The sequence below is a fragment of the Xenopus laevis genome, chromosome 9_10L (assembly GCF_017654675.1).
Source record: "Xenopus laevis strain J_2021 chromosome 9_10L, Xenopus_laevis_v10.1, whole genome shotgun sequence".
Classification (NCBI taxonomy): Eukaryota; Metazoa; Chordata; class Amphibia; order Anura; family Pipidae; genus Xenopus; species Xenopus laevis.
This window is the reverse complement of record NC_054387.1, coordinates 119,876,138-120,020,316: the sequence shown is the minus strand read 5'-3', so window position 1 is coordinate 120,020,316 and position 144,179 is coordinate 119,876,138. Positions and strand designations below refer to the sequence as shown.

Sequence of the window (144,179 nt, the reverse complement as noted above, 5' to 3'; positions counted from 1 at the left end):
AAAAGCCATTTGTACACAAAGAAAATTTGCCAGCGCACAGTTTGCCTTTAAAAATAATTATTACAAAAAAGTCCTACACTATATGAGCATTATACGTTTATAGTGCATTTAAAATCCGCCGGCCCTCCAAGGGCTTTTAACCGCTTGCTTATTGCAAAACATAAAATATACAGAGCTCCTTGCCAAGGACCTGATGGCCAAATACTACTGATTTTACTACTGACTACTACTTGTAGGGGTGTCGGAGAAAACCCAAGCACCCAGAGGCAACCTTCACATATACAGGGTAAACACTTATGGCCATAGACGCACAGATAATATCGTACAAAACAAATTTTCGTCTGATATTCGTTGCGTGTATGGTGGAAAAAGAGCCGACCGATATCGGCAAAAGACTTGGATATCGGTCGGCTCGTCGATCGGGCCGGACGGAAAATTTTGATCGGGTGCCTTTGAAGGGACCCAAACATCGGCCATTGTTAGTGCTGAATCGTCAGATACAGGTCGAATTCTATTGTTTCTTCCCGTATATCTGACAATTCAGCTCTACACGTGTGTATTGAAACGAACGATCTTTTCCAAGAACGATCGTAATTGTTACGTCTATGCCCATTAGAGGCAGATTTATCAAGGGTCGAATTTCGAAGTAGAAAAAGCTTCAAAATTCGACCATCAAATTTGGCCATTTGCGGTCGAAGTAAAATCGTTCGCCCGAACGATGAAATCCATCGAATCGAGCGATTCAAAGGATTTCATCCACCGATCGAACGATTTTTCTTCGACTTCAAAAAATGTAGAAAAATGCTCTCGAAGGTCCCTATAGGCTAACATAGCACTCCGGCAGGTTTAATTTTAAGTTTTTTAAAGTGACAGCACTTTGATTATCGAATGGTCGAATAGTCAAAGTATTTTTACTTCGAATCGAATTCGAGCTCGTAGTAGCCTATTCGATGGTCGAAGTATCCAAAAAATTACTTGGAATTTCGAATTTTTTTACTTTCGAAAAATTCCCTCGAATTCGCTTCGTCCCTTGATAAATCTGCCCCATAAAGTACCCAGGCTGGAATTAGAATTCATTCCCAACATGAGCATTATGGCATTACATACAAATCCGATTCCAAAGTCCTGTAACAATTAATGATAGCTTTACATGTTCTGTTTATTTGTAGTGATGGGCGAATTTGCGCCGAAAAATTCGCGAAACGGCGCCCGCGTCTCGTTTTTGATGCTGGCGCCCGTTTTTCCGACGCTGGCGCCCGTTTTTGACGCCGGCGCCCATTTTTTCAGAAAATTTTTTTTTGACGCCGGCGAATTTTTGCCGCGAATTTTCGCGGGCGTTTCGCAAATTTATTCGCTGGCGGCGAATCGCGCAAATTCGCCGCGAATTCGTGCCTGTCGAATAAATTCGCCCATCACTATTTATTTGTTTTTAGTATTAACAATGGGATTAACTAAAGGTGATAGGCAAGAAGGGGACTGCTGTAAATAATGGTCAGCCTGAATAAAGGCCTATGTAAATTGCCAGCTCTATATAAATAAAAGATGACTTATTATAATTTATTTACCGTTTTGCTTTTGTATTGAAATGTGTGTACCAGGGTGTATATATATATCTTCAGTGCCTTTAATCTTGCATGGCCTCTGCCAGTGCTGAAACCTTTCATACAATATTCACCGCCCGCCAGCGTCTCTGAATCATTCCTGCTGCCGAAGAGGGGGCTGTTGAAAGATTTTTTGCTGCAAATTGTTTGCAATTTCAGGAGCTAATTGGTAAAAACAAAAGTAAATGAGATTGTAAATTAAATTTCCCCTTAATTGACTGTTGCTTAGTTGTTATGCAGAACCACGAGTTCAAAATGCCATTTTTCCATCTTTAACTTGGTTATTAAATTAGTTACACTAGTTCAGATATGTGTAACAACATAGAGCTGAAATAAGGAAATGTCGCCTCATTGGGTTTAACACAGGCTTGTTCCCTTTGTATTTGTGTTCTGGTATTAAATTAGAATTACATCACAACTGCAGGGCTTTCCTTAGCTTCATAAAAAGCAACAACTTGGTTTTCTATTCTTAAAGGACAAGGAAAGTTAAACTAAAGAAGTTTACATTGTACATTACATTTTGTGCTTCTGTACCAGCCCAAGGCAACCACAGCCCTTTAGCAGTAAAGATCTGTGTCTCCAAAGATGCCCCAGTAGCTCCCTATCTTCTTTTCTGCTGATTCACTGCACATGCTCTGTGCTGCTGTCACTTACTGAGCTTAGGGACCCACTCACAATACACAGTACACATAGAATAGAAATGTCACAATATAAGGCTGATTAGTAATTAATACAGATAATTACTACATGGCAGCACAGAAACCAGTGCAATTAGCATCAGAATTTAATAATCAGCCCTGTAGCATCAGCATATATTACAGAGGAACCTCATTTTCTGCTGGATAATTAGTGACGAGCCCTAAGCTTAGCTTCTCAACAGCCAATCAGAGCCCACTGAGCATGTGAGTGTCACAGACACTTTCCAAGATGGTGACCCCCTGTGACAAGTTTGAAGTCCTGGATCATTGCTGCTATTGAGAAGCTGAAAATTTAGGCTGGTGCAATAAGTTCAGTATATAAAACATGGCATTTTTAGCCATATTCATTTTTAGAGTTTAGTCTTTAATAGTCAAATCCACTGCCACTGAATTTGGATGCTTGTTGGGAACCAATCCCAACCCACCCAGTAGTTATCCACCTTACGTAAAACAAGTGGTGCAGTTGGTACAGGGAGGAGATCCATAAGATTTTGGCATAGAGAACAATGGTTCTCTAGTGCAAGAACAAGAATACTTTACAAACACAAGGTTGGTCAATGACTAGCATGCCTTGGTTGATTTGGAAGGCATAGCTGATACTAAATATTGCAATTTGGTTGTTCAACTTGAAGAAGAAAGGAAAGTATCTGTGCAATCAGAGCTGTGTTTAGGGGGTTTCAAATGGAGAAGATGGTTTGACTGATCTCATCATAGGTGGAGCTGTGGCTCTGTTTGTTTCAGGTCTAGGCAGTGGCCCAGCATGGAGGCCTGTTAAGGTGACATTTGGGGAAAACACCATTTCACGGGGAATTTGCTGAAACAAGAGGAGCCACAGCTCTATATATAATCAGATCATTCAGACCAGAGGAAAAGATCTGTGCAATCAGAGCTGTGTTTAGAGGGGTCCAATTGGAGAAGATGGTCTGAACAATCTGATCATAGATGGAGCTGTGGTTCCTCTTGTTTCACTATAGAACATTTGTGCTGGATTTATGCTGTAACAAGAGGGACCACAGCTGCACCTATTATCAGGTCGGTCAGACCAGAGGAAAGGATCAATGCAATCAGAACTGTATTTAGGGGTGTCCAAATGGAGAAGATGGTCAATCTGATCATAGATGGTGCTCTTGCTTCACTGGAGAAACTGGCTTTATGCTGAAAAAGAGGGACCACAACTCCATCTGTGATCAGATTTTGAGACCATCTTCTCCATTTGGACCCCACTAAACACGGCTCTGATTGCACAGACCTTTTCCTATGGTCTGGAACGATCTGATCATAGATGGAGCTGTGATCCCTTTTGCTTCAACATCTACATAAGACCAATCCATGCACCATTAAATGCTCTTCTGCTCAAATGTCACCTTAACAGGCCTTCATGCTGGGGCCACTGCCATAAACCCTATGGGGGAGCAGCCTCACTGTTTATTGGCCACTGCTTTAAGTGACATTAATCCCATTTAGAAGTAAGATGTTGGCAGCTGCCTTGCATAGATCTACCATGGCAGACGTAAGATGCCATTAGTAGAGGTAGCTATAATAATATTGCCATATTCCCACCAATAAATTGTGCCCCTTAGCTGTATCCAAACAAATCATTCCAACCATAGTACTGGTTCTGTGAAACAGGGTCAGGATCCTGTTGAACTACATTAACCATCTTCTCAATCAATTTTTCATTGGGGTTCAAAAGAAAATTCTATAAGCGGAGGACTTTAATGGCCCATGATTGCAGTCTGGGGGCAATCCATGAATTCCATTTCAAGGCTTGAACATTTGGAACAACCCAGTTTGGCTCACCACTGGGTAGGCCAAATCAGAAAAATATATTCTAATTTGTACAATATGAGCTTCCGGTGTATGGCCAGTTTCAATTAAACAACTTTGATTAATTCACGTAATTTTACCAAGCTTATAAACAAGGCTGTGTGTTGAATATTTCTGCCATTAAACATTATACAGTGATTCCAAATCTCATGGGAACTGGTGGCACTAACTAACATACATGCACATCTTAACCTTGTGGCTTCTGCAGCTCGTCGTTGCCCTCTCAAGTTTCAAAATATTAAAGTGTTTTGCTTGCAGCAAAAAAAAAAGAGCCTTCATCTCAGGCACAGATCATTATAGGCATTGTTTTTTCTCAATTAGTAACATAGAGGATGCTGACCTGCTCTAGGGATCCTGATCTGTTTGCGCAACCATCTGTCTCTCTCTCTATCAGGGAGAACTTGAAACAAAAGCCCTTTTCAATTGCGTTGCCTCGATATCCAGAGAATTTTCATTTTTCATAAAAACACTGCTTATTATAACTTGCCCAAAGGTGCTGACCTTTCGTCTGTTGTTAGAATAATAACCAAGTTGAAGAATTGGGGAGAATAAAACTCTCGTTTTTAATTCCAGCATAGTGCTCCGGAGTTTATTTTTTTTATGAGATAAACTTCTACAAAGTGTGCGGTAGAGTGGAAAAGGCTCAAAATATAATATTGAAGCCACTCAAAAGAGAACTAGGAATCAGAAGCTTTGCTTTGGCTTGACAGGGAATGTCATTTTAATTGGAAGCTCTTGTGCCGCCACCTTTCCCAAGAGTTCCAGGGTCTGTACATGAACAATATATCACTTCCATCTGGGCACTCTACTGCACCTGCCCTGCTCCTGGATCTTTGCAAGGAACCCTTGAAAAAATATTCATGGAGCTTCCATAGTAGGTACTCCAGCCTGTCGGATACTGTGACCATTGTAAACAGCAGCTTGTTGGTCCATGTATGGGGTCAAATTAGAAACTCATCCAGTTCTGTTTGGGATGGCTAGAAAATTCACCCCCTACAGACTACACTGGGTTATGGATGCAGTCCTGTCTTGATGGGTTTGTACGCCATGGGATCTGAATATGGGGCCAGATGCCAAACAATCCAATTAGCACAATAAGGCTCATCTCTTGATGGGTTGGCTATGATGGGCTAAAATCTACTAGAATCCAGTTTAAAGAGATTAAGGTTTAAATCTACCAGTCGACCTTGTAGTAAACCAGTAGACTGCAGTGAAAAACAATTCCATTATATGAGATGCTTTCCATATTTTGGATATAAATCAATGATCGGAGTGCTGTTCAGATAGGGGCCACATGTGGTCTCAAACACCAGACAGGCTGTAATAGAGATGCCACCTCACAACTTTACAATTACACATATAAAATCTGCATGCAGCATGAATAACTAGCATTTGTATGCATGTTACATACAGCACTGAACCCCATATAGTATACCGTCCCTAAATTAGTGAATTAATTGCCAATAAAGCATCAGCATTTGAGATAATTGCTGATTGGTTTCTATAGATTACCTTTGTATTTACACTAGTTTTGTGCCTCTTAGTTGATTGGGCCCATCATGTGGTTATCCAATGTTATTGATTTTGATATTCAAAGTCTATCTTCTCCGGCTGATTTAATTTGCCGCTCTACTTATCATTAAACCATCCAAAAGATATAGCTGCCAAGCCTTGCTTCCATTTAACATTTATGTACCTTGATTAGGCTGAACAACATTGGTTAGGGTGAAAATTACTGAGAGGAAGAAGCCTTGTTTAGCTTTAACAGTGGATAAATACAGAGTTTGGTTAGAGATAACAGTATGGAGGAGAACCTTGGTGATGGTGAATAGTGTAGAGAGGGGCACTCATGGGTAGGTTGAGAAAGAAAGGTGAAGTAGAGCTTTGGTTAAGATGAACAGGGTAGAAAGGGAAATCCTTATTAGGTTGGGCAGTAGGAACTCAAGGGAGAAAGAGAATCTTGGTTGAAGTGATCAGTGTAGAGTAAAGAGTTTTGCATAGGTTGAACAGTAATGAGAGAGATATATTTGGTATATTTATGAACAGCATAGAAAGGAGGAATTCGTTCTGAACAGCATTGTTTATGGTGAACAGTACTGAGAGGAAGAAGCCTTGTTTATGTTGAACAGTGGGGAAAGAGGCTGGGTTAGAGATACCAGTATGGAGAAGGAGAGCCTTGGTGATAGAGCATAGTGTAGAAAGGGACAGTCATGGGTAAGTTGCGAGAGAAAGGTGAAGTAGCTTGGAGCTTTGGTTAAGATGAGCAGTGTAGAGAGGGAGAACCTTTATTAGGTTGGACATTAGAAGCAGTAGGGAGAAGGAGAATCTTGGTTAAAGTGATCAGTGTAGAGAGGCAGAGCTTTGCTTAGGTTGTACAATAATGAGAGAGAAATCTTTGGTAAAGTTGAACAGCATAGAAAGGAAAGATTTGGTTAGGCTGAATAATGTAATGCCAGTCATGGCTAGGCTGAACAATGGAGAGAGAAGTGGTTAAGCTGAAGAGTAGGCTAATGTTTCCTCATTGGAGAGAGTGAAGGCCTTGGTTAGATTTAACAGAATAGTGAGAACTAGAACCTCGTGGTGCTAAGTAGTGAGATTGGGCCTTGGGAGATAGAGCCTTGGTTAGGTTTAGCAGCAGGAAGAGGGAGAACGTCGGCTAGGTTGTACAGTTATGGAGAGCCCTTAAAGACATTTTAATTACACCATTATTTATTTAGCAATGATAAAATGAAACATTTCCATAACATCCAAACCAACCAAACATCCGAACCATGGGCTTTGTAATATAACAGATGTGTAGCAACAGCGGCAAAGATACCTGCTGTCCATTATACTACATCTACTATAATTTATAGATATTATACAGCAGTTACAGCTCTTTCCTTTCCTAGTTACGTTTTACATTGATTTTGATTGCACTTAAACATGCTTTCATGTCACTTTAATTTGCTCTTAGTTTGATATCTGTTTAAATGGGCCCTGGAAGGTGCCTTTTTTACCTACTTAGCGACCCCTGTGATTGAAAGCTACATCTGGAAATGCTTAGGAGCTGGGGCCATTTTCTAGAATTTAACTTGTCACGCATATTCTTTAGTAGCATTAAAGTTCAAAGCTATTAAAGCAGCATGTTCCACTTAGTGGAGCTTTAATGCCAGAGCTGACCATTCAGTTAACTGTTCCGTAGCTCCTCCAGTCAACGCTAAAAGGGGGAATGGAACATCTACCGACATTCCATATCAGTTGTGTTTGTGTTGAAAATGGGTTTTGCCTGATATTTTAAAGGTGAAGGAAAGTCGTCTTGCACATAGGGGTGCCAAATGTTAAAGGGATATACTGTCATGGGAAAAATATTTTTTCAAAATGCATCAGTTAATAGTGCTGCTCCAGCAGAATTCTGCACTGAAATCCATTTCTCAAAAGAGCAAACAGATTTTTTTATATTCAATTTTGAAATCTGACATGGGGCTAGACATATTGTCAATTTCCCAGCTGCCCCAAGTCATGTGACTTGTGCTCTGTTAAACTTCAATCACTCTTTACTGCTGTACTGCAAATTAGAGTGATATAATCTCCCTCACTTTTCCCCTCCAGCAGCCAAACAAAAGAACAATGGGAAGGTAACCAGATAACAGCTCCCTAACACAAGATAACAGCTGCCTGGTAGATATAAGAACAGCACTCAATAGTAAAAACCCATGTCCCACTGAGACACATTCAGTTACATTGAGAAGGAAAAACAGCAGCCTGCCAGAAAGCATTTCTCTCCTAAAGTGCAGGCACAAGTCACATGACTGGGGGCAGCTGGGAAATTGACAAAATGTCTAGCCCCATGTCAGATTTCAAAATTGAATATAAAAAAATCTGTTTGCTCTTTTGAGAAATGGATTTCAGTGCAGAATTCTGCTGGAGTAGCACTATTAACTGATGCATTTTGAAAAAAACATGTTTTCCCATGACAGTATCCCTTTAAGCACCCCCAAGTGATAGTATCTACTTACCTGAAGTCCTGGGCTGGTGCTCCTATCAGCAGAAGACTCCACCGGCCCGGGGTTATTCCAGTGAGCACCACGGAGCGATCCTCTTCCGGCTTCTTCTTTCTTCTTGCAGCTGAGCATGCGCATTAGAGTGAAAAGCCAAACTTTAATTAAAAAACAGACTATTTCATTCCACTGCGCATGCGTCTGCCCCGGGAAATTTGAAGAAAGAAGAAGCCGGAAGAGGATCGCTACGTGTTGCTCACTGGAACAAACCCAGGCCGGTGTAGTTTTCTGCTGATAGGAGCACTGGCCTGGGGTTTCAGGTAAGTCAATATAATCCCTTGGTGCCTAACATTTGACACCCCCAAGTGCAAGACGACTTTAATTCTCCTTTAATAACAAGCAACCCAACAACAGAAGATAAACTTTAAATTTATGCTTGAACCCACCACTTTGCTTCAGGTAAATTGTGTAGATGAGATGAAGCGATTTAATCTGATTCTCCCTCCTGGTTTAACCTTCCCATATCTAAAACACCATTTCAGCACATCAGTCAAAATATTTCAATCTTGTTGAGCAAAGGGCACCATAAAGGAGCAAGAAATACTTCTTTAGTATTAGACTACCAAAGTAGAGTGACAATACACACACCAGAAAATATACAATGCTATAATAAGTTATAAAAACTTTGATCATCCCTTAAATGATTAGTGTTGCCAGTAAACACAGAAACCCGGAAACTCAGAATCTACAGATCGGATGTGATTCACTTTTATGTGTTCTTCAGTGGGTGGCACTTCCAACATTAAAAAACGTATAGTATGTAGCCACAGTTCCACACAGGTTTAGTGGTACAACTGTCTTTCTTTCTATACAAAACTAGAAAACCCAAAGGTCTTCATGTGGTCCAAACCCACAGATGACTACATTTGGGCTCTGTTGGGTGTACGATATTTAAGGGTGGGCTTACCAAAATGTAATTTTAAGCAAAACTAATTTAGTTTAAACTAGTTGCAACACAAATACACAAATTGTTTTTTTAAAGGAGAACTAAACCCCAATCAGAAAGAGAAAGTCCCATCCACTAGCCCCATTGCCCCCCTCCCCGCTTCATTCCCGCATAGTCCACTACTTAAAAAAGAGTTGCTAAAAGTGTCTCCGACCTCTTCATGCAGAGTAGCCCAGTGAAGCTCAAGGGCGCTAGCTCAAGCATTGAGGGGGGGGGCAATGGGGGCTAGTGGATGGGACTTCCTCTTTAGGAAGGAGGTTTAGTTCTCCTTTAAACACTCAACCATGTTATATTCAGGAGAAAATATTGGAAGGAGATAATAAGAGGGAGACAAGGGAGAAGAGAACTGTCTAGTGCAGTTATTAAGAATGAAAGTTAACAAAATAGAGAGAGAGGGAGAGAGCAAGGTAGAGAGACAGAGAAAGCGAGGGAGAGAGAGAGGGAGAGAGAGAGAGAGAGAGAGAGAGAGAGAGAGAGAGAGAGAGAGAGAGAGAGAGAGAGAGAGAGAGAAAATTACTTGGTCACTTTGGCAAATGAAAATCAGACAAGGAGACATCAATAACAATTATCTTGAGAATTCATCTCACAGCATTTTATGTTTTATATTGAATTATAAATCCCTCTTATTGTGCCCACAGACAGTCCCTTAGGTACAGAATGAAAACATAACAGTTTAGCACCTTGACTCGTCGCTGCTATAAATGCATTGATTTTCACAATTTACAGAAGATTTTAGTCTTTGACAACATTTAATCTTGTATTAAAACTTTTAGTGAAAGCCTATTTTTACAAGGTCGGACTGGGCCGACAGAACACTGGGAAAAAAACCTGATGGGCCCTTGTGGACCCTGACGACCCAAACCCGCCTGAAACAACTGCGTTCACCCCTGACCTCCCGTTCCAACCAAGGCTGAGAGACTACAAGGTACACTGAGGGGAGGAAGGGGTTATTTTGGCACTCAACCATTAAACCTCATTTTGAAATACAAAACACATAAGAGAAGATAAACACTTGCCGAACGTGAAAGATAGATGATGTGTTTGGAAGGCCTGCGAAGGTCCTTTTCAGCTGGTGTGGTGTACACTATGGGGCAAATTCACTAAAGGGCGAAGTGGCTGACGATATCGACAATCCACCAGAAATCACCATCTGCAGGGACATCGCCAATTTACTAACAGGCGTAGAGGACAATTCGCTACATAATGAGACCTTCGCTAGCGTTCGTTTGCACCCTATCGCAAAACGACTTTTCACTCTGGCTAATAGTTGTTACTCCGCAAATACACTAAGATACAAATTGTATTTGCCAGAGTTGACTTCGCCACCTCAGACCAGGCAAACTGATAAAACGAGGCTACATCTTCCTCAATCTTACGTCAGTCACATCATATCCAGTATGCCGGAAATTCATTAAAGTTGTAAAAAACGCTGGCATCTTTTACCGAACAATTAAAGATTTATGTTTAACTAATTTGAGGGGCATGCCACATTTGTTTGTCAAGGGTGGGCTCATGTGTAGGGCATTAGATGATCTCTTCTGTCTTTATTATGGCTCATTGGACATTGGTTTTAAAAAGTGGCCACTTCAAGCATTTGCACCAACATAACAAAGACGTCCATACGACTTTTAGGTACCCGCCCTATTTAAGTTGACCTAAGCGTAAGAGTACAAGCAAAGTTTCGCTAGGCAGAAATGAACGCTAGTGAAAATTCGCTATGAAATGCTCATACTGCTGAAGCAACGCTAGCGAAAATTCGCCCGCTTTCGGCTGCTGAGGCACAACTTCGTATTTTAGTCAATTAGCGTAGTGTTAACGAATTTGCCCCAATAAGAGGATATGGTTTAGATATGGTATTGAAGTTCTTCAATAAAAATGTGAGGCTGAAGTTGTTTTTGAATACTCTTAAGAAGAACACAGTTAACGTGTTAGAATGCACATGTGTGTATGTTTTTCAAGGCTAAACGTACCTGGAATAGTGGACTTGGAGCACGCAAGCACCTGCAGCATGTAGCACAAATGCAGTCACAGGGAACCTTCCCCTTGGAAGGCTGGAGAAGGTCCTTTTAGGAGAGTATAGGGTACACGGTAAGATGATATAGAGGATATGGTTAAGTTCAGCATCAGACTGGGCCAGCGGGACACCAGGAAAAAACACGGTGGGCCCTGGACCTCATGGGCCCCCCTGGCCCAGTCCCCCTTCCCCGATCTCCTTGCCCCCCAAATAAATTTAATTGCAGCATTCGTGTATGCGCATTGGCACAAATCTTGTTAATTTCAGCATCAAAAAACATAACATTTATAAACTTGTATTAATGCAACTCTAGACAGAGGTAGAATTTCACATGTTAACTTGCGGTGTGATTTGCAGGAAAAAAAGAGTGACAGCTGTTTCTGTACACAACCGTAAACTGCCATAATGCAGTACTGCTAAATTGAACGTTTCTCACATTCGCTAAATTCCATATAATTGAATTAGGTACAATACCACGTTATTTATTACAGGTAAAGACATCTTTTCTTTATAGTGCATCTAGCGCATTGAATTGAATACGAGCCCCATGTTGGTTATAGCCCAACACTTTGAGATCCACCTTTGTTCAGGCCTTCGTTTTAAGCATGTTTAAATTAACTTCGAACTGGGTTTTGAAAACATTGTCTCCAAATGTCACCTGGCCTTAACAGCTACTGCCCTAGCCCCTTACCCCATATTGACTGAGGTGGGTGTATATTTACAAGTTTTATTGGGTGACTATGTACAGACGTGAAAGAACATCCCACATGCCAGCCAACTGGATCGTCCTTGAAACCCTGGATCAGCTGATGACTCAACAAATGCAACAAATTTGTTAATGTGTCAGACCAGTTTTATGTTCTTGCAAATCGACTTTAGAGCAAAAGAGGTTAATCAGACAAAATTATTGTTTTCAGAGATCACATTTGTCAAGTCAGTTGATAAAACAGAAAAATCTCTGAGCGGCTAGCATTACAGTAAACAAGAGTTTCTTAGACTGATTGTAAAAACCACCAGTCAATAGATGCCCTTTTGTAATCACTGTCCTTGGACAAATCTTTATATTGACCTTGTATACAGTATATTTGTGCATGCTGATTGGATTCCCTCTCCCTCTTCTTTTCAATAAAAACAAATCAATTCTCTTTCCTCTTACTACAGGATATATAATTAATGCTTTAATTAGTTGACTCTTCAGTGAATATTTCCATTGTTAAATAGACCCTACTCAAGTAGGCTGAACTCGTGTTGACCAAAGTCAAGAAGTAGAATGACCTCAAGTAGGCTGAACTCAAGTAGGCTAAACTCAGGCATACTAGGTTTAAGTAGAATGGACTCAAGTATATACAACTCAAGAAGGCTAAGCTTAAGCAGACTAAACTCAAACTGAAGTAGACAACACTCAAGTAGGCTGAACTCAAGTAGACTAAACTCAAAAAGACTGAATTCAAGAAGACTAAACTAATGCACACTCAAGAATGAACTCAAGTAAACTGAAGTATATTAAACTCAAGTAGACAACCCAAGAAGACTAAATTTAAGTAGAATAAACTCATGTAGAATTGACCTACGAGGACTAAGCTCAACTAGACTGAGCTCAACTAGAATAAACCCAAGAAGACTAAACTCATATAGATGAAACTAGTTCTATGATTACATTATAAAGAGTGGTTGTGTTGTAGGACAATGTGAGTGCCTCACTTCAGGTTGTAAACTCAAGTGAGCTAAGCAATTGCATCCATGCAACCAGTTCCCATTGATTATCGAATGTGAAACATAGCTGGTGATGTGGAAGACAGGTCCATTGATTGTTTTTGTGTTATGCTTCTGAAGATGTTTTCCTATAGATCCAGTCTGCTGTGTGGACTCACTTTAATCCCTTTATAAGCAAGATGCTCTGGTGCCATAGGTAGCCTAACAATAAGCTTTTTTCAGTCAGTTGGAACTAAACAAATATTCTACATTATTGGCAGGTCTGCATTCTATGAACAATATACTGAGTTTCTGATCTCAGCCTCAAAAGATTTCATCTGTCAGGTATGACATTTGATCATATGTTATCATATGTGTGCTCTCAACTACCTTATGGGATTGTATTTGAATTTCTCTAATGCTGACTCTCTCATGACATGTTTTTTTGTTACCAAAGACTTGCAGCCTTCTCCCCCAAACTCTAATTACCTTAATGTCTATTATATTGTTGATGGAATGTTATTTTATTTCCATTTACTCTACATGGTACATAATAATAGTTATAACCAGGGTCGGACTGGGCCGTCGGGACACCAGAAAAAAACAAGCAGCAAAAGCTAGTGGCAGGGGAGGATCTAGCCCTCAGATTGAAACCCGGGGTTCAGGAGACACGTATTACAAGTTACAAGTCTTTTTATACAATGACCAGAGGTAAACAAGTTAGAGACCACCATATGGGGTTTACCTTGACGTGGTATGGTGGCTTATCAACTTTATGATCATAACTTTGTAACTAAAAACCACTGTCTTTGTGAACACATGCACTTGCATTTATACTGAATTACTTATGGGACCAGGGAATGTGCATTGATTAATTGGCCAAATCAGTAGCACTTCCATTGTACTTGAGTGCTCCCACACCCCCCTTTTTTTGGATATTTTATTGTCACCGGGAAAAACCAGGTGGGCCTAGATCTAGATCTCAAGGCTTCTTCGTGCCGACAACCTCCCTTTATCGGACTGTGTAGCGGTGGGCCCTGGGACAACAGCACCAGTGGGCCCCAGGCCCCCCAGTCCGACCCTAGTTATAACTATGTATCTGTGAATCTTTGTTAGTGCTAGCAGTTATATATCTCTGTACTTCTCTCTTATAAATGCTGTGGCATAGGGGAGGACCAATCCCAGTTAGACTGGTGCTGTGGTGTTGGTCTGGGCAATCACTCCCTTTTAAAATCCATATGCAGACATGAAGGAGCAAGCATGTAAAAATTCAGTGCCTCAGTTGTGACAACCCCTCTCCCAGTAATTGCTAATGGCATGGAGGCAGATCAAGCCCAGTTAGACCAGTACCTTGGTCAGGAGACACTTAACCCAAACATGCTACTGCTCAGGGAGGGATGGTTGGGACCCACCAAGAGGACCTTTTGAGTGTTAAGAACAAAACCAGTATGTCCAATAGAACCATATCAGGTAGGAGGAATGTAAAAAGGGATTTTCCCTGTATCATTGCCACTTACTCTAGTGCTTTCTTCTGTAAAACTGTCCAAAAATATTGGAAACAAAGAAGGAGCAAGCATGTAAAAATGCAGTGCCTCAGTTGTGGCAACCCTTCTCCCCTTATTTTTATATTGAAGCTCGAGCATGCTGGTGAGTGCAAGTGCATAAGACCCCCAAACCCACCACTATGGCTTCCTATTCATTTGAATGGAAATGCAAGACAGAGGTGGAACTGTGGCTTCTCATTGAAACACCAGCTGGTATGTGTCATAGCCCTAAGAACTATATATATGACCAAAGTCAAGGCATATAGTGGGTGCCTGTTTGGGAAATATGTTATAGGATGTTATGAGTATCACACTTTTATATGGGTTTTAATGGTTCAGAGTGGGTGCTTAACAAATGATGAGTGTAAAGTGCTGCCTTTTGCCCTAGTGTGATGCACCTTAATTACAATATTTCTAACAATATTCCATCTGGAAAGACCAATTGCTATCCCATCTTGCAGACAGTACTGGTGTTTCCATGTGATTATAACCATAGGTGGATTTTAATGAAGGCTTAAGAAGGCTAAGTTGACCCAAACCAACATTTCCTACAACAAACATAATAGGGACATTAAACACAGGTTGGTACCAAAGTTATCCTGTTGTGTGTTCTTGGTCCATTAAACATGAAATTGCTGTGCAATCCGGGGTGTTATACACAGTTACGTATTTAGGTTGGGTTATAAAAAGACCAAAGTCCATCAAGTTCAACCCCTCCAAATGAAACCCAGAGCATATACATACACACACTCAAACCGACCTATATATACACTCCCATAAACTATATATGTCAATATCTATACTAATTGTAGATTTTAGTATCAAAATAGCATTGTATATTATATTATATTTGGCCAAGAAATCATCTAAGCCCTCTTAAAAGCATTAATAGGATCAGCCATCACAACATCCACAGCTGGGAATTCCACCTACTCTGCTTCAAATGAAAATTCTATTCCTCTAATCTAAAGGGGATGGGGCTCTGGAGCATTGATCCTTTTTATGGCAAAAAGACCCCCCATCTGTCTATAATGCCCTTGAATGTACTTGTAAAGAGTAATCATGTCTCCTTGCAATCATATTTATTCCAGAGAGACAAATTGTTATCTACCAAAAATCCCCAGATCCTTCTCAATTAAGGAAACCTCCAACACACTGCCATTTAGTGCATAAATCACATTTATATTATTTCTACCAAAGTGCATTACCTGCATTTATCAACATTGAACCTCATTTTTCAGTTTGCTGCCCATTTTCCCAACTTAGACAAATCACTCTGCAAAGTGGCAGCATCCTGCATGGAACCTATAGTTCTGCACAATTTAGTATCATCTGCAAAAATAGAAACAGTACTTTCAATGGCCACCTCCAGGTCATTAATAAACAAGTTGAAAAGCATGGGACCAGTACAAACCCCTGTGATATTCTATTAACACCACTGGTTCAATTAGAACACGTTCTATTTACAGCCACTCTTTCTAGGCTATCTTTTAGCCAGTTCTCTATCAAAATACTATGTTCCAGGCCAATACTCCATAACTTAACCAGTAACCAACTATGTGGTACTACATCAAATGCTTTAGTAAAGTCTAAGTAGATCACATCCACTGCCATCCCAGAGTCGAGGGTCCTGCTTACCTCTTCATAAAGGACAATTTAATTAGTCTGTTACACATAAAACCATGCTGGCACAAACATATAGTATTGTGATTTGTAACGTAGTCTAGTATCTTATCCCTTAATACCCTTTTCAAAACCTTTTCTGCCACTGTCAGACTAACTGGCCTATAGTTCTCAGTCTGAAATGGCTCTTTCTTTGAATAGCTGCACCACGTTAGCAATTCACCAGTCTATCTACCCATTTCCAGACCTCAAATAATCCTCAGAATGTCACTGCATTTATTTGCTATGCATTTTGAGGCATTATTCATGAAATTGGCACTGTATTTATACTACTGTGTTCTCTGGGATATTGTACAGTATATGGGAGCAGCACTGTATTTCTCCTGCCATGAGTTCAGGAGTATTATATGTGGAACTGGTCTTGTAAAACTATCAGGGTCGGACTGGGCCGGTGGGACACTAGGAAAAAATCTGGTGGGCCCAGACCCGCTCCCCCGATAGGATTGCCCCAGAAGTTTGGAACCCAATGCTCCAGTCCGACCCTGAATACTATAAAGGAATCTATGTAGAAAATGGCCCCTTTACAAAGTAGAAGAGAGGGTGGCTTGCTTGTTGTCTCTTTAAATGTACAGAGGAACATTTAATTTCATTTATGCGACTGATTTTTCCCTTTGCAAGTCAACTGTTAGTTCTCCTGGCGCCAGATGATTACATGAAGCCTTTTTTATTAGTGGCAAACTGTTCATTCTCTTTTATTGTTAATCATTGTCTTTGGAGCCAAATGAAAACTGTGGTTCGTGACTGACCATTTCCTATTTAGAAAATGGATACAATAGAAAATTTACAGCCCCATGATTTGCATAAATATAATATAAATATCCCGCCACCAAGGACTCGTCTAACAGCGAAATAGGTAGTTGCAACCACTGGGAAGAATAGTATGCTATCATTCACTCTCTTTGTAATTAGCTGGATGAGTTTCTGTCGTACCCCTCTAAATAAAGAGAGCCCCAGTGGTCTTGCGTCTTACACTAATTACATTATAAAACAAGCCACTGACAGTACATAAATCAGCACAGTTCATTTACTTCCCCTCATTACTTATACCTCTGATTAACAGAACTGATCAATCCCATGATTTACAGACACAGAGCATAGGAGGATCAATATTAAAGGGACAGTCTACTCAGGAGGAAGAAAAGTAAATAAGAAGTTGTATAGGAAGTTCTATTTATTTGCTGTTGTATTAAATACTGAGTACAGAAACAAGGAATACGGGTATCCATGTAAGATAACTGAATGGAATGTGAGTTACATATGCTTATATTATATATACAGCTATTACATGTGAGGCTACTATCGGATCTATCTCTCCCTACTATACCTGCTACCCCACAGTCACTTCCCAGAAACTATTATCCCCACTGCTACTATAGGCACCATCTCTCTGTACTATACCTGCTATCCTACAGTCACACTCCCTTCCCAGAGACTATTATCCCACTGTTACTATAGGCACCATCTCTCCCTACTATACCTGCTATCCCACAGTCACAGTCCCTTCCCAGAGACTATTATCCACTGTTACTATAGGCACCATCTCTCCCTCCTATACCTGCTATCCCACAGTCACACTCCCTTCCCAGACACTATTATCCACTGTTACTATAGGCACCAAATCTTTCCTACTATACCTGCTATCCCACAGCCACACTCCCTTCCCAGAGACTATTATCCCACTGTTACTATAGGCACCATCTCTCCCTACTATACCTGCTATCCCACAGTCACACTCCCTTCCCAGAGACTATTATCCACTGTTACTATAGGCACCATCTCTCCCTACTATACCTGCTATCCCACAGCCACACTCCCTTCCCAGAGACTATTATCCACTGTTACTATAGACACCATCTCTCCCTACTATACCTGCTATCCCACAGTCACACTCCCTTCCCAGAGACTATTATCCACTGTTACTATAGGCACCATCTCTCCCTACTATACCTGCTATCCCACAGTCACACTCCCTTCCCAGAGACTATTATCCACTGTTACTATAGGCACCATCTCTCCCTACTATACCTGCTATCCCACAGTCACACTCCCTTCCCACAGACTATTATCCCACTGTTACTATAGGCACCATCTCTCCCTACTATACCTGCTATCCCACAGTCACACTCCCTTCCCACAGACTATTATCCCACTGTTACTATAGGCACCATCTCTCCCTACTATACCTGCTATCCCACAGTCACACTCCCTTCCCAGAGATTATTATCCACTGTTACTATAGGCACCATCTCTCCCTACTATCCCACAGCCACACTCCCTTCCCAGAGACTATTATCCCACTGTTACTATAGGCACCATCTCTCCCTACTATACCTGCTATCCCACAGTCACACTCCCTTCCCAGAGACTATTATCCCACTGTTACTATAGGCACCATCTCTCCCTACTATACCTGCTATCCCACAGTCACACTCCTTTCCCACAGACTATTATCCCACTGTTACTATAGGCACCATCTCTCCCTACTATACCTGCTATCCCACAGTTACACTCCCTTCCCAGAGACTATTATCCACTGTTACTATAGGCACCATCTCTCCCTACTATACCTGCTATCCCACAGTCACACTCCCTTCCCAGAGACTGTTATCCCACTGTTACTATAGGCACCATCTCTCCCTACTATACCTGCTATCCCACAGTCACACTCCCTTCCCAGAGACTATTATCCCACTGTTACTATAGGCACCATCTCTTCCCCACAGCCACAGTCCCTTCGCAGAAGCTAATAACTCTAGCAGTAGAGTTGATGCTCCACTTTCCTAGCTGCAACCAATGCTTGTGGTTCTCTAGTGTGAGGCCCAAGTCAGACACTCTTACTTGAGCCCCTAAAAATATCTCTGGTTACAGAATGTATATTAACATCTAACATAATCATTTTTCAAAATCTTAAATAATGTACTGACATTTATCTCTCTGCTAAACAATGAGCCAGGAAAGTAGATTCTAATGGATTTTTACCAACCATGAACTCACTCTCTAATGTGCAGTAGATGAAGTGATGATTACTGTGCTCCCATGTTTTAGAAATATGTTCCTTGGATAATTGCACTAATTAGCATTTAAAATAGATCAATAATTAAACAGATTGCTCCCATAGTGCACTTGTGCCTAGACCCACAATAATAGAGATACTCATTAGCATCTAAAAGAGGCCAGTGATTAGTGTTGAGAAAGGTGTTGGTAAAAAATAGCTATGCAGAATTACAGTTTGTTTGGACCCGTTAGAATTGTTAGAGATGTCAGAAATAGGAAAATACAGTCGCCCACTCCTGGTTAGAACCCGACCCATAGTCTATCACCTTCATTTAATATCATTGCATCTAAAGAAAAATGTTAATTAAACTCTGAAGGGTCGTACTTGGCAGAGGATCTCTGATTAGTAATTAATTAATTTAGAATTAATTCAAACTAATCCAACACAACTCTCCAAGGAATATCTAAGCGGTGGAATTTCATTTGCCCTTGGAACGCCCAGACGGACCTGCAGTTCAAACACAGAAGACAGAATGGAACCTGTTCATGGTAGAACTGTTTGAGGAGGAAGATCTTAAAGTGGTTGTGAATTCAACACAGAGGAGAAGTTGTGGGCTCACTGTAGTGGTAAGTTGTACAAACCGGACCCTGGAATTATGACCATGTTGAAGGTACCATGCAAGGTTCCTCAGTGTCAACTGGAGCAACATTTGCTTGCATTTTTTTGCCTACTGCTTGCAGTTGGATGTTGCCTACCATCTTTGCTTGTTTCACCCATAAAAACATCAAAGTTATTAAAATGATGTTTTTCCTTGTACTTTGTGATTCCCTCGTTTATACTAGGGCTGAATTTAAGCCCCCAGGAGTGGCACTGCATTTGTGATTGTCTGGGGGGTGTCGTGCATGGCTCTAGCAGATAAAGATGTTGTAGACATCAAAACTTTACTCTCTTTCAGAATCTTTTTCAGTCATTTTGTTTTTTCTAAGCCTCCCCACAAGACCACCTGTCCTTGGTATTTCTTTGTACAAAACAAAAAGAACTGGAAAGACAGACACGGAATGGAAATGAAAATCTAGAAACCAAATTCTATGTACTTCAGAAATCTTTCAAGCACCTAGATGTCTTCTGTGCTATGTTTGCAAGCAGCTGTCTTTTTCTAGATATTCCAGAGTATTCTAGAGTGTTTTTATAATATCCCTTGAGATGTGTTAAACCAAGACATACCCACACTGTTTATAATGCAACGCCTCGCGTCTGGTTCCTGTGCATAAAGGATTTTAGCTCATGTTTTCGGTTTCATTGGACATTTTCATTTCTCTTCTAAATCACTCATCCTCACATCAGTCCTTGGGGTACCGTCTAACAGCCATGGCTTAGAACTCAGACACTGGATTAGAACTAAGTCTTCTTTAAACCCAAGCGAACCAGTTATATAATGAGCAATGGGTCAGCCATCTTGTTCCTTTTCGCTTATTTTCAAGACGTGGATATTCTATTAGGTTTTTCCCTAAGGATAAATCTGAAAGTTAAAACGTTGGCTCTACCCCAATGGTTGCCCTACTTCTTTGAAGACAAGATTGCTAGGGAACAGTCGCTGTTCTCTTGTAAGTGAAGAATGAAAAGCACATTCTAAGGATATTGCTAAGTTTAGACCTGTCCCTGTCAATCAGTTATATTATATATATATATATATACACAGAGCTACTATTCTTGCTTTTATAGCAAGGTCAAACTTTATAATTGGCTCCCTTTAGAGGCAAACAGAATGCGAAATACAGTAGTATTGAATTAAGTCTGCTGTGTTCTCATTCTTTCACTCCCTTTTGTATTACTAAACTCCTTTTAATAAAAGAAATCATTCAGAGTATCCTAGGAGCTGCAGTTGAGAAATGACCTGGCTCTTCCTAGAGAAATCTCCTTTTCCTACCTCACTCATGCGTCAATATCATCCATTGATGAGCTCTAACAAAGCCATAGCTGTAGGTCTACCCGTGGGTCAGGCAGGTTTGGGCCAATTATTCCCTCTAGTGAGTGGTGGGCCTGACTCTCCACCAGTTTAGCCCCTTAATTCTTTCCTGCCAAATCACAACCCCTTTTTCTGACAGCCAAAACTTTGCACCACTATTATTTATAAAGGTCTGGTAACATCAGAGGTGGGAAGGTCAGGTGAAGTATATAAAAAAAATTGTGGCCGCCAGGTTGGTCTCGGGTTGGGTGAAGGTGGCTTGGAATCAATGTGGGTCAAATTTTTTGTGACCAATGCACGACTAATTAGTCCTGAATGCTTGCATTAGGCTGAAATTTGGGCAACCATTGTGGGTTTGAGTTGGGTATGGGTCAGACTGGGTAAGGCCCACACAAGAGTGGGAAGATGTGAGTGGGTTCTTCAATAGCAACATTTTGCAGGTAGGGTTGGGTAGCGTCGGACTGGCCCACGGGGATACCAGGAAAACTCCCGGTGGGCCCTGGTGTCAGTGGGCCCTCCTGCTTCTAATAATTTGGCCTATTTCATGGTCATTATCAATTTCTATGGGAACAAAGAAGCTAAATAGATGGAATAATAATAATAGATTATAGTATGTAAAGAAAAGAAACTAGTAGAACAGAGGTTGAGTGAGGAGAGGAAGAATAATAGTACTGAGAGTGGGCCCCTGGTCTAAGGTTTTTGGGTGGGCCCCTTTTGTCCCAGTCTGACACTGTGTGGGGGCCCCTGATATAGCAGTCCCAGGACCCCCAGTCTGACACTGGGGTTGGGTATGGGTTGATTTTTTTCCTGCCCCCCACATCATTAGTGTGTAGCATGGGGCCTGTGAATATATTGCATAGTGGAAGTGTCTTCTGGCTCCTTTTCGCCATCTTCACCTCTCTGGTTACTCCATCTGTTAGTAGATTCCAATGTTAAACGATGAACTACCATTTTAGGCTGGTGTAAAAGTTAGAGGGGGGAATGTAGCTTTACTAAGTAGCTTAGTCTACTTAGTATGACTAAGTGCCTCTAAGGCACGAAACGTGTAAGGCTTTGCTGTGATGTTTTATGCTTTAATACTTTTTTTACTACATCTATCTATGGAGTGTGGTCCGGTATGTGCCAGCCCTTTATTACTGATTCGAATTATTTGCCTCCCCGAACGGAAGGTCTGGGGCTTGAGCACCAGGACCCCAATTATTATACTGCATTCGACACTGAATACCTTTATTATTATAAACTTCTACTTAGATTGTTTGCAAAGCACAGTAACAACCCTGCAGGTAATTTGAAAATCACTGAATCCATTTTTTAAAAAAATCCCCATACCCCCACTTAGCTAAAGTATCTATACTTCTCTACCGTTATGTATTCTTTTTGTCCATCACCTTTCTACAAGAATGTATCCTTGCTGGACTTTAATTGAGACGGCAACATGTTCTATCCAACCTTGAATTGTGAAAGTCTATAAAACTTATGAAAAGGTTGATGTTTTTTTTGTATCGCATCAACAGCCACAGATGCAACGCAGAACAAAATACACTGCCAGTAGAATGGATTAATGGAACCATAAATCAAAAGAAGTTTTCAAATGGACTAGTTAATTGCTAGTTCTCCAGGAGCAGATGGTTATTTCTAAAACATAAATTGGTTAATCAAGCTATTTATAACAGGAGGGCTTCATGTTATAGTCTGTGTGCCGTTTATACATTATCTTTCTTCCTTCAAAACTGGGATCAGTACCATTGTTTAGCATTTCTGGTATTAAATATATTGCCTGGATGTATCAGCTGTTTTCATTTGTTCGTTCGAGTGTACTGCTTTTATGAATCAGAAGTACAAATTGTTGAGTTTTCGGCAGCGTTACCAAGATGCTAAATTCATTCTTTCTCAACTAAAACAAAGCTGATCTTCTCCAGTAGATTTAAAGAGGTGGTTCACCTATAAGTTAACTTTTAGTATGTTACAGAATGGCTAATTTTAAGCAACTTTTTAATTGGCTTTCATTTTTTCTTTTTTATAATTTTTTGAATTATTTACCGCTTTCTTCTGACTCTTTCAGTTTTCAAATGGGGGTCACTGATCCCATCTAAAAAAACAAATGCTCTGCGAGACTACACATTTATTGTTATTGTTAATTTTTATTACTCATTTTTCTATTCAGGCCTCTCCTATTCATATTCCAGTCTCTTATTCAAATCAGCTCATGGTTTCTAGGGTAATTTGGACCCCAGCAACCAGATTGCTGAAATTGCAAACTGGAGAGCTGCTGAATAAAAAGCTAAATCAGTGGTCCCCAACCTTTTTTGGCCCAGGGACCAATGTAAAGGAAAATATTTTTGCAAGGACTAGGGGGGGGGTCATGGGGGCCAGCAGCAACTGCGCATCCAATTCGGGCACACCTGCATCAAATTCGGGCGAGGTAGCATCCAATTCGACATGCCGGCGCTAATTGCGGGCTAGGTTACGTGGCTCAGTTCAGGACTGTTCACGACCCGGTGGTTGGGGACCCCTCAGTAGCAATGGGCGAATTTCTCCCATTTCGCTTCACCGAAAAATTCACGAATTTCCCGCAAAATTCGTGCAACGGCAAAAAAATTCCTCAAATGGTTTCACGGAAAAATCGTGAAAATCGTAAATCGACGCTGGCTAATTTTCACCGGCGAATTTATTCACCGGCGGCGAAATCGGCAATTCGCCGCAAATTCATGCCAGCCCAATTTATTCACCCATCACTACCCCTGAGCTAAATAACTAAAAAAACACAAATAATAAAAAACAAAAATCAACTGCAAATTGTCTAAAAAGTTCACTCTCTACATTATACTAAAAGTAAATTGAAAGTTGTATAAGCCCTTTAATACCTGTAGGTTAATTTATGATTTTTTTTTGCATTTTCTTGTCTGTGCTTCTGTGACTTCAACATGTAGGAATTCAATCTTGTGGAGGCCAATTTAAACCGACAGGCACATCTTCGTTGAATGAAAATCTTCCTGTCTCTCCACTTTTTTGAGAATTCTTGATTTTCTTTAGCAATAAGGTCAATGTAAACCTAACCAGGGGCCTAACTACAAGGGAAGCAGACCCTGCGGCTGCAGGGGGCCCAGTAGGATAAGGGGACCCCATGAGGCAATTTCAATATATGATGGTAAAACAGGACAGCCTCTGGATAATTTGGGGGCCTTAAAATGTATTTGCTGTGGGGCCCAGTAACATCTAATTACACCACTGACCCTAACTTTTGAAAAACATTTTCTCATGAGTCTTTAAACAGAATTAAAGGACCATTTCCTTGTGCAATTTTGTGTCATGCCAAGTGCAAGGAGCATCTTTTGACACAACTGCCTTTAAACAATGCCATGAATAACCATACTGACTGAGCTTGGGGTGGTCAATGAGTCCTATACTATTGCTATTTTATATATAGAACAAACACGTTACCCCAGAACTGCTCCACCTATCAGGCCATTGTGTTTGCAGCAGGTTGAAGTCTTGGTTTATTTTCACCCACCAAACGAAAAAGCCACATCGATGCTGGTCAATGCTTTAAGATGTTTAAAGGCCTGCAAGCCATAGGCTCATACAGAAGTTCAAATGGTTGGCCGACCCAGATAACTTTTCAGGAGTGCTCAGCTAGAGAAACGGGATTCAGTCACAATTTTTATGGTTTACTTTTCATTTCTAAATGACACTGTTTACACTGCAAATAATTCACTCTACAAATTAAAACGTTATTCTTGAACCAACAAATGTATTTTTTTAGCTGTAATATTGGTGTGGAGGCAGCCGTCGCAGTGTATTGTGCCTGAGCTTTGAGAAGAATCACTTCAAGATGGAACTGCTTTGAGACATTGTTTCTCCCCTTCTCATTGTACTTAAATACGACCAAGTTGTCCCTAGCCCCACCTAGTGGTAGAGAATACACATATAGAAACGGATCCGCACTCAACGTTACAGGGATGAACACCCTCCCTTCTTCATGTTCCTGATGAAGGGAGGGTGTTGTTCCCCCCCGAAACGTTGATTGTTTGGTGGCTAAATAAAAGGGGTGCATTCCCCGACTGCATGAACTCGAGTGTGTGCGGATCCGTTTCTATAAGTGTACATTGCTAGGGGACCCGGCCGGGTCAACGGAAGAACGCACCACCATTGCAGGACTGGTGAACTACAGGTGTGCGGTAGGAAAAATTACATTGTAGAGAGGACAGAATAGCACCCAAATGAGAATACCACCCAAGCAGGAAAAAGGGTTTTTAGCAATGCAAAGAAATCCTTCAGCAGAGGTGTCAGGTAGCTGCTATCTAGTTAGCGGCCCATTGTTCTGTTGATAGGTGGCTGATGGGCTGCTGGAGAGGGGGTGATGTCACTCCAACTTGCAGCGTAGCAGTAAAGAGGGCAACTGGGAAATGGACATCATGTCTAGCCTCATGCCAAATTTCAAAATTAAAGGAGAAGGAAAGGCTATAAATAAGTAAGCTTTATAAGGTCTATATAAATACACAAGTAAACCCTCAAAGTAATGCTGCTCTGATTCCTCTGTCAAAAGATACACTGCATTTCTTTCCTTCTATTGTGTACTCATGGGCTTCTGTATCAGACTTCCTGTTTTTAAACCTCCTTGCCCCGGGGGTGAGCATGTTCAGTTTACTCCTCTCCCCCCCCTCCCATCTCTGCTGTAATCTGAGCCCAGAGAGCAGGGAGAGACTAAGGCAGGAAGTGATGTCACACCAAGCTAATATGCCAGCTGCTATCCTAATCAAACAGAGAGCTTCTAGAGTTTTTTACTCAGGTATGGTAAAGCATTCTACAGAATAAATATAGCATTCCAGCTTGCACTATTGCAGCTAATCTATTGGCAATAAAATGCCTCTGTAGCTTTCCTTCTCCTTTAAATGTAAAAAAAATCTGTTTGGCCTTTTAAAAATCAGATTTCAGTGCAGAATTCAGCTGAGACAGCGCTATTAACTGGTGCAGTCTGAGAAAAAACAAACATTTTTTCCCTGCGACAGTATGTCTTTAAAGATGGGTTTAAACTGCACTTTGCCAGTGTTTCTGGATAACAACTCCCAACAAACGCAACTAAGCTATAAAGACTTAGAGCATGCTGGGAACATCAACGTTGTTGTATAACTTGCAGGCAGGCCGAATGTTCATTGAAGCAACGTCTTGCAGTCACAATTCTGTTTTATGGAGGGTTCACAAAAAATATTCAAATGCACGATTATTTCTCGTCCTGTTTCTCATTTGGCTTGAGATAAATACGGTCCCTTTGTAATTAGCTTTTTTAGACTCTGAAGGATTGCCTGCATGGTAGATTAATGTCTTTGTGCTTAAAAGGATTAGATGGTTGGTAGCTTCTGCACTTCAAGCATGGGCAAAATGAAACCGATGCACACGGAAGCCTTCTCTGTTTATTCTTATTAGCATCAGACTAAGCCGCTAAGTTAGGCATCCGCCGCAAGATCCGTTAGTTTGGCACCTTAACAAGGATTTATACATAGGCAAAATATGGTTCCTATCCCTATCAGGGAACCTTATCCAATCTGCCTCATCTGCCCCGGATTTCATAGTTAATGACGCACAATTAGGGGCACATTTACTTAGCTCGAGTGAAGGATTAGAATGAAAACTACTTCGAATTTTGAAGTATTTTTTGTCTACTTCGACCTTCGAATCAGGGGCGTAACTACAGAGGAAGCAGACCCTGCGGCTGCAGGGGGGCCCAGGAGGTACAGGGGCCCCCGTTAGGCTCTCATTGATGAGCAATTTGAACATATATTGGTAAAACAGGACAAACACTGGATATGTTGGGGGCCCAAAAATTAATTTGCTGTGGGGCCCAGCAACATCTAGTTACGCCACTGCTTCGAATAGAACATTTCAAACTAAAAATCGTTCGACTATTCGATAGTCGAAGTACCGTCTCTTTAAAAAAAACTTCGATTAGCTACTTCGCCAGTAAAAACCTACCGAGCACCAATGTTAGTCTAGGGGACCTTCCCCATAGGCTTTATAAGTAATTTCTAATCGAAGGAAAATCGTTCGATCGATGGATTAAAATCCAAAACGAAATGCGGTAAATCCTTCGATATTCGAAGGATTTTACTTCGATGGTCGAATATCGAGGGTTAATTAACCCTCGATATTCGACCCATAGTAAATGTGCCCCTTAATGTGAACTGCGACGGATGCTACTAAAAATGATATTCATTAGCTGCAGGTTATCAGATGTTCTCTTCTCCCGTTGCACCGCGTTGGCTGCAGGATTTGCCTGCTTTTCACATTTAGAAGATCCAATTACATTTTCTCAAGAACCATTGGCCTCCTGCATATCTTTATAAAAAAAATAAACTATAACGAACATGTAAATTTCCACTCGATATCTTCAGGACAACTTTAGAAAGGCCAGAAAATGTAAACAGCATAATAGGATTTTTGTGGCTGGAATCAAAACGCTGCTGGAGGAAAAGAGTTCAGATAAACAGCACTTTTCAATGGATGGTTATTGAGAGTAAGGGAAAGGCTTCCGCTCGGCTTAATAACAAATAACAGAATCCGAGACTTAGTGAGATTTGCACCGGCTCAGTAATGAGACCTATGGGATTTTCCTCAATCTCTTTTTCTTTAAATAACTTGCAGGCTTGATATTCATTTAGTTAAAGCTCTGTTAAGATACTGTCGTCCTTCGGAAAGGTTTTTTTTTTCCAACCAAATATTTGTGCGAGGGCTTATCATGTTTTGTCTCAAGGCCTTCGGGGATCATTCACAGAGTCCATTTGTATGCATGATACCGCTTTGGTTAGAGGCAAACACTAGTGCACCTGAAACGACTCAGGCAATTGAATTTCCAATGAAAGTATTCTTAATGCAAAAAGGTGGTAGAGACCATGGGGCTAATTCACTAAAGGGCGAATTTTCTCCAGTGAACGATCCGCCACACTTCACGTTACTTCGACAGGCGCAAATTCGTTTCCACTACACTAATTCGCTAAAATGCGTTCAGCAGTTGAACGATGGTGATGTTTCTCTAGCGTTAATTCGTCAACGCGACCATTTCATACCGATCGCTAGTGTTCATTTCTGCCTACCGAAACTTCGTTAGTACGCTTACGCTTAGATTAGTTTGAATAGGGCGGGTACATACAGGTCGTATAAAAGTCTTTATTGGAGATTATTATTACTACAAATGTCCAAGGAAGCCAAATAAAGACAAAAGAGATTGTCTAATGCCCTAAACATGAGCCCACCATAAAACAAATGTGGCATGCCCCTCAAATGGTTGGGAAAAAAAATCAACATAAAAATCTTTATTAGTTATGACTTTTGAAGGCAATCCCGGCTTTAAAATGTGAAAAAAAATGCCAGCGTTTTTTTTTTTTTTTAGAACTTTTATGACTTTTCGGGCATACAGCATATGATGTTACTGGCTTAAGATTGAGGAGGTTGTAGCTTAATTTTATCAGTTTGCCAGGTTTAAGGTGGCAAACGAAAGTCTGGCAAAAGAGGCAACGTTCTGTAAAATTTGCACTTTAGTGAATCGTTTAGCAAACTTTCACCTGAACAAAAATTCTCCTGGCGATAGGGCGCTAAACGACGCTATCGATGGTCTCTTTCACTAGCGAATTGTCCTATATGCCTGTTAGTAAAGTGCCGATGTCCCGGCTGATGAAATTTCTGGCGAATTTTCAATAGCGATGGCCACTTTGCACCCATGACTCCACTTACCAGTATTGGTGTGAGTTATAGTCCTAAAAACACAAGCCCTGGGTAAGAGCCTCCAGTGCTCCACATCCCTGCCCTCCCTGGTTCAGGTAGGGTTCGGGGAGATCAATGAGGCTATATTTTGTCAACCGGCGCATCAATAATGCCTACCACCGTGGCTAGGCATTTACTTGAATGGGAATGTCTGATTTCAGAATTTTTTAGCCTGAAGTTTTCAGACTTAAAAGAACCAAAAGATTCCAAAAGAATGAAAGCACTATGCTTACCCATTTTGGCCCCATGCTTTTTCTACCCACATGGGTAACAGCACTAGAGCCATTTACCTTGCACAATAATAACTCGATTTGTACACCTCATTGTAATGTAAATATCTATTCATTGCAACCAATTTTGCACAGAGAAGAAATCTTCCTTGGAATCTGATGCACTCTCTGCTCGTGAGAGACATCTACTGGTAGCCAAGGAGCTTCATTCCATTGGGGTAACGGGTTTGGAGTGTCATGCACTTCTCTCTATCAATAAAGATGCTGTTGTTCTTGTTGGCCATATCTTTTTCAATGGATTTTCTTGTATCTTCCAGATTTTTCAAGGATTGTTCAGATTCTTCCAGTTTTAACTTGAGAGCATCAAGGGAATCTGTCAGTTCATCCACTTCGGCGACTATCCTAAATAATAGTCAATAAAAGTCAGTGTGGGTCTGGGATAAGCACTAAATTTTTATATTAGAATAGAAACCTATATTCTAAGGCACAAGTCACATAACATAGGAGCAAATCTCTTTACTGTGCAATTAGGTGGGGTAACTACTAGGAGTACACAGTTCTGGGCTTTGTAAAAAATGTATTTCTCACTGGTTATCAAGTTATACTGGATCTCATATAGGAATGCACCAAATCCAGGATTCAGTTTGGGATCCGGCCTTTTTCAGCAGGATCTGGCCGCATCCTCATTCATGGCCAAACTGAATCCTAATTTCCATAGGCAAATTAGGGGCAGGAAGGGAAATCACATAAGTTTTTGTCATAAAACAAGGAAGTAAAAAACTGTTTCCCCACTTTTTCCCTTCCCGTCCCTAATTTCCATATGCAAATTAGGATTTGCTTGGTTTTTGGCCGAATCCTTTGTGGAGGATTCGGGGATTTGGCCGAATCCCAATTCGTGGATTCAGTGCATTCCTAGTCTCATATAACATGTGATATTGTATAGGCAGTCTTTGTCACGGAAGTAAATAAATCAGAGGGGATACAAGGACTGTGATGAGTGCAAGCAAATCAAAACGGGGTGGTGAGATAGCTGTGGTGATCAGATCAGAAGACGGGACTGAGATGAGTGCTTTCAGAAGAAAAGGAACTGTAGTGAGTGCAGTGTCGGACTGGCCCACCGGGATACCAGGAAAACTCCCGGTGGGCCCAGGTGTCAGTGGGCCCTTGTACTCACACAACTACTTGCCTTGTATGTCTATAAAACAGCAGTTGCCCCATTTCTATATAAGAATAAAGAGAAGAAATGGAGGTAGAGACTGATGATAATATTTGAGGAAAAGTGATTAAAAGAATAAAGAAAGTGAATGACAAAAAAAGGAAAAATATTTTGGAGAGTGGGCCTGTGGCCAAAGGTTTTCTGGTGGGCCCCAGGCATCCCAGTCCGACACTGAGTGAGTGCAGGTATATAAGAGAGAGGTGAGGATCTGTGTTTAGTAAAGGTTAATCAGAGAAGTAAGGGCTGTGGTGAGTACAGGTATACAAGAAACCACTGAAGGATTGTGGTGCACAGATCTGGGCCCGCCACGATGTAAAGTACATTGTGGATATACTAGCTGAGGGCAAACTATTAACTTTTCAGGAACTAAAAGAGAAATTCTCTCTCCCTAATAAGATGTTGTTCAGATTCCTACAACTTAGACATGTCGTCACCACCCAATTTAAAGCTCAACATATACAGATACCACCCCGAATAACGAGAGGTGCGCAATAAAGACCTGGGCAAACCTCTATCACACTTTTATAAGCAAATGATACAAAAGACAAATCAACAAATTGTTAAGGAAATGGCAACAGGACATTCCCGACTTAACAACTGATGGGATGAGGTCTTGGACAAGCTATACGAGGGGATAATAAGTACTAAAGATATAATGACACCATTAAACTATTGTACTTATCTTACCCCCAAAGGTTACATAATTTGAAACAAAATGTTAGGCCCATTTGTCCTAGGTGCTCATACTCACCATTCATATGATATGGGACTGCCCCAGATACAAAGTTCTGGGGGGCAATTATACGTAGGGTTCAAGGTAAAACCGATATTCTTCTACCAAGGGACCCCAAGTTGTTATTGCTAAACCAGATGAAGGAATCGGCCCCCATATGAGCTCAGAGGACGCTGATGTCAATATTATGTATGTACAGTATGCAAAAAAGGCTATAGCAATGAGGTGGAAATCCCAGAATGGTCCGACACTCAAAGAATGAGAACAATTAATTGAAAAATCCATAACTCTATATAAACTCCCTTATATGAGAAGGGGATGCCCAGAGAAAGTATGGGATTTATGGGTAGAGATGGAACCAGATGTAAACTCACCCTGACGGGTCAACCCTCCCACTCACCTAAATCTAAATGAGAACTGTAAACAAGAAATGTAAATGGTTAAACCAATGTAGAAAATTCAATAAAAACACATGGAAATGAAATTCCTTGCTTTATTTTATTTGTTTTAAAAAGTTAAATAACCTTACTGTAAGGGGCAAATTTACTTATGGTGCCGAATGGAAATCCTTTGACTTCGAATGATTTACCACTATTCGTTCGATCGAACGAAAAATCGCTAACATTGACTTTGGTAGGTTTTAGGTGGCGAACTAGGGGGTCGAAGTTTTTTTTTTAAAGAGACAGTACTTCGACTATCGAATGGCCGAATAGTCGAACGATTTTTAGTTCGAATCGTTCAAAGGTCGACGTAGACAAAAAAAAAATTCGAAATTCGAAGTTTTTTTTATTCTATTCCTTCACTCGAACTAAGTAAATGGGCCCCTCAATGTTCAGTACAAATGCATACAGAACTATGTTTGTAACAGCTCATGCACTACAGTGGTTCAATAAAAAAGAACTGTAAAAAAAAAAAAGGATTGTGCTGACTTCAGGCAGATCCCAGAAAAATGGGGTTCGGGGTGAGTGTATTTAGATCAGAGACTAAACTCACTACTGTGGTGAGTGCAGGGACTTCAGAGAGGACTTAAAGGGGCTGTTCACCTTTGACTTTTAGGGATCTATTTATCATGCTGTGTAAAAGTGGAGTGAAGAATTACCTGTGATTAGGGTTGCCACCTTTTAAAAAAATCTCTACCAGCCGGTGGAGGGGGCGGGAATAAAAGGGCGGGCCCTGACAACAAAGGGGTGGAGCCACTGTGCACGATTGGCTGGGCGGGTCTTGACATCAAAGGGGACGGGGCCACGACACGCGTTTGGCCGTGAAAAGGTTAGTTTTTACCAGGCTGCAGGTAGGCCACGGGCTTTTGTTGTAGTGTATTACTACATTGCCGGTAAATGGGTGGCAACACTACCTGTGATGTTGCCCAGAGCAACAGTTAGAAAGTAAAAGCAAAGATCTGATTGGTTGCTCTGGGCAACATACACTTTTTACACAGTATGATAAACATGCCCCTTAGTATGATGTAGAGAGTCTGAGACAATTTGCAGTTGGCTTTCATTTTTTTAATATTTGTTTTTGAGTTATTTAGCTTTTTATTCAGCAGCTCTTCAGTTTGCAGTTTCAGCCATCTGGTTGCTAGGGTCCAAATCCTCAATTTTATTAAAAGACTGGAATATGAATTGAAAGGACCTGAATAGAAAGATGAGTAACCCAAAGTAGCACTAATAATACATGTTTAGCCTTACAGAGCATTTGTTTTTTTACATGGGGTCAGTGACCCCTATTAGACAGCTAGAAAAGTCATAAAAGGAAGTTAAATAATTCAAAAGATAGAAAAAATAAAAACTTAAGCACAGTTGAAAAGATGCTTATAACTGGCTAATCTATAACATAATAAAAGTTAACCTAAAGGAGAACTAACCCTATATAGACTGTGGGGGTGCAGGGAGAAAAGAACGTAGTGATCAGATATGTAAAGAAATAGAGAGAGGAATGGGGAGTGCAGGACAGTAAGTGAATGAGCAAGATCAGAATGGAGTGAAGGCAGATCAGATGACTCCAGGTACAGCAGAACAAAGAAAAGTATGTTATAGAATGGCTAATTCAATGCACCGTTTCAATTGGTTTTAATTTTTTATTTTCATCTAGTTTTTGAAATACTTGCCTTCTTCTTCTTACTCTTTCCAGTTTTCAAACGGGGGTCACTGACCCCATCTAAAAACAAAAACTCTGTAAAGCTACAAATGTATTGTTATTGCTACTATTGTTATTATTCATCTTTCTATTCAGGCCTCTCCTAGTCATATTCCTGCCTCACATTAAAGTATTGCATGGTTGCTAGGGTAATTAGCACCCTAGCAACCAGATTGCTAAAACTGGAAACTGAAGAGCTGCTGAATAAAAAGCTAAATAACTCAATAATAATAAATGAAAACAAATTGCAAATTGTCTCAGAATATCACTCTCTACATCATACTAAAACTTAATTTAAAAGCGAACGACTACTTTAGGGATTATAAATCAACAAGGATCGCTTGTGGGGTCCTGACAGTTACAACTAATGACTTTGAAGGCAATGTAGTGTAGCTGTTACGCTGACAGGCAAAGATGGGCAAGTGGGTGTTAGAAATGAAGCATATACAGTATATATGGTACATTGATTACAGGGTAGCGCTATACAAATGGAAATACATTGTATGTAATAATATACTTTGCAATGCACATTATGTACTAATCTACTGCCTATGATGAACAGGGTAATACACATGCAGAAATTCTGTGCTTTTAAAGAAACGTCGAGTAGTGCATTTCAGAGGTTTGGAAATGAGCCAACAGTTAGCATGGAGTGGCATTTGATGCAATCAGGTCACCCAAGCTTTGAAGCTGGCACCCTGATTATCAGCTTCTGCTGTTCTGTATCTGCAGCATTGAATGTAGGACAGCTATTTATTCGTTCAATCCATGTTTCAGATCTCAGTCGGCTCAGTGACAGAATTCAAATGCTCCTCAAAATAAGCTACAAGTGCTGAAGTCGTCATTGTAGTGGAGGAAGTGCTGGTGTAGCTCAGTCACTCGTTTGGAGAGGTCGCCAAATGAGCAGATGTTGCCCGGATATGCCCACCTCGAGCGGGTAATATCGGGCCAATTCGATTGTGTGCCCTATGTCCAAACGATCGGATCACAACTCTGGGAATGCAGGTGGTCGTTCAGAGGAGCACATCTACGAACCGGTGTGGTCCTCGATCCGACGGGATTTTAAACCTGCCCGATTGACATCTGGTCGATTTTGGCCAGACATCTGTTGGGAAAGCCCGTCCTATGGCCCCATACGCTGACCAATAAGTGTTGGTTCCTAGGGCATACAATCGGATCAAAACACCGGGAATACAGGTGGTCATTGCGAGAACTACATCAATGAACCAGTGTGGTCCTCGATCCATTGGGATTTTAAACCTACCGATTGGCATCTGGTTGATTTTGCCCAGATATCTGTTGGGAAAGCCCGTCGGATGGCCCCATATGCTGACCAATAAGTGTTGGTTCCTAGGGTATACAATCATTTCAAAACACCGGGAATGCAGGTGGTCATTGCGAGTACTGCATCAAGGAACCGGTGTGGTCCTCGCTCCGTCTGGATTTTAAACCTACCGATTGACATCTGGTCGATTTTTGCCAAGATATTATGGTTGGGAAAGTCCGTCAAAGGGCCCCATACGATGACCATTAAGCGGTGGGACCTAGGGTATACAATCGGATCAAAGCACCGGGAATGCAGGTGGTCACTGCAAGGACTGCATCAATGAACCGATGTGGTCCTAGATCTGACAGGATTTTAAATCTACCTGATTGACATCTGGTTGATTTTTGCCCAGATATCGGTTGGGAAAGCCTGTCAGAGTGGCCCATATGCTGACCAATAAGATGCCGACAGACCAAATTTGTGTACATGTATGGCTATTTTTAGAGTGCATACATTGGGGCTGTACAAGTGTGGGCCGTATACATAAACCAAAGGTGCAAAGGCACTTTGTGAAAACTTTGAAACTGTGGCCCTCTCTATCAGCTCCGCTGGTGGACCTGGCAGAGGTGACTGGCACAGTTTCCCAGCACGGGTCACTCAGTAAATCAATATATGTTAGCCATGTAGAACAAATGCAAGGTCATACTGCATCTCCGTGGGATAACCGTACGACATGGAGGTGCAGCTAAAAGCTAATTGATGGGACTGCTTCCATTGGATTTATAGTACTGGCGTTACAAAGGCCAAGGAGCGCTATACAGTAGACATGGGAGCAGGATTAGCAACATGTCCCTTTAATCCAACACCAGTATGAAATATCTAAATTGGTGATCTGCGTAGATATCTGATTATCTTCATACATTACAATTATCCTAAACATCTGAGATGAAAAAGGAGATCTCGGTGGCCTGACGTGGGAGAGAGGAGAGTCTAGTGTGACACCCGGTCTCATCTCAATCAGCAGCAGCACCGTGTGTAGGCTTCAGGCTGGTGGGGGCTTTTTCAGGCAGCAGACGATTTTAGGCAGTTGCATAGAATTATCTCTCATGGAACGTCATTCCGGCTCTGTCCCCTCTCATGCTAATCTTCTATAAATACTCGGTTTCACGATTTCGCTGCAGCCTATGCTTATAGCGGGTATAATGGGATGCCCACCTTCCTATCTGGGCTTAGGTCAGTGAATGTATTCAGCCCCACAGACTGCACAAGCAGAGGAATCACAGAGATTGTTTCTTCAGATTACAGCACTTTACGGTGATTTTCAGCTCCATTGTTGTTGGGGGCAAGAGAACTGCACACGCATTGTGCACAAAGCACTCTCATTTGCCAAATCATTCCTTTCATTTATGTAGGAACAAATGATGCTGCTTAGGCCTAAGGTCTTGCAGGAGGCATAAAAGAATATGGAAATTGCCGTAAGAGTTTCAAGCAGCAGTCTGCTTCTAAAAAAAGCTGTTTTATCATAGTGACTTAACTTGACAGTAAAATATGTCAGAAACTGCCTTAATAATTTTATTGCTATCCTGCGGTCATCTTTGGGAATTGCAGCGATTGCTAATGTGGAAGGAATGTACCGTGTGTAAGTTTAAGGGACCAGTAACAGAAAAAAATGAAAGGACTTCATATATACTTTAGTACATAGGAGGGGTAAGTTAGATGCAAGGTGGTCACAGACCCCCTCAGTCACTTCTAATATCCTTATCATTTACAGTAGGGGGTACATTATCCCTTATAATACATGAGTGATACTCAGAGTTCCCTGTATAACTCAGCCTGCAGCCTTGTGTCTTTATATGGTCACAGACCCCCTCAGTCACTTCTAATATCCTTATCATTTACAGTAGGGGGTACATTATCCCTTATAATACATGAGTGAGACTCAGAGTTCCCTGTATAACTCAGCCTGAAGCCTTGTGCCTTTATATGGTCACAGAACCCCTCAGTGACTTCTAATATCCTTATCATTTACAGTAGGGGGTACATTATCCCTTATAATACATGAGTGATACTCAGAGTTCCCTGTATAACACAGCCTGCAGCCTTGTGCCTTTATATGATCACAGAATCCCTCAGTGACTTCCAGGGCCACCATCAGAAATCATGGGGCCCCACACAACAAAATTTTCTGGGCCCCCTTGCCGCCCCTCCCCTGGCCACGCCCCTTCCCTAACCACACCCTCCCACCAGTACAAAGGTCACACGGACAAGCACAGAAACAGTAAAAATCATTTTGGCAAAAGGGTTATTAAGCTTGCCACCACATCAAGGTAGACTCTTTAAGCAGGTACCTGCTCTAAGATAAATTGTACTTACAATTCTACATATAAATTGTACAAATAAGAGCCATTTGGTTTAACCCCTTGGTCAAAAAATAACCGGTCCTAATAAGGACAATGGAAAATTGAAATGTGCCCCATTAAGAACTTTGATTAGTATAAATAAAAGATATACAACTTATCAGGGGCCCTGCATTGGGGGGATCAGGGGCCCTGCATGGAGGGGATCAGGGGCCCTAGCTTGGGGCTTTAGGGGCCAGCATGAGGCTTCAAGGGGCCCTTCCTTGGGGGGGATCAGGGGCCCTGCATGGGGGGGATCAGGGGCCCTGCATGGGGGCTTTAGGGGCTAGCATTAGGCTTCAAGGGGCCCTTCCTTGGGGGGATCAGGGGCCCTGCATGGGGGGATCAGGGGCCCTGCATGGGGGGATCAGGGGCCCTTGGAGCTTTAGGGGCCAGCATGAGGCTTCAAGGGGCCCTTCCTTGGGGGGGAATCAGGGTGCCTTCCTTGGGGGGATCAGGGGCCCTGAAAGGGGGGGGATCAGGGGCCCTGAAAGGGGGGGGATCAGGGGCCCTTCCTTGGGGCTTTAGGGGCCAGCATGAGGCTTCAAGGGGCCCTTCCTTGGGGGGGATCAGCGGCCTGCATTAGGGCTTCAGGGGCCCCGCATGGGGCTTCAGGGGCCCCGCATTAGGGCTTCAAGGGGCCCGCATTAGGGCTTCAAGGGGCCCGCATTAGGGCTTCAAGGGGCCCCGCATGGGGCCCCACATTAGGGCTTCAAGGGGCCCTGCATTAGGGCTTCAAGGGGCCCCGCATTAGGGCTTCAAGGGGCCTGGGGGCTTAAGGGCCCCGCACGGCGGTTTAGGGGCTCTCATTGGTGGTCAGTGGCTCATTGGTGGTCAGTGGCGGGATCAGGGGCTCACATTGGTGGTCAGTGGCACTTACCTGCAACTCCAGTGGCGACTTCTCCTGTGCGGTCTTCTTATTCCTCCAGCGGTGTCTTCAGCGTCTTCGGCGTATCCAGGAAGCCGTTCCATCTCCAGGAAGACGATCCTTCTCCAGACGCGTCTTCTATCTTCTGTGTGCAGGCGGCAGGCTGCGGCGGTTTAAATAGAGTTGCGCCCGTGCGTACTGACGTCACGCGTACGCACGGGACGCAACCAGTGTAAATTTCGCCGGCTAAATTAATTCAGTGCGGCGCGGCCAGGCCCCCCTCAAAGTTAAAAATCCTGCGGGCCCGGGAGGACTGTACCCCCTGTGACCCCCTGATGGCGGCCCTGGTGACTTCTAATATCCTTATAATTTACAGTAGGGGGTACATTATCCCTTATAATACATGAGTGATACTCAGAGTTTCCTGTATAACTCAGCCTGCAGTCTTGTGCCTTTATATGGTCACAGAACCCCTCAGTGACTTCTAATATCCTTATCATTTACAGTAGGGGGTACATTATCCCTTATAATACATGAGTGATACTCAGAGTTCCCTGTATAACTCAGCCTGCAGCCTTGTGCCTTTATATGGTCACAGAACCCCTCAGTGACTTCTAATATCCTTATCATTTACAGTAGGGGGTACATTATCCCTTATAATACATGAGTGATACTCAGAGTTCTCTGTATAACTCAGCCTGCAGCCTTGTGACTACAGAACCCCTCCGTGACTTCTAATAGTCTTATCAGTTACAGTAGAAGATATATTTACTAAGTACAGGGTATGGTGAAAAGTACAAAATACAGGCTAAATCTCCAGTTTCTTTGCACTTTGTGCCCTGTCCTGCACTTCTCTAAATTTCCACAGGTCACTGGGCACCAAAATGGAGTCCATTGTTCCCAATGGCGTAACTACGGGGGGAGCAGGGGGTGCGATTGGGCCAGGGCCCACACCCCATCAGGGCCCCCCCCGCCAGCTCGCGCACCACTAATTTCACCCCTCTAGTTACGTTGCTGAGTGTTCCCCCTTATGAATGCAGTGCTTCGTGTATTCAGCAGTGCTGTATTCATGTATTCATGAGGGCCAGGCTGGGGAAGTAACATAAGCATCAAGTCTGAAATGCAGAAGTTTCCGTGCTGCTATACTTGCCTATCTATCCCGTACATGTCAGACATTACACCTGCGAGACACGTTTGCTTTATGTATTACAATACTGCTAAATAAATTGAAAATGTGTGCCTCAAGTCGGCTTTGTGCACGGATCAGACAGGGTTTGTTCCATTTCAGCTCTGCATGTTTGTTAGCGGCATCAGAGTAAATCTCTTTGTATCGGCATCACAACACACGCCGGAACATGACTCACAGTCCCTTGGAGTCTGGAGAGCGGAGTCTGATTTGAATTGATCGAGACTTATTAATAAGAGCAACTTCATCAATCTTCCGCTGCGTCAGCCAAGAACAATTGGTGCTTATTACGGTGGGATGAAAATCTTTTTGGAGAAAAAGTAACTAACCTCTGTGAGAGAGAGACAGACAGCGAGAGAGAGAGAGAGAGGGAGACAGAGCTATTGAATCAATACAAAGCAGCATATAGACCTACCTTATCTGCACATGGTCCCTGCAGAGCTCAACATTAGGTCTGTATGATCTCTCGTGCAGCCTGGTCTGAGCAACCTTCAGCTGAGGAGACTTGTCATTTACAGCAGCAATATTCTTCTCCTGATCTCCAATTTCTTCCAGGGTCTGTTTAAAGGGGAAAAAAAGACAATCAGACATTATGTACCCATTTATTTCTAGGGTCAATACTATAGTTGTACAGGCATGGGACCCGTTATCCGGATGCCCGATCTTTCTGTAATTTGGATCTTCATTCCTTAAATCTACTAGAAAGTCATATAAATATTAAATAAACCCAATAGGCTGGTTCTGCTTCCAATAAGGATTAATTATATCTTAGTTGGGATCAAGTACAAACTACTGTTTTATTATTACAGAGAAAAAGGAAATCATTTTCAAAAATTTGGATTATTTGGATAAAATTGAGTCTATGGCAGACAGCCTTTCCCTAATTTGGAGCCAAACCTGTATTTCAACAGCAATAGGCTGGACAGTCCTACGTTATATCAGAGATAGATTTCTCCAACGTCTGTTTTAATTCCTGTCCCTTTTGTGGTCGAAAAGATGGTCTGACAAAATCTAACATGTGTATAATAAAATGTATAATGTTACCCATGACATATACCTGCATATCTGGCTGTTTTACATCACTGGGTGTTGGCTAATTTGGAAATTTATAGGGGTTGTTCACCATTGTATGTATGGTGTAGAGAGTGATATTCTGAGACACGTTGCAATTGATTTTCATTTTTTTTCTATTTAGCTTTTTATTCAGCAGCTCTCCAGTTTTCAATTTCAGCTATCCGGTTGCTAGGGTCCAAGTTACCCTAACAACTATACATGGATTTGAATAAGAGACTGGAATATGAATAGGAGAGGCCTGAATAGAAAGATGGGTATTAAAAAGTATCAATAACAATACATGTGTAGCTTTACAGAGCATTTGTTTTTTAGATGGGGTCAGTGACCCCCATTTGATAGCGGAAAGAGCCACAAGAAGGCAAATAATTCAAAAAACATAAAAATCAATGAAGATCAATTGTAAAGTTGCTTAGAATTAGCCATTCTATAACATATGAAAAGTTAACTTAAAGGTGAATCACCACTTAAACCCACTTGAGGTACAACAGCTCCCCTCAATAGCTAACAGTCCTCCAGGCCTTTTCCTGATTGGTCTCATCTAAGAGATACCAAAGTCATTGACTCCTGAATGACTGGGCAAGTTAATAAATGGCCTGTATTACCATGTACTTAAAGGAGAACTAAACCCCCAAGACACAACAGCCCCGATCAACTGCCCTCCATTCAGGCCCGGACTGGCAATCTGTGGGTTCTGGCAAATGCCAGAGGGGCTGCTATAATGTGCAAAAGAAAGTCAGTTTTTAGTGGGCTGTTTGGGCCTCTGTGTGGGCTTATTGAGCCTCTGTGTACCAGAAAAGCCAGGGCCTATTTTAATTCTTAGTCCGGTCCTGCCTCCATTAGCCCCTCACCTCTCCCTCCCACACAGTATATTACATAGCAGGATGCCCCTATTTGGAAACCTAAGCTCAAAACACAGAGCAGCATAGTGAAGTTCCCCCAGCGCCATCGTATGCCTATTTGCATCCTCTTCTGGTCTTTTCAGGGACATGGAGCTTGCAGGAACATGTGCAATTGGGGCTAGTCAGGAATCGGCTTCAACCAAGCATGTTCCCAGTCAGTGAACAGACCCAGGGCTGGAACTAGGGGTAGGCAGAGTAGGCACGTGCCTAAGGCACAAAGATGGGGGGACGCCAGGCACGCACCTTCTCTGCATCTCCTAACCCCTAGTCCGGTTCCCGCTCTGGCCGGCGGGTGCGGTCTGTCCCTTTCACAGGGCATCTTTGCGGTTTTTCACATATGCTTACTCGCGTTTTTTTCTTGCATGCTCGCGTATGAGCTCCTAATGGGCGATTCGGCTGGCCAGGCTGGCCCGGCTCTGAACAGACCCGAATTCGATTTGAGTTTTCGAGTCGGTAAAATTTGTCCGAGTTTTAGATATTAGATTTTTTTTACGTAAATAACCCCCCATTCGAATTTCCTGTATTTTTGAATTTAATAGAGTTTTAAAAAACTCACGAATTGGAAGTTCAACCTTTAGTAAATGTGCCTCTAAATGTTGGGGGATAGTAGAGAAGGGCTGAAGTTGCTGGGCAGTTTTCATTTGACATCCACAATTAAATATGTAACATCCCTGCCATAAAGCAAGACAGGTTGCTGCTGCTCGCCAAAAAGGAACAGGTTCTCCTATGCAAGATTAAAAAGTGCCAATTGCTTTTAAGTAAAACATTTCTTCGTTGAATGGGGAACATGGCACCTCTTCTGAGCTGAGCAAAGAGCATCGGGCCGATCCATCACATCCGACTCGCTTATCAAGGTATCCGGACAAATGGCATAAAATCTATCTGCGCCGTTCCATTCACAGCCACCCTTTCTTCGTGGATATAAATAGGATGCATTTATTCTTTATGGCTTTCCTGACTCATCCTGACTCATGGAATTTGTTAGCCGTTCATAAAATTCCTCTACTTGGAGGCTTCTTACTTCTCTGGAGGTCTGCTCAATTAAAAGCGGCGCTTATTATTACACGGCGAAGCTCCTGCGCCGTAGTTCAGAAGAAAAGCAAAATAAATAAATGCCTAATGATCTGGCATTCTGCTGTAACCGGGCACGGCTGCCATGGAAACCAGAGGCGAATGTCAAAAGGGATACATGGGGGGGGAAATAGAAAATATGGGCTAAATTATTTGAGCTAATAATAGCTAGACGACGGATACTGAAATTAAATGCCATTATCTTACAGGAGCATCTGCAATCTCTATTACTGAATGCCGTTATTTTCACGACCTTAAAGGGGAACCATCGCAAAAAAGAAAATGTAATATAATCTTCATCCTACTGAAATAAGAAACTTTCTAAATACAATCGGTTAAAAATTCTGTAACGTTTCTAAAATAATCACATTTATCCTCACTATTCCTCTCTCAGCATCTGTTTCTTTTCATTCTGTCTTCATGCAGGAGTTCGGTGTCAGATATTCATTGACAGTTAGATGCAATATATCTTATAGGGGGGCTCCTTTTGCCTAAAAGATGTATTAGAGCTCACTCTATTAAAATCAGTAGAAATTCTGTCTCTCTACATGCAGAATTTGTACAAAAGCAGTTATTTTGTTGACAGGTCCATTATATCTTATAGGGGGGCTCCATTTGCCTCAAGATGTATTGCAGTTCACTCTATTAAAATCACCAGAAATCCTGTCTCTCTACATGCTGGATTTGTACAAAAGGCAGTTATTTTGTTGACAGTTAGATCGAATATATCTTAAAGGGGGGCTCCTTTTGCCTAGAAGATATATTAGAGCTCACTCTATTAAAATCACCAGACATCATGTCTCTCTACATGCAGAATTTGTACAAAAGGAAGTTATTTTGTTAGATTTTGTTCGTACTGGGATCAGTTATTTGAGTGAGCTCTAATCTATCTGCTAGGAAAGGAAGCCCCCCCTATAAGATATATTGGATCTAACTGTCAATGACTATCTGACACCCAACTGCTGCATGAAGACAGAATGAAGAGAAACAGATGCTGAGAGAGGAAAAGTGAATATAGTGAACTTGATTATTTCAGAAACGGTACCGATTATTTTATTTGTATTTAGAACGTTTTTTATTTCGGTATGAGGAAGCTTATAATAAATTTTCATTTTCACGATAGTTCCCCTTTAACTACTGTACCAAAAAGCACTGCAGGGGGAATAGGCTGTGGCGATGAAGAAGTCAAAGAAACATATAGCATGATACAGCATTGGTGTTTATTTTTAGATGCGTTCCATAGATGTTACTTGATCTATATCGGCACAGATGCATGCGCTGCAGGTTTAACACCCCCAGGGCCATACACAGCTCCGGGGGACACAAAGAAGCAGATGCTCACGGGCACTTGAGAAACAAGTACTAGAAAAACTCACATGATACTTTTGTGCAGCGTGTCAGGGTAGGGTGACTCATTCCCTGAATCCCTTCACTAACAGGAATAATTTTATATGGGGTTTTTATGGACTACTAAGCAGTGCCGTCCAACTTTTTCCACGTAGAGGGCCAATTATTTAAAGGGGAAATATTATGAAAATGTAATATTAGCTTCAGTATACTGAAATAAGAAACTTTCTAAATACGATCAGTTAAAAATTCTGCACCGTTTCTAAAATAATCAAGTTTATCTTCATTATTCCTCCAATATATCTTATAGGGGGGCTCGTTTGCCTAGAAGATGTATTAGAGGTCACTCTATTAAAATCACTAGACATCATGTCTCTCTACATGCAGAATTTGTGCAAAAGGCAGTTATTTTGTTAGATTTCCTTTGTACTGGAATCATTTATTTGAGTGAGCTCTAATACATCTGCTGGGAAAGGGAGCCCCCCTATAAGATATATTGGATCTAACTGTCAATGAATATCTAACACCCAACTGCTGCATGAAGACAGAATGAAGAGAAACAGATGCTGAGAGAGGGATAGTGAATATAAACTTTACTATTTCAAAAACGATGGGAATTTTTTAATTGATTGTATTTAGAAAGTTTCTTCCTTCAGTATGAGGAAGCTTATATTAAATGTTCATTTTCGCAATAGTTCCCCTTTAAAAGTAGGCTACACAAGTTTAGGTCCCCCTATTACTATGCAGGATCTTGTACAGCCCCCCCATAGTGTTGTGTCACTACCTGGAAAGCAAGATTTCAGTGGTGGGAAGCCTGGCACAGAAAAGGCAGCCGTACATAGAACAGAAGAAATAGAAGAAAGGAGTATTTTGAATATGAGGAATGATGGCACCTGGGATCCATTAAACCAGTGTTGTTTTTGTTGTTACTAATTATTACTGAAGTTAAGTGGGATCCTTATTATTGTGGATTTATAATTCTTACTGCATGAACACTATATTTAATTAAATGTATTTAAATAAAATAAATTCTCTAAAAGAAATGCATGCATGCTTTTGACTTACATGTGTCTCCATGGTGTTTTACAATATGTAGTGCTGCTGGTACCATGATGCAAGATGAGCACTTTACCTGGAGTAAAAGGGGAAATTTAGCTCTTCTAGAGCAGAGGGGGCAATGGTCAGGTGGAATGGGGCTTAGAAACGCCCCTTTAAATATGGTTGGTTTGTTTCCTGCACAAGGACTGCTCGATACTATGTTAATTGGATACACCTGAATGTTGCCTACCTTGAGCAAAACAACTACAGCTGCCCATAACATGGCCAGATTTGGTGGGGCAGTTGGTCCATTTCCACTATACTGCCCCACCATCTGGTCATGTAACATAGGTTGAAAAAGACACACGTCCATCGATTCAAACTTTTGAAGGAGAAGGAAAGTCGTCTTGAACTTGGGGGTGCCAAATGTTAGGCACCCACAAGTGATTGTATTTACTTACCTGAAACCCTAGCCGGTGCTCCTATCAGCAGAAAACTACACTGGGCCGGGGTTATACCAGTGAGCACCACTGAGCGATCCTCTTCCGGCTTCTTCTTTCTTCAAATTTCCCAGGGCAGACGCATGCGCAGTAGAACGAAATAGCCGACTTTTTAGTTAAAGTTCGGCTTTTCGCATGTGCAGCCGCGTGAAGAAAGAGGATGGCTCCGTGGTGCTGACTGGTATAACCCCGGGCCGGTGCAGTTTTCTGCTGATAGGAGCACCGGCCGGGGTTATAGGTAAGTCAATACAATCACTTGGGGGTGCCTAACATTTGGCATGTTGGATTTATATAATATATTCACTCAGGTTGCTAATATTGCCTCATTCATTAAGATAAAACAAGTAAAATAACGCAAGTGTGAACTAAAATGATATAAAATACACTTTTTTTGTTTAATCAGTGTTTTACTTGTTTTGTTAATGAAACGTGTGCCCTGACTACAAGATGCTAATCCCTATTAATATGCTAATAACTCCCCAATGTAGGTGCCCCATTGGGCAAGTTAAATTAGACTTGATCTGACACATTGGGAAGAGGTTTTACTGAGCTTTACTCCATTTTTAAAGGAGAATTCAACGCTAAACTTAAAAAAACCCTACCCCCCACCCTACATAGACCCCCCTCCCCCCAGCCTAAGTGTTACCTGGGCAAATGCCCCTAACTTTTTACTTACCCCTTGGTGCAGATTCAGGCATCGGAGTTTACGGACGCCATCTTCTTCTCTTCGAAAATCTTTGGAATGAGACTGGCATGTTGGCGCATGCGCAGTTGAAGCAAATTTCTGTTTCGCGACAACTGTCCATGCGCCGAAACTCACGGAAACTGCCGAAGCGCCGGTCTCATTACAAAGATTACTGAAGCGACTGAAGATGGCGCCCGTGAACTCTGATGCCTGAATCTGCACCAAGGGGTAAGTAAAACGTTAGGGGCATTTGCCCAGGGTAACACTTAGGCTGGGGGGAGGTAAACAATTTAGGGACCACCATGTGGGGTTTACCTTGACGTGGTATGGTGGCTTATCAATTTTACAAGTAAAAACCTTTGTCTTTGTGAACACATGCACTTGCATACATACTGAATTACTTACACAGGGGCCAGGGAATGTGCACTGATTCATTTGGCCAAGTCAGTAGCACTTTAATACATTTTTACTTAGCCGTAGGAGTGCTCCCACAACCCCCCGTTTGTATTACGGAAGTTTAGGGTTGAATTCACCTTTAAAATGTCGTTTTTGCACCGTTATGATGTTGTTTGAAAGACAAATTCATAAAGGTGTCTGTAAACTGTCTTTCTTTCACTAAAAATGAAAAGTGGCGGTTGAGTTGGAATTTAGGCGGATTTCTGTTTATGAATATGGAGAAAGTATTTTACACCAGTTTATTTCCACTTTTGTGAATTCCCCGCATGGTGTTTAACCCCTGCGTGATATTGGAGCCATCTACCACCTCAACATAATAAGCCCCGTTGCCATTATCATTGCTTCCAGCTTTGTATGATCTTCTTCAGTCCTGCTCAGGGGAACCGAACCTGGGACGGCGAAATTATGAGCTGACGTGTAAAAATGTTTGCCTTTAATGCACGTTTTTTTTCCTTACTGATATGTTTCTTATCTTTAAATGGAGTGCAACATTTCCTGAAGGCAGGTCTGCGCTGGAATAACAAATGTATCCAAAATAATCGCAATCATTATACATTAGAGCGATAGCTTTATGGAAGCAGAGCCCCCGGCAATTCATTACTTCCCCAGCACTTCTGGCTTTAATGCTTGTTTTTAAGAACTAGGCGGCAAGTAAATTAAAGGCCTAGAGAGCATGGCATTCTGGGAGACTTTTTCCATATTTTATAAGTTGCTTAAGACAGCAATTTGCTACAAAATACCATTTGATTGCTTATGTGCATGAAAATATCAGGCGCTAAGATTGTAAATGTTGATGTAGGGTGCCGAAGGTCATCATGACTATATATAAATTGCCTTTAGCCGCTACATTTAAACAATTGTCAGTATTTATGTTCCCTATTCTAAACGGTACTTGCGAGGCGATATTTATTTTTTTCTAATGCTACAGCGCCACCTGCATGTTTTTTCAAAAATAAGCTTCTAATCCAGAAATCAGTGCAGCAGAATTGAACAAATGCAAAGCCTAAGGCATTTTGTCCATTTCTTATTTTAAATTCAAACAGTATTTGACTGGGCCTTTGAGGGTCCACCAGGCAACCTGACATCCATGGCTCACTCTGTGCTAAGAGTAGATATTAAGGGCAGATTTATCAAGATTCGAGTTGTGTTTCCCATGAAAAAATTTTAGTTTTCGAAAAAAACCTTGAATTTTTAGAGTTAAAAAAAAAACTAGAACTTTTTGAGATTTATTATACCCCGACCATGGAAATAGCTCGAATCCAAAAATACACCATCTAAAACCTGTGGAGGTCATACAGGAGTCAATGGCAGAGGTCCCTTTAACCAGTTGAAGATGTTACTAGCCTTCAGGATGTTTGAGCTTTTTTCAGAGTCTCTTGCCCGAAATCTCAATAAATTTAAGTGATTCCAGTTTTTTTTTCGCCGAACACTTGATCAATTAGAGTTTTTTCTTAAATTAGAAAGCATTCGAGTTGTGAGTTCATTCGAGGTTAAAAAACTCTAAAATTCGACCGTTGATATCTAACCACCTAAATGTATCATGTATCTGCAGTGTTGGACTGGGACACCAGGGACCCACACAAAAACAAGACCCACTCTCTGTACTATTATTCTTAATCTCCTCACTCAACCTCTATTCTCCTAGGGGCAAATTCACTAACCCCCGAAAATTCGCCAGCGACGGCTTCGCTCAGAGCGCAACACTTCGCCAGGCATTAATTCGCCAGGACAACACTAATTCACTAAAATCCGAAGTTGCGCGCAGGGCACCGAACGCTGGTGAAGTTGTGCCAGCGTTACTGCGCCAAGTGAAGCGGTGTTGCGCTAGTGTTGCCTAATTTGCATATGGCGGGAAGTTAAAGTACAATGGACGTATATGTTGCAGCAAATACATTACACTACACAAGGCCGGGAAACCTTAATAAAATAAAGTTGTTCTATTGCCCTACACATGAGCCCAGTGTATAGTTTATGTGTCATATGTTAGGAAATGTAGGGGGGAAGCAGGTTACTCCAAAAAAAATGTTATGCTCTTTTGCAGCCTATCGCCCTGAAAAATGGAAAAGACGCCAGCGTTTTTTGGGACTTAGAAAAATTTTCAACTATTTTTTGAGGAAGTCCTATCTACTCAATTGCACTTCGCCTGGTCTGAGGTGGCGAAGGCAAATCAGGCGCAAGAGGTAATGTTCAGTAAAATCCGCATCTTAGTGAATTTGCGTAGTTACGTCCATTCGCCAGAGTGCAACTTCGCCAGGCATTAGGGAGCGAAGTACCGCGAGAGTCTATCTCCTTCGCTAGCGAAGTTACACCAGTGACCATTAATATATCGGCGAAGTACCGAAATAAACTCACGCAAATTTTCGATGGCATTAGTCACTTCACCCTTCAGTAAATTTGCCCCCTAGTCTCTTTTCTTTACATACTATAATACAATAATTCTATTTAGACATTTTTTTTTCTCATAGAAATAGGGAATGGCCATGAAATAGGGCAAATGTTTAGCAGCACGAGGGGCCACTGACATCTGGGCCTACCGGGAGTTTTCCTGGTATCCAGGTTGGGCCAGTCTGACACTGAGTATCTTTATGTCACAATTCTGCCATATAAATAAGTGACCCCCCCCCCCCATTTCAAAGCTGGAAAGACTCAGAAGAAGAGGATAATGAATTAATTCAAAAACTATATAAAAAAAAAAAAACAACAAGGACCTCAAGGTTCCTGTGTGGGACAAAAACGTCTCATTAATAAACATTTTTTTCTTTTACAAAACTAGTGGCAGTACCATGGACAGACTATTTTAATCTTTTAGCACCCAGGTTTTTTTTTATCTAACTGTAAGATGTGCAGTCTATATCTGCTGTTCCCTATAGTATACAATATAAAATAGTAAGGCAAAAATGTATAACAGATCAGAACACGACTTCCTGCTTTTCAGCTCTCTAACTCCGAGTTAGTCAGCAAATTTAAAGGGGTTGTTCACCTTCAAGTTAACTTTTAGTATGATGTAGAGATTGATATTCTGAGGCATTTTGCAATTGGTTTGCATTTTTCATTACTTTTGAGTTATTTAGCTTTTTATTCAGCAGCTCTCCGGTTTGCAATTTCAGCAATCTGGTTGCTAGGGTCCTAATTACCTTAGCAACCATGCATTGATTTGAATAAGAGACTGATATATGATTAGGAGAGGGCCTCAACAGAAACAAGAGTAATAAAAAGTGGCAATAACAATAAATGTGTAGTCTTTCAGAGCATTTGTTTTATAGATGGGGTCAGTGACACCCATTTGAAAGCTGGAAGGCAAAAAATTCAAGAACTGTAAACAATAAATAATGAAGACCAACTGAAAAGTTGCTTAGAATTGGCCATTCTATAACATACTAAAAGTTAATTTAAAGGTGAATCACCCCTTTAAGGGGACCACATGGGACATAACTGTTCAGTGAGTTTGCAATTGATCCTCAGCATTCAGCTCAGATTCAAAAGCAACAGATATGACCCATGTGGTTCCTCCTCAAGTTTTTGCAGTAACGTACCTAGAGGAGGGCAGGCCCTGGCGCAAGACATGCAGCCAGGCCCCCCGCCCCCCTCCGTACGCCTGGAACCGCCTGGAATCACGAAGAAGTCCCTGGCCCAATCGCACCCCCTGCTCCGCCGGTAGTTACACCACTGAGTTTTTGATTACCAGGATTGGTTACCAGGGAGTTGAGGTGAAACTGGATGTCAGTGCTTTGATTGTTATTTCTTCCACACTTGTCGTCAAACTCATAGGCTTCCACCTTATACGAATAGTTCATCTCCAGGGCTTCATTAGCATCACAATTCTGCCTGCAAGAGAAAGAGGGCATTTGAGAATAATATGATAATCCCTGCCCTTGTACAAAATAATTTCCAGAACTGGCTAATAGGTATAGGATCCGAATTACGGAAAGGCCGCCTCCCATAGACTCTGTTTTATCTAAAGAAACCACATTTTTAAAAATGATTTCCTTTTTCTCTGTAATAATTAAACTTGTATCTTGTACTTGATCCAAACTAAGATATAATTGGGGTTATTTAATGTTTACATGATTTTCTAGTAGACATACTACCCTCAATTTACATATGCAAATTAGGATTCAGAATCTACCGTATCTTTTGCAAAGGATTCAGGGGTTCGGCTAAATCCAAAATAGTGGATTCGGTGCCTCCCTAATTTAATTTGGGACCCCAAACTATGTCACAGCACCATTCACATAATCTTGAAACTTGGATTGAATCTCAAGAAATTCAGAATTTTCAGAATCCCCCCCAGATGCAAATGGAATTGTTTTCAATAGATGCTCATTACTCGGCCAACTATGATCTTTTCTTTGCTCAGATGTAAACAGTGTTACATAACAAATCGTTACAATTAAAACCCGGGGACAAGGTCAATAAAAGGCACAGACTCATTTAGCTGATCAATATAATTAAGCAGTAATGAAGGAATAAGGTTATTACATGTAAATGTTAGGCAGGCTAATTAAGCAGAAGTTCTGATCTGCTGCCAGTAGACATCTGCCATATTCATATCATTAAAGGGGAACTCCGGCTTCTAAACCAAAATTTGATAGAGGCCACATAACACAGAAACCCCTAATATATCCATTACCGTTACCTGTTTCTTCAAAAAGTATGAATAAATGCCATTTTCTATGCCTAAATCCAGCTGTGTAACAGTTCTTCTCTTTCTGCATCATTTGAAATCCTGGCAGGGAAGGAGGGACTAAACACTGATGTTACAAATTGTAACAACTTCTCCACAGCTTACAGACAACATGCAGGAACTACGTAACCCACAATGCATTGTACTCGGATCTTCCTTTCCTTATTGAAATCACGTGTGCAGGGAATTGTGGGGTTTGGAGGATGCAGGCTTAGGACAGATGGCTGTTGATACAAAGTAACAGTAGTCAGCCAGCTCAGCAAAGTAGTCAGACTGATCAGCAGGAGAGCAGGGGGCTAGGCTTAAGGAACTGTTCCAAATTATTATAAATCATGAAAAATCTGCATGTATTTTAATTGATGTATACTGCAAAGTTGCTTGAAATTATGTTTACTTTTCAAAAAGGATATGTTTTTGAGGAGTTCCCCTTTAATGACTCGTCAGCAGGGTCGGACTGGGCCAGCGGGACTCCAGGAAAAAACCCTGTGGGCCCCTGCCAGCCCAGACCTGCTCCCCCAGAAAAGAGAGCTGCGGTGCATATTCTGCTCATCTTCTGCACACGGCACATTTGTGAAGGTAGGCAGGGGGCTGGTGTTCAGGAGGGGGCCCTGTGACATCGGCCCCAGTAGCCCCCGGGCCCCCAAGTACGACCCTGCTCGTCAGTAGCCCTATTCTGATTACTAAAGCAACCCCCTATCTTTCAGTTGTAGCCCTACAACCCAGGAATGGAACAGGAAGAGAATGGGAACAACCACAATACATGCAGACTACAATGGAGTTGCCCTCAAGATGCTCATGTACTGGATCTGTTTCTGGAAATAAATGGTTTGCTGTTCTGATGTACTTGACTTGATTGCAATGTAGTCACCTTTGATTTAAATGGTCCACGAAAGACTCATACTTTGACCTCTATCTGCTGAGGTAGGCAACAAAAAACTTGGAATTGGGTCTCTATTGTGTTTCATAAGAATTACTTGGATGAGTGAATCTGCGAGTCTAAGTCTTTGCCACTGAAAATAAAAGTGTCGTTGAGCCCATTTGTCACTACTGGAACTGTTAAAGGGGTGGTTTCACCGTTAACTTTTATTATGTTATAAAATGACACCTGCTGAATAAAAAGCTAAATAACTCAAAAATCACAAAGAATAAAAAATGAAAACCAAATGCAAGTTGTCTCAGAATATCAGTCTCTACACCAGTAGAACTTTAGCTGGTGATCAGTAGATCTCAAGACAATGAAAAATTTGAGTTTTTTATTTTTTAACCCGAAAATCTGAGTTTTGAATAAAAATAACCTTAAAAACTCAAATTATTCAGGTTAAATACAACTGGACCTTAAGTAAATCTGCCCCAAAATATTGATATACAAGATGTTTTATATAGTTGTGCAGGTGGTTACAAAAAGTCCAATTCTAGTGTTTGGATTAGAGGAAGATCTATTTCCTACCAATAACATAAGCTCACTGGTAAGATCCTCATGTGCTACCAGTTATAAGAAATCTTAAATAATGTTCTGGATAGCCCCCTCCTACACATCAGTTCATTCATTAATAAGTTCCTCCCCTTTAATGCACTTGTTTATAAAGCTGCTGGGAAACCAAGTAAATAACAGAAGACTCAATTAGATGTAAGTCTTAATATTGGCAAATCATTTTGTGCCTCATCCCTTACATATACCTATACCAAAAAAGAAAAAAAAATAGCTTCAAATGCTAGCGTCTGATTGGTCAGGCCTATGAACCTACTGATGGGACAAATATTCCAAATTGAGGGTTGGAAAAAAACATAAGAAAAAGAATGTTTCAGTAAAATTTGACATTAAAAATTGCTAATCATTTGCTAAAAGACAACAAGGTTTTAAAACACAGTGCCATTTCCCCAAATCTTTTCATTTAATGCAGGAATTTCTCAAAATGCTCGTGCAATAGCAGAAGTTGCAAAGTAGTGCCACATTTACATACACAGGTATATGTAACACCAAGGTATTTTAAGTCTGGTAATTATTTGCCCATTATAGCTGCATCAATAAATAGCGAATTTGGCCTTTAAAAGTGAAATGTTTCCGTTTAAGAGCGACAGGTTGCTGGAGTGAGCAGTTGTATGACATCACAGTGAGGCACCTCCAGCATGCACAGAATGTCATGTGACTTCATGTGACATCATAATGAGAAAAACCAACATTATCCAGTTGGTAAAGCAACTGCGTAGAGAGAGCACAAGTTGAGGGAGATGGGTGTATTTTTTTCTTCGCCGAATGGCTCCTCGGAGCAGATTTCGGAAATACATTCTCCTGATATTTGTACGACTCATGAACCTTCTGAAAACTCTTCAATCAATTCTCAGACTCGTGAGAATCCTTCTGTGGCTTGTCCGACTGATGCGGATCTTGGGGTGACTCAACCAGATCTTGAACGTCTGTCTGTTGTCGATCCATATTGGGAGGTGCTGGACCCCAAACCTGATATCCACGCCCTATTCCATGAATATAATAGGAAGTTCTTTCGTGGACAGCTGCCTCCAATTGACCTTAAATGGAGCAACAGGTTAAGCTTGTAAGTCAGAAACGAATGTGCTTTGTTGTTTATAGACCTTGGGGGACAATCTGTATCACTGTCACTACTATACAGCGTCACACCCCAACTTTACTAGCCTGGTAAGATGCACAGGAGGTAGAGATATGTATGTGCAAGAGCTGGAGCGCTGTTAGTTTTCTGTTAAATGCTCATATGCACTCGCTCCATGCATTAGTCTGTCATTATCTGCCTTCTGCAAAGCAAATCTACTAACAAGGGCACAACAAGTACCTACATACTGGCTGTACAGGGCAGCGACTGGAACAAGACAAGTACAGTAACATATAAATAGTGTTTATTCTCAAATCTGCATGATTTTCTTTTTCAGAAATGCTGGATATTTCAAATGTGAGGCTATCAGCAGAAGATGCAGCATTCGACTGAACAAGCCTCTCCTTGATTTACGGTCAAGGAAAGATACAGTGGAAGTAAGTTGTGTCTTTTTGTTGTGTCTTTTTGTAGTAACTGTCAGCAGTCCGTTTCTCTACATGCAGGATTGAATTCTTACAGTTAGCTCTGATCAGTCATTACTCTGTGTTGCTTTAGATCATGTATCTGAGCCAAATTCCAGACATCTCCTGCTACAATAGTCAATAAGAGTTAAAAGGAGATAGGGAACCAATTCTGTCTTTATTTTTGGGTCTCAAAGTGGAATGTCAGATTCAGTCTGGGTCCTATTAAACAGCAGGTTAAGAAACCCTATATTATATGATGGGAATGTTCTCCTGCTGACACAGCAGCCCCATGGCACAAGTCAGTTGATGTTTAAGATCAACATTTCTCATTCCTTTTCTCCTGACCTGATGCCACAAAATGGTTTAGTAGAGGAGACTCACAATTTAAAATAAAGACAGATGTGACCCGCTTAAATATGTTTCCTTTCTTTTATTCCCTTATGGAATTAGATATATTTGTGCATGTGAATAGAGTTCCATACAAAGATGTGATGTATTTTCTATACATGACGACAGAACAAGTAATATTGGGGCTGTTTCTCCCCCTACAGACGCTCCTGCATGAAATGATCCACTACTACCAGCGTATCAATGGTACCCGCATCTTAGACCATGGGCCGGAATTTCAGTATCACATGGAGCGTATCAATAGAGAAAGTGGAGCAGATGTTACGGTAAGTGCTTTCAGACATTAAATTATTCCGATAAAATCCAAACAAGTATTTTACATGAGAAATTCTCCATCAGCTGGGAGTAGGATGGTAAAGAAAAATTTCAGTTTAGCATTTTGCTTCTGGACGAAGGTAAAGTGCCCCAAAATTCCTATAAAGCTCTTGTTCTGCTGCTTGTTTATAATAAATAGTTATTGGACTTTACCTTACTGCTGAGTTATATTCAGTTGAATAATCTAGATCAGTACTGCCCACATTAAAGGGGGCCTATATATCAATCGTATTAAAGGAGTTGTTCCCCTTCCACAACTCAGTTCAGATATTCGATTCTTTTAATAAATAACCCCTCGGTTGAATTTAGAGTATATTCAAATTTAAAGGAGTTTAAAAAAAACAACTCGCATTAATTCGAAATTTGACCCATGATAAATGTGCCTCTAAATGTTGCAAAACTGTAACAGTTCAGAATGTACACCTGAATTACTGACCTGCCAGACTGAAACACCAGTTTCTGGAAGGTGAACAATCCCTTTAAAATGATGACACCATTAGTGATGTGCAGCTGGCCCGATACCCACGGGACCCATGGGTTTACCCGCGGGTTGGGCAGGTATGACCCGACCTCACACTCTTCTTCGCGGGTGGTCACCGTCAAATGCCGGCTTCCGGGTTCTTCTTTTATAGACGCTGCACCTGCTCGCTCCACCCCTTTTGTAACATAATCGGCGGGGCTCTAAAGGGAACCCGGAAGTCGGGCTCGGGCCGGCGTGGGTGGTGGGAGGGCGGATGTGGGTTGGAGAAATACCGACCCACACATCACTAGACAACATGTACATTAGTCAATGGCACAAACAGGCAGGATGAAAGGCAGAAAGATTCCTAAAGGGCCACAGAGTCCTCCATATTGTTACATGTAACCACTGGCTCTCCAGCCCTAATCATGTGCGATTGTACGATTATATTCTACCTGCTGAATCCCCAGTTCCAGGTTTTGTGATATTTCTCTTGTTATTTTATAGATCGATCATGATTTCTATGATGAATACGAGTCACTGAAGCGCCACAGTTGGAGATGCAATGGCCCCTGTGCACAAGTAGTGAGACGGGTAATGGACAGGACTCCGTATTCCAAGGGGCACAAGCGCGAATGTGGAGGAGAGTTTATAAAGATCCAAGAGCCTGACGATAGTCCTCCAAACAAGAGAATGAGATTGGACCAATAGAGTCACTTTGGGAATATTATAGAGACTTTGTCCTTGGCTAATATGCTGCTAACAACTGTTTTGCCAGAATATAAGGCAGTGGCACAAAAATGGCCAAGTTCTCAGCTGCTGAAAAGAAGAGGCTGATATCCAGATAGGCCTCATGACTGACTATTGCCATGGGCAGTGCATTGTGCCAAAAATGTGCCAAGAAAACGACAATGAGCAGCTATAAGATTATTATTGACTTACTTTTATAAGGCATGGGCCCAGTGCAAGCAAGAAGAACAAAACTTGCTGCTGAACTGGCCAGTAGAAGGGATACAAGTTGGATACTGTGACTATTCCAATGGATATAGAAATCACATCAAGAGTCACACAGAGTCTAAACAAGGAATAGACACAACTGAATGGAATAGTATCCCTGATGCCCCTTCTTGCCTACAGCACTTGGCACAGCGTTGAACTATGGAAAATGAAATACTATCCAGACATGACCTGCAAGAAGTTAATGTAGCAGATAGATCAGTGAATTACGTTTTCACCATCCTTTAACGTTAAAAATATTTTCAATTTTACAATATACTTTTTTAACAAACAATTTAAAATCCTTGTTCTGCTTTCATTTATCTGCAATGATTGTGACATTAACTAGTGTGGTTTATGCACAAATTATAAGTCCATCGTCCTAGGTAAGAGCACTGGGGAGCTTTGAGTCCCCAGTGCTCATTAGGATGGGGTTGGGCAACAAGTCGCCCCTGAAATTTTGCTGCCTTATTTTACACAGGGACTAAGTTTTACCTGCAACCTACATGCTGCCTTCAAGGTTAAAACTCCCAAAATCGGTTGCCCTTTTATTGGCCACCAGTTGGACCACTGCTGGAAAGGGTTGGAGCTACAACATGGAGCTGGCCACTGCTTCTGTATGAATTATAACAAACAGGTCTGGACTGGGAGTCAAAATAGGCCCTGGCAATCCAATACAGGCCCAATCAGCGACTCACCAGCCCACTAAATAGTGACTTTCTATGGCATCTTATGGCAGCCCCTCTGGCATTTGCCAGAACCCACAGATTGCCAGTCCGAGCCTGATAACAAACAAGGGAAAGTTGTGCTCACCACTCATTTTTAAAACCATCAAGCAGGGGTGCAATGAGCTTGTGACCACAAAATTCATTATATGTGTGTGTGTGTGTGTGTGTGTGTGTGTGTATGTATATATATATCCAGTCCTGTTAGGTGCACTATTAACAAAAACAGCAACTGCCTGGGTGGTGGTCAAAACCATTATACATACTTTACCATACATTTTATTTCAACATTTCGGCTCCATCACTCGGGCCATCTTCCTGAAGATGGCCGAGTGATGGAGCCGAAACTTTGAAATAAAATTCAATCCTGATTTTTCACTTAAGAAGTCCTTGGAGTGCGGTTATTTTTGGTAATATATATATACTGTATAGCCATATCCATACACACACTTACCCTAGCAACCAGGAAGTAACAGAGAGTGGAATTAGAATATTGGGGCCTAAACAGGAACAAAAGTAACAGTAATTATAAAATTGTAACATCACAGAGCAATAGACTTTTGGCTGATGGGGGCAGTGACCGCTGTTTGAGAGCTACAAATAATTTAGAAAAAGTAAAAAATGAAGACCAATTGAACAGTTGGGGGCCGATTCATCAATAGTCGAATATCGAGGGTTAATTAACCCTTGATATTCGACTGGGAACTAAAATCGTTGGACTTCGAATATTGATATCGTTCGACTTCGATATATCGATCGATCGAAGGATTTTTCGTTCGATCGCACGATTAAATCCTTAGAATCGAACGATTCGAAGGATTTGAATCCAACGATCGAAGGAAAATCCTTCGATCAAAAAATCACAGGCAAGCCTATGGGGACCTTCCCCATAGGCTAACATTGACTTCGGTAGGTTTTATCTACCGAAGTAGGTGGTCGAAGTATTTTTTAAAGAGACAGTACTTCGATTATCGAATGGTCGAATAGTCGAACGATTTTTACTTCGAATCGTTCGAATTCGAACGAATTTAACCAATTCGATGGTCGAAGTACCCAAAAAATACTTCGAAATTCGAAGTTTTTTACATTCGAATTCTTCACTCGAATTTTGTAAATCTGCCCCTTGGTAATAGGATATTCTATAACATGCTAAACGTTAAAGGCGAACAAACCCCTTTAATAATTATGCAAAAATCTCTTCTCTTCTGCTGTGAAACTAATCGAAGCTTGGGTTCAGGTTTCAAACATGCCTCTCTGATGGGGGGCTAGAATCAGTTTTTTCCAAAGGGTGTTCCTGCGGTTTCCCCACTGATTTGTTGTTGAAGGGATATTGTCTTCAGGTATTTACTTTCCAGTACACAAGGTGGAGTGAAGCTTGTGTCATCGCCCCGCAAACTAATGGAACAACAGAAAGGCCATGGCCCACCCTGTTTTAGGCCACACAAATATCAGTAGCTTTACTCATATTCTACTAATAAACCACCTGCAACTGCCTGAGTTTGCATATGCAAATCAGGAACGTTAAGTGGAAAAGAGAAGGTGTGGCTAAAGAATTTCTAATTCCTTGTTTTGTGACAAGTCACATGATTTTAAGGATTTAGTTTGGCTGGATTTACCATGTTAAAATAAAACCTGCTGTAATATACACGTTAAAGCAATAAGTGACATGATACCGTATCTGCTGAGCTGTTTGATCCAACGTCCTTTTCAGAAGTTCTTGAACATTTCGGATCAGGTCCACCTCCTAAGTGAGGCAAAAACACTTGGTTATCCTTAAATAAAAGTCTTTCTACCTCCTCCACCCCTCCAAACAATAAGAATCATCTGCTTTCGGGTAACAATCAGAGTAAGCCAATATCTGTTGAATCTGAAAGCCAAGTCTTCATGCAAACAGGACAGGATAATGGGTCAGCCCACACCAGGGCCGGAACTAGGGGTAGGCAGAGTAGGCACGTGCCTAGGGCGCAAAGGTGGAGGGGCGCCAGGTACGTGCTTACTCCTACCCCTAGTCCGGTCCCTTCTCTGCCGACCGTCCATCTTTTCGCATACACGAACGCATGCATTGATTCGCGCATGCGCAGAAGCGTCTCTGCGCTGAAGCGTCTTTTCGCGCATGCGCAGAAGCGCGCAACTAGCCGGCGCAGCAGCCTGGCAGGCTGCCTAGGGCGCCTGCCTGGCTTGGCCCGGCTCTGGCCCACACTCACACTTCTACACTTGTATAAACCTTACATGGAATCAGGGGGCCCTCCCAAAATTGCCAACCAGGAGAAGGGGTCCTTATTACTTGTATCACTCACTGTATAAAAGATGTATTTTGGGTTGCCCAGACCATGTGCAGCTTCCTTACAGCCTGATGGAGGCTCTGCCCCCCAAAATCTCACCAACCACTCATTTGGCTAGTCTAGATGCGGGACAGTATGACGTTTGTATGTGAGTGTTGGGATGTAAAACACACCTCAGTGGATACAGGCGGGGGCCGTACGTGGGCCAAAATGGGAACAAATTCTAAATATACACTGACAACCCTCCCACTGTCATTGTGCTTCAAGTCTCTACACTGGGTGCTGGGAGTTACAGGATGGCTGGGAGTTAGCGAATGCTGGGAGTTACAGGATGGCTGGGAGTTAGCAGATGCTGGGAGGTAGCGGATGCTGGGAGTTACAGGATGGCTGGGAGTTACTGGATGCTGGGAGTTAGTGTACGCTGGAAGTTACAGGATGGCTGGGAGTTACAGGATGTCAGGGAGTTACAGGATGGCTGGGAGTTAGCATATGCTGGGAGTTACAGGATGGCTAGGAGTAAGGGGATGCTGGGAATTACAGGAAGGTTGGGAGTTAGCGGATGCTGGGAGTTAGTGGATGCTGGAAGTTAGCGGATGCTGGGAGTTACAGGATGGCTGGGAGTTACAGGATGGCAGGGAGTTAGCGGATGGCTGGGAGTCAGCAGATGCTCAGAGTTACAGGATGGCTAGAAATAAGGGGATGCTAGGAGTTACAGGGTGGCTGGGAGTTAGCGGATGCTTGTAGTTACAGGATGGCTGGGAGTTACAGGATGTCAGGGAGTTAGCGGATGGCTGGGAGTTACAGGATGGCTAGGAGTAAGGGGATGCTGGGAGTTACAGGAAGGTTGGGAGTTAGCGGATGCTGGCAGTTAGTGGATGCTGGGAGTTACAGGATGGCTGGGAGACAGGATGGCAGGGAGTTAGGGGATGGCTGGGAGTTAGCAGATGCTGGGAGTTACAGGATGGCTAGGAATAAGGGGATGCTAGGAGTTACAGGGTGGATGGGAGTTAGCGGATGCTTGGAGTTACAGGATGGCTGGGAGTTACTGGATGCTTGGAGTTAGTGTACGCTGGAAGTTACAGGATGGCTGGGAGAAACAGGATGGCTGGGAGTTACAGGATGTCAGGGAGTTAGCGGATGGCTGGGAGTTACAGGATGGCTGGGAGTTAGTGGATGCTGGGAGTTACAGGGTGGCTGGGAGTTAGTGGATGCTTGGAGTTACAGGATGGCTGGGAGTTAACAGATGCTGGGAGTTAGCAGTCACTGGAAGTTACAGGATGGCTGGGAATTAGCAGGGGCTGAGAGTTACAGGACGGCTCAGAGTTACAGGATGGCTGGGAGTTACAGGATGGCTGGGAGTTAGCAGATGGCTGGGAGAAAGTGGATGCTGGGAGTTAGCAGATGATGGGAGTTACAGGTTTACTGGGAGTTACAGGATGGCTGGGAGTTACAGGATGCTGGAATTTACAGGATGGATGAGAGTTACAGGATGGCTGGGAGTTACAGGATGGCTGGGAGTTAGTACAACTACAGTGGGGTTGCTGTAAATTGGAAGTCCCTGATTTAGGAAACCTCCTCGAAGACAAGTGGCCAACATTTCCAATCTCCCCAGGGTCTCTCTCATCCAGCTCTGGCCCTGGGGCCCCACTATTTGCATTCTGTGAGGGTCCCATAATGGCGATTGACCGTATAACTGCCCAAATGTGTGATAAAGATATAACACAACAGAAACAGTACCCTGATCCTGCCTCTAGGCAGGTATGGGACCTGTTGTCAAAATGCTGAGGACCTGGAGTTTTCCAGATAAGGGATCTTTCTGTCATTTGGATCTCCATAATTTAAGTGGCAGATTAATCAAGGGTCGAAGTGAATATACGAATTTTTAAATTCAAATTTTCAAGGTTTTTTTTGTAGAATTCGGCTAGGCAATAGTTAAAATTCGATTCAAATTTTAAAAAAGATTCTAATTAGATTTTTTAAATTATCATGTGCTGGCCCTTTAAGAATTCGAATTTGACTTTGCCACCTTAAACCTGCCGAATTGTTGTTTTAGCCTATGGGGGACGTACTGGGATCAATTTGCAGTTGTTTGCAGTCTTCATGAAAAATCGTTTTTTTTTTGTTTAAAGAGGAAAAAAAAACTCGAATAAAATTCGATTCGAGTTTGCGGGTTGATTCCATTCACCCGAGTTTGAAAAATTCTCATTTTTTGATACATTTCAATTGATCGTTTTTTATTCTAATTTCGAGTGTATGGGAGTTTTTACAAACTCCCACAAACTCTTAGCCAATGGGTGACCTCCTAGAACTTATTTGGAGTCAATTGGTGGGAAAAACATTGAACCAAATTCGATCAAATGCGCTATTCCTTCGATTCGTACGATTCAAATTCGCCGAATATGGACCTATTCGATCGAAAACAGATCTATTCGACCAAAAAAAACTTCAACTTAATTTCGATTGGTCCTTTTGAATTCGAATTTTTTTTCAATTTCAAATTCAACCCTTGTTAATATGCCCCTTAAATTTGACTCTTGATAAATCTGCCCTTTAAAGGCTCCCATAGATGTAGAGATCCGCTCATCAATGTCGCCAAACGAGGTGGGCGATATCGGGCTGATCCTAGGGCCCAATAATCGGATCAGAATGGATCTGATACAGGCGGTTAAATTTTTATTTATGAAAATTTTCATAAAATATGACATTACTTGAGTATTTGTCGATGGGATTTTATAACCTGCCCGATCGAGATTTGGCCGACTTTCGATCGTGGAAGCCTGTCAGATGGCCCCACACATGACTCAGTCTGTCGGCAGCTTTTTTCGGCCCGTGTATGGGGGCCTTAAGTCTGATAAAAAGTAAAAAAAAAAAAAAAAGTAAAACATTTAAACATCAAACAAACCCAATGGGATTGTCTTGCCGTTAGTAAAGGTAAATTATGGCTTAGTTGGGAGAAAGTGTAAGCAGGGGCAGAACTATAGAAGAACTAAACCCTGGGGCTGCAGGGGACACAAGTGGTACCAAATAATGACCAATTGCAACAAAACAGGACAACCTCTGGATATGGTGGGGACCCAAAAACAAACTTGCCCTGCGCCACAGAGTAAAATGTACATTTACATATATAGAAACTTGGAATGTGCCTTACCGTTTTGACAAAATGCAATTATTTAATTTAGGGATGCACCTAATCCAGGATTTGGTTCGGGATTAGTCAAGGATTAAGCCTTCTTCAGCAGGCCAAATCCTTCTGCCCGGCCGAACCGAATCCTAATTCTCATCGCGTGACTTTTTGTCACAAGACAAGGAAGTAAAAAAAATGGTTTCCCCTTCCCACCCCTAATTTGCGTATGCGAATTAAGATTCGGTTAAGCCGTATCTTTTGCAAAGGATTCAGGGGTTCGGAACAATCCAAAATAGTGTATTCGGTGCATCCCTAATTTAATTTGGGACCCCAAACTATGTCACAGCACCATTCACATAATCTTGAAACTTGCCTTGAATCTCAAGAAATTCTGAATTTTCAGAATCCACCCCAGATGCAAATCATGAAAAATCTGCATATATTTTAATTGATGTATACTGCAAAGTTGCTTGAAATTATGCTTACTTTTTAAAAGGTTTATGGTTTTGAGGAGTTCCCCTTTAATGACTCGTCAGCAGGGTCGGACTGGGCCAGCGGGACTCCAGGTAAAAACCCAGTGGGCCCCTGCCAGCTCAGACCTGCTCCCCCAGAAAAGAGAGCTGCGGTGCATATTCTGCTCATCGTCTGCACACGGCACATTTGTGAAGGTAGGCAGGGGGCTGATGTTCAGGAGGGGGCCCTGTGACAGCACCCCTGGTAGGCCCCCAGTATGACCCTGCTCGTCAGTAGCCCTATTCTGATTACTAAAGGAACCCCCCTATCTTTCAGTTGTAGCCCTACAACCCAGGAATGGAACAGGAAGAGAATGGGAACAACCACAATACATGCAGACTACAATGGAGTTGCCCTCAAGATGCTCATGTACTGGATCTGTTTCTGGAAATAAACTGTTTGCTGTTCTGATGTACTTGACTTGATCGCAATGTAGGCACCTTTGATTTAAATGGTCCATGAAAGACTCATACTTTGACCTCTATCTGCTGAGGTAGGCAACAAAAAACTTGGAATTGGGTCTCTATTGTGTTTCATAAGAATTGCTTGGATGAGAGCATCTGAATAAAAAGCGAAATAACTCAAAAATCACAAAGAATAAAAAATGAAAACCAAATGCAAGTTGTCTCAGAATATCAGTCTCTACACCAGTAGACCTTTAGCTGGTGATCAGTAGATCTCAAGACAATGAAAAATTTGAGTTTTTTATTTTTAACCCGAAAATTTGAGTTTTGAATAAAAATTATTTTCCAGGTTAAATACAACTGGACCTTTAGTAAATCTGCCCCAAAATATTGATATAAAAGATGTTTTATATAGTTGTGCAGGTGGTAACAAAAAGTCCAATTCTAGTGTCTGGATTAGAGGAAGATCTATTTCCTACCAATAACATAAGCTCACTGGTAAGATCCTCATGTGCTACCGGTTATAAGAAATCCCAAATAATGTTCTGGATAGCCCCCTCCTACACATCAGTTCATTCATTAATAAGTTCCTACCCTTTAATGTACTTATTTATGAAGCTGCTGGGAAACCAAGTAAATAACAGAAGACTCAATTAGATGTAAGTCTTAATATTGGCAAATCATTTTGTGCCTCATCCCTTACATATACCTATACCAAAAAGAATAAAAAAATAGCTTCAAATGCTAGCGTCTGATTGGTCAGGCCCATGAACCTACTGATGGGACAAATATTTCAAATTGAGGGTTGGAAAAAAAACATAAGAAAAAGAATGTTCCAAAACATTTGACTTTAAAAATCGCTACTCATTTGCTAAAAGACAACAAGGTTTTAAAACACAATGCCATTTCCCCAAATCTTTTTATTTAATGCAGGAATTTCTCAAAATACTAGTGCAATAGCAGAAGTTGCAAAGTAGTGCCACATTTACATACACAGGTATACGTAACACCAAGGTATTTTAAGTCTGGTAATTATTTGCCCATTATAGCTGCATCAATAAATAGCGAATTTGGCCTTTAAAAGTGAAATGTTTCCGTTTAAGAGCGACAGGTTGCTGGAGTGAGCAGTTGTATGACATCACAGTGAGGCACCTCCAGCATGCACAGAATGTCATGTGACTTCATGTGACATCATAATGAGAAAAACCAACTTTATCCAGTTAGTATAGAGTAGAGAGTAGAGAGAGCACAAGTTGAGGGAGATGGGTGTATTTTTTTCTTCGCCGAATGGCTCCTCGGAGCAGATTTCGGAAATACATTCTCCTGATATTTGTACGACTCATGAACCTTCTGAAAACTCTTCAATCAATTCTCAGACTCGTGAGAATCCTTCTGTGGCTTGTCCGACTGATGCGGATCTTGTGGTGACTCAACCAGATCTTGAACGTCTGTCTGTTGTCGATCCATATTGGGAGGTGCTGGACCCCAAACCTGATATCCACGCCCTATTCCATGAATATAATAGGAAGTTCTTTCGTGGACAGCTGCCTCCAATTGACCTTAAATGGAGCAACAGGTTAAGCTTGTAAGTCAGAAACGAATGTGCTTTGTTGTTTATAGACCTTGGGGGACAATCTGTATCACTGTCACTACTATACAGCTTCACACCCCAACTTTACTAGCCTGGTAAGATGCACAGGAGGGAGAGATATGTATGTGCAAGAGCTGGAGCGCTGTTAGTTTTCTGTTAAATGCTCATATGCACTCGCTCCATGCATTAGTCTGTCATTATCTGCCTTCTGCAAAGCAAATCTACTAACAAGGGCACAACAAGTACCTACATACTGGCTGTACAGGGCAGGGACTGGAACAAGACAAGTACAGTAACATATAAATAGTGTTTATTCTCAAATCTGCATGATTTTCTTTTTCAGAAATGCTGGATATTTCAAATGTGAGGCTATCAGCAGAAGATGCAGCATTCGACTGAACAAGCCTCTCCTTGATTTACGGTCAAGGAAAGATACAGTGGAAGTAAGTTGTGTCTTTTTGTTGTGTCTTTTTGTAGTAACTGTCAGCAGTCCGTTTCTCTACATGCAGGATTGAATTCTTACAGTTAGCTCTGATCAGTCATTACTCTGTGTTGCTTTAGATCATGTATCTGAGCCAAATTCCAGACATCTCCTGCTACAATAGTCAATAAGAGTTAAAAGGAGATAGGGAACCAATTCTGTCTTTATTTTTGGGTCTCAAAGTGGAATGTCAGATTCAGTCTGGGTCCTATTAAACAGCAGGTTAAGAAACCCTATATTATATGATGGGAATGTTCTCCTGCTGACACAGCAGCCCCATGGCACAAGTCAGTTGATGTTGAAGATCAACGTTTCTCATTCCTTTTCTCCTGACCTGATGCCACAAAATGGTTTAGTAGAGGAGACTCACAATTTAAAATAAAGACAGATGTGAACCGCTCAAATATGTTTCCCTTTCTGTTATTCCCTTATGGAATTAGATATATTTGTGCATGTGAATAGAGTTCCATACAAAGATGTGATGTATTTTCTATACATGACGACAGAACAAGTAATATTGGGGCTGTTTCTCCCCCTACAGACGCTCCTGCATGAAATGATCCACTACTACCAGCGTATCAATGGTACCCGTATCTTAGACCATGGGCCGGAATTTCAGTATCACATGGAGCGTATCAATAGAGAAAGTGGAGCAGATGTTACGGTAAGTGTTTTCAGACATTAAATCATTCCGATAAAATCCAAACAAGTATTTTACATGAGAAATTCTCCATCAGCTGGGAGTAGGATGGTAAAGAAAAATTTCAGTTTAGCATTTTGCTTCTGGACGAAGGTAAAGTGCCCCAAAATTCCTATAAAGCTCTTGTTCTGCTGCTTGTTTATAATAAATAGTTATTGGACTTTACCTTACTGCTGAGTTATATTCAGTTGAATAATCTAGATCAGTACTGCCCACATTAAAGGGGGCCTATATATCAGAGTATATTCAAATTTAAAGGAGTTTAGAAAAAAACAACTCGCATTAATTCGAAATTTGACCCTTGATAAATGTGCCTCTAAATGTTGCAAAATCGTAACGGTTCAGAATCTGCACCTGAATTACTGAGCCGCCAGACTCAAACATCAGAGACAGGGACATTCAACTTTGATTTTGGAAAAACTGTAAAAAATGGAAAGTGATTGAAAGAAAGTCTTTATTTCTGGGGAACAATCTGAAAAAATTTAACTGAAAAAAGTTTCTGAAAGGTGAACAATCCCTTTAAAATGATGACACCATTAGTGATATGCAGCTCGCCCGATACCCGCGGGTCGGGCAGCTATGACCCTACCTCACACTCTTCTTCGCGGGTGGTCACCGTCAAATGCCGGCTTCCGGGTTCTTCTTTTATAGACGCTGCACCTGCTCGCTCCACCCCTTTTGTGATGCAATCGGCGGGGCGGGTCTATAAAAGGAACCCGGAAGTTGGGCTCGGGCCGGCGTGGGTGGTGGGAGGGCGGGTGTGGGTTGGAGAAATACCGACCCACACATCACTAGACACCATGTACATTAATCAATGGCACCCACAGGCAGGATGAAAGGCAGAAATATTCCTAAAAGGCCACAGAGTCCTCCATATTGTTACATGTAACCACTGGCTCTCCAGCCCTAATCATGTGCGATTGTACGATTATATTCTACCTGCTGAATCCCCAGTTTCAGGTTTCGTAATATTTCTCTTGTTATTTTATAGATCGATCATGATTTCTATGATGAATACGAGTCACTGAAGCGCCACAGTTGGAGATGCAATGGCCCCTGTGCACAAGTAGTGAGACGGGTAATGGACAGGACTCCGTATTCCAAGGGGCACAAGCGCGAATGTGGAGGAGAGTTTATAAAGATCCAAGAGCCTGACGATAGTCCTCCAAACAAGAGAATGAGATTGGACCAATAGAGTCACTTTGGGAATATTATAGAGACTTTGTCCTTGGCTAATATGCTGCTAACAACTGTTTTGCCAGAATATAAGGCAGTGGCACAAAAATGGCCCAGTTCTCAGCTGCTGAAAAGAAAAGGCTGATATCCAGATAGGCCTCATGACTGACTATTGCCATGGGCAGTGCATTGTGCCAAAAATGTGCCAAGAAAATGACAATGACAAGCAGCCATAAGATAATTATTGACTAATTTATATGAGGCATGGGCCCAGTGCAAGCAAGAAGAGCAAAACTTGCTACTGAACTGGCCAGTAGAAGGGATACAAGTTGGATACTGTGACTATTCCAATGGATATAGAAATCACATCAAGAGTCACACAGAGTCTAAACAAGGAACAGACACAACTGAATGGAATAGTATCCCTGATGCCCCTTCTTGCCTACAGCACTTGGCACAGCGTTGAACTATGGAAAATGAAATACTATCCAGACATAACCTGCAAGAAGTTAATGTAGCGGATAGATCAGTGAATTACATTTTCACCATCCTTTAATGTAAAAAATATCTTTCTGTATTTAATTTTATAATATACTTTTTTTAACAAACAATCAATGTTCTGCTTTCATTTATCTGGAATGATTGTGACATTTACTAGTGTGGTTTATGCACAAATTATAAGTCCATCATCCTGGGTAAGAGCACTGGGGAGCTTTGAGTCCCCAGTGCTCCTTAGGATGGGGTTGGGCAACAAGTCGCCCCTGAAATTTTGCTGCCCTAGGCCCTGGCCTTTTTGGCGTTGCCACAAATCCGGGCATAAAATTGGTTATTTTACACAGGGACTAAGTTTTACCTGCAACCTACATGCTGCCTTCAAGGTTACAACTCCCAAACTTAGTTGCCCTTTTATTGGCCACCAGTTGGACAACTGCTGGAAAGGGTTGGAGCTACAACATAGAGCTGGCCACTGCTTCTGTATAAATTATAACAAACAAGGGAAAGTTGTGCTCACCACTCATTTTTAAAACCATTAAACAGGGGGTACAATGAGGCTGTGACCACAAAATTCATTATATGTGTGTGTGTGTGTGTGTGTGTGTGTGTATATATATATCTAGTCCTGTAAGTGCACTCTTAACCAAAAAACAGCAACTGCCTGGGCACTGGTCAAAACCATAATACATAAATTAACATACATTTTATTTCAACATTTCGCCTCCATCACTCGGCCCGTCTTCCTAAAGACGGCACAAGTGATGGAGCCGAAACTTTGAAATAAAATTCAATCCTGATATTTCACTTAAGAAATCCTTGGAGTGCGGTTATTTTTGGTGATATATATATACGTATACTGTATATCCATATCCATACACACACTTACCCTAGTAACCAGGAAGTAACAGAGAGTGGAATTAGAATATTGGGGCCTAAACAAGAACAAAAGTAACAGTAATTATAAAATTGTACTAGAAATGCACCAAATCGACTATTTTGGATTCAATCAAACACCTGAATCCTTCATGGAAGATATGACCAATAAAGAACCAAATCCTAATTTGCATATGCAAATCAGGAACGTTAAGTGGAAAAGAGAAGGTGTGGCTAAAAAATGTTCTACTTCCTTGTTTTGTGACAAAAAGTCACATGATTTTAAGGATGTGGATGAATCCGAATCCTGCTGAGATAGGCAGAATTCTAGCTGAATACCGAAGTGAATCTGGATTTGGTGCATCCCTAAATTAACACAATAGGGATAATTACGATGAGAGTTGCCCCATGTTAAAATGAAACCTGCTGTAATATACACGTTAAAGTAATAAGTGATATGATACCGTATCTGCTGAGCTGTTTGATCCAACGTCCTTTTCAGAAGTTCTTGAACATTTCAGATCGGGTCCACCTCCTAAATGAGGCAAAAATATTTGGTTATCCTTAAATAAAAGTCTTTCTACCTCCTCCACCCCTCCAAACAATAAGAATCATCTGCTTTCGGGTAACAATCAGAGTAAGCCAATATCTGTTGAATCTGAAAGCCAAGTCTTCATGCAAACAGGACAGGATAATGGTTCAGCCCACACTCACACTTCTACACTTGTATAAACCTTACATGGAATCAGGGGCCCTCCCCAAATTGCCAACCAGGAGAAGGGGTCCTTATTACTTGTATCACTCACTGTATAAAAGATGTATTTTGGGTTGCCCAGACCATGTGCAGCTTCCTTACAGCCTCTGCAGCTTCCTTACAGACTCTGCCCCCAAAATCTCACCAACCACTCATTTAGGGTCTAAGTTAGAATACAGCGGATCATATGCAGGAATCCAAGGGGAGAATTGAACCAAATCAGGTATTTCCAGTCTGTGACCCTTTAGCAAGTGTTGAACTACAACTCATCATGTCATCCTTATACTGAAAATATCTTACAACTTGTACTTAATATACAGTCTTTAGTACTTCTATGTATCCCTCACCCCCCTCCCCAGGGGCCCACCAGATGCTGCCGGACTGGGCAAACAGCTCATTTCCCTTATCCTAAAACAGATGCTGCATCTGGGAGTCTCTCTTCGCTATAACATACCATACAAATAATGAGGCCCCAAGGCCAGAGATACAAGAGACTCCACTCTCTTCCTGCCCCACCTACAGTTACATTAGCACCTGCCACTAATACCATTGCCCATTGCCCAACCACCACTATTTGGTGGAAGTGGTGCAGCGTCCAGTTGCTAAGAGACAGGGAGCCAATTGAGTAAAGGTGTGGGAGGGTCTTCTGGCCAAATGTCACAACCCATCTACAAATGTTTCACTGCGTCCCACTGAGACTGAGTAAATAACTGCAAAGATCTGAGTAGTTGTGGGAAATCTGGAGAGCGAGCACGATCACGGTTAAATCTGTGCACCCCTCACACTAACGTCTCCTCAGTCCACCACACTTTTTCTTCATGCCGGTTCCCCAATCAGATCCATGTTCCTATTAAGCTCCGCCCTCCCCGTATAAAAACGCTTGTTTTGTCACTAAGTCTAGATGCGGGACAGTATGACGGTGTGTTTGTATGTGAGTGTTGGGATGTAAAACACACCTCAGTGGATACAGGCGGGGGCCGTACGTGGGCCAAAATGGGAACAAAGGGGTTACAGGCAGGGGCCGAGGTTTCCATTACCGGGTACAACGAGGAGCCCCTATAGGAATCTCAGGAATCCATCAGTGTAAAAAAAGCAGGGCCCCAGGAAGTTCATAGCGGCCATTAGTGGGCAGGAGATATATTTAGGGGCTACAAATTCTAAATATACACTGACAACCCTCCATCTGTCATTGTGCTTCAAGTCTCTACACTGGGTGCTGGGAGTTACAAGATGGCTGGGAGTTAGTGAATCCTGGGAGTTACAGGATGGCTGGGAGTTACAGGATTGCTTGGAGTTAGTGGACACTGGAAGATACAGGATGGCTGGGAGTTAGCGGCTGCTGGGAGTTACAGGATGGCTGGGAGTTACAGGATGGCAAGGAGTTAGCGGATGGCTGGGAGTTAGCGGATGCTGGGAGTTACAGGATGGCTAGGACTAAGGGGATGCTGTGAGTTACACGAAGGTTGGGAGTTAGCGGATGCTGGGAGTTAGTGGATGCTGGAAGTTAGCGGATGCTGGAAGTTACAGGATGGCTGGGAGTTAGTGGATGCTGGGAGTTACAGGGTGGCTGGGAGTTAGTGAATGCTTGGAGTTACAGGATGGATGCTGGAAGTTAGCGGTCACTGGGAGTTACAGGATGGCTGGGAATTAGCAGAGGCCAAGAGTTACAGGACGGCTCGGAGTTACAGGATGGCTGGGAGAAAGTGGATGCTGCGAGTTAGCGGATGCTGCGAGTTACAGGATGGCTGGGAGTTAGTGGATGCTGGGAGTAACAGGATAGCTGGGAGTTAGCAGATGATGGGAGTTACAGGATGGCTGGGAGTTAGTGGACTTGGAACTTACAGAATGGATGGGAGTTACAGGATGGCTGGGAGTTAGCGGATGCTGGGAGTTACAGGATGGCTGGGAGTTACAGGATGCTGGGAGTTACAGGATGCTGGGAGTTACAGGATGGCTGGTTAGTACAACTACAGTGGGGTTGCTGTAAATTGGAAGTCCCTGATTTAGGAAACCTCCTCGAAGACAAGTGGCCAACATTTCCACTCTCCCCAGGGTCTCTCTCATCCAGCTCTGGCCCTGGGGCCCCACTATTTGCATTCTGTGAGGGTCCCATAATGGCGCTTGACCGTATAACTGCCCAAATGTGTAATAAAGATAAAACACAACAGATACAGCACCCTGATCCTGCCACTAGGCAGGTATGGGACCTGTTGTCAAAATGCTGAGGACCTGGGGTTTTCCAGATAAGGGATCTTTCTGTCATTTGGATCTCCATACTTTAAGGGGCAGATTTATCAAGGGTTGAAGTGAATATATGAATTTTTAAATTCAAATTTTCAAGGTTTTTTTTTTAGTAGAATTCGGCTAGGCAATAGTTAAAATTTGATTCAAATTTAAAAAAAAAAAAGATTCTAATTAGATTTTTTAAATTATCATGTGCTGGCCCTTTAAGAATTCGAATTTGACTTTGCCACCTTAAACCTGCCGAATTGTTGTTTTAGCCTATGGGGGACGTACTGGGATCAATTTGCAGTTGTTTGCAGCCTTCATGGTATATTTATTTTTTTAGAGAAAAAAACTCGAATCAAATTCGTTTCGAGTTTGCGGGTTGATCCCATTCACCCGAGTTTGAAAAATTCTCATTTTTTTTGATACATTTCAACTGATCGTTTTTTATTCGAAATTCGAGTTTATGGGAGTTTTTACAAACTCCCATGAACTCTTAGCCTATGGGTGACCTCCTAGAACTTATTTGGAGTCAATTGGTGGGAAAAACATTGAACCAAATTCGATCAAATGCGCTATTCCTTCGATTCGTACGATTAAAATTTGGCCTATTCGATCTAAAACGGACCTATTCGACCAAAAAAAACTTCAACTGAATTTCGGTTGGTCCTTTTGAATTTGAATTTTTTTTCAATTTGAAATTCAACCCTTGATAAATATGCCCCTTAAATTTGACCCTTGATAGATCTGCACTTTAAGGCGCCCATAGATGTAGAGATCCGCTCATCAATGTCGCCAAACGAGGTGGGCGATATCGGGCTGATCCTAGGGCCCAATAATCGGATGAGAATGGATCTGATACGGGCGGTCAAATTTTTATTTATGAAAATTTTCAAAAAAATAAACACTCATAAAATATGACATTACTTGAGTATTTGCCAATGGGATTTTATAACCTGCCCGATCAAGAATTGGCCGACTTTCGATCGTGGAAGCCTGTCAGATGGCCCCACACATGACTCAGTCTGTCGGCAGCTTTTTTCGGCCCGTGTATGGGGGGGCCTTAAGTCTGTTTAAAAGAAAAGAAAAGTAAAACATTTGTAGGGAATCCGTGCAAAATCATTGCACTTATCCCTGTAAGGCTGTTACCTAGCAACCAGCTATTCAGTGCAGTAGGAAGTGACACAGCAGCTAAGGAGTGGCAGGCAGGAAAAGGAAGTCACAGAGACTGGAAAAAGAAGAAAGCCTGGCATAGAGAGCCGCATGGTGGACAGAGAAGGAAGCAAGAGAGCTGCTGGTGGGACCAGAGAGCTGAGAGGCTGCATGTATTAGGTGCCCATTTATTTTATATAAACTGTTATTTAGTTTAACCAATAGTGTGTGTGTTATTACTGTATTCCTAGTGGGGCCAACCGTAGGTCATTCCCGGATCCCACTAGGTGGAGGCACCAGTAAGTACCAGGTACCCAGTCTCTCCCAATACCACTGCGGAGTGGCTCAGGTTTGTCCCGTGTCATCAGGTAAGCGCCACACGTGGAGTGTAACACGGACAACAGGGTGTCGAAAGGGTTACACATTTAAACATCAAACAAACCCAATGGGATTGTCTTGCCGTTAGTAAAGGTAAATTATGGCTTAGTTGGGAGAAAGTGTAAGCAGGGGCAGAACTATAGAAGAACTAAACCCTGGGGCTGCAGGGGACCCAAGTGGTACAGGGGAGGCCCAAATAATGGGCAATTTCAACTAAACAGGACAACCTCTGGATATGGTGGGGACCCAACAACGAACTTGCCCTGCGCCATTTCTCAAAAGAGCAAACAGATTTTTTTATATTCAATTTTGAAATCTGACATGGGGCTACACATATTGTTTCCCAGCTGCCTCCAGTCATGTGACTTGTCTCTGATAAACTTCAATAACTTTACTGCTGTACTGCAAGCAATTCGGCAGGAGTGATATCACCCCCCCCTGCAGCCAAACAACAGAACAATGGGAAGGTAACCAGATAGCAGCTCCCTAACACAAGATAACAGCTCCCTGGAACATCTAAGAACAGCACTTAATAGTAAAAGCCAAGTCCCACTGAGACTGATTCAGTTACATTAAGTAGGAGAAATAACAGCCTGCCAGAAAGTAATGCCATCCTAATGTGCAGGTACAAGTCACATGACTGGGGCACATGGGAAACTGACAAAATGTCTAGCCCCATGTCAGATTTAAAAATTGAATATAAATAAAAATCTGTTTGCTCTTTTGAGAAATGGATTTCAGTGCAGAATTCTACTGGAGCAGCACAATTAACTGATGCATTTTGGAAAAAAAACATGTCTTTCCATGACAATATCCCTTTAACCATTGATACCTCCTTAATAAAAGCAGACCAATGGGTATCCACATTAATGTTTATGTTATAATTTTATTGTATAAAAATAGCCCATGGCATAGGATTATGAAAACAACATGATGGTGGCACCTCCCCATGGTTAGTACATTATACATTACAGCTAGTGATCAGCTTGTCTAGCCCTAATCATGTGTGATTGTGCGATCATATTCTACCCTGCTGAATCCACAGTTACATTCAACTAAACAACTACAGAAAGAAAAAGATTATCCTGTCATGGGAAAACATGTTGTTTTTTTCAAAATGAATCAGTTAACAATGCTGCTCCAGTAGAATTCTGCCCTGAAATCCATTTCTCAAAAGAGCAAACAGAATTTTTTTATATTCAATTTTGAATTCTGACATGGGGCTAGACAAATTGACAGTTTCCCAGCTGCCCCTAGTCATGTGACTTGTTCCTGCACTTTAGGAAGGAACTAATTTCTGTCAGGCTGTTATTTTTCCTACTTAATTTAACTGAATGTGTCTCAGTGGGACCTGGATTTTACTACTGAGTGCTGTTATTAGATCTTCCAGGCAGCTGTTATCATGTGTTAAGCAGCTATTATCTGGTTACCTTCCCATTCGTCTGTTGTTAGGTTGCTGGGAGGAAAAGGGAGGGGGTGATATCAATCCAACTTGCAGGACAGCAGTAAAAAGTGACGTTTATCAGAGCACAAGTCACATGACTGGAGGCAGCTGGGAAACTGACAATATGTCTAGCCCCATGTCAGATTTCAAAATTAAATATAAAAGAATCTGTTTGCTCTTTTGAGAAATGGATTTCAGTGCAGAATTCTGTTGGAGCAGCACAATTAACTGATGCATTTTGAAAGAAACATGTTTTCCCATGACAGTATCCCTTAAAGAACCAGGTTTAGAACAAAAACAATTTCAGGTTTCATGATATTTTTTTTTTAGATTTTAAAGCTGGAAAGAGTCAGAAGAAAAAGGTAAATAAGAAAAAAAGAGAAAAAAAGAAGCCATTTGACAAGTTGCTTGGAATTAACCATTCTATAATATACTAAGGGGCAGATTTAATCAAAGGTCGAGGTGAATTATCTAATGAAAAAAAATTTGAATTTCAAGCTAATTTTTGTGTACTAGGGAATAGTCCAAATTCTATTTGAATTTGAAAAAAAATTGGAATATCGAAATTTATCATGTACTAAATTCAACTTCGACCGTTCACCATCTAAAACCTGCTATTTTAACCTGTGAGGGACTTCCTAGAACCTAATTGGTGGACTTTGAAAAATCAAAGTTTTTTTTGGGAAAAATTTCTAATCGAATTCGCTATTCTTTCGATTCGTACGATTCGAATTTGCCCGAATGTAGACCTAGTCGATCGAAATTGGGAAAACAAAGATATCAGTGCAGCAGAATTGAACCAATGCAAAGCCTAAGGCATTTTGTCCATTTCTTGTTTTAAATTCAAACAGTATTTGACTGGGCCTTTGAGGGTCCACCAGGCAACCTGACATCCATGGCTCACTCTGTGCTAAGAGTAGATATTAAGGGCAGATTTATCAAGGTTCGAGTTGTGTTTCCCATGAAAAAATTTTCATTTTCGAGTTAAAAAAAACCCTTGAATTTTTAGAGTTAAAAAAACTAGAATTTTTTGAGATTTATTATACCCCGACCAAGGAAATAGCTTGAATCCAAAAATACACCACCTAAAACCTGTGGAGGTCACACAGGAGTCAATGGCCGAGGTCCCCTGAACCAGTTGAAGATGTTACTAGCCTTCATGATGTTTGAGCTTTGTGTTTTGCCCGAAAACTCAATAAATGTAAGTGATTCCAGTTTTTTTTTCGCCGAACACTTGATCAATTTGAGTTTTTTCTTAAATTAGAAAGCATTCGAGTTGTGAGTTCATTCGAAGTTAAAAAACTCTAAAATTCGACCTTTGATATCTAACCACCTAAATGTATCATGTATCTGCAGTGTTGGACTGGGACACCAGGGGCCCACACAAAAACGAGACCCACTCTCTGTATTATTATTCTTAATCTCCTCACTCAACCTCTATTCCTAATTTGCATATGGCGGGAAGTTAAAGTTGAATTGACGTATATATTGCAGCAAATACATTATACTACACAAGCCCGGGAAACCTTAATAAAATAAAATAAAGTTGTTATATTGCCCTACACATGAGCCCAGTGTATAGTTTATGTGCCGTATGTTAGGAAATGTAGGGGGAAGGTGGGTTACGCCAAAAAAATGTTATGCTCTTTTGCAGCCTATCACCCTGAAAAAAGATTTTTTTGGGACTTCGCCTGGTCTGAGGTGGAGAAGGCAAATCTGGCGCAAGAGGCAACGTTCAGTAAAATCCGCATCTTAGTGAATTTGGGTAGTTACGTCCATTTGCCAGCGTGCAACTTCGCCAGGCGTTAGGGAGCCTCATTTTTTTCTCATACAAATAGGGAATGGCCTTAAAAAAGGCCAAATGTTTAGCAGCACGAGGGGCCACTGACCCCGGGAGTTGTCCTGGTATCCAGGTTGGGCCAGTCTGACACTGAGTATCTGTATGTCACAATTCTGCCATATAAATAAATTCTCCTTGTGCTACAGGCCTTAGTTTCAAGTACCATGTTGACAAATACATGCCACCTTCCAATAAGAGTGCCCCTATATACACATTTGTGCAAAGTGCTGGTAACATGACATTATGCAAGAATAGTTTAAAGGGGTTGTTCACCTTTAAATTAACTTTTAGTATCATGTAGAGAGAGATATTCTGAGACAATTTGCAATTGGTTTTCATATTTTATTATCTGTGGGTTTTTGTGGAGTTATTTAGCTTTTTATTCAGCGGCTCTCTAGATTGCACTTTCAGTAATCCGGTAGCCAGGGTTCACATTCCCCTAGCAACAATGCACTGATTTGAATGAGAGACTGCAATAAGAATAGGAGAGGCCTGAATAGAAATATGTAATAAATAGTAGCAATACAAAATCTGTAGTCTTACAGAGCATTTGTTTTTTTTAGATGGGGTCAGTGACCCCCCCCATTTCAAAGCTGGAAAGACTCAGAAGAAGAAGATGATAATTAATTAATTCAAAAACTATATAAAAAAAATAAATAAAAGAACCTCAAGGTTCCTGTGTGGGACAGAAACGTCTCGTTAATAAACATTTTTTTCTCTTACAAAACTAGTGGCCGTACCATGGACAGACTATTTTAATCTTTTAGCACCCAGGTTTTTTTTATCTAACCGTAAGGTGTGCAGTCTATATCCCCTGTTCCCTATAGTATACAATATAAAATAGTTAGGCAAAAATGTATAACAGATCAGAACACTACTTCCTGCTTTTCAGCTTTCTAACTCCGAGTTAGTCAGCAAATTTAAAAGGGTTGTTCACCTTCAAGTTAACTTTTAGTATGATGTTGAGATTGATATTCTGAGACAATTTGCAATTGGTTTGCATTTTTGATTACTTTTGAGTTATTTAGCTTTTTATTCAGCAGCTCTCTGGTTTGCAATTTCAGCAATCTGGTTGCTGAGGTCCTAATTACCTTAGCAACCATGCATTGATTTGAATAAGAGACTGATATATGATTAGGAGAGGGCCTCAACAGAAACAAGAGTAATAAAAAGTAGCATGGGGTCAGTAACGCCCATTTGAAAGCTGGAAGGCAAAAAATTATAAATAAATAATGAAGACCAACTGAAAAGTTGCTTAGAATTGGCCATTCTATAACATACTAAAAGTTAATTTAAAGGTGAACCACCCCTTTAAGGGGAGCCACATGGGACATAACTGATCAGTGAGTTTGCAATTGATCCTTAACTTTCAGCTCAAATTCAAAAGCAACAGTTATGACCCATGTGCCCCCCCGCAAGTGACTGATTGGTTACTGCCTGGTAACCAATCAATGGAAAGCTATAGAGCTGAAAAGCAGGAAGTAGTGTTCTGGCTATTATGTTAGACATCCAGTCACTCCAGCCTTCGTCCAGTCACTTACTTGTCTTCGTATTTAGAGGAGTTGAGGTGAAACTGGATGTCAGTGCTTTGATTGTTAATTCTTCCACACTTGTCGTCAAACTCATAGGCTTCCACCTTATACGAATAGTTCATCTCCGGGGCTTCCTTAGCATCACAATTCTGCCTGCAAGAGAAAGAGGGCATTTGAGAATAATATAATTCCTGCCCCTGTACAAAATAATTTCCAGAACTGGCTAATAGGTATAGGATCCGAATTACGGAAAGGCCGCCTCCCATAGACTCTGTTTTATCTAAAGAAACCACATTTTTAAAAATGATTTCCTTTTTCTCTTTAATAATTAAACAGAGTCTCGTACTTGATCCAAACGAAGAAATAATTGGGTTTATTTAATGTTTACATGATTTTCTAGTAGACATAAGGTATTAAAATCCAAATCACGGAAAGATCCATTATGTGGAAAGCCCCAGGTCCGGAGCATTCTGGATAACAGGTCCCATAGCTGTAGTAGCACCTCATCTAGCAAGCAATCGGCAAATAGCCTTTCATATATTAACCCTAACATATTCTACTGTAATCATGTTTTGCAGCAATATAGGGGTTTGTGTATTATAGAGTTAGGAAGTATGGCACCCCCACCCCCACCATTTCAATGCTGCAAATGAATCAGACAAGGTCTGGGTCATCCTTGAAAGGAATTGTTCAGCTTTAAATTAACTTTTAGTATGATTTAGAGAGTGATTTTCTGCGTCAATTTGTAATTGGTTTTCATTTTTATTATTTGTATTTTTGAGTTATTTAGCGTTTTATTCATCTGCTCTCCAGTTTCAGCAATCTGGTTGTTAGGGTCCAAATTACCCTAGCAACCCTAGCATTGATTTGAATAAGAGACTGGAATATGAATAGGAGAGGGACTGAATAGAAAGATGAGTAATAAAACGTAGCAATAACAAAACATTTGTAGCCTTACAGGGCATTTGTTTTTTAGATGGGGTCAGTGACCCCCATTTAATAGCTGGAAAAGCCAGAAGAAGGTAAATAACCAAAAACACTGAAAATAATATACAATGAAGACCAATTGAAAAGTTGATTAGAATTGGCTATTCTATATCATACTAAAAGTTGATTTAAAGGTGAAGAAGAAAACGTGAAAAACTAATAGAACTTGTAGCCACAATTTACATATATAGAAACTTGGAATGTGCCTTACCGCTTTGACAAAATGCAATTATTTAATTTAGGGATGCACCAAATCCAGGATTCGGTTCGGGATTAGTCCAGGATTCGGCCTTCTTCAGCAGGTCAAATCCTTCTGCCCGGCCGAACCTAATCCTAATATGCAAATTAGGGACGGGGAGGGAAATCGCATGACGTTTTGTCACAAAACAAGGTAAAAATGGATTCCCCTTCTCACCCCTAATTTGCATATGCGAATTAAGATTCGGTTCTGCCGTATTTTTTGCAATGGATTTAGGGGTTCGGCCGTATCCAAAATAGTGTATTCTGTGCATCCCTAATTTAATTTGGGACCCCAAACTATGTCACAGCACCATTCACATAATCTTGAAACTTGCCTTGAATCTCAAGAAATTCTGAATTTTCAGAATCCCCCCCAGATGCAAATGGAATTGTATTCAATAGATGCTCATTACTCGGCCAACTATGATCTTTTCTTTGCTCAGATGTAAACAGTGTTACATAACGAATCGTTACAATTAAAGCACGTGGACAAATTCAATAAAAGACACCGACTCATTTAGCTGATCAATATAATTAAGCAGTAATGAAGGAATGAGGTTATTACATATAAATGTTAGGCAGGCTAATTAAGCAGAAGTTCTGCTGCCAGTAGACATCTGCCATATTCATATCATTAAAGGGGAATTCCGGCTTCCAAACCCAAATTTGATAAAGAGGCCACATAACACAGAAATGCCAGCTCAGCAAAGTAGTCAGACAGATCAGCAGGAGAGCAGAGGGCTAGGCTTAGGGAACTGTCCCAAACCATTATAAATCATGAAAAATCTGCATATATTTTAATTGATGTATACTGCAAAGTTGCTTGAAATTATGTTTACTTTTCAAAAATATTTATAGTTATATTTTTGAGGAGTTTCCCTTTAATGACTCATCAGCAGGGTCGGACTGGGCCAGCGGGATACCAGGAAAAAACCCAGTGGGCCCCTGCCAGCTCAGACCTGCTCCCCCAGAAAAGAGAGCTGCGGTGCATATTCTGCGCATCTTCTGCACACGGCACATTTGTGAAGGTAGGCAGGGGGCTGGCGTTCAGGAGGGGGCCCTGGACTGCCAGGAGGGGGGCCCTCTGACAGCAGCCCCGGTAGGCTCCGGGCCCCCCAGTACGACCCTGCTCGTCAGTAGCCCTATTCTGATTATTAAAGGAACCCCCTATCTTTCAGTTAAACCCAGACAATGGAACAGGAAGAGAATGGGAACAACCACAATACATGCAGACTACAATGGAGTTGCCCTCAAGATGCTCATGTACTGGATCTGTTTCTGGAAATAAACTGTTTGTTGTTCTGATGTACTTGACTTGATCGCAATGTAGGCCCCTTTGCTTTAAATGGTCCATGAAACGCTCATACTTTGACCTCTATCTGCTGAGATAGGCAACAAAAAACTTGGAATTGAGTCTCTATTGTGTTTTCTTTTTACTACTCATCTTTCTATTTAGGCCTCTCCTATTCATATTCCAGTCTCTTATTCAAATCTGTGGATGTTTGCTAGGGTCATTTGGGCCCTAGGAAATTTTAAACTGGACACCTGCTGAATAAAAAGCTAAATAACTCAAAAATCACAAAGAATAAAAAATTAAAACCAAACACAAGTTGTCTCAGAACATCAGTCTCTTTAGCTGGTGATCAGTAGATCTCAAGACAATGGAAAATTTTAGTTTTTTATTTTTAACCCGAAAATTTGAGTTTCGAATAACAATAACCTTAAAAAATCAAATTTTTCAGGTTAAAGACACAGTGCCATTTCCCCAAATCTTTTAATTTAATGCAGGAATTTCTCAAAATGCTCGTGCAATAGCAGAAGTTGCAAATTAGTGCCACATTTACATACACAGGTATATGTAACACCAAGGTATTTTAAGTCTGCTAATTATTTGCCCATTATAGCTGCATCAATAAATAGCGAATTTGGCCTTTAAAAGTGAAATGTTTCCGTTTAAGAGCTACAGGTTGCTGGAGTGAGCAGTTGTATGACATCACAGTGAGGCACCTCCAGCATGCACAGAATGTCATGTGACTTCATGTGACATCATAATGAGAAAAACCAACTTTATCCAGTTAGTATAGAGTAGAGAGTAGAGAGAGCACAAGTTGAGGGAGATGGGTGTATTTTTTTCTTCGCCGAATGGCTCCTCGGAGCAGATTTCGGAAATACATTCTCCTGATATTTGTACGACTCATGAACCTTCTGAAAACTCTTCAATCAATTCTCAGACTCGTGAGAATCCTTCTGTGGCTTGTCCGACTGATGCGGATCTTGGGGTGACTCAACCAGATCTTGAACGTCTGTCTGTTGTCGATCCATATTGGGAGGTGCTGGACCCCAAACCTGATATCCACGCCCTATTCCATGAATATAATAGGAAGTTCTTTCGTGGACAGTTGCCTCCAATTGACCTTAAATGGAGCAACAGGTTAAGCTTGTAAGTCAGAAACGAATGTGCTTTGTTGTTTATAGACCTTGGGGGACAATCTGTATCACGGTCACTACTATACAGCTTCACACCCCAACTTTACTAGCCTGGTAAGATGCACAGGAGGTAGAGATATGTATGTGCAAGAGCTGGAGCGCTGTTAGTTTTCTGTTAAATGCTCATATGCACTCGCTCCATGCATTAGTCTGTCATTATCTGCCTTCTGCAAAGCAAATCTACTAACAAGGGCACAACAAGTACCTACATACTGGCTGTACAGGGCAGGGACTGGAACAAGACAAGTACAGTAACATATAAATAGTGTTTATTCTCAAATCTGCATGATTTTCTTTTTCAGAAATGCTGGTTATTTCAAATGTGAGGCTATCAGCAGAAGATGCAGCATTCGACTGAACAAGCCTCTCCTTGATTTACGGTCAAGGAAAGATACAGTGGAAGTAAGTTGTGTCTTTTTGTTGTGTCTTTTTGTAGTAACTGTCAGCAGTCCGTTTCTCTACATGCAGGATTGAATTCTTACAGTTAGCTCTGATCAGTCATTACTCTGTGTTGCTTTAGATCATGTATCTGAGCCAAATTCCAGAAATCTCCTGCTACAATAGTCAATAAGAGTTAAAAGGAGATAGGGAACCAATTCTGTCTTTATTTTTGGGTCTCAAAGTGGAATGTCAGATTTATTCTGGGTCCTATTAAACAGCAGGTTAAGAAACCCTATATTATATGATGGGAATGTTCTCCTGCTGACACAGCAGCCCCATGGCACAAGTCAGTTGATGTTTAAGATCAACGTTTCTCATTCCTTTTCTCCTGACCTGATGCCACAAAATGGTTTAGTAGAGGAGACGCACAATTTAAAATAAAGACATATGTGACCCGCTTAAATATGTTTCCCTTTCTTTTATTCCCTTATGGAATTAGATATATTTGTGCATGTGAATAGAGTTCCATACAAAGATGTGATGTATTTTCTATACATGACGACAGAACAAGTAATATTGGGGCTGTTTCTCCCCCTACAGACGCTCCTGCATGAAATGATCCACTACTACCAGCGTATCAATGGTACCCGCATCTTAGACCATGGGCCGGAATTTCAGTATCACATGGAGCGTATCAATAGAGAAAGTGGAGCAGATGTTACGGTAAGTGTTTTCAGACATTAAATCATTCCGATAAAATCCAAAAGTATTTTACATGAGAAATTCTCCATCAGCTGGGAGTAGGATGGTAAAGAAAAATTTCAGTTTAGCATTTTGCTTCTCGATGAAGGTAAAGTGCCCCAAAATTCCTATAAAGCTCTTGTTCTGCTGCTTGTTTATAATAAATAGTTATTGGACTTTACCTTACTGCTGAGTTATATTCAGTTGAATAATCTAGATCAGTACTGCCCACATTAAAGGGGGCCTATATAGCAATCATATTAACTCAGTTCAGTTGGTTTCAGACAGTTCACCAGAAATAATTACTTTTTCCAATGACTTTCTATTTTCTATGTGAGACTGTTTTTCTAATATTTGAAGTGTAAAGTGTCATTTTTCACCTTCTAAAGCAGCTCTAGGAGTGGGGGGGTCGCAGACCCTGTAAACTGTTCTAAACTGATACATTTAGTTGATACATTTCTTATCTTTGTCCCTGCTGTGCAGAGTCTTTGGGTTTCTTTAAAGGCAGCTGTTAGAATTGATACAATAGTTGCTAATACTCCAGAGATGCTGCTGAGAAATGTATCAGCTAAGGGGCAGATATCTGTATTAAGGGTTGAAGTGAAAATTCTAATTCGAATATTCAAATGTTTTTTTTTTGGTCAAAACTCCCAAATTCGTGAATTATCCAAACTCAATTCGAGTTTTAATTTGAATTTCAAGAATCGAGTTTAGTAAAATTTGTGCGAGTTTTAGATATTCGATTTTTTCTGAATTTAGAGTATATTCAAATTTAAAGGAGTTTAAAAAAAACAACTCACATTAATTCGAAATTTGACCCTTGATAAATGTGCCTCTAAATGTTGCAAAATTGTAACAGTTCAGAATCTGCACCTGAATTACTGAGCCGCCAGACTCAAACACCAGAGACAGGGACATTCAACTTTGATTTTAGAAAAACAGTAAAAAATGGAAAGTGATTGAAAGAAAGTCTTTATTTCTGGGGAACAATCTGAAAAAATTGAACTGAAAAAAGTTTCTGGAAGGTGAACAATCCCTTTAAAATGATGACACCATTAGTGATATGCAGCTCGCCCGATACCCGCGGGTCGGGCAGCTATGACCCGACCTCACACTCTTCTTCGCGGGGTGGTCACCGTCAAATGCCGGCTTCCGTCTTCATTTTTTATAGACGCTGCTCCTGCTCGCTCCACCCCTTTTGTGATGCAATTGGCGGGGCGAGTCTATAAAAGGAACCCGGAAGTCGGGTCACTGTGGATGGTGGGAGGGCGGGTGTGGGTTGGAGAAATACCGACCCACACATCACTAGACACCATGTACATTAATCAATGGCACCCACAGGCAGGGTGAAAGGCAGAAATATTCCTAAAAGGCAACAGAGTCCTCCATATTGTTACATGTAACCACTGGCTCTACTCCAGCCCTAATCATGTGCGATTGTACGATTATATTCTACCTGCTGAATCCCCAGTTCCAGGTTTTGTGATATTTCTCTGGTTATTTTATAGATCGATCATGATTTCTATGATGAATACGAGTCACTGAAGCGCCACAGTTGGAGATGCAATGGCCCCTGTGCACAAGTAGTGAGACGGGTAATGGACAGGACTCCGTATTCCAAGGGGCACAAGCGCGAATGTGGAGGAGAGTTTATAAAGATCCAAGAGCCTGACGATAGTCCTCCAAACAAGAGAATGAGATTGGACCAATAGAGTCACTTTGGGAATATTATAGAGACTTTGTCCTTGGCTAATATGCTGCTGTTTTGCCAGAATATACGGCAGTGGCACAAAAATGGCCCAGTTCTCAGCTGCTGAAAAGAAGAGGCTGATATCCAGATAGGCCTCATGACTGACTATTGCCATGGGCAGTGCATTGTGCCAAAAATGTGCCAAGAAAATGACAATGACAAGCAGCCATAAGATTATTATTGACTAATTTATATGAGGCATGGGCCCAGTGCAAGCAAGAAGAACAAAACTTGCTGCTGAACTGGCCAGTAGAAGGGATACAAGTTGGATACTGTGACTATTCCAATGGATATAGAAATCACATCAAGAGTCACACAGAGTCTAAACAAGGAACAGACACAACTGAATGGAATAGTATCCCTGATGCCCCTTCTTGCCTACAGCACTTGGCACAGCGTTGAACTATGGAAAATGAAATATTATCCAGACATGACCTGCAAGAAGTTAATGTAGCAGATAGATTAGTGAATTACATTTTCACCATCCTTTAATGTAAAAATATCTTTCTGTATTCAATTTTACAATATACTTTTTTTAACAAACAATCAATGTTCTGCTTTCATTTATCTGGAATGATTGTGACATTAACTAGTGTGGTTTATGCACAAATTATAAGTCCATTGTCCTGGGTAAGAGCACTGGGGAGCTTTCAGTCCCCAGTGCTCCTTAGGATCGGGTTGGGCAACAAGTCGCCCCTGAAATTTTGCTGCCCTAGGCCCTGGCCTTTTTGGCGTTGCCACAAAACCGGGCCCGACACTGCTTATTTTACACAGGGACTAAGTTTTACCTGCAACCTACATGCTGCCTTCAAGGTTAAAACTCCCAAACTTGGTTGCACTTTTATTGGCCACCAGTTGGACCACTGCTGGAAAGGGTTTGGAGCTACAACATAGAGCTGGCCACTGCTTCTGTATAAATTATAACAAACAAGGGAAAGTTGTGCTCACCACTCATTTTTAAAACCATTAAGTGGGGGTTCAATGAGGCTGTGACCACAAAATTCATTATATGTGTGTGTGTGTGTGTGTGTATATATATATATCCAGTCCTGTTAGGTGCACTCTTAATCAAAAACAGCAACTGCCTGGGTGCTGGTCAAAACCATAATACATACATTACCATACATTTTATTTCAACATTTCGGCTCCATCACTCGGGCCATCTTCCTGAAGACGGCCCGAGTGATGGAGCCGAAACGTTAAAATAAAATTCAATCCTGATTTTTCACTTAAGAAGTCCTTGGAGTGCGGTTATTTTTGGTAATATATAGTGAATAAAGTACCCCCTCTTGTAAAATATAAGGATATTATAAGTTACCGAGGAGTTTCATGACCATATAAAAACACGAGGCCGAAGGCCGAGTGTTTTTATACAGGTCATGGAACTCCGAGGTAACTCCTAATATCCTCATATTTTACAACTGGGGGTACTTTATTTATTATAATACACAAATTTTAGTGAGTCATGTGACAGAAATGACATCAGAACTCACCGTTTATAACTGATGACATCAGAACTCACCGTTTATAAGGATATAATTTACAGGATATTCATGGTGTTTGTGTATTATATATATATATACTGTATATCCATATCCATACACACACTTACCCTAGTAACCAGGAAGTAACAAAGAGTAGAATTAGAGCAATAGACTTTTGGCTGATGGGGGCAGTGACTGCTGTTTGAGAGCTACAAATAATTTAGAAAAAGTAAAAAATGAAGACCAATTGAACAGTTGCTAATAGGATATTCTATAACATGCTAAACGTTAAAGGCGAACCACCCCTTTAATAATTATGCAAAAATCTCTTCTCTTCTGCTGTGAAACTAATCGAAGCTTGGGTTCAGGTTTCAAACATGCCTCTCTGAGTAATTGATCCAGCATTATTAATCATTAGCCTCCAGGTGCAAGTACTGCCCCCTTTATTTTTCCCTATCCCATGATCCTCTTTGGCTTTCCAGTTCTATTTCAATAGACTTGCTGCACACTGGTGTTTTTATGCAGTTGTAATTAGACTAGTGGCATAAATATTGGGGGGCAGACCCCAAGATTGAAGGGGGCCCATGGGGGGAGAGGGGGTAGCGGGTGATGTGATTAATGAAGCACTGGGCACGTGGCTCATAATTTCATGATGGGGGGCAGAATCAGTTTTTTCCCAAAGGGTGTTCCTGCGGTTACCCCACTGATTTGTTGTTTGAAGGGATATTGTCTTCAGGTATTTACTTTCCAGTACACAAGGTGGAGCGAAGCTTGTGTCATTGCCCCCAAACTAATGGAAAAACAGAAAGGCCATGGCCCACCCTGTTTTAGGCCACACAAATATCAGTAGCTTTACTCATATTCTACTAATAAACCACCTGCAACTGCCTGAGTAGCCAGAAGCAGTGCCACTGAGACCAGCACATTATACTATAGTGGTTCTTATGTTACAACAGGCTGAGTACCACCATCTTTATATTACAACCTGAATTTATAAATGAATGTTGTTACGAATGGAAACATTCTCCAGAAATGTGAATAAAGGGACTACGTTAGTATCAGATCTGTCCCACAGCACTTTTGCTCATAAGCGCATTTGCTAACGAGAAACCTGCTCCCCCTGTAACTAGAAATGCACCAAATCGACTATTTTGGATTCAATCAAAAACCTGAATCCTTCATGGAAGATTTGACCAAATAAAGAACCAAATCCTAATTTGCATATGCAAATCAGGAACGTTAAGTGGAAAAGAGAAGGTGTGGCTAAAAAATGTTCTACTTCCTTGTTTTGTGACAAAAAGTCACATGATTTTAAGGATGTGGATGAATTCGAATCCTGCTGAGATAGGCAGAATTCTAGCTGATTACCGAAGCGAATCTGGATTTGGTGCATCCCTAAATTAACACAATAGGGATAATTACACTGAGAGTTGCCCCATGTTAAAATAAAACCTGCTGTAATATACATGTTAAAGTAATAAGTGACATGATACCGTATCTGCTGAGCTGTTTGATCCAACTTCCTTTTCAGAAGTTCTCGGATCAGGTCCACCTCCTAAATAAGGCAAAAATACTTGGTTATCCTTAAATAAAAGTCTTTCTACCTCCTCCACCCCTCCAAACAATAAGAATCATCTGCTTTCGGGTAACAATCAGAGTAAGCCAATATCTGTTGAATCTGAAAGCCAAGTCTTCATGCAAACAGGACTGGATAATGGTTCAGCCCACACTCACACTTCTACACTTGTATAAACCTTACATGGAATCAGGGGCCCTCCCCAAATTGCCAACCAGGACAAGGGGTCCTTATTACTTGTATCACTCACTGTATAAAAGATGTATTTTGGGTCACCCAGATCATGTGCAGCCTCTTTACAGCCTGATGGAGGCTCTGCCCCCCCAAAATCTCACCAACCACTCATTTAGGGTCTAAGTTAGAATACAGCGGATCCTATGCAGGAATCAAAGGGGAGAGTTTACCCAAATCAGGTACTTCCAGCCTGGGACCCCTTAGCAAGTGTTGAACTACAACTCATCATGTCATCCTTATACTGAAAATATCTTACAACTTGTACTTAATATACAGTCTTTAGTACTTCTATGTATCCCTCACCCCCCTCCCCAGGGGCCCACCAGATGCTGCCGGACTGGGCAAACAGCTCATTTCCCTTATCCTAAAACAGATGCTGCATCTGGGAGTCTCTCTTCGCTATAACATACCATACAAATAATGAGGCCCCAAGGCCAGAGATACAAGAGACTCCACTCTGTTCCTGCCCCACCTACAGTTACATTAGCACCTGCCACTAATACCATTGCCCACTGCCCAACCACCACTATTGGGTGGAAGTGGTGCAGTGTCCAGTTGCTAAAGACAGGGAGCCAATTGAGTAAAGGTGTGGGAGGGTCTTCTGGCCAAATGTCACGACCCATCTGCAAATGTTTCGCTGCGTCCCACTGAGACTGAGTAAATAACTGCAAAGATCTGAGTAGTTGTGGGAAATCTGGAGAGCGAGCACGATCACGGTTAAATCTGTGCAGCCCTCACACTAACGTCTCCTCAGTCCACCACACTTTTTCTTCATGCTGGTTCCCCAATCAGATACATGTTCCTATTAAGCTCCGCCCTCCCCGTATAAAAACGCTCGTTTTGTCACTAAGTCTAGATGCGGGACAGTAGGACGTTTGTATGTGAGTGTTGGGATGTAAAACACACCTCAGTGGATACAGGCGGGGGCTGTACATGGCCCAAAATGGGAACAAAGGGGTTACAGGCAGGGGCCGAGGTTTCCATTACCGGGTGCAACGAGGAGCCCCTATAGGAATCTCAGGAATCCATCAGTGTAAAAAAAGCAGGGCCCCAGGAAGTTCATAGCGGCCATTAGTGGGCAGGAGATATATTTAGGGGCTACAAATTCTAAATATACACTGACAACCCTCCCACTGTCATTGTGCTTCAAGTCTCTACACTGGGTGCTGGGAGTTACAGGATGGCTGGGAGTTAACGAATGCTGGGAGTTACAGGATGGCTGGGAGTTAGCGAATGCTGGGAGTTACAGGATGGCTGGGAGTTACTGGATTGCTTGGAGTTAGTGGACACTGAAAGATACAGGATGGCTGGGAGTTAGCGGCTGCTGGGAGTTACAGGATGGCTGGGAGTTACAGGATGGCAGGGAGTTAGCATATGCTGGGAGTTACAGGATGGCTAGGAGTAAGGGGATGCTGGGAGTTACACGAAGGTTGGGAGTTAGCGGATGCTGGGAGTTAGCGGATGCTGGAAGTTACAGGATGGCTGGGAGTTAGTGGATGGCAAAGAGTTAGTGGATGCTGGGAGTTACAGGATGGCTGGGAGATAGTGGATGCTTGGAGTTACAGGATGGCTGGGAGTTAGTGGATGCTGGGAGTTACAGGGTGGCTGGGAGTTAGTGAATGCTTGGAGTTACAGGATGGATGCTGGAAGTTAGCGGTCACTGGGAGTTACAGGATGGCTGGGAATTAGCAGAGGCCGAGAGTTACAGGACGGCTCGGAGTTACAGGATGACTGGGAGTTAGCAGATGGCTGGGAGAAAGTGGATGCTGCGAGTTAGCGGATGCTGCGAGTTACAGGATGGCTGGGAGTTAGTGGATGCTGGGAGTTACAGGATAGCTGGGAGTTAGCAGATGATGGGAGTTACAGGATGGCTGGGAGTTAGTGGACTTGGAACTTCCAGAATGGATGGAAGTTACAGGATGGCTGGGAGTTAGCGGATGCTGGGAGTTACAGGATGGCTGGGAGTTAGTTACAGGATGGCTGGTTAGTACAACTACAGTGGGGTTGCTGTAAATTGGAAGTCCCTGATTTAGGAAACCTCCTCGAAGACAAGTGGCCAACATTTCCACTCTCCCCAGGGTCTCTCTCATCCAGCTCTGGCCCTGGGGCCCCACTATTTGCATTCTGTGAGGGTCCCATAATGGCACTTGACCGTATAACTGCCCAAATGTGTAATAAAGATAAAACAGCCTGATTCTGCCTCTAGGCAGGTATGAGACCTGTTGTCAAAATGCTGAGGACCTGGGGTTTTCCAGATAAGGGATCTTTCTGTCATTTGGATCTCCATACTTTAAGGGGCAGATTTATCAAGGGTTGAAGTGAATATATGAATTTTTAAATTCAAATTATGTTTTTTATTTTTTTTAGTAAAATTCGGCTAGGCAATAGTTAAAATTTGATTCAAATTTAAAAAAAAAATAAGATTCCAATTAGATTTTTTAAATTATCATGTGCTGGCCCTTTAAGAATTCGAATTTGACTTCGCCACCTTACCAGCCGAATTGTTGTTTTAGCCTATGGGGGACGTTCTGGGATCAATTTGCAGCTGTTTGCAGCCTTCATGAAAAATCGATTTATTAATTTTTTTAGAGAAAAAAACTCGAATCAAATTAGTTTCGAGTTTGCGGGTTGATCCCATTCACCCGAGTTTGAAAAATTCTCATTTTTTTGATACATTTCAATTGATCGTTTTTTATTCGAAATTTGAGTTTATGGGAGTTTTTACAAACTCCCATGAACTCTTAGCCTATGGGTGACCTCCTAGAACTTATTTGGAGTCAATTTGTGGGAAAAACATTGAACCAAATTCGATCAAATGCGCTATTCCTTCGATTCGTACGATTAAAATTCGGCCTATTCGATCGAAAACGGACCTATTCGACCAAAAAAAACTTCAACTGAATTTCGGTTGGTCCTTTTGAATTCAAATTTTTTTTCAATTTGAAATTCAACCCTTGATAAATATGCCCCTTAAATTTGACCCTTGAAAGATCTGCCCTCGTCAATGTCGCCAAACGAGGTGGCCGATATCGGGCTGATCCTAGGGCCCAATAATCGGATCGGAATGGATCTGATACGGGCGATCAAATTTTTATTTATGAAAATTTTCAAAAAAATAAACACTCATAAAATATGACATTACTTGAGTATTCTCTTGAGTATATCTGATGGGATTTTATAACCTGCCCGATCAAGAATTGGCCGACTTTCGATCATGGCCCCACACATGACTCAGTCTGTCGGCAGCTTTTTTCGGCCCATGTATGGGTGCCTTAAAGGGGAAGGAAACCTAGTCGGCGCAAACCCCCCACCCCCCCTCCCGTGTGTTGCCCACCCTCCCTACTCCCCCCTGGCCTACCCGTCCCGCTGGGCAAATGCCCCTAACTTGTTACTTACCCTTCTGCGCAGGTCCAGTCCAGGGAGTTCAACGACGACATCTTCTTCCATGCGATCTTCTTCCTGCTGTAAACGGCGCATGCGCAGTAGGATCATTGCGTGACTTTTGGCGCATGCGCAGTAGATACGTACCGGCGAAATGATCCTACTGCGCATGCGCCAAAACGCCGTTCACAGCAGGAAGAAGATCGCGTGGAAGAAGATGTCGTCGGTGAACTCCCTGGACTGGACCTGCGCAGAAGGGTAAGTAACAAGTTAGGGGCATTTGCCCAGCGGGACGGGTAGGCCAGGGCCAGGGGGGAGGGAGGGTGGGCAACAAACGGGGGGGGGGTGGGGGTTTGAGCTGACTAGGTTTCCTTCCCCTTTAAGTCTGTTTAAAAGAAAAAAAAAGTAAAACATTTGTAGGGAATCCGTGCAAAATCATTGCACTTATCCCTGTAAGGGCAGAGAGCCTGTGTCTGTGTGCTGTAAGCTGTTACCTAGCAACCAGCTATTCAGTGCAGTAGGAAGTGACACAGCAGCTAAGGAGTGGCAGGCAGGAAAAGGAAGTCACAGAGACTGGAAAAAGAAGAAAGCCTGGCATAGAGAGCCGCATGGTGGACAGAGAAGGAAGCAAGAGAGAGCTGCTGGTGGGACCAGAGAGCTGAGAGGCTGCATGTATTAGGTGCCCATTTATTTTATATAAACTGTTATTTAGTTTAACCAATAGTGTGTGTGTTATTACTGTATTCCTAGTGGGGCCAACAGTAGGTCATTCCCGGATCCCACTAGGTGGAGGCACCAGTAAGTACCAGGTACCCAGTCTCTCCCAATACCACTGCGGAGTGGCTCAGGTTTGTCCCGTGTCATCAGGTAAGCGCCACACGTGGAGTGTAACACGGACAACAGGGTGTCGAAAGGGTTACACATTTAAACATCAAACAAACCCAATGGGATTGTCTTGCCGTTAGTAAAGGTAAATTATGGCTTAGTTGGGAGAAAGTGTAAGCAGGGGCAGAACTATAGAAGAACTAAACCCTGGGGCTGCAGGGGACACAAGTGGTACAGGGGAGGCCCAAATAATGGGCAATTGCAACTAAACAGGACAACCTCTGGATATGGTGGGGACCCAACAACGAACTTGCCCTGCGCCACAGAGTAAAACATGTTTTTTTCAAAATGCATCAGGGAATAGTGCTGCTCCAGCAGAATTCTCAACTGAAATCCATTTCTCAAAAGAGCAAACAGATTTTTTTATATTCAATTTTGAAATCTGACATGGGGCTAGACATATTGTTTCCCAGCTGCCTCCAGTCATGTGACTTGTCTCTGATAAACTTCAATAACTTTACTGCTCTACTGCAAGTTTGAGTGATATCACCCCCCCCCCAGCAGCCTAACAACAGAACAATGGGAAGGTAACCAGATAACAGCTCCCTAACACAAGATAACAGCTCCCTGGAACATCTAAGAACAGCACTTAATAGTAAAAGCCAAGTCCCACTGAGACTGAATCAGTTACATTAAGTAGGAGAAATAACAGCCTGCCAGAATGTAATGCCATCCTAAAGTGCAGGCACAAGTCACATGACTGGGGCACATGGCAAACTGACAAAATGTCTAGCCCCATGTCAGATTTCAAAATTGAATATAAATAAAAATCTGTTTGCTCTTTTGAGAAATGGATTTCAGTGCAGAATTCTGCTGGAGCAGCACTATTAATTGATTCATTTTGAAAGAAACATGTTTCCCATGACAGTATCCCTTTAAGAACCAGGTTTAGAACAAAAACAATTTCAGGTTTCGTGATATATTTTTTTTTTAGATTTTAAAGCTGGAAAGAGTCAGAAGAAAAAGGTGAATAAGAAAAAAAGAGAAAAAAAGAGAAAAAAAGAAGGCCATTTGACAAGTTGCTTGGAATAACCCATTCTATATTATATACTAAGGGGCAGATTAATCAAAGGTCGAGGTGAATTTTATAATGAAAAAAAAATTTGAAATTCAAGCTAATTTTTGTGTACTTCTACTAGGGAATAGTCCAAATTCTATTTGAATTTGAAAAAAATTGGAATTACGAAATGTATCATGTACTGTCTCTTTAAAAATTCAACTTTGACCATTCACCATCTAAAACCTGCTATTTTAGCCTGTGGGGGACTTCCTAGAACCTATTTGGAGTCAATTGGTGTACTTTAAAAAATCAAAGTTTTTTTTTTGGGAAACATTTCTAATCGAATTCGAGCAAAATTGCTATTCTTTCGATTCGTATGATTCGAATTTGGCCTAATGTAGACCTAGTCGAAACCGGGAAAACAAAGATATCAGTGCAGCAGAATTGAACAAATGCAAAGCCTAAGGCATTTTGTCCATTTCTGATTTTAAATTCAAACAGTATTTGACTGGGCCTTTGAAGGTCCAACAGGCAACCTTACATCCATGGCTCACTCTGTGCTAAGAGTAGATTTATCAAGGTTCGAGTTGTGTTTCCCATGAAAAAAAACCTTGAATTTTTAGAGTTAAAAAAAAAATAGAATTTTTTGAGATTTATTATACCCCAACCAGGGAAATACCTCGAATCCAAAAATACACCATCTAAAACCTGTGGAGGTCACACAGGAGTCAATGGCAGAGGTCCCCTGAACCAGTTGAAGATGTTACTAGCCTTCAGGATGTTTGAGCTTTGTGTTTTGCCCAAAAACTCAAAAAATGTAAGTGATTCCAGTTTTTTTTTGTCGAACACTTGATCAATTTGAGTTTTTTCTTAAATTAGAAAGCATTCGAGTTGTGAGTTCATTCGAAGTAAAAAAACTCTAAAATTCGACCTTTGATATCTAACCACCTAAATGTATCATGTATCTGCAGTGTTGGACTGGGACACCAGGGACCCACACAAAAACGAGACCCACTCTCTGTACTATTATTCTTAATCTCCTCACTCAACCTCTATTCTCCTAGGGGCAATTTCACTAACCTCCGAAAATTCGCCAGCGTCGGCTCTGCTCACAGCGCAACACTTGGGCAGGCGTAGATTCTCCACGACAACGCTAATTCACTAAAATCCAAAGTTGCGTCCAGGTCATCGAATGCTGGCGAGTTGCGCTAGCATTACTGCGCCAGGCAAAGCGAACATGCGTCAGCGTTGCCTAATTTTCATATGGCAGGAAGTTAAAGTTGAATTGACGTATATGTTGCAGCAAATACATTACACTACACAAGCCTGGGAAACCTAAATAAAATAAAATAGAGTTGTTATATTGCCCTACACATGAGCCAGTGTATAGTTTATGTGCCATATGTTGTAGGCTCTTTTGCAGCCTCTCACCCTGAAAAAAGGAAAAGACACCAGCGTTCTTTGGGAGGGCAAATCTGGCGCAAGAGGTAACGTTCAGTAAAATCCGCATCTTAGTGAATTTGGGTAGTTACGTCCATTTGCCAGAGTGCAACTTCGCCAGGCGTTAGGGAGTGAAGTACCGCTAGAGTCTATCTCCTTCGCTAGTGTTAGTCACTTCGCCCTTCAGTAAATTTGCCCCCTAGTCTCTTTTCTTTACATACTATTATTCTATATTATTATTCTATATAGCCTCATTTTTTACTCATAGAAATAGGGAATGGCCTTAAAATTGGCCAAATGTTTAGCAGCACGAGGGGCCACTGACCCCGGGAGTTGTCCTGGTATCCAGGTTGGGCCAGTCTGACACTGAGTATCTGTATGTCACAATTCTGCCATATAAATAAATTCTCCTTGTGCTACAGGCCTTAGTTTCAAGTACCATGTTGACAAATACATTTAACTTTTAGTATGATGTAGAGAGTGATATTCTGAGACAATTTGCAATTGGTTTTCATTTTTTATTATCTGTGGGTTTTTGTGGAGTTATTTAGCTTTTTATTCAGCGGCTCTCTAGATTGCACTTTCAGTAATCCGGTAGCCAGGGTTCACATTCCCCTAGCAACAAAGCACTGATTTGAATGAGAGACTGCAATAAGAATAGGAGAGGCCTGAATAGAAATATGTAATAAATAGTAGCAATACCAAATCTGTAGCCTTACAGAGCATTTGTTTTTTTAGATGGGGTCAGTGACCCCCCCCCTCCCATTACTGCTGTCCCCTATAGTATACAATATAAAATAGTTAGGCAAAAATGTATAACAGATCAGAACACTACTTCCTGCTTTTCAGCTCTCTAACTCCGAGTTAGTCAGCAAATTTAAAGGGATTGTTCACCTTCAACTTAACTGTTAGTATGATGTAGAGATTGATATTCTGAGACAATTTGCAATTGGTTTGCATTTTTGATTACTTTTGAGTTATTTAGCTTTTTATTCAGCTGCTCTCTGGTTTGCAATTTCAGCAATCTGGTTGCTAGGGTCCTAATTACTTTAGCAACCATGCATTGATTTGAATAAGAGACTGATATATGATTAGGAGAGGGCCTCAACAGAAACAAGAGTAATAAAAAGTAGCAATAACAATAAATGTGTAGTCTTTCAGAGCATTTGTTTTATAGATGGGGTCAGTATTGCCCATTTGAAAGCTGGAAGGCAAAAATTCAAGAACTGTAAACAATAAATAATGAAGACCAACTGAAAAGTTGCTTAGAATTGGCCATTCTATAACATGGGACATAACTGATCAGTGAGTTTGCAATTGATCCTCTGCATTCAGCTCAGATTCAAAAGCAACAGATATGACCCATGTGGTTCCTCCTCAAGTTCTTGCAGTAACGTAACTAGAGGGGGGCAGGCCCTGGCGCGGGACATGCAGCCAGGCCCCCCTCCGTATGCCCGGAACCTCTTGGAATTATGAAGAAGTCCCTGGCCCAATCGCACCCCCTGCTCCGCCAGTAGTTACGCCACTGAGTTTTTGATTGGTTACCAGGGAGTAACCAATCAATGGAAACCAAGAAAATTGAAAAGCAGGAAGTAGTGTTCTGGTTATTATGTTAGACATCCAGTCACTCCAGCCTTCGTCCAGTCACTTACTTGTCTTCGTATTTAGAGGAGTTGAGGTGAAACTGGATGTCACTGCTTTGATTGTTATTTCTTCCACATTTCTCGCCAAACTCATAGGCTTCCACCTTATACGAATAGTTCATCTCCAGTGCTTCATTAGCATCACAATTCTGCCTGCAAGAGAAAGAGGGCATTTGAGAATAATATAATTCCTGCCCTTGTACAAAATAATTTCAAGACTTGCCTAATAGGTATAGGATCCGAATTACGGAAAGGCTGCCTCCCATAGACTCTATTTTATCTAAACCCACATTTTTAAAAATGATTTCCTTTTTCCCTGTAATAATTAAACTTGTATCTTGTACTTGATCCAAATTAAGATATAATTGGGGTTATTTAATGTTTACATGATTTTCTAGTAGACATACTATCCTCAATTTGCATATGCAAATTAGGATTCAGAATCTACCGTATCTTTTACAAAGGATTCAGGGGTTCGGCTAAATCCAAAATAGTGGATTCGGTGCATCCCTAATTTAATTTGGGACCCCAAACTATGTCACAACACCATTCACATAATCTTGAAACTTGGCTTGAATCTCAAGAAATTCAGAATTTTCAGAATCCACCCCAAATGCAAATGGAATTGTTTTCAATAGATGCTCATTACTCGGCCAACTATGATCTTTTCTTTGCTCAAATGTAAACAGTGTTACATAACGAATCGTTACAATTAAAACCCGGGGACAAGGTCAATAAAAGGCACCGACTCATTTAGCTGATCAATATAATTAAGCAGTAATGAAGGAATAAGGTTATTACATGTAAATGTTAGGCAGGCTAATTAAGCAGAAGTTCTGATCTGCTGCCAGTAGACATCTGCCATATTCATATCATTAAAGGGGAACTCCAGCTTCCAAACCAAAATTTGATACAGAGGCCACATAACACAAAAAACCCCTAATATACCCATCACCGTTACCTGTTTCTTCAAAAAGTATGAATAAATGCGATTTTCTATGCTGAAATCCAGCTGTGTAACAGTTCTTCTCTTTCTGCATCATTTAAAATCCTGGCAGGGAAGGAGGGACTAAACACTGATGTTACAAATTGTAACAATTTCTCCACAGCTTACAGACAGCATGCAGAAACTACGTAACCCACAATGCATTGTACTCGGATCTTCCTTTCCTCATTGAAATCACGTGTGCAGGGAATTGTGGGGTTTGGAGGATGCAGGCTGAGGATAGATGGCTAATGAAACAAAGTAACAGTAGTCAGCCAGCTCAGCAAAGTAGTCAGACTGATCAGCAGGAGAGCAGAGGGCTAGGCTTAGGGAACTGTTCCAAATTATTATAAATCATGAAAAATCTGCATATATTTTAATTGATGTATACAGCAACGTTGCTTGAAATTATGTTTACTTTTCAAAAAGGTTATGTTTTTGAGGAGTTCCCCTTTAATGACTCATCAGCAGGGTCGGACTGGGCCAGCGGGACATCAGGAAAAAAACCCAGTGGGCCCCTGCCAGTTCAGACCTGCTCCCCCAGAAAAGAGAGCTGCGGTACATATTCTGCGCATCTTCGGCAAACGGCGCATTTGAGAAGGTAGGCAGGGGGCTGGTGTTCAGGAGGGGGGCCCTGTGACATCGGCCCCAGTAGGCCCGGGCCCCCCAGTACCAGGGGCGATTCTGGCTATAATGCCGCCTGAGGCGGCCTTCTTTCGCCCACCCCTCCCCACGGCACTAACCTTTATAGCGCCAGAGAGGGCAGGGGCGGTCCACGACGCTTAGTGCAGAGAGCGCAATAGCGCTCTCTGCACTAGAAGAGCCGAATTTCCGGTTTGAAAACCGGAAACTCGGCTCTTAGTTACCAGGAGCGGCATTTTTGCCGCCCCTGGCAACCAGGGGGGCGCTGCCGCCTGAGGCGAGTGTCTCAACTAGCCTCATTGGTGGAGCGCCCCTGCCCAGTACGACCCTGCTCGTCAGTAGCCCTATTCTGATTACTAAAGGAACCCCCCTATCTTTCAGTTGTAGCCCTACAACCCAGGAATGGAACAGGAAGAGAATGGGAACAACCACAATACATGCAGACTACAATGGAGTTGCCCTCAAGATGCTCATGTACTGGATCTATTTCTGGAAATAAATAGTTTGCTGTTCTGATGTACTTGACTTGATCGCAATGTAGGCACCTTTGATTTAAATGGTCCATGAAGGACTCATACTTTGACCTCTATCTGCTGAGGTAGGCAACACAAAACTTGGAATTGGGTCTCTATTGTGTTTCATAAGAATTGCTTGGATGAGAGTATCTAAGAGAGTCTAAGTCTTTGCCACTGAAAATAAAAGTGTCGTTGAGCCCATGTGTCACTACTGGAACTGTTAAAGGGGTGTTCACCTTTAAGTTAACTTTTATTATTTTATTAAATATTTTCAATTATTTGCCTTCTTCTTCTGACTCTTTCCAGCTTTCTAATTGGCAGGGTCACTGACCCCCATCTGATAACAAATGCCCTGTAAGGCTACAAATGTATTGTCATTGCTACTTTTTACTACTCATCTTTCTATTCAGGCCTCTCATATTTATATTCCAGTTTCTTATTCAAATCTGTGGATGTTTGCTAGGGTCATTTGGGCCCAAGAAAATTTCAAACTGGACACCTGCTGAATAAAAAGCTAAATAACTCAAAAATCACAAAGAATAAAAAATGAAAACCAAATGCAAGTTGTCTCAGAATATCAGTCTCTACACCAGTAGACCTTTAACTGGTGATCAGTAGATCTCAAGACAATGAAAAAGTTGAGTTTTTTATTTTTAACCGAAAATGTAAATTTTGAATAAAAATAACCTTAAAACTCAAATTTTTCAGCATAAATACAACTGGACCTTAAGTAAATCTTCCCCAAAATATCGATATACAACATTTTTTATATAGTTGTGCAGGTGGTTACAAAAAGTCCAATTCTAGTGTTTGGATTAGAGGAAGATCTATTTCCTACCAATAACATAAGCTCACTGGTAAGATCCTCATGTGCTACCGGTTATAAGAAATCCCAAATAATGTTCTGGATAGCCCCCTCCTACACATCAGTTCATTCATTAATACGCTTGGGAAACCAAGTAAATAACAGAAGACTCAATTAGATGTAACTCTTAATATTGGCAAATCATTTTGTGCCTCATCCCTTACATATACCTATACCAAAAAAGAAAATAAATTGCTTCAAATGCTAGCGTCTGATTGGTCAGGCCCATGAACCTACTGATGGGACAAATATTTCAAATTGAGGGTTGGAAAAAAAAGAATGTTCCAAAACATTTGACTTTAAAAATCGCTAATCATTTGCTAAAAGACAACAAGGTTTTAAAACACACTGCCATTTCCCCAAATCTTTTCATTTAATGCAGGAATTTCTCAAAATGCTAGTGCAATAGCAGAAGTTGCAAAGTAGTGCCACATTTACATACACAGGTATATGTAACACCAAGGTATTTTAAGTCTGGTAATTATTTGCCCATTATAGCTGCATCAATAAATAGCGAATTTGGCCTTTAAAAGTGAAATGTTTCCGTTTAAGAGCGACAGGTTGCTGGAGTGAGCAGTTGTATGACATCACAGTGAGGCACCTCCAGCATGCACAGAATGTCATGTGACTTCACGTGACATCATAATGAGAAAAACCAACTTTATCCAGTTGGTAAAGCAACTGCGTAGAGAGAGCACAAGTTGAGGGAGATGGGTGTATTTTTTTCTTCGCCGAATGGCTCCTCGGAGCAGATTTCGGAAATACATTCTCCTGATATTTGTACGACTCATGAACCTTCTGAAAACTCTTCAATCAATTCTCAGACTCGTGAGAATCCTTCTGTGGCTTGTCCGACTGATGCGGATCTTGGGGTGACTCAACCAGATCTTGAACGTCTGTCTGTTGTCGATCCATATTGGGAGGTGCTGGACCCCAAACCTGATATCCACGCCCTATTCCATGAATATAATAGGAAGTTCTTTCGTGGACAGTTGCCTCCAATTGACCTTAAATGGAGCAACAGGTTAAGCTTGTAAGTCAGAAACGAATGTGCTTTGTTGTTTATAGACCTTGGGGGACAATCTGTATCACGGTCACTACTATACAGCTTCACACCCCAACTTTACTAGCCTGGTAAGATGCACAGGAGGTAGAGATATGTATGTGCAAGAGCTGGAGCGCTGTTAGTTTTCTGTTAAATGCTCATATGCACTCGCTCCATGCATTAGTCTGTCATTATCTGCCTTCTGCAAAGCAAATCTACTAACAAGGGCACAACAAGTACCTACATACTGGCTGTACAGGGCAGGGACTGGAACAAGACAAGTACAGTAACATATAAATAGTGTTTATTCTCAAATCTGCATGATTTTCTTTTTCAGAAATGCTGGATATTTCAAATGTGAGGCTATCAGCAGAAGATGCAGCATTCGACTGAACAAGCCTCTCCTTGATTTACGGTCAAGGAAAGATACAGTGGAAGTAAGTTGTGTCTTTTTGTTGTGTCTTTTTGTAGTAACTGTCAGCAGTCCGTTTCTCTACATGCAGGATTGAATTCTTACAGTTAGCTCTGATCAGTCATTACTCTGTGTTGCTTTAGATCATGTATCTGAGCCAAATTCCAGACATCTCCTGCTACAATAGTCAATAAGAGTTAAAAGGAGATAGGGAACCAATTCTGTCTTTATTTTTGGGTCTCAAAGTGGAATGTCAGATTCAGTCTGGGTCCTATTAAACAGCAGGTTAAGAAACCCTATATTATATGATGGGAATGTTCTCCTGCTGACACAGCAGCCCCATGGCACAAGTCAGTTGATGTTTAAGATCAACGTTTCTCATTCCTTTTCTCCTGACCTGATGCCACAAAATGGTTTAGTAGAGGAGACTCACAATTTAAAATAAAGACAGATGTGAACCGCTCAAATATGTTTCCCTTTCTGTTATTCCCTTATGGAATTAGATATATTTGTGCATGTGAATAGAGTTCCATACAAAGATGTGATGTATTTTCTATACATGACGACAGAACAAGTAATATTGGGGCTGTTTCTCCCCCTACAGACGCTCCTGCATGAAATGATCCACTACTACCAGCGTATCAATGGTACCCGCATCTTAGACCATGGGCCGGAATTTCAGTATCACATGGAGCGTATCAATAGAGAAAGTGGAGCAGATGTTACGGTAAGTGTTTTCAGACATTAAATCATTCCGATAAAATCCAAACAAGTATTTTACATGAGAAATTCTCCATCAGCTGGGAGTAGGATGGTAAAGAAAAATTTCAGTTTAGCATTTTGCTTCTGGACGAAGGTAAAGTGCCCCAAAATTCCTATAAAGCTCTTGTTCTGCTGCTTGTTTATAATAAATAGTTATTGGACTTTACCTTACTGCTGAGTTATATTCAGTTGAATAATCTAGATCAGTACTGCCCACATTAAAGGGGGCCTATATATCAGAGTATATTCAAATTTAAAGGAGTTTAGAAAAAAACAACTCGCATTAATTCGAAATTTGACCCTTGATAAATGTGCCTCTAAATGTTGCAAAATCGTAACGGTTCAGAATCTGCACCTGAATTACTGAGCCGCCAGACTCAAACATCAGAGACAGGGACATTCAACTTTGATTTTGGAAAAACTGTAAAAAATGGAAAGTGATTGAAAGAAAGTCTTTATTTCTGGGGAACAATCTGAAAAAATTTAACTGAAAAAAGTTTCTGAAAGGTGAACAATCCCTTTAAAATGATGACACCATTAGTGATGTGCAGCTCGCCCGATACCCGCGGGTCGGGCAGCTATGACCCGACCTCACACTCTTCTTCGCGGGTGGTCACCGTCAAATGCCGGCTTCCGGGTTCTTCTTTTATAGACGCTGCACCTGCTCGCTCCACCCCTTTTGTGATGCAATCGGCGGGGCGGGTCTATAAAAGGAACCCGGAAGTCGGGCTCGGGCCGGCGTGGGTGGTGGGAGGGCGGGTGTGGGTTGGAGAAATACCGACCCACACATCACTAGACACCATGTACATTAATCAATGGCACCCACAGGCAGGATGAAAGGCAGAAATATTCCTAAAAGGCCACAGAGTCCTCCATATTGTTACATGTAACCACTGGCTCTCCAGCCCTAATCATGTGCGATTGTACGATTATATTCTACCTGCTGAATCCCCAGTTTCAGGTTTCGTAATATTTCTCTTGTTATTTTATAGATCGATCATGATTTCTATGATGAATACGAGTCACTGAAGCGCCACAGTTGGAGATGCAATGGCCCCTGTGCACAAGTAGTGAGACGGGTAATGGACAGGACTCCGTATTCCAAGGGGCACAAGCGCGAATGTGGAGGAGAGTTTATAAAGATCCAAGAGCCTGACGATAGTCCTCCAAACAAGAGAATGAGATTGGACCAATAACGTCACTTTGGGAATATTATAGAGACTTTGTCCTTGGCTAATATGCTGCTAACAACTGTTTTGCCAGAATATAAGGCAGTGGCACAAAAATGGCCCAGTTCTCAGCTGCTGAAAAGAAAAGGCTGATATCCAGATAGGCCTCATGACTGACTATTGCCATGGGCAGTGCATTGTGCCAAAAATGTGCCAAGAAAATGACAATGACAAGCAGCCATAAGATAATTATTGACTAATTTATATGAGGCATGGGCCCAGTGCAAGCAAGAAGAGCAAAACTTGCTGCTGAACTGGCCAGTAGAAGGGATACAAGTTGGATACTGTGACTATTCCAATGGATATAGAAATCACATCAAGAGTCACACAGAGTCTAAACAAGGAACAGACACAACTGAATGGAATAGTATCCCTGATGCCCCTTCTTGCCTACAGCACTTGGCACAGCGTTGAACTATGGAAAATGAAATACTATCCAGACATAACCTGCGAGAAGTTAATGTAGCGGATAGATCAGTGAATTACATTTTCACCATCCTTTAATGTAAAAAATATCTTTCTGTATTTAATTTTACAATATACTTTTTTAACAAACAATCAATGTTCTGCTTTCATTTATCTGGAATGATTGTGACATTAACTAGTGTGGTTTATGCACAAATTATAAGTCCATCATCCTGGGTAAGAGCACTGGGGAGCTTTCAGTCCCCAGTGCTCCTTAGGATGGGGTTGGGCAACAAGTCGCCCCTGAAATTTTGCTGCCCTAGGCCCTGGCCTTTTTGGCGTTGCCACAAATCCAGGCATAAAATTGGTTATTTTACACAGGGACTAAGTTTTACCTGCAACCTACAGTACATGCTGCCTTCAAGGTTACAACTCCCAAACTTAGTTGCCCTTTTATTGGCCACCAGTTGGACAACTGCTGGAAAGGGTTGGAGCTACAACATAGAGCTGGCCACTGCTTCTGTATAAATTATAACAAACAAGGGAAAGTTGTGCTCACCACTCATTTTTAAAACCATTAAACAGGGGGTACAATGAGGCTGTGACCACAAAATTCATTATATGTGTGTGTGTGTGTGTGTGTGTGTGTGTGTGTATATATATATATCTAGTCCTGTAAGTGCACTCTTAACCAAAAAACAGCAACTGCCTGGGCACTGGTCAAAACCATAATACATAAATTAACATACATTTTATTTCAAAATTTCGCCTCCATCACTCGGCCCGTCTTCCTAAAGACGGCACAAGTGATGGAGCCGAAACTTTGAAATAAAATTCAATCCTGATATTTCACTTAAGAAATCCTTGGAGTGCGGTTATTTTTGGTGATATATATATACGTATACTGTATATCCATATCCATACACACACTTACCCTAGTAACCAGGAAGTAACAGAGAGTGGAATTAGAATATTGGGGCCTAAACAAGAGCAAAAGTAACAGTAATTATAAAATTGTACTAGAAATGCACCAAATCGACTATTTTGGATTCAATCAAACACCTGAATCCTTCATGGAAGATATGACCAATAAAGAACCAAATCCTAATTTGCATATGCAAATCAGGAACGTTAAGTGGAAAAGAGAAGGTGTGGCTAAAAAATGTTCTACTTCCTTGTTTTGTGACAAAAAGTCACATGATTTTAAGGATGTGGATGAATCCGAATCCTGCTGAGATAGGCAGAATTCTAGCTGAATACCGAAGTGAATCTGGATTTGGTGCATCCCTAAATTAACACAATAGGGATAATTACGATGAGAGTTGCCCCATGTTAAAATGAAACCTGCTGTAATATACACGTTAAAGTAATAAGTGATATGATACCGTATCTGCTGAGCTGTTTGATCCAACGTCCTTTTCAGAAGTTCTTGAACATTTCAGATCAGGTCCACCTCCTAAATGAGGCAAAAATATTTGGTTATCCTTAAATAAAAGTCTTTCTACCTCCTCCACCCCTCCAAACAATAAGAATCATCTGCTTTCGGGTAACAATCAGAGTAAGCCAATATCTGTTGAATCTGAAAGCCAAGTCTTCATGCAAACAGGACTGGATAATGGGTCAGCCCACACTCACACTTCTACACTTGTATAAACCTTACATGGAATCAGGGGCCCTCCCCAAATTGCCAACCAGGAGAAGGGGTCCTTATTACTTGTCTCACTCACTGTATAAAAGATGTATTTTGGGTTGCCCAGACCATGTGCAGCTTCCTTACAGCCTCTGCAGCTTCCTTACAGACTCTGCCCCCAAAATCTCACCAACCACTCATTTAGGGTCTAAGTTAGAATACAGCGGATCCTATGCAGGAATCAAAGGGGAGAGTTTACCCAAATCAGGTACTTCCAGCCTGGGACCCCTTAGCAAGTGTTGAACTACAACTCATCATGTCATCCTTATACTGAAAATATCTTACAACTTGTACTTAATATACAGTCTTTAGTACTTCTATGTATCCCTCACCCCCCTCCCCAGGGGCCCACCAGATGCTGCCGGACTGGGCAAACAGCTCATTTCCCTTATCCTAAAACAGATGCTGCATCTGGGAGTCTCTCTTCGCTATAACATACCATACAAATAATGAGGCCCCAAGGCCAGAGATACAAGAGACTCCACTCTGTTCCTGCTCCACCTACAGTTACATTAGCACCTGCCACTAATACCATTGCCCATTGCCCAACCACCACTATTGGGTGGAAGTGGTGCAGCGTCCAGTTGCTAAGAGACAGGGAGCCAATTGAGTAAAGGTGTGGGAGGGTCTTCTGGCCAAATGTCACAACCCATCTACAAATGTTTCGCTGCGTCCCACTGAGACTGAGTAAATAACTGCAAAGATCTGAGTAGTTGTGGGAAATCTGGAGAGCGAGTACGATCACGGTTAAATCTGTGCACCCCTCACACTAACGTCTCCTCAGTCCACCACACTTTTTCTTCATGCCGGTTCCCCAATCAGATCCATGTTCCTATTAAGCTCCGCCCTCCCCGTATAAAAACGCTTGTTTTGTCACTAAGTCTAGATGCGGGACAGTATGACGGTGTGTTTGTATGTGAGTGTTGGGATGTAAAACACACCTCAGTGGATACAGGCGGGGGCCGTACGTGGGCCAAAATGGGAACAAAGGGGTTACAGGCAGGGGCCGAGGTTTCCATTACCGGGTACAACGAGGAGCCCCTATAGGAATCTCAGGAATCCATCAGTGTAAAAAAAGCAGGGCCCCAGGAAGTTCATAGCGGCCATTAGTGGGCAGGAGATATATTTAGGGGCTACAAATTCTAAATATACACTGACAACCCTCCATCTGCCATTGTGCTTCAAGTCTCTACACTGGGTGCTGGGAGTTACAAGATGGCTGGGAGTTAGTGAATCCTGGGAGTTACAGGATGGCTGGGAGTTACAGGATTGCTTGGAGTTAGTGGACACTGGAAGATACAGGATGGCTGGGAGTTAGCGGCTGCTGGGAGTTACAGGATGGCTGGGAGTTACAGGATGGCAGGGAGTTAGCGGATGGCTGGGAGTTAGCGGATGGCTGGGAGTTACAGGATGGCTAGGACTAAGGGGATGCTGTGAGTTACACGAAGGTTGGGAGTTAGCGGATGCTGGGAGTTAGTGGATGCTGGAAGTTAGCGGATGCTGGAAGTTACAGGATGGCTGGGAGTTAGTGGATGCTGGGAGTTACAGGGTGGCTGGGAGTTAGTGAATGCTTGGAGTTACAGGATGGATGCTGGAAGTTAGCGGTCACTGGGAGTTACAGGATGGCTGGGAATTAGCAGAGGCCGAGAGTTACAGGACGGCTCGGAGTTACAGGATGGCTGGGAGAAAGTGGATGCTGCGAGTTAGCGGATGCTGCGAGTTACAGGATGGCTGGGAGTTAGTGGATGCTGGGAGTAACAGGATAGCTGGGAGTTAGCAGATGATGGGAGTTACAGGATGGCTGGGAGTTAGTGGACTTGGAACTTACAGAATGGATGGGAGTTACAGGATGGCTGGGAGTTAGCGGATGCTGGGAGTTACAGGATGGCTGGGAGTTACAGGATGGCTGGGAGTTACAGGATGGCTGGTTAGTACAACTACAGTGGGGTTGCTGTAAATTGGAAGTCCCTGATTTAGGAAACCTCCTCGAAGACAAGTGGCCAACATTTCCACTCTCCCCAGGGTCTCTCTCATCCAGCTCTGGCCCTGGGGCCCCACTATTTGCATTCTGTGAGGGTCCCATAATGGCGCTTGACCGTATAACTGCCCAAATGTGTAATAAAGATAAAACACAACAGATACAGCATCCTGATCCTGCCTCTAGGCAGGTATGGGACCTGTTGTCAAAATGCTGAGGACCTGGGGTTTTCCAGATAAGGGATCTTTCTGTCATTTGGATCTCCATACTTTAAGGGGCAGATTTATCAAGGGTTGAAGTGAATATATGAATTTTTAAATTCAAATTTTCAAGGTTTTTTTTTTAGTAGAATTCGGCTAGGCAATAGTTAAAATTTGATTCAAATTTAAAAAAAAAAAAAGATTCTAATTAGATTTTTTAAATTATCATGTGCTGGCCCTTTAAGAATTCGAATTTGACTTTGCCACCTTAAACCTGCCGAATTGTTGTTATAGCCTATGGGGGACGTACTGGGATCAATTTGCAGTTGTTTGCAGCCTTCATGGTTTATTTATTTTTTTAGAGAAAAAAACTCGAATCAAATTCGTTTCGAGTTTGCGGGTTGATCCCATTCACCCGAGTTTGAAAAACTCTCATTTTTTTTGATACATTTCAACTGATCGTTTTTTATTCGAAATTCGAGTTTATGGGAGTTTTTACAAACTCCCATGAACTCTTAGCCTATGGGTGACCTCCTAGAACTTATTTGGAGTCAATTGGTGGGAAAAACATTGAACCAAATTCGATCAAATGCGCTATTCCTTCGATTCGTACGATTAAAATTCGGCCTATTCGATCGAAAACGGACCTATTCGACCAAAAAAAACTTCAACTGAATTTCGGTTGGTCCTTTTGAATTTGAATTTTTTTTCAATTTGAAATTCAACCCTTGATAAATATGCCCCTTAAATTTGACCCTTGATAGATCTGCACTTTAAGGCGCCCATAGATGTAGAGATCCGCTCATCAATGTCGCCAAACGAGGTGGGCGATATCGGGCTGATCCTAGGGCCCAATAATCGGATGAGAATGGATCTGATACGGGCGGTCAAATTTTTATTTATGAAAATTTTCAAAAAAATAAACACTCATAAAATATGACATTACTTGAGTATTTGCCAATGGGATTTTATAACCTGCCAGATCAAGAATTGGCCGACTTTCGATCGTGGAAGCCTGTCAGATGGCCCCACACATGACTCAGTCTGTCGGCAGCTTTTTTCGGCCCGTGTATGGGGGGGCCTTAAGTCTGTTTAAAAGAAAAGAAAAGTAAAACATTTGTAGGGAATCCGTGCAAAATCATTGCACTTATCCCTGTAAGGCTGTTACCTAGCAACCAGCTATTCAGTGCAGTAGGAAGTGACACAGCAGCTAAGGAGTGGCAGGCAGGAAAAGGAAGTCACAGAGACTGGAAAAAGAAGAAAGCCTGGCATAGAGAGCCGCATGGTGGACAGAGAAGGAAGCAAGAGAGCTGCTGGTGGGACCAGAGAGCTGAGAGGCTGCATGTATTAGGTGCCCATTTATTTTATATAAACTGTTATTTAGTTTAACCAATAGTGTGTGTGTTATTACTGTATTCCTAGTGGGGCCAACCGTAGGTCATTCCCGGATCCCACTAGGTGGAGGCACCAGTAAGTACCAGGTACCCAGTCTCTCCCAATACCACTGCGGAGTGGCTCAGGTTTGTCCCGTGTCATCAGGTAAGCGCCACACGTGGAGTGTAACACGGACAACAGGGTGTCGAAAGGGTTACACATTTAAACATCAAACAAACCCAATGGGATTGTCTTGCCGTTAGTAAAGGTAAATTATCGCTTAGTTGGGAGAAAGTGTAAGCAGGGGCAGAACTATAGAAGAACTAAACCCTGGGGCTGCAGGGGACCCAAGTGGTACAGGGGAGGCCCAAATAATGGGCAATTTCAACAAAACAGGACAACCTCTGGATATGGTGGGGACCCAACAACGAACTTGCCCGAACTTCAATAACTTTACTGCTCTACTGCAAGTTTGAGTGATATCAACCCCCCCCAGCAGCCTAACAACAGAACAATGGGAAGGTAACCAAATAGCAGCTCCCTAACACAAGATAACAGCTGCCTGGAACATCTAAGAACAGCACTTAATAGTAAAAGCCAAGTCCCACTGAGACTGATTCAGTTACATTAAGTAGGAGAAATAACAGCCTGCCAGAATGTAATGCCATCCTAAAGTGCAGGCACAAGTCACATAACTGGGGCACATGGCAAACTGACAAAATGTCTAGCCCCATGTCAGATTTCAAAATTGAATATAAATAAAAATCTGTTTGCTCTTTTGAGAAATGGATTTCAGTGCAGAATTCTGCTGGAGCAGCACTATTAATTGATTCATTTTGAAAGAAACATGTTTCCCATGACAGTATTCCTTTAAGAACCAGGTTTAGAACAAAAACAATTTCAGGTTTCGTGATATTTTTTTTTTAGATTTTAAAGCTGGAAAGAGTCAGAAGAAAAAGGTAAATAAGAAAAAAAGAGAAAAAAAGAAGGCCATTTGACAAGTTGCTTGGAATTAACCATTCTATAATATACTAAGGGGCAGATTAATCAAAGGTCGAGGTGAATTTTCTAATGAAAAAAAAATTGAAATTCAAGCTAATTTTTGTGTACTTCTACTAGGGAATAGACCAAATTCTATTTGAATTTGAAAAAAATTGGAATTAAGAAATTTATCATGTACTGTCTCTTTAAAAATTCAACTTCGAACATTCACCATCTAAAACCTGCTATTTTAGCCTGTGGGTGACTTCCTAGAACCTATTTGGAGTCAATTGGTGTACTTTGAAAAATCAAAGTTTTTTTTGGGAAACATTTCTAATCGAATTCGATCAAATTTGCTATTCTTTCGATTCGTATGATTCGAATTTGGCCTAATGTAGACCTAGTCGATCGAAACCGGGAAAACAAAGATATCAGTGCAGCAGAATTGAACAAATGCAAAGCCTAAGGCATTTTGTCCATTTCTTATTTTAAATTCAAACAGTATTTGACTGGGCCCTTGAGGGTCCACCAGGGAACCTGACATTCATGGCTCACTCTGTGCTAAGAGTAGATTTATCAAGGTTCGAGTTGTGTTTCCCATGAAAAAAACCTTGAATTTTTAGAGTTAAAAAAAAATAGAATTTTTGGAGATTTATTATACCCCAACCAGGGAAATACCTCGAATCCAAAAATACACCATCTAAAACCTGTGGAGGTCACACAGGAGTCAATGGTCGAGGTCCCCTGAACCAGTTGAAGATGTTACTAGCCTTTATGATGTTTGAGCTTTGTGTTTTGCCCGAAAACTCAATAAATGTAAGTGATTCCAGTTTTTTTTTCGCCGAACACTTGATCAATTTGAGTTTTTTTGATTTTTTTCTTAAATTATAAAGCATTCGAGTTGTGAGTTCATTCGAAGTTAGAAAACTCTAAAATTCGACCTTTGATATCTAACCACCTAAATGTATCATGTATCTGCAGTGTTGGACTGGGACACCAGGGACCCACACAAAAACGAGACCCACTCTCTGTACTATTATTCTTAATCTCCTCACTCAACCTCTATTCTCTTAGGGGCAAATTCACTAACCTCCGAAAATTCGCCAGCGTCGGCTCTGCTAACAGCGCAACACTTTGGCAGGCGTAGATTCGCCAGGACAACGCTAATTCACTAAAATCCAAAGTTGCGTCCAGGTCGCCAAACGCTGGTGAAGTTGTGCTAGCATTACTGCGCCAAGCAAAGCGAAGATGCGCTATCGTTGCCTAATTTGCATACGGCGGGAAGTTAAAGTACAATCGACGTATATGTTGCAGCAAATACATTACACTACACAAGCCCGTGAAACCTTAATAAAATAAAATAGAGTTGTTATATTGCCCTACACATGAGCCCAGTGTATAGTTTATGTGCCATATGTTGTAGGCTCTTTTGCAGCCTCTCACCCTGAAAAAAGGAAAAGACACCAGCGTTTTTTGGGAGGGCAAATCTGGCGCAAAAGGTAACGTTCAGTAAAATCCGCATCTTAGTGAATTTGGTTAGTTACGTCCATTTACCAGAGTGCAACTTCGCAAGGCGTTAGGGAGTGAAGTACCGCTAGAGTCTATCTCCTTCGCTGGTGTTAGTCACTTCGCCCTTCAGTAAATTTGCCCCCTAGTCTCTTTTCTTTACATACTATTAGTCTATATTATTATTCTATATAGCCTCATTTTTTTCTCATAGAAATAGGGAATGGCCTTAAAATAGGCCAAATGTTTAGCAGCACGAGGGGCCACTGACCCCGGGAGTTGTCCTGGTATCCAGGTTGGGCCAGTCTGACACTGAGTATCTGTATGTCACAATTCTGCCATATAAATAAATTCTCCTTGTGCTACAGGCCTTAGTTTCAAGTACCATGTTGACAAATACATTTAACTTTTAGTATGATGTAGAGAGTGATATTCTGAGACAATTTGCAATTGGTTTTCATTTTTTATTATCTGTTGTTTTTGTGGAGTTATTTAGCTTTTTATTCAGCGGCTCTCTAGATTGCACTTTCAGTAATCCGGTAGCCAGGGTTCAAATACCCCTAGCAACAATGCACTGATTTGAATGAGAGACTGCAATAAGAGAGGCCTGAATAGAAATATGTAATAAATAGTAGCAATACCAAATCTGTAGCCTTACAGAGCATTTGTTTTTTTAGATGGGGTCAGTGACCCCCCCTCCCATTTCTGCTGTTCCCTATAGTATACAATATAAAATAGTTAGGCAAAAATGTATAACAGAACACTACTTCCTGCTTTTCAGCTCTCTAACTCCGAGTTAGTCAGCAAATTTAAAGGGATTGTTCACCTTCAAGTTAACTGTTAGTATGATGTAGAGATTGATATTCTGAGACAATTTGCAATTGGTTTGCATTTTTGATTACTTTTGAGTTATTTAGCTTTTTATTCAGCAGCTCTCTGGTTTGCAATTTCAGCAATCTGGTTGCTAGGGTCCTAATTACTTTAGCAACCATGCATTGATTTGAATAAGAGACTGATATATGATTAGGAGAGGGCCTCAACAGAAACAAGAGTAATAAAAAGTAGCAATAACAATAAATGTGTAGTCTTTCAGAGCATTTGTTTTATAGATGGGGTCAGTAACGCCCATTTGAAAGCTGGAAGGCAAAAAATTCAAGAACTGTAAACAATAAATAATGAAGACCAACTGAAAAGTTGCTTAGAATTGGCCATTCTATAACATGGGACATAACTGATCAGTGAGTTTGCAATTGATCCTCTGCATTCAGCTCAGATTCAAAAGCAACAGATATGACCCATGTGGTTCCTCCTCAAGTTCTTGCAGTAACGTAACTAGAGGGGGGCAGGCCCTGGCACGGGACATGCAGCCAGGCCCCCCTCCGTACGCCCAGAACCGCTTGGAATTATGAAGAAGTCCCTGGCCCAATCGCACCCCCTGCTCCGCCAGTAGTTACGCCACTGAGTTTTTGATTGGTTACCAGGGAGTAACCAATCAATGGAAACCAAGAAAATTGAAAAGCAGGAAGTAGTGTTCTGGTTATTATGTTAGACATCCAGTCACTCCAGCCTTCGTCCAGTCACTTACTTGTCTTCGTATTTAGAGGAGTTGAGGTGAAACTGGATGTCAGTGCTTTGATTGTTATTTCTTCCACATTTGTCGCCAAACTCATAGGCTTCCACCTTATACGAATAGTTCATCTCCAGTGCTTCATTAGCATCACAATTCTGCCTGCAAGAGAAAGAGGGCATTTGAGAATAATATAATTCCTGCCCTTGTACAAAATAATTTCAAGACTTGCCTAATAGGTATAGGATCCGAATTACGGAAAGGCTGCCTCCCATAGACTCTATTTTATCTAAATCCACATTTTTAAAAATGATTTCCTTTTTCCCTGTAATAATTAAACTTGTATCTTGTACTTGATCCAAATTAAGATATAATTGGGGTTATTTAATGTTTACATGATTTTCTAGTAGACATACTACCCTCAATTTGCATATGCAAATTAGGATTCAGAATCTACCGTATCTTTTACAAAGGATTCAGAGGTTCGGCTAAATCCAAAATAGTGGATTCGGTGCCTCCCTGATTTAATTTGGGACCCCAAAATATGTCACAGCACCATTCACATAATCTTGAAACTTGGCTTGAATCTCAAGAAATTCAGAATTTTCAGAATCCACCCCAGATGCAAATGGAATTGTATTTAATAGATGCTCATTACTCGGCCAACTATTATCTTTTCTTTGCTCAGATGTAAACAGTGTTGCATAACGAATCATTACAATTAAAACCCGGGGACAAGGTCAATAAAAGGCACCGACTCATTTAGCTGATCAATATAATTAAGCAGTAATGAAGGAATAAGGTTATTACATGTAAATGTTAGGCAGGCTAATTAAGCAGAAGTTCTGATCTGCTGCCAGTAGACATCTGCCATATTCATATCATTAAAGGGGAACTCCGGCTTCTAAACCAAAATTTGATAGAGGCCACATAACACAGAAAACCCTAATATATCCATCACCGTTACCTGTTTCTTCAAAAAGTATTAATAAATGCCATTTTCTGTGCTGAAATCCAGCTGTGTAACAGTTCTTCTCTTTCTGCATCATTTGAAATCCTGGCAGGGAAGGAGGGACTAAACACTGATGTTACAAATTGTAACAACTTCTCCACAGCTTACAGACAACATGCAGGAACTACATAACCCACAATGCATTGTACTCGGATCTTCCTTTCCTTATTGAAATCACGTGTGCAGGGAATTGTGGGGTTTGGAGGATGCAGGCTGAGGACAGATGGCTGTTGATACAAAGTAACAGTAGTCAGCCAGCTCAGCAAAGTAGTCAGACTGATCAGCAAGAGAGCAGGGAGCTAGGCTTAGGGAACTGTTCCAAATTATTATAAATCATGAAAAATCTGCATGTATTTTAATTGATGTATACTGCAAAGTTGCTTGAAATTATGTTTACTTTTCAAAAAGGTTATGTTTTTGAGGAGTTCCCCTTTAATGACTCATCAGCAGGGTCGGACTGGGCCAGCGGGACACCAGGAAAAAAACCCAGTGGGGCCCCTGCCAGCCCAGACCTGCTCCCACAGAAAAGAGAGCTGCGGTGCATATTCTGCGCATCTTCGGCACACAGCGCATTTGAGAAGGTAGGCAGGGGGCTGGTGTTCAGGAGGGGGCCCGGGACTGCCAGGAGGGGGGCCCTGTGACATCAGCCCCAGTAGGCCCCGGGCCCCCCAGTACGACCCTGCTCGTCAGTAGCCCTATTCTGATAACTAAAGGAACCCCCCTATCCTTCAGTTAAACCCAGGAATGGAACAGGAAGAGAATGGGAACAACCACAATACATGCAGACTACAATGGAGTTGCCCTCAAGATGCTCATGTACTGGATCTGTTTCTGGAAATAAATGGTGTGTTGTTCTGATGTACTTGACTTGATCGCAATGTAGGCACCTTTGCTTTAAATGGTCCATGAAAGACTCATACTTTGACCTCTATATGCTGAGATAGGCAACAAAAAACTTGGAATTAGGTCTCTATTGTGTTTCATGAGAATTGCTTGGATGAGTGCATCTGCGAGTCTAAGTCTTTGCCACTGAAAATAAAAGTGTCGTTGAGCCCATTTGTCACTAATGGAACTGTTAAAGGGGTGTTCACCTTTAAGTTAACTTTTATTTATTATATATTTTCAATTATTTGCCTTCTTCTTCTGACTCTTTCCAGCTTTCTAATTGGCACGGTCACTGACCCCCATCTAATAACAAATTCTCTGTAAGGCTACAGATGTATTGTCATTGCTACTTTTACTACTCATCGTTCTATTCAGGCCTCTCATATTAATATTCCAGTCTCTTATTCAAATCTGTGGATGTTTGCTAGGGTCATTTGGGCCTTGGAATATTTCAAACTGGACACCTGCTGAATAAAAAGCTAAATAGCTCAAAAATCACAAAGAATAAAAAATGAAAACCAAACGCAAGTTGTCTCAGAATATCAGTCTCTACACCAGTAGACCTTTAGCTGGTGATCAGTAGATCTCAAGACAATGAAAAAGTTGAGTTTTTTATTTTTAACCGAAAATTTTAATTTTGAATAAAAATAACCTTAAAACTCAAATTTTTCAGCATAAATACAACTGAACCTTAAGTAAATCTGCCCTAAATATCGATATACAAGATTTTTTATATAGTTGTGCAGGTGGTTACAAAAAGTCCAATTCTAGTGTTTGGATTAGAGGAAGATCTATTTCCTACCAATAACATAAGCTCACTGGTAAGATCCTCATGTGCTACCGGTTATAAGAAATCCCAAATAATGTTCTGGATAGCCCCCTCCTACACATCAGTTCATTCATTAATAAGTTCCTCCCCTTTAATGCACTTGTTTATGAAGCTGCTGGGAAACCAAGTAAATAACAGAAGACTCAATTAGATGTAAGTCTTAATATTGGCAAATCATTTTCTGCCTCATCCCTTACATATACCTATACCAAAAAAGAAAAAAAATAGCTTCAAATGCTAGCGTCTGATTGGTCAGGCCCATGAACCTACTGATGGGACAAATATTTCAAATTGAGGGTTGGAAAAAAAAGAATGTTCCAAAACATTTGACTTTAAAAATTGCTAATCATTTGCTAAAAGACAACAAGGTTTTAAAACACAGTGCCATTTCCCCAAATCTTTTCATTTAATGCAGGAATTTCTCAAAATGCTAGTGCAATAGCAGAAGTTGCAAAGTAGTGCCACATTTACATACACAGGTATATGTAACACCAAGGTATTTTAAGTCTGGTAATTATTTGCCCATTATAGCTGCATCAATAAATAGCGAATTTGGCCTTTAAAAGTGAAATGTTTCCGTTTAAGAGCGACAGGTTGCTGGAGTGAGCAGTTGTATGACATCACAGTGAGGCACCTCCAGCATGCACAGAATGTAATGTGACTTGATCTGACATCATAATGAGAAAAACCAACTTTATCCAGTTAGTATAGAGTAGAGAGTAGAGAGAGCACAAGTTGAGGGAGATGGGTGTATTTTTTTCTTCGCCGAATGGCTCCTCGGAGCAGATTTCGGAAATACATTCTCCTGATATTTGTACGACTCATGAACCTTCTGAAAACTCTTCAATCAATTCTCAGACTCGTGAGAATCCTTCTGTGGCTTGTCCGACTGATGCGGATCTTGGGGTGACTCAACCAGATCTTGAACGTCTGTCTGTTGTCGATCCATATTGGGAGGTGCTGGACCCCAAACCTGATATCCACGCCCTATTCCATGAATATAATAGGAAGTTCTTTCGTGGACAGTTGCCTCCAATTGACCTTAAATGGAGCAACAGGTTAAGCTTGTAAGTCAGAAACGAATGTGCTTTGTTGTTTATAGACCTTGGGGGACAATCTGTATCACTGTCACTACTATACAGCTTCACACCCCAACTTTACTAGCCTGGTAAGATGCACAGGAGGTAGAGATATGTATGTGCAAGAGCTGGAGCGCTGTTAGTTTTCTGTTAAATGCTCATATGCACTCACTCCATGCATTAGTCTGTCATTATCTGCCTTCTGCAAAGCAAATCTACTAACAAGGGCACAACAAGTACCTACATACTGGCTGTACAGGGCAGGGACTGGAACAAGACAAGTACAGTAACATATAAATAGGGTTTATTCTCAAATCTGCATGATTTTCTTTTTCAGAAATGCGGGATATTTCAAATATGAGGCTATCAGCAGAAGATGCAGCATTCGACTGAACAAGCCTCTCCTTGATTTACGGTCAAGGAAAGATACAGTGGAAGTAAGTTGTGTCTTTTTGTTGTGTCTTTTTGTAGTAACTGTCAGCAGTCCGTTTCTCTACATGCAGGATTGAATTCTTACAGTTAGCTCTGATCAGTCATTACTCTGTGTTGCTTTAGATCATGTATCTGAGCCAAATTCCAGACATCTCCTGCTACAATAGTCAATAAGAGTTAAAAGGAGATAGGGAACCAGTTCTGTCTTTATTTTTGGGTCTCAAAGTGGAATGTCAGATTCAGTCTGGGTCCTATTAAACAGCAGTTAAGAAACCCTATATTATATGATGGGAATGTTCTCCTGCTGACACAGCAGCCCCATGGCACAAGTCAGTTGATGTTTAAGATCAACGTTTCTCATTCCTTTTCTCCTGACCTGATGCCACAAAATGGTTTAGTAGAGGAGACTCACAATTTAGAATAAAGACAGATGTGAACCGCTCAAATATGTTTCCCTTTCTGTTATTCCCTTAGGGAATTAGATATATTTGTGCCTGTGAATAGAGTTCCATACAAAGATGTGATGTATTTTCTATACATGACGACAGAACAAGTAATATTGGGGCTGTTTCTCCCCCTACAGACGCTCCTGCATGAAATGATCCACTACTACCAGCGTATCAATGGTACCCGCATCTTAGACCATGGGCCGGAATTTCAGTATCACATGAAGCGTATCAATAGAGAAAGTGGAGCAGATGTTACGGTAAGTGCTTTCAGACATTAAATTATTCCGATAAAATCCAAACAAGTATTTTACATGAGAAATTCTCCATCAGCTGGGAGTAGGATGGTAAAGAAAAATTTCAGTTTAGCATTTTGCTTCTGGACGAAGGTAAAGTGCCCCAAAATTCCTATAAAGCTCTTGTTCTGCTGCTTGTTTATAATAAATAGTTATTGGACTTTACCTTACTGCTGAGTTATATTCAGTTGAATAATCAGTACTGCCCACATTAAAGGGGGCCTATATATCAGAGTATATTCAAATTTAAAGGAGTTTAAAAAAAAACAACTCGCATTAATTCGAAATTTGACCCTTGATAAATGTGCCTCTAAATGTTGCAAAATTATAACAGTTCAGAATCTGCACCTGAATTACTGAGCCGCCAGACTCAAACACCAGAGACACCAACATTCAACTTTGATTTTGGAAAAACTGTAAAAAATGGAAAGTGATTGAAAGAAAGTCTTTATTTCTGGGGAACAATCTGAAAAAATTGAACTGAAAAAAGTTTCTGAAAGGTGAACAATCCCTTTAAAATGATGACACCATTAGTGATGTGCAGCTCGCCCGATACCCGCGGGTCGGGCAGCTATGACCCGACCTCACACTCTTCTTCGCGGGTGGTCACCGTCAAATGCCGGCTTCCGGGTTCTTCTTTTATAGACGCTGCACCTGCTCGTTCCACCCCTTTTGTGATGCAATCGGCGGGGCGGGTCTATAAAAGGAACCCGGAAGTTGGGCTCGGGCCGGCGTGGGTGGTGGGAGGGCGGGTGTGGGTTGGAGAAATACCGACCCACACATCACTAGACACCATGTACATTAATCAATGGCACCCACAGGCAGGATGAAAGGCAGAAATATTCCTAAAAGGCCACAGAGTCCTCCATATTGTTACATGTAACCACTGGCTCTCCAGCCCTAATCATGTGTGATTGTACAATTATATTCTACCTGCTGAATCCCCAGTTTCAGGTTTCGTGATATTTCTCTGGTTATTTTATAGATCGATCATGATTTCTATGATGAATACGAGTCACTGAAGCGCCACAGTTGGAGATGCAATGGCCCCTGTGCACAAGTAGTCAGACGGGTAATGGACAGGACTCCGTATTCCAAGGGGCACAAGCGCGAATGTGGAGGAGAGTTTATAAAGATCCAAGAGCCTGACGATAGTCCTCCAAACAAGAGAATGAGATTGGACCAATAGAGTCACTTTGGGAATATTATAGAGACTTTGTCCTTGGCTAATATGCTGCTAACAACTGTTTTGCCAGAATATAAGGCAGTGGCACAAAAATGGCCCAGTTCTCAGCTGCTGAAAAGAAAAGGCTGATATCCAGATAGGCCTCATGACTGACTATTGCCATGGGCAGTGCATTGTGCCAAAAATGTGCCAAGAAAATGACAATGACAAGCAGCCATAAGATAATTATTGACTAATTTATATGAGGCATGGGCCCAGTGCAAGCAAGAAGAACAAAACTTGCTGCTGAACTGGCCAGTAGAAGGGATACAAGTTGGATACTGTGACTATTCCAATGGATATAGAAATCACATCAAGAGTCACACAGAGTCAAAACAAGGAACAGACACAACTGAATGGAATAGTATCCCTGATGCCCCTTCTTGCCTACAGCACTTGGCACAGCGTTGAACTATGGAAAATGAAATATTATCCAGACATGACCTGCAAGAAGTTAATGTAGTGGATAGACCAGTGAATTACATTTTCACCATCCTTTAATGTAAAAAATATCTTTCTGTATTTAATTTTATAATATACTTTTTTTTAACAAACAATCAATGTTCTGCTTTCATTTATCTGGAATGATTGTGACATTAACTAGTGTGGTTTATGCACAAATTATAAGTCCATCGTCCTGGGTAAGAGCACTGGGGAGCTTTGAGTCCCCAGTGCTCCTTAGGATGGGGTTGGGCAACAAGTCGCCCCTGAAATTTTGCTGCCCTAGGCCCTGGCCTTTTTGGCGTTGCCACAAATCCGGGCATAAAATTGGTTATTTTACACAGGGACTAAGTTTTACCTGCAACCTACATGCTGCCTTCAAGGTTACAACTCCCAAACTTAGTTGCCCTTTTATTGGCCACCAGTTGGACAACTGCTGGAAAGGGTTGGAGCTACAACATAGAGCTGGCCACTGCTTCTGTATAAATTATAACAAACAAGGGAAAGTTGTGCTCACCACTCATTTTTAAAACCATTAAACAGGGGGTAAAATGAGGCTGTGACCACAAAATTCATTATATGTGTGTGTGTGTGTGTGTGTATATATATCTAGTCCTGTAAGTGCACTCTTAACCAAAAAACAGCAACTGCCTGGGCACTGGTCAAAACCATAATACATACATTAACATACATTTTATTTCAAAATTTCGCCTCCATCACTCGGCCCGTCTTCCTAAAGACGGCACAAGTGATGGAGCCGAAACTTTGAAATAAAATTCAATCCTGATATTTCACTTAAGAAATCCTTGGAGTGCGGTTATTTTTGGTGATATATATATACGTATACTGTATATCCATATCCATACACACACTTACCCTAGTAACCAGGAAGTAACAGAGAGTGGAATTAGAATATTGGAGCCTAAACAAGAGCAAAAGTAACAGTAATTATAAAATTGTACTAGAAATGCACCAAATCGACTATTTTGGATTCAATCAAACACCTGAATCCTTCATGGAAGATATGACCAATAAAGAACCAAATCCTAATTTGCATATGCAAATCAGGAACGTTAAGTGGAAAAGAGAAGGTGTGGCTAAAAAATGTTCTACTTCCTTGTTTTGTGACAAAAAGTCACATGATTTTAAGGATGTGGATGAATCCGAATCCTGCTGAGATAGGCAGAATTCTAGCTGAATACCGAAGTGAATCTGGATTTGGTGCATCCCTAAATTAACACAATAGGGATAATTACGATGAGAGTTGCCCCATGTTAAAATGAAACCTGCTGTAATATACACGTTAAAGTAATAAGTGATATGATACCGTATCTGCTGAGCTGTTTGATCCAACGTCCTTTTCAGAAGTTCTTGAACATTTCATATTGGGTCCACCTCCTAAATGAGGCAAAAATATTTGGTTATCCTTAAATAAAAGTCTTTCTACCTCCTCCACCCCTCCAAACAATAAGAATCATCTGCTTTCGGGTAACAATCAGAGTAAGCCAATATCTGTTGAATCTGAAAGCCAAGTCTTCATGCAAACAGGACTGGATAATGGTTCAGCCCACACTCACACTTCTACAATTGTATAAACCTTACATGGAATCAGGGGCCCTCCCCAAATTGCCAACCAGGAGAAGGGGTCCTTATTACTTGTCTCACTCACTGTATAAAAGATGTATTTTGGGTTGCCCAGACCATGTGCAGCTTCCTTACAGCCTCTGCAGCTTCCTTACAGACTCTGCCCCCAAAATCTCACCAACCACTCATTTAGGGTCTAAGTTAGAATACAGCGGATCATATGCAGGAATCAAAGGGGAGAATTGAACCAAATCAGGTATTTCCAGTCTGTGACCCTTTAGCAAGTGTTGAACTACAACTCATCATGTCATCCTTATACTGAAAATATCTTACAACTTGTACTTAATATACAGTCTTTAGTACTTCTATGTATCCCTCCCCCCCTCCCCAGGGGCCCACCAGATGCTGCCGGACTGGGCAAACAGCTCATTTCCCTTATCCTAAAACAGATGCTGCATCTGGGAGTCTCTCTTCGCTATAACATACCATACAAATAATGAGGCCCCAAGGCCAGAGATACAAGAGACTCCACTCTGTTCCTGCCCCACCTACAGTTACATTAGCACCTGCCACTAATACCATTGCCCATTGCCCAACCACCACTATTTGGTGGAAGTGGTGCAGCGTCCAGTTGCTAAGAGACAGGGAGCCAATTGAGTAAAGGTGTGGGAGGGTCTTCTGGCCAAATGTCACAACCCATCTGCAAATGTTTCGCTGCGTCCCACTGAGACTGAGTAAATAACTGCAAAGCTCTGAGTAGTTGTGGGAAATCTGGAGAGCGAGTACGATCACGGTTAAATCTGTGCAGCCCTCACACTAACGTCTCCTCAGTCCACCACACTTTTTCTTCATGCCGGTTCCCCAATCAGATCCATGTTCCTATTAAGCTCCGCCCTCCCCGTATAAAAACGCTTGTTTTGTCACTAAGTCCAGATGCGGGACAGTATGACGGTGTGTTTGTATGTGAGTGTTGGGATGTAAAACACACCTCAGTGGATACAGGCGGGGGCCGTACGTGGGCCAAAATGGGAACAAAGGGGTTACAGGCAGGGGCCGAGGTTTCCATTACCGGGTACAACGAGGAGCCCCTATAGGAATCTCAGGAATCCATCAGTGTAAAAAAAGCAGGGCCCCAGGAAGTTCATAGCGGCCATTAGTGGGCAGGAGATATATTTAGGGGCTACAAATTCTAAATATACACTGACAACCCTCCATCTGTCATTGTGCTTCAAGTCTCTACACTGGGTGCTGGGAGTTACAAGATGGCTGGGAGTTAGTGAATCCTGGGAGTTACAGGATGGCTGGGAGTTACAGGATTGCTTGGAGTTAGTGGACACTGGAAGATACAGGATGGCTGGGAGTTAGCGGCTGCTGGGAGTTACAGGATGGCTGGGAGTTACAGGATGGCAGGGAGTTAGCGGATGGCTGGGAGTTAGCATATGCTGGGAGTTACAGGATGGCTAGGACTAAGGGGATGCTGTGAGTTACACGAAGGTTGGGAGTTAGCGGATGCTGGGAGTTAGTGGATGCTGGAAGTTAGCGGATGCTGGAAGTTACAGGATGGCTGGGAGTTAGTGGATGCTGGGAGTTACAGGGTGGCTGGGAGTTAGTGAATGCTTGGAGTTACAGGATGGATGCTGGAAGTTAGCGGTCACTGGGAGTTACAGGATGGCTGGGAATTAGCAGAGGCCAAGAGTTACAGGACGGCTCGGAGTTACAGGGATGGCTGGGAGAAAGTGGATGCTGCGAGTTAAGCGGATGCTGCGAGTTACAGGATGGCTGGGAGTTAGTGGATGCTGGGAGTAACAGGATAGCTGGGAGTTAGCAGATGATGGGAGTTACAGGATGGCTGGGAGTTAGTGGACTTGGAACTTACAGAATGGATGGGAGTTACAGGATGGCTGGGAGTTAGCGGATGCTGGGAGTTACAGGATGGCTGGGAGTTACAGGATGCTGGGAGTTACAGGATGCTGGGAGTTACAGGATGGCTGGTTAGTACAACTACAGTGGGGTTGCTGTAAATTGGAAGTCCCTGATTTAGGAAACCTCCTCGAAGACAAGTGGCCAACATTTCCAATCTCCCCAGGGTCTCTCTCATCCAGCTCTGGCCCTGGGGCCCCACTATTTGCATTCTGTGAGGGTCCCATAATGGCGCTTGACCGTATAACTGCCCAAATGTGTAATAAAGATAAAACACAACAGATACAGCACCCTGATCCTGCCTCTAGGCAGGTATGGGACCTGTTGTCAAAATGCTGAGGACCTGGGGTTTTCCAGATAAGGGATCTTTCTGTCATTTGGATCTCCATACTTTAAGGGGCAGATTTATCAAGGGTTGAAGTGAATATATGAATTTTTAAATTCAAATTTTCAAGGTTTTTTTTTTAGTAGAATTCGGCTAGGCAATAGTTAAAATTTGATTCAAATTTAAAAAAAAAAAAAGATTCTAATTAGATTTTTTAAATTATCATGTGCTGGCCCTTTAAGAATTCGAATTTGACTTTGCCACCTTAAACCTGCCGAATTGTTGTTTTAGCCTATGGGGGACGTACTGGGATCAATTTGCAGTTGTTTGCAGCCTTCATGGTTTATTTATTTTTTTAGAGAAAAAAAACTCGAATCAAATTCGTTTCGAGTTTGCGGGTTGATCCCATTCACCCGAGTTTGAAAAATTCTCATTTTTTTGATACATTTCAACTGATCGTTTTTTATTCGAAATTCGAGTTTATGGGAGTTTTTACAAACTCCCATGAACTCTTAGCCTATGGGTGACCTCCTAGAACTTATTTGGAGTCAATTGGTGGGAAAAACATTGAACCAAATTCGATCAAATGCGCTATTCCTTCGATTCGTACGATTAAAATTTGGCCTATTCGATCTAAAACGGACCTATTCGACCAAAAAAAACTTCAACTGAATTTCGGTTGGTCCTTTTGAATTTGAATTTTTTTTCAATTTGAAATTCAACCCTTGATAAATATGCCCCTTAAATTTGACCCTTGATAGATCTGCACTTTAAGGCGCCCATAGATGTAGAGATCCGCTCATCAATGTCGCCAAACGAGGTGGGCGATATCGGGCTGATCCTAGGGCCCAATAATCGGATGAGAATGGATCTGATACGGGCGGTCAAATTTTTATTTATGAAAATTTTCAAAAAAATAAACACTCATAAAATATGACATTACTTGAGTATTTGCCAATGGGATTTTATAACCTGCCCGATCAAGAATTGGCCGACTTTCGATCATGGAAGCCTGTCAGATGGCCCCACACATGACTCAGTCTGTCGGCAGCTTTTTTCGGCCGTGTATGGGGGCCTTAAGTCTGTTTAAAAGAAAAAAAAGTAAAACATTTGTAGGGAATCCGTGCAAAATCATTGCACTTATCCCTGTAAGGGCAGAGAGCCTGTGTCTGTGTGCTGTAAGCTGTTACCTAGCAACCAGCTATTCAGTGCAGTAGGAAGTGACACAGCAGCTAAGGAGTGGCAGGCAGGAAAAGGAAGTCACAGAGACTGGAAAAAGAAGAAAGCCTGGCATAGAGAGCCGCATGGTGGACAGAGAAGGAAGCAAGAGAGCTGCTGGTGGGACCAGAGAGCTGAGAGGCTGCATGTATTAGGTGCCCATTTATTTTATATAAACTGTTATTTAGTTTAACCAATAGTGTGTGTGTTATTACTGTATTCCTAGTGGGGCCAACCGTAGGTCATTCCCGGATCCCACTAGGTGGAGGCACCAGTAAGTACCAGGTACCCAGTCTCTCCCAATACCACTGCGGAGTGGCTCAGGTTTGTCCCGTGTCATCAGGTAAGCGCCACACGTGGAGTGTAACACGGACAACAGGGTGTCGAAAGGGTTACACATTTAAACATCAAACAAACCCAATGGGATTGTCTTGCCGTTAGTAAAGGTAAATTATCGCTTAGTTGGGAGAAAGTGTAAGCAGGGGCAGAACTATAGAAGAACTAAACCCTGGGGCTGCAGGGGACCCAAGTGGTACAGGGGAGGCCCAAATAATGGGCAATTTCAACTAAACAGGACAACCTCTGGATATGGTGGGGACCCAACAACGAACTTGCCCTGCGCCATTTCTCAAAAGAGCAAACAGATTTTTTTATATTCAATTTTGAAATCTGACATGGGGCTAGACATATTGTTTCCCAGCTGCCTCCAGTCATGTGACTTGCCTCTGATAAACTTCAATAACTTTACTGCTGTACTGCAAGCAATTCGGCAGGAGTGATATCACCCCCCCCCCCCTGCAGCCAAACAACAGAACAATGGGAAGGTAACCAGATAGCAGCTCCCTAACACAAGATAACAGCTCCCTGGAACATCTAAGAACAGCACTTAATAGTAAAAGCCAAGTCCCACTGAGACTGATTCAGTTACATTAAGTAGGAGAAATAACAGCCTGCCAGAAAGTAATGCCATCCTAATGTGCAGGTACAAGTCACATGACTGGGGCACATGGGAAACTGACAAAATGTCTAGCCCCATGTCAGATTTAAAAATTGAATATAAATAAAAATCTGTTTGCTCTTTTGAGAAATGGATTTCAGTGCAGAATTCTACTGGAGCAGCACAATTAACTGATGCATTTTGGGAAAAAAACATGTCTTTCCATGACAATATCCCTTTAACCATTGATACCTCCTTAATAAAAGCAGACCAATGGGTATCCACATTAATGTTTATGTTATAATTTTATTGTATAAAAATAGCCCATGGCATAGGATTATGAAAACAACATGATGGTGGCACCTCCCCATGGTTAGTACATTATACATTACAGCTAGTGATCAGCTTGTCTAGCCCTAATCATGTGTGATTGTGCGATCATATTCTACCCTGCTGAATCCACAGTTACATTCAACTAAACAACTACAGAAAGAAAAAGATTATCCTGTCATGGGAAAACATGTTGTTTTTTTTCAAAATGAATCAGTTAACAATGCTGCTCCAGTAGAATTCTGCCCTGAAATCCATTTCTCAAAAGAGCAAACAGAATTTTTTTATATTCAATTTTGAATTCTGACATGGGGCTAGACAAATTGACAGTTTCCCAGCTGCCCCTAGTCATGTGACTTGTTCCTGCACTTTAGGAAGGAACTAATTTCTGTCAGGCTGTTATTTTTCCTACTTAATTTAACTGAATGTGTCTCAGTGGGACCTGGATTTTACTACTGAGTGCTGTTATTAGATCTTCCAGGCAGCTGTTATCATGTGTTAAGCAGCTATTATCTGGTTACCTTCCCATTCGTCTGTTGTTAGGTTGCTGGGAGGAAAAGGGAGGGGGTGATATCAATCCAACTTGCAGGACAGCAGTAAAAAGTGACGTTTATCAGAGCACAAGTCACATGACTGGAGGCAGCTGGGAAACTGACAATATGTCTAGCCCCATGTCAGATTTCAAAATTAAATATAAAAGAATCTGTTTGCTCTTTTGAGAAATGGATTTCAGTGCAGAATTCTGTTGGAGCAGCACAATTAACTGATGCATTTTGAAAGAAACATGTTTTCCCATGACAGTATCCCTTAAAGAACCAGGTTTAGAACAAAAACAATTTCAGGTTTCATGATATTTTTTTTTTTAGATTTTAAAGCTGGAAAGAGTCAGAAGAAAAAGGTAAATAAGAAAAAAAGAGAAAAAAAGAAGCCATTTGACAAGTTGCTTGGAATTAACCATTCTATAATATACTAAGGGGCAGATTTAATCAAAGGTCGAGGTGAATTATCTAATGAAAAAAAATTTGAATTTCAAGCTAATTTTTGTGTACTAGGGAATAGTCCAAATTCTATTTGAATTTGAAAAAAAATTGGAATATCGAAATTTATCATGTACTAAATTCAACTTCGACCGTTCACCATCTAAAACCTGCTATTTTAACCTGTGAGGGACTTCCTAGAACCTAATTGGTGGACTTTGAAAAATCAAAGTTTTTTTTGGGAAAAATTTCTAATCGAATTCGCTATTCTTTCGATTCGTACGATTCGAATTTGCCCGAATGTAGACCTAGTCGATCGAAATTGGGAAAACAAAGATATCAGTGCAGCAGAATTGAACCAATGCAAAGCCTAAGGCATTTTGTCCATTTCTTGTTTTAAATTCAAACAGTATTTGACTGGGCCTTTGAGGGTCCACCAGGCAACCTGACATCCATGGCTCACTCTGTGCTAAGAGTAGCTATTAAGGGCAGATTTATCAAGGTTCGAGTTGTGTTTCCCATGAAAAAAATTTCATTTTCGAGTTAAAAAAAACCCTTGAATTTCTAGAGTTAAAAAAACTAGAATTTTTTGAGATTTATTATACCCCGACCAAGGAAATAGCTTGAATCCAAAAATACACCACCTAAAACCTGTGGAGGTCACACAGGAGTCAATGGCAGAGGTCCCCTGAACCAGTTGAAGATGTTACTAGCCTTCATGATGTTTGAGCTTTGTGTTTTGCCCGAAAACTCAATAAATGTAAGTGATTCCAGTTTTTTTTTCGCCAAACACTTGATCAATTTGAGTTTTTTCTTAAATTAGAAAGCATTCGAGTTGTGAGTTCATTCGAAGTTAAAAAACTCTAAAATTCGACCTTTGATATCTAACCACCTAAATGTATCATGTATCTGCAGTGTTGGACTGGGACACCAGGGACCCACACAAAAACGAGACCCACTCTCTGTACTATTATTCTTAATCTCCTCACTCAACCTCTATTCTCCTAGGGGCAAATTCACTAACCTCCGAAAATTCGCGACGGCTCCGCTCACAGCGCAACACTTCGGCAGGCGAAGATTCGCCAGGACAACGCTAATTCACTAAAATCCAAAGTTGCGTCCAGGTCGCCAACGCTGGCGAGTTGCGCTAGCATTACTGCGCCAAGCAAAGCGAACATGCGTCAGCGTTGCCTAATTTGCATATGGCGGGAAGTTAAAGTTGAATTGACGTATATGTTGCAGCAAATACATTATACTACACAAGCCTGGGAAACCTTCATAAAATAAAATAAAGTTGTTATATTGGCCTACACATGAGCCCAGTGTATAGTTTATGTGCCGTATGTTAGGAAATGTAGGGGGAAGGTGGGTTACGCCAAAAAAATGTTATGCTCTTTTGCAGCCTATCACCCTGAAAAAAGATTTTTTTGGGACTTCGCCTGGTCTGAGGTGGAGAAGGCAAATCTGGCGCAAGAGGCAACGTTCAGTAAAATCCGCATCTTAGTGAATTTGGGTAGTTACGTCCATTTGCCAGAGTGCAACTTCGCCAGGCGTTAGGGAGCCTCATTTTTTTCTCATACAAATAGGGAATGGCCTTAAAAAAGGCCAAATGTTTAGCAGCACGAGGGGCCACTGACCCCGGGAGTTGTCCTGGTATCCAGGTTGGGCCAGTCTGACACTGTGTATCTGTATGTCACAATTCTGCCATATAAATAAATTCTCCTTGTGCTACAGGCCTTAGTTTCAAGTACCATGTTGACAAATACATGCCACCTTCCAATAAGAGTGCCCCTATATACACATTTGTGCAAAGTGCTGGTAACATGACATTATGCAAGAATAGTTTAAAGGGGTTGTTCACCTTTAAATTAACTTTTAGTATCATGTAGAGAGAGATATTCTGAGACAATTTGCAATTGGTTTTCATATTTTATTATCTGTGGGTTTTTGTGGAGTTATTTAGCTTTTTATTCAGCGGCTCTCTAGATTGCACTTTCAGTAATCCGGTAGCCAGGGTTCACATTCCCCTAGCAACAATGCACTGATTTGAATGAGAGACTGCAATAAGAATAGGAGAGGCCTGAATAGAAATATGTAATAAATAGTAGCAATACAAAATCTGTAGCCTTACAGAGCATTTGTTTTTTTTAGATGGGGTCAGTGACCCCCCCCCATTTCAAAGCTGGAAAGACTCAGAAGAAGAAGATGATAATTAATTAATTCAAAAACTATATAAAAAAATAAATAAAAGAACCTCAAGGTTCCTGTGTGGGACAGAAACGTCTCGTTAATAAACATTTTTTTCTCTTACAAAACTAGTGGCCGTACCATGGACAGACTATTTTAATCTTTTAGCACCCAGGTTTTTTTTATCTAACCGTAAGGTGTGCAGTCTATATCCCCTGTTCCCTATAGTATACAATATAAAATAGTTAGGCAAAAATGTATAACAGATCAGAACACTACTTCCTGCTTTTCAGCTTTCTAACTCCGAGTTAGTCAGCAAATTTAAAAGGGTTGTTCACCTTCAAGTTAACTTTTAGTATGATGTTGAGATTGATATTCTGAGACAATTTGCAATTGGTTTGCATTTTTGATTACTTTTGAGTTATTTAGCTTTTTATTCAGCAGCTCTCTGGTTTGCAATTTCAGCAATCTGGTTGCTGAGGTCCTAATTACCTTAGCAACCATGCATTGATTTGAATAAGAGACTGATATATGATTAGGAGAGGGCCTCAACAGAAACAAGAGTAATAAAAAGTAGCATGGGGTCAGTAACGCCCATTTGAAAGCTGGAAGGCAAAAAATTATAAATAAATAATGAAGACCAACTGAAAAGTTGCTTAGAATTGGCCATTCTATAACATACTAAAAGTTAATTTAAAGGTGAACCACCCCTTTAAGGGGAGCCACATGGGACATAACTGATCAGTGAGTTTGCAATTGATCCTTAACTTTCAGCTCAAATTCAAAAGCAACAGTTATGACCCATGTGCCCCCCCGCAAGTGACTGATTGGTTACTGCCTGGTAACCAATCAATGGAAAGCTATAGAGCTGAAAAGCAGGAAGTAGTGTTCTGGCTATTATGTTAGACATCCAGTCACTCCAGCCTTCGTCCAGTCACTTACTTGTCTTCGTATTTAGAGGAGTTGAGGTGAAACTGGATGTCAGTGCTTTGTTTGTTATTTCTTCCACACTTGTCGTCAAACTCATAGGCTTCCACCTTATACGAATAGTTCATCTCCGGGGCTTCCTTAGCATCACAATTCTGCCTGCAAGAGAAAGAGGGCATTTGAGAATAATATAATTCCTGCCCCTGTACAAAATAATTTCCAGAACTGGCTAATAGGTATAGGATCCGAATTACGGAAAGGCCGCCTCCCATAGACTCTGTTTTATCTAAAGAAACCACATTTTTAAAAATGATTTCCTTTTTCTCTTTAATAATTAAACAGAGTCTCGTACTTGATCCAAACGAAGAAATAATTGGGTTTATTTAATGTTTACATGATTTTCTAGTAGACATAAGGTATTAAAATCCAAATCACGGAAAGATCCATTATGTGGAAAGCCCCAGGTCCGGAGCATTCTGGATAACAGGTCCCATAGCTGAAGTAGCACCCCATCTAGCAAGCAATCGGCAAATAGCCTTTCATATATTAACCCTAACATATTCTACTGTAATCATGTTTTGCAGCAATATAGGGGTTTGTGTATTATAGAGTTAGGAAGTATGGCACCCCCACCCCCACCATTTCAATGCTGCAAATGAATCAGACAAGGTCTGGGTCATCCTTGAAAGGAATTGTTCAGCTTTAAATTAACTTTTAGTATGATTTAGAGAGTGATTTTCTGCGTCAATTTGTAATTGGTTTTCATTTTTATTATTTGTATTTTTTGAGTTATTTAGCGTTTTATTCATCTGCTCTCCAGTTTCAGCAATCTGGTTGTTAGGGTCCAAATTACCCTAGCAACCCTAGCATTGATTTGAATAAGAGACTGGAATATGAATAGGAGAGGGACTGAATAGAAAGATGAGTAATAAAACGTAGCAATAACAAAACATTTGTAGCCTTACAGGGCATTTGTTTTTTAGATGGGGTCAGTGACCCCCATTTAATAGCTGGAAAAGCCAGAAGAAGGTAAATAACCAAAAACACTGAAAATAATACACAATGAAGACCAATTGAAAAGTTGATTAGAATTGGCTATTCTATATCATACTAAAAGTTGATTTAAAGGTGAAGAAGAAAACGTGAAAAACTAATAGAACTTGTAGCCACAATTTACATATATAGAAACTTGGAATGTGCCTTACCGCTTTGACAAAATGCAATTATTTAATTTAGGGATGCACCAAATCCAGGATTCGGTTCGGGATTAGTCCAGGATTCGGCCTTCTTCAGCAGGTCAAATCCTTCTGCCTGGCCGGACCTAATCCTAATATGCAAATTAGGGACGGGGAGGGAAATCGCATGACGTTTTGTCACAAAACAAGGTAAAAATGGATTCCCCTTCTCACCCCTAATTTGCATATGCGAATTAAGATTCGGTTCTGCCGTATTTTTTGCAATGGATTTAGGGGTTCGGCCGTATCCAAAATAGTGTATTCTGTGCATCCCTAATTTAATTTGGGACCCCAAACTATGTCACAGCACCATTCACATAATCTTGAAACTTGCCTTGAATCTCAAGAAATTCTGAATTTTCAGAATCCCCCCCAGATGCAAATGGAATTGTATTCAATAGATGCTCATTACTCGGCCAACTATGATCTTTTCTTTGCTCAGATGTAAACAGTGTTACATAACGAATCGTTACAATTAAAGCACGTGGACAAATTCAATAAAAGACACCGACTCATTTAGCTGATCAATATAATTAAGCAGTAACGAAGGAATAAGGTTATTACATGTAAATGTTAGGCAGGCTAATTAAGCAGAAGTTCTGCTGCCAGTAGACATCTGCCATATTCATATCATTAAAGGGGAATTCCGGCTTCCAAACCCAAATTTGATAAAGAGGCCACATAACACAGAAATGCCAGCTCAGCAAAGTAGTCAGACAGATCAGCAGGAGAGCAGAGGGCTAGGCTTAGGGAACTGTCCCAAACCATTATAAATCATGAAAAATCTGCATATATTTTAATTGATGTATACTGCAAAGTTGCTTGAAATTATGTTTACTTTTCAAAAATATTTATAGTTATATTTTTGAGGAGTTTCCCTTTAATGACTCATCAGCAGGGTCGGACTGGGCCAGCGGGATACCAGGAAAAACCCAGTGGGCCCCTGCCAGCTCAGACCTGCTCCCCCAGAAAAGAGAGCTGCGGTGCATATTCTGCGCATCTTCTGCACACGGCACATTTGTGAAGGTAGGCAGGGGGCTGGCGTTCAGGAGGGGGCCCTGGACTGCCAGGAGGGGGGCCCTGTGACAGCAGCCCCGGTAGGCTCCGGGCCCCCCAGTACGACCCTGCTCGTCAGTAGCCCTATTCTGATTATTAAAGGAACCCCCTATCTTTCAGTTAAACCCAGACAATGGAACAGGAAGAGAATGGGAACAACCACAATACATGCAGACTACAATGGAGTTGCCCTCAAGATGCTCATGTACTGGATCTGTTTCTGGAAATAAACTGTTTGTTGTTCTGATGTACTTGACTTGATCGCAATGTAGGCCCCTTTGATTTAAATGGTCCATGAAACGCTCATACTTTGACCTCTATCTGCTGAGATAGGCAACAAAAAACTTGGAATTGAGTCTCTATTGTGTTTTCTTTTTACTACTCATCTTTCTATTTAGGCCTCTCCTATTCATATTCCAGTCTCTTATTCAAATCTGTGGATGTTTGCTAGGGTCATTTAGGCCCTAGGAAATTTTAAACTGGACACCTGCTGAATAAAAAGCTAAATAACTCAAAAATCACAAAGAATAAAAAATTAAAACCAAACACAAGTTGTCTCAGAACATCAGTCTCTTTAGCTGGTGATCAGTAGATCTCAAGACAATGGAAAATTTGAGTTTTTTATTTTTAACCCGAAAATTTGAGTTTCGAATAACAATAACCTTAAAAAATCAAATTTTTCAGGTTAAAGACACAGTGCCATTTCCCCAAATCTTTTAATTTAATGCAGGAATTTCTCAAAATGCTAGTGCAATAGCAGAAGTTGCAAAGTAGTGCCACATTTACATACACAGGTATATGTAACACCAAGGTATTTTAAGTCTGCTAATTATTTGCCCATTATAGCTGCATCAATAAATAGCGAATTTGGCCTTTAAAAGTGAAATGTTTCCGTTTAAGAGCGACAGGTTGCTGGAGTGAGCAGTTGTATGACATCACAGTGAGGCACCTCCAGCATGCACAGAATGTCATGTGACTTCATGTGACATCATAATGAGAAAAACCAACTTTATCCAGTTAGTATAGAGTAGAGAGTAGAGAGAGCACAAGTTGAGGGAGATGGGTGTATTTTTTTCTTCGCCGAATGGCTCCTCGGAGCAGATTTCGGAAATACATTCTCCTGATATTTGTACGACTCATGAACCTTCTGAAAACTCTTCAATCAATTCTCAGACGCGTGAGAATCCTTCTGTGGCTTGTCCGACTGATGCGGATCTTGGGGTGACTCAACCAGATCTTGAACGTCTGTCTGTTGTCGATCCATATTGGGAGGTGCTGGACCCCAAACCTGATATCCACGCCCTATTCGATGAATATAATAGGAAGTTCTTTCGTGGACAGTTGCCTCCAATTGACCTTAAATGGAGCAACAGGTTAAGCTTGTAAGTCAGAAACGAATGTGCTTTGTTGTTTATAGACCTTGGGGGACAATCTGTATCACTGTCACTACTATACAGCTTCATATCCCAACTTTACTAGCCTGGTAAGATGCACAGGAGGTAGAGATATGTATGTGCAAGAGCTGGAGCGCTGTTAGTTTTCTGTTAAATGCTCATATGCACTCGCTCCATGCATTAGTCTGTCATTATCTGCCTTCTGCAAAGCAAATCTACTAACAAGGGCACAACAAGTACCTACATACTGACTGTACAGGGCAGGGACTGGAACAAGACAAGTACAGTAACATATAAATAGGGTTTATTCTCAAATCTGCATGATTTTCTTTTTCAGAAATGCTGGATATTTCAAATGTGAGGCTATCAGCAGAAGATGCAGCATTCGACTGAACAAGCCTCTCCTTGATTTACGGTCAAGGAAAGATACAGTGGAAGTAAGTTGTGTCTTTTTGTTGTGTCTTTTTGTAGTAACTGTCAGCAGTCCGTTTCTCTACATGCAGGATTGAATTCTTACAGTTAGCTCTGATCAGTCATTACTCTGTGTTGCTTTAGATCATGTATCTGAGCCAAATTCCAGACATCTCCTGCTACAATAGTCAATAAGAGTTAAAAGGAGATAGGGAACCAATTCTGTCTTTATTTTTGGGTCTCAAAGTGGAATGTCAGATTCAGTCTGGGTCCTATTAAACAGCAGGTTAAGAAACCCTATATTATATGATGGGAATGTTCTCCTGCTGACACAGCAGCCCCATGGCACAAGTCAGTTGATGTTATATAGTTGATGTTTAAGATCAACATTTCCTTTTCTCCTGACCTGATGCCACAAAATGGTTTAGTAGAGGAGACGCCCAATTTAAAATAAAGATGTGACCCGCTTAAATATGTTTCCCTTGCTTTTATTCCCTTATGGAATTAGATATATTTGTGCATGTGAATAGAGTTCCATACAAAGATGTGATGTATTTTCTATACATGACGACAGAACAAGTAATATTGGGGCTGTTTCTCCCCCTACAGACGCTCCTGCATGAAATGATCCACTACTACCAGCGTATCAATGGTACCCGCATCTTAGACCATGGGCCGGAATTTCAGTATCACATGGAGCGTATCAATAGAGAAAGTGGAGCAGATGTAACGGTAAGTGTTTTCAGACATTAAATCATTCCGATAAAATCCAAACAAGTATATTTAAATTTAAAGGAGTTTAAAAAAAACAACTCACATTAATTCGAAATTTGACCCTTGATAAATGTGCCTCTAAATGTTGCAAAATTGTAACAGTTCAGAATCTGCACCTGAATTACTGAGCCGCCAGACTCAAACACTGGAGACAGGGACATTCAACTTAGATTTTGGAAAACTGTAAAAAATGGAAAGTGATTGAAAGAAAGTCTTTATTTCTGGGGAACAATCTGAAAAAACTTGAACTGAAAAAAGTTTCAGGAAGGTGAACAATCCCTTTAAAATGATGACACCATTAGTGATGTGCAGCTGGCCCGATACCCGCGGGACCCATGGGTTTACCTGCGGGTCGGGCAGGTATGACCCGACCTCACACTCTTCTTTGCGGGTGGCCACCGTCAAATGCCGGCTCTCGGGTTCTTCTTTTATAGACGCTGCACCTGCTCGCTCCACCTCTTTTGTGACGTAATCGGCGGGTGGGTCTATAAGAGGAACACGGAAGTCGGGCTCGGGCCGGCGTGGGTGGGCGGATGTGGGTTGGGGAAATACCGACCCACACATCACTAGACAACATGTACATTAGTCAATGGCACCCACAGGCAGGATGAAAGGCAGAAATATTCCTAAAAGGCCTCAGAGTCCTCCATATTATTACATGTAACCACTGGCTCTCCAACCCTAATCATGTGTGATTGTACGATTATATTCTACCTGCTGAATCCCCAGTTTCAGGTTTCGTAATATTTCTCTTGTTATTTTATAGATCGATCATGATTTCTATGATGAATACGAGTCACTGAAGCGCCACAGTTGGAGATGCAATGGCCCCTGTGCACAAGTAGTGAGACGGGTAATGGACAGGACTCCGTATTCCAAGGGGCACAAGCGCGAATGTGGAGGAGAGTTTATAAAGATCCAAGAGCCTGACGATAGTCCTCCAAACAAGAGAATGAGATTGGACCAGTAGAGTCAATTTGGGAATATTATAGAGACTTTGTCCTTGGCTAATATGCTGCTAACAACTGTTTTGCCAGAAAATAAGGCAGTGGCCCAAAAATGGCCCAGTTCTCAGCTGCTGAAAAGAAGAGGCTGATATCCAGATAGGCCTCATGACTGACTATTGCCATGGGCAGTGCATTGTGCCAAAAATGTGCCAAGAAAATGGCAATGGACATGAGCCCAGTGCAAGCAAGAAGAGCAAAACTTGCTGCTGAACTGGCCAGTAGAAGGGATACAAGTTGGATACTGTGACTATTCCAATGGATATAGAAATCACATCAAGAGTCACACAGAGTCTAAACAAGGAACAGACACAACTGAATGGAATAGTATCCCTGATGCCCCTTCTTGCCTACAGCACTTGGCACAGCGTTGAACTATGGAAAATGAAATACTATCCAGACATGACCTGCAAGAAGTTAATGTAGCAGATAGATCAGTGAACTACGTTTTCACCATCCTTTAATGTTAAAAATATCTTTCTGTATTCAATTTTACAATAAACTTTTTTAACAAACAATTTAAAATCCTTGTTCTGCTTTCATTTATCTGGAATGATTGTGACATTAACTAGTGTGGTTTATGCACAAATTATAAGTCCATCGTCCTGGGTAAGAGCACTGGGGAGCTTTGAGTCCCCAGTGCTCCTTAGGATGGGGTTGGGCAACAAGTCGCCCCTGAAATTTTGCTGCCCTAGGCCCTGGCCTTTTTGGCGTTGCCATAAATCCGGGCCTGACACTGGTTATTTTACACAGGGACTAAGTTTTACCTGCAACCTACATGCTGCCTTCAAGGTTAAAACTCCAAAACTTGGTTGCCCTTTTATTGGCCACCAGTTGGACCACTGCTGGAAAGGGTTGGAGCTACAACATGGAGCTGGCCACTGCTTCTGTATAAATTATAACAAACAAGGGAAAGTTGTGCTCACCACTCATTTTTAAAACCATTAAGAGGGGTGCAATGAGGTTGTGACCACAAAATTATACATTATATGTGTGTGTGTGTGTGTGTGTGTGTGTGTATATATATATATATATATATATATATATATATAATACACAAAAGCCATGAATATCCTGTAAATTATATCCTTATAAACGGTGAGTAGTGATGTCATCAGTTATAAACGGTGAGTAGTGATGTAATTTCTGTCACATGACTCACTAAAATTTGTGTATTATAATAAATAAAGTACCCCCAGTTGTAAAATATGAGGATATTAGAAGTTACCTCGGAGTTCCATGACCTGTATAAAAACACTCGGCCTTCGGCCTCGTGTTTTTATATGGTCATGAAACTCCTCGGTAACTAATAATATCCTTATATTTTACAAGAGGGGGTACTTTATTCACTATATATATATATATATATATATATATATATATATATATATATATATATATATATATATATATATATATATATATATATATATATATATATATATATCCAGTCCTGTTAGGTGCACTCTTAACCAAAAAACAGCAACTGCCTGGGTGCTGGTCAAAACCATAATACATACATTACCATACATTTTATTTCAACATTTCAGCTCCATCACTCGAGCCGTCTTCCTGAAGAGGGCCCGAGTGATGGAGCCGAAACGTTGAAATAAAATTCAATCCTGATTTTTCACTTAAGAAGTCCTTGGAGTGCGGCTATTTTTGGTAATATATATATACTGTATATCCATATCCATACACACACTAACCCGAGTAACCAGGAAGTAACAGAGAGTGGAATTAGAATATTGGGGCCTAAACAAGAACAAAAGTAACAATAATTATAAAATTGTAACATCACAGCAATAGACTTTTGGCTGACGGGGGCAGTAACTGCTGTTTGAGAGCTGCTAATAATTTAGAAAAAGTAAAAAATGAAGACCAATTGAACAGTTGCTAATAGGATATTCTATAACATGCTAAACGTTAAAGGTGAACAACCCCTTTAATAACTATGCAAAATTCTCTTCTGCTGTGAAACTAATCGAAGCTTGGGTTCAGGTTTCAAACATGCCTCTCTGAGTAATTGATCCAGCATTATTAATCATTAGCCTCCAGGTGCAATTACTGCCCCCTTTATTTTTCCCTATCCCATGATCCTCTTTGCCTTTCCAGTTCTATTTCAATAGACTTGCTGTACACTGGTGTTTTTATGCAGTTGTAATTTGACTAGTGGTATAAATATTGGGGGGCAGACCCCAAGGTTGAAGGGGCCCATGGGGGGATTTTGGATTCAAACAGCTAAATCCTTCATGAAAGATTTGACCAAATAAAGAACTAAATCCTAATTTACATATGCAAATCAGGAACGTTAAGTGGAAAAGAGAACGCATGGCTAAAAAATGTTCTACTTCCTTGTTTTGTGACAAAAAGTCACATGATTTTAAGGATTTAGACGATCCGAATCCTGCTGAGAAAGGCAGAATTCTAGCTGATTACCGAAGCGAATCTGGATTCGGTGCATACATAAATTAACACAATAGGTATAATTACACTGAGAGTTACCCCATGTTAAAATGAAACCTGCTGTAATATACACGTTAAAGTAATAAGTGACATGATACCGTATCTGCTGAGCTGTTTGATCCAACATCCTTTTCAGAAGTTCTTGAACATTTCGGATCAGGTCCACCTCCTAAATGAGGCAAAAATACTTGGTTATCCTTAAATAAAAGTCTTTCTACCTCCTCCACCCCTCCAAACAATAAGAATCATCTGCTTTAGGGTAAAGGTGGTCATACACAGGCAGATAAAGCTGCCGATATCGGTCATTTAGACCAACAGGTCTTCCTGATTGATATCCGGCCATGATATAGATCAGGAAGGTTTGATTTTTACCCGACCGACCCGTCGGAGCCCTTTGGCGTATCGTAATTCCATCGTTCGAACATACGGCCGAACGTTCTAATTACCCCCGATATAGCAATGCCGTTAGTGGCATATCGGGGAAAGATCCGCTCGTTTGGTGATTTCGCCAAACGAGCGGATCTTTGAGACTATGGCCACCTTAACAATCAGAGTAAGCCAATATTTGTTGAATCTGAAAGCCAAGTCTCCATGCAAACAGGATTGGATAATGGGTCAGTCCACACTTAATGGGTGGCATTAATGAAATGTGTTGCTGAATGAATAGCAATGGGGCTGAACATTTTAATGTTGCTGGGAGCATATGGTTTATCTCCTATGGCACTTAATAAGGGGTTAACTCCTCCGCTAAAGCTATGGCAATTGACAAATACAGGGGGTTTGGGGCCATAGATGAAGCTGTTGGCTAATGTGGTAAAGTTGCAGTTGCCCTAAGGGGTTGATTCATCTTGCTTAAAGGAAAACTATACCCCCCAAACAATGTTGGTCTCTATAAAAAGATATTGCATAACACAGCTCATGTGTAAAATCCTGCTTCACTTAAATAAACCATTTTCATTATAATAAACTTTGCTAGTAGTATGTGCCATTGGGTAATCATAAATAGAAAATTGCCATTTTAAAAAAATAAGGGCCGCCCCCTGGGATCGCAGGATTCACTGTACTCACAAACATACCAACAAACCATACAAGTTAGGTCACATGAGCCCAGGGGCGGTCCTGGCCCCTCCGCCGCCTGAGGCAGCAGCAGTTGCTGCCCCCCTCCTCTGGAAATTCGCTCTTAAAGTACCAGGAGCAGCATTTTTGCTGCTCCTGGTACCTAGCGGGGAGCTGCCGCCTGAGGCGACAGCCTCAACTCGCCTCATTAGCGAAGCACCCCTGCATGAGCCAATTAACAGACAGAGTTGTGTCTTTTGCTTCCACACTTCTTCCTGTTACAGTTAGAGCTGCAGTATTTCTGGTCAGGTGATCTCTGAGGCAGCACACAGACCATCACGAAATGGTGGCTCAAGGCAAGAGTTGTAAAAGGGCAATATTTACTTAAATATATATTCCAGTTTGGTAAGAATATGCCACTTAATATGATATGAACTATCTGTTGCTTAAGTGTTCATTTTGGGGGTATAGTTTTCCTTTAAAGGAGAAGGAAACCCAGTCAGCGCAAAAACTCTCCCCCCCTCCCCTGTGTTGCTTCCCCTCCCTCCTCCCCCCTGGCCTACCTGTCCCGCTGGGCAAATGCCCCTAACTTGTTACTTACCCTTCTGCGCAGATCCAGTCTACGGAGTTCACCAACGCCATCTTCTTCCAAGCGATCTTCTTCCTGCTTTGACCGGCGTTTTGGTGCATGCGCAGTAGGAGCATTTCGCCAGTACGGATCTACTGCGCATGCGCCAAAAGTCACGAAGTTTTCCGATTTGACTTCGTGACTTTTGGCGCATGCGCAGTAGATCCGTACCGGCGAAATGCTCCTACTGCGCATGTGCCAGTCAAAGCAGGAAGAAGATCGCGTGGAAGAAGATGGCGTCGGTGAACTCTGTAGACTGGACCTGCGCAGAAGGGTAAGTAACAAGTTAGGGGCATTTGCCCAGCGGGACAGATAGGCCAGAGGGGAGGAGGGAGGGGAAGCAACACAGGGGAGGGGGGGGAGGGTTTTTGCGCCGACTGGGGTTTCCTTCTCCTTTAAGTGTTTTGGACTATTGCAGTACTTGTGTAATAGTGTAATTGCCTCTCAGTGCTTTCCAGGTTATGTGTGCAGCAACATTAATAAGGAGTTTAAGGAGCACTGCCTAAAGGGCTGCTTTTACTTGTGTTCATTTAAATGGGCAGCTCAGTCTTAGCTAGATATAAGGAGGTTAACTAACCTACTAAAAACCTATTTAACATTTATGTTATATGTTTGTTTATCTACTCTGAAGTTGCTGGGCTAAAATAATACCTATAAACTTTTAACACTGTGTTAAAGGGTTGGTTCACCTTTAAGTTAACTTTTAGTATGTTATAGAATGGTTAATTCGAAGCAACTGTTCAACTGGCCTTTATTTTCTATTTCTTATAGTTTTAGAATTATTTGCCTTCTTCTGACTCTTTCCAGCCTTCAAATAAGGGTCACTGACCCCATCTAAAAAAAGAAATGCTCTGTAAGGGCTCTTACTGACGAGCGGTTGTAGCTGCGCTCCCCTGTGTTCCGTTTTTCTGCGTTCAGCCGCAGGGGAGCGTAGGAATAGACGCATTACGTTTTTTCCAATGGGGCTTTACTCACACAGGCGCGTGTAGGCGCCGAACGCAGGTTGAGACGCAACATGCTGCATTTTTCCTGCGTTTGGCGCATACACGCGCCTGTGTGAGTAAAGCCCCATTGGAAAAACCGTAATGCGTCTATTCCTGCGCTCCCCTGCGGCTGAACGCAGAAAAACGGAACGCAGGGGAGCGCAGCTACAACCGCTTGTCAGTAAGAACCCTACGGCTTCACATGTATTGTTCTTGCTACTTTTTATTTATTACTCATCTTCCTGTTCAGGCCTATTCATATTCTAGTCTCTAATTCAAATCAATGCATGGTTGCTAGGTACATTTAGTTCCTAGCAACCATATAGATTGCTGAAAGTGCAATACTGTCGAGCTGCTGAATAAAGAGCTAAATAACTAAAAACACCACAAATAAAAACTGAAAAGCAATTGCAAAATGTCACTCTCTACATCATACTAAGTAAATTTACTTTAGTTTAAGATAATTTAAAGATGAACAACCCCTTTAAACCATGTGTATGTGTGTCAGTGTGCCCACAGCGGTAGTACATAGCCTTCCCAAACAGAAAATCACCCTCCGACTATGACCAGCCGACTCCTGTGGGACTTTAAGGACTGCGCTCCAGATGGCAGGGTCCCTGGCTTTTGTGGGCCCTGCCGACCCAGATCCGCACCCACATTAACTTCTTAATCCGAAAAAATTGTGCGAATTCGCGTATGCACGCAGAAGTGACATTCCGCCGCATGCGCACACTGGTGTTGCATTGGTGCATGCGCACATATTTGTCGTTCCGTTGCAGCATAGGGGGGGCCCTGGGGTAGCAGCCCCAGTGGGCCCCGGGCCCCCCAGTCTGACCCTGCCAGAAGGCATAAAGTGCAGGGCACAGCAGTGCACAAGTGTTCTGTAACTGGAGTCCAGGGTTATTAAAAAAGGCCTTTTGTATTTATATTTGTGATATGAGATAATTCTATTATTCAATGAAAAATTGATGATCCCTGCTATGCCAGGAGGCGAATATTAACAGAATCGTTTTTTTAAAATCGGTTATTATTTATTGTGCAATAAAAGCTGCTTTTATGTTTTCACGAGGTCTAGTAACCCATAGCAACCAGTTGTGTATTTGCTTTCTCCCAGTGAATGCTATTTGGTGACTGATCAGTGACCGAAAAGAAATCTTTTATTCCAAAACGATGACTCCGCAGCGTTAACGTGAGATGATCTGACCTATAATAAATGAGATGGGCCACAGCAGACGTTTCACAGAAGGGGAAATGAACATAATTAGATGAATATTGCTACAAGCACAAATGATCTTTATCAGATTCATCAAAGGTATTGAAATGAGAAATGACTACTGCAAGGAGATATATGCTTTGCAAGAAAATAAAACACATGAAATGGCTTTGGCCAAAGATTAAAGTGTGCCAGACGTACTATGGGCTTTAATCTATGGCAAATAGGAGCTCCTAAGCCTGTTTAACAGCCGTCAGTTTGATTTGACTCTTGTAGAATGAAAGAAATGATAATATAGGCCATTAGGAAGGATTGGCTTGGTCAGTTATCCGGAAATATGTCATACAGAAAGCTCCAAACTACAGAAAGGCAGTCTTCCATTTGATCCAAATAATCCATTTTTAAAAAATGATTTCCTTTTTCTCTGTAATAATAAAACAGTAGTTTGTACTTGATCCCATCTAAGATATAATTAATCCTTATTGGAGGCAAAAACCAGCCTATTGGGTATATTTAAACATGATTTTATAGTAGACTTAAGGTAAGAAGATCCAAATTCTAGAAAGATCTGTTATATGGAAAACCCCAGATCCCCATACCTATATATCTATGTGTGTGTTTGTGTGTAGTTCCCCTTTAAATTAACTTTTAGTCAGATGCAGAAAGGGGCATTCTGAGATAATTTGCAGCCGCTCTAAAGTTTGGAATGTAAGCAGCAATCTGGTTACTAGCGTCCTGTTTACCGTAGCAACCAGACAGTGGTTTGATTGAAAGACTAGGTCATAAATAGGAGAGGCCTGAATACATACCTCCCAACTGTCCCGTTTTCAGCTGGGATAGTCCCGCTTTTGACAGCTCAACCTGCAGTCCCACATTCGTACTGAAATGTCCCGACAGCCAGAAAAAGATACAAAGTTGCCTTTTGGTAAAGAGCCTAGAACAGCCACCAGGAGCAACTAAGATACTTTTGTAGCAATTTTGAGATAAGCAAATATGTGATTGTAACAATTTAGATAAACAAGTCTATTGGGAGAACTTAGACTCACCGCTTAAGGCAATTCACCTTCATTAGCAAAACTGGAGAAAAAGAAACACTGAAATATGTTAAAATTTTCATAACCTTACAAATTTTGTAAACTGAACATGGTAATTAAGGGGTGTAGCCGCAAAAATGGGCATGGTCAAAAAAAATTCCCACGCTACGAGCAGCAACTTTTTTTAGTCAGTCTTTTTATGTACAAAATGTTAGGAGGTATGTGAATAGAAAGATCATGAATAATAAGTTACAATACCAAGAATGGCTGTGGGGGTCAGTGACCCCCATTTAAAAGTTGGAAAGAGGCAGAACAGAAGGAGGCAAATATTTAAAAACTTATAGGAAAAAAAAAGTGGGTTCAGGCTGCTGGGATTTTAGTCAAGCCGTACATCACTACTGTATATGTCAGTGGCTAAAGAAGATTTCGATTTCCTGCATAGAGCTTGAGCGGCCTCATGATGGCAGTGTCTCACTGTATAATAAAATACACAAATCAGTGACTGCCAATAATTTAGCTTTCTTAAGCAGCCTCATGATGGCAGTGTCTCACTGTAAAATAAAAAAGGACATGGAAGTTACTGACTAGCAATTGTGTAGGTTTTAGCTTCAAAAAAATAATGGTTTATTGTCTTTATTTTCCCAGCTGTGTTCAATTGTTCAGCATTAGCTCTGCTTCATCCCCAAAGTCAGGGATTCTGTTTTCTGTTATTACAGAAGCTGATTATAATTAAGGACTCTTACAGACGAGCCTTTTTAGCCGCGCTCTTCTTAGGGCAGCACTACATGGGCGATTCAGCCGCGATCCGACGCACTGCGCAAAATCGCAGGCGTCACGTCGGATGCGACGGAAATAAGGTAAGTAATTCAATTGTCTCATTGTGTCGCAATATTGATGCAACGCGACTGACGGATGCAGACGCAGACAGTCGTGTTGCGTCACATCAACAATCCGACACTGCCATTACTTACCTTGTTTCCGTCACATCCGTTGTGACGCCTGTGATTTTGCGCAGCGCGTCGGATTGCGGCTGAATCGCCCATGTAGTCCTGCCCTTAGGGTTGCCACCTTTTCCTATATTTTTTACCGGCTGGTGGAGGGCAGGAACATAAGGGGCGGGCCATGATGTAAAAAGGGGTGGGCCATGATGTAAAAAGGGGGCGTGGCCACAACACAGAGAGCTGAAGACGGAGAAAAAAGCGGTTTACAAGGGATTGGGGGCAAGCCAAGGGTTCTTTTTGAAGGGTATTACAAATTTACCGGCAGCTACATTGCCGGTAAATTTGTAATACCGGCCCTGGCCTTGGCAGATGTTTTACACTGGCCAGGTGGCAGCCCTAGCACTCCTGCGTTCCGGTTTCATGCGTTCAGCCGCAGGGGACGCAGCCGCAGGGGCTGTACTCACACAGACGCATGTAAGCGCCGAACGCAGGTTGGGACGCAGCATGTTGCATTTTTCCTTATATGTGTCATTGAAAAGAATTCAGTGCATCTACTCCTGCGCTCCCCTGCGGCTGAACGCATGAAACCGGAAAGCAGGGGAGCGCAGCTAAAAAGAACCCTAAAGCTATGGGGCGATTTGCAGCCTTTTCCCACCCCAATATTTTGTAGGCCGCAGATTGGGGGGGGGCAGACCTCTGCTTGTTTTGTTGCCCTATAAGCGAGACCAAACAAAAACATACCATTAAAGGGATGGTTCGCCATTAAAGGACCAGTAACGTCAAAAATTTTTACAAAAAAATTCGTTAGAATACAACGAAAAAAAAACACCAACACAAATTAAAATTTAAAATAGCAAAGCCTTTAATAAGAAATAACTTACAGAAACTCCACTTCCTGTCCTCTTCAGAAACGGCGAAAAGGCGACCATCCATCCTGCAGCGCTCCATTTCTCCTCCTGGATATTCACTGACAGCATGCAGCTGGGAGAGTGTGCTTCCCCTTGTCAAGCAGCGGGCTTCTTGTGGCTCTGTAGGATGGACACGGTGATCAGCGCAATTTACCAGTTGAGGGATTCACCAACGTGCTCCTGCCGACCCTACCCGA

The 144,179-nt window shown here is 41.5% G+C and overlaps 5 protein-coding genes across 9 annotated transcripts; 4 read left to right on the top strand and 1 right to left on the bottom strand.

Moving 5' to 3' along the window:
• Positions 1–28,341: 28,341 nt before the first annotated feature.
• On the bottom strand, positions 28,342–137,444 carry LOC121398106 (tektin-4-like). Of its 5 annotated transcripts, none has more exons than XR_005964106.1 (8): positions 137,318–137,444; positions 128,895–129,038; positions 119,802–119,872; positions 103,919–103,989; positions 95,683–95,826; positions 77,454–77,597; positions 58,153–58,223; positions 49,552–49,688 (listed from the first exon to the last, which is right to left on the bottom strand). XR_005964106.1 is itself a non-coding variant. In XM_041576666.1 (7 exons), the coding sequence occupies exons 1-4, from the start codon at positions 137,344–137,346 to the stop codon at positions 103,977–103,979; spliced, it is 330 nt and encodes a 109-aa protein (XP_041432600.1). In that variant the 5' UTR covers positions 137,347–137,444; the 3' UTR covers positions 49,552–49,688; positions 58,153–58,223; positions 77,454–77,597; positions 103,919–103,976. The 5 variants fall into 5 exon arrangements, 3 of the variants coding, with proteins under 3 accessions (XP_041432601.1, XP_041432600.1, XP_041432599.1); XR_005964107.1 differs by lacking the exons at positions 49,552–49,688; positions 119,802–119,872 and adding exons at positions 56,936–56,979; positions 111,848–111,991; XM_041576666.1 differs by lacking the exons at positions 95,683–95,826; positions 119,802–119,872 and adding an exon at positions 111,848–111,991.
• Positions 53,370–55,620, top strand: LOC121398103 (DNA-dependent metalloprotease SPRTN-like). Its single transcript, XM_041576661.1, has 3 exons — positions 53,370–53,548; positions 54,127–54,249; positions 55,266–55,620. The coding sequence occupies exons 1-3, from the start codon at positions 53,432–53,434 to the stop codon at positions 55,467–55,469; spliced, it is 444 nt and encodes a 147-aa protein (XP_041432595.1). The 5' UTR covers positions 53,370–53,431; the 3' UTR covers positions 55,470–55,620.
• Positions 65,008–67,361, top strand: LOC121398105 (DNA-dependent metalloprotease SPRTN-like). Its single transcript, XM_041576664.1, has 2 exons — positions 65,008–65,538; positions 66,566–67,361. Exons 1-2 carry the CDS (start codon positions 65,305–65,307, stop codon positions 66,767–66,769), a joined length of 438 nt encoding a protein of 145 aa, XP_041432598.1. The 5' UTR covers positions 65,008–65,304; the 3' UTR covers positions 66,770–67,361.
• LOC121398104 (DNA-dependent metalloprotease SPRTN-like) lies at positions 80,444–84,576 on the top strand. Its single transcript, XM_041576662.1, has 3 exons — positions 80,444–81,560; positions 82,140–82,262; positions 83,789–84,576. The coding sequence occupies exons 1-3, from the start codon at positions 81,444–81,446 to the stop codon at positions 83,990–83,992; spliced, it is 444 nt and encodes a 147-aa protein (XP_041432596.1). The 5' UTR covers positions 80,444–81,443; the 3' UTR covers positions 83,993–84,576.
• On the top strand, positions 98,938–102,553 carry LOC121398102 (DNA-dependent metalloprotease SPRTN-like). Its single transcript, XM_041576660.1, has 3 exons — positions 98,938–100,162; positions 100,742–100,864; positions 101,892–102,553. Exons 1-3 carry the CDS (start codon positions 100,046–100,048, stop codon positions 102,093–102,095), a joined length of 444 nt encoding a protein of 147 aa, XP_041432594.1. The 5' UTR covers positions 98,938–100,045; the 3' UTR covers positions 102,096–102,553.
• Positions 137,445–144,179: the final 6,735 nt, after the last annotated feature.

Coding starts and splice junctions, on each gene's coding strand:
- LOC121398103 (XM_041576661.1), top strand. CDS start 53,432: ATGATTTTCTTTTTCAGAAATGCTGGATATTTCAAATGTGAGGCTATC. Junction 53,549..54,126: donor CAAGGAAAGATACAGTGGAA/GTAAGTTGTGTC, acceptor CTCCCCCTACAG/ACGCTCCTGCATGAAATGAT. Junction 54,250..55,265: donor AAAGTGGAGCAGATGTTACG/GTAAGTGCTTTC, acceptor GTTATTTTATAG/ATCGATCATGATTTCTATGA.
- LOC121398105 (XM_041576664.1), top strand. CDS start 65,305: ATGGAATTAGATATATTTGTGCATGTGAATAGAGTTCCATACAAAGAT. Junction 65,539..66,565: donor AAAGTGGAGCAGATGTTACG/GTAAGTGTTTTC, acceptor GTTATTTTATAG/ATCGATCATGATTTCTATGA.
- LOC121398104 (XM_041576662.1), top strand. CDS start 81,444: ATGATTTTCTTTTTCAGAAATGCTGGTTATTTCAAATGTGAGGCTATC. Junction 81,561..82,139: donor CAAGGAAAGATACAGTGGAA/GTAAGTTGTGTC, acceptor CTCCCCCTACAG/ACGCTCCTGCATGAAATGAT. Junction 82,263..83,788: donor AAAGTGGAGCAGATGTTACG/GTAAGTGTTTTC, acceptor GTTATTTTATAG/ATCGATCATGATTTCTATGA.
- LOC121398102 (XM_041576660.1), top strand. CDS start 100,046: ATGATTTTCTTTTTCAGAAATGCTGGATATTTCAAATGTGAGGCTATC. Junction 100,163..100,741: donor CAAGGAAAGATACAGTGGAA/GTAAGTTGTGTC, acceptor CTCCCCCTACAG/ACGCTCCTGCATGAAATGAT. Junction 100,865..101,891: donor AAAGTGGAGCAGATGTTACG/GTAAGTGTTTTC, acceptor GTTATTTTATAG/ATCGATCATGATTTCTATGA.
- LOC121398106 (XM_041576666.1), bottom strand. CDS start 137,346: ATGTTGGATCAAACAGCTCAGCAGATACG. Junction 129,039..137,317: donor CAAACAGCTCAGCAGATACG/GTATCATGTCAC, acceptor TTTCTCTTGCAG/GCAGAATTGTGATGCTAAGG. Junction 111,992..128,894: donor TCCTCTAAATACGAAGACAA/GTAAGTGACTGG, acceptor TTTCTCTTGCAG/GCAGAATTGTGATGCTAATG.